The following is a 121,896-nucleotide window of genomic DNA, read 5'->3' on the forward strand; positions in this document are numbered from 1 at the left end:
AATTATAACCAAACGTTTATTGCACTGAATTTAGTCAACAGGCTACAAGCAGCCATTATTATTTCTATTACCAACACCGTTTGTTCTCAAGGAGGCTCGATCACTAAAGCCACTGCACAATAAGTCATAAAAAAAAAAACAAACACCTCAATTTTTTTCCTCCTTGTCTAAGAAATACTAGTACATTATGAAACTGGTCTTAAGAAAAATAGGTGTAATTTTAACAACAGATCTCAGTTTTTCCAAATTCAGTCTTCACAAAGAAACGCCGCTATCATAAATCAGACACGGGTCAGGCTTCTCAGTTCAGCCATCTCGCTTCAGTGTGGTATGGAAGGCAAGAAGACGGTAAAACTAAGGATGACTCAGACCTCTAGCTTGGATGAGTTTAACAGCACAGACACCTCTAATGACATGAATCATTTTTAACCACTTTTAGCACAATGTGTCTTCCTCCCCATCCCCTCCAAAAAACAGGAAAAAAAAAAAAAAACCCAAGCCACCCTATACTGCAGTTTGCACACTTTCCAAGGTCATCCTCCAGGTCTAATTGGACCATTTGGATGGCACACCTTTGCCATGTGTTCAACTGTTTACTGAAAATTGCCTAAATCAGCTGAGGACACTTATAATCCAAAGCTACAGATGAGCCGCTGAGCAGACCTGATGAGAATGTTTTATCGGTTACAGATAATCAATAGTCCTAGAAACTGTATTGTAGAAATCCACTGTGCAGAGCTGAGCCTATGTTTAGAATTTGCTGTTCATTTTAAGAAAGAATTACCCACTGACAATAGAACAGGATGTTCTGTTAAGTGCTGAATCATCACTGTGGGTTGGCAGGTGAAGTTCATGGTACCTACCATCGATAAGCATGTGCTGCAGAGGTGGCCACGCATTAGGATAGTCCCACTGCTGCCCAGACTCTTTCAGTGATGTTGGAACTCCATTGGGAAACTGGAGAGCTCCACTCCCCTGCACAGACATTACAAAGCAAGAGTGTGCATAGATGAAAGCTCTGTAGTGCGTTTGTGCCATCTGCTGGTGTGGCTGAGCATGATTTATAAAAGCACGTTGCATCCTGCTGGGAGTTGGCTTCTGAAAAAGAGTTCATGGCTAAAAATCTAAATGTCTCTGCTCCCTCAGCGACTGTCAAGAAGCTCATGAGCCGAGTATTTAAATGCTCAGTTTGCCATCAGAGGAGGGGACTAGTCATGTTGGACATCTGCTTGACATTTTTACAAATGTAATGGGATAAATATATTTTAAAGGGGTCTTTCACACAAATGGCATGATGGGGTCATATAAAAACAATTCTTTCTGGTTTTATATGTCAGTTCTTTGATAACAGCAACAACAAAATTATTCAAGGGCTAATAGTTTCAGTTTCTTGTGGAAACTAATTTGAGGTAAATGTGTATCTTTTCTAGTTTTGATGAACAAAACAGGCAAAATGATCTATTCTTCCAGGAAAATATCAACCAACCTTCAGATACTGTACCGCCTTCTCTCCCATCTCAGGCTGAGAATAGCACTGTGCCCAAATTGGTCCCAGGTTGGAGGGATAAAACTCAAAGTTTTTGGAGCGCGTCATCAGGTTGTAGTCAAACCAGGCTCCCCTCTCAGCATCCCAAAGCACAGACTCTATCGCCTCCAGCCTCCTCGCTGCAGCCTGGTCGTATACTGCAGCTGAGTCACTATCACCTGTCAGGAAGTAACACATCACCGTTATGTAACACCAGTTAGGAATTAAAAAGCCACGCACAAGTTAGTTTCAAGGTTAAAAAGGCTCACCGAGCAGCCGATGAAACGACGCAAGAGTTTTCTCATTGCGGCACAGCAAAGCGTTGAGGTCAGCGGGCAGGATCTGACTGGTGCGCGTGTCTCTCAGGGTGCCACTGTTGTCGCTGCCATCAGCTATATACCAGCGGGAAGTAAAGTCCCAACCAGACTCTGCACCCGTTTTCAGATCCATCCACAGCTGCTCTTTCTTGCCTGAGGGAAAGAAAAAGAAAACACTAGTAGAGCCACAACAAATCAGCATCTAAACTGTGGTACTTACTCGTTAAATATGCAGCCTCATGTTGAGCCATGTTTGTTTTCTAGCACTTTTGTCAGAAGCTTTGGTGATTAAAAAAAAAAAAAACTTGTCAAAGGAGGAGAAAGCAACTTAAATATACAGCTCCAGTATTTTCCCTTCAAACAGGTTCTCTTTTAAGTGTGGTAAAGTTGTTCAGTGAATGAATGGGTTTTAACATTAAATATTCATTACTCGGGTACTTTCAGAGCAAATTTGTTTTGCACAGATGATCCTCGAGTCTCTGAGAATATAATATTATCCCTTTTCCCACTTTCTCAACTGGAATAAAATGACCATCAGAGTGCAATACATCCCATGAACACTAATAGGCCATTACCATCAGTGAGTCCCTCAGCTAATTCCAGATCGTCCAGATAAGATTCAGGCCTAGAAAGACAGACATGGTTGTTGTAGGTGAGGACATGGAGTATAGTCCCACAACCTAAATATCCATTTGTTATTTATACCAGGTAAACTTCCTTTAAACATACCTGGGCAAGCCCACCTCTACATAATACCGGTTCAGTACATGCTGCTTCCCATTTAATTCTAGATCCACAGAACGGTTCTCCATCCAGAATTGGTACTCCACCTCCAGAACTGGTAAAGCCGCTCTAAACCGATTGTAAAGACAGCAGGAGGTGCTTTTTAATTCACAGTACTTTCACATTGCTTAATATCCTTAAACACAAAACTTAAAGTGTCACATTCTAATTAAGTATGGTAGGAACAACAAAACACCGGAGGCACAGAGAGGCACGAGCACGGAGGTGCTGATGTTTAATATGCTGAAAGAGGCAGAAGGCAGCTAAAGAATGATAATGTGTCTGGCAGGACGTCAGCTGGGGCTAAATATCACCTGAGGAACTCTTTATCCTTGGTTGCTTGATAGTAGCTCTCCACCATTAGAGTGAGGAATGGAGGCTGACTGCGCCTTTCATAGTAAATCCGCCCACCATTTGGAACAAAGCCATATCTGTAGGAGGGAAAAAAATCTTTTATTCCACAAATCTTGAATATCCCCTGAGAGCTCCATTTCCAAAGTGCACAACTTGGGTTACTAAATGACTTATTATTGAAAATTTGCACGGTACACTACCTGCAGCGAGGTGGACATGTTTTTAAGTGCTCTGAATGATGAAAGACGTTTTAAAGGCTTACCTGTTGACAAGGTAGAGGAAGTTTTGGATCATTCCATGGGCTGTATCTGTCATCTCTGACAGCAGGAGCCCGTTGATGACCCAGTAGGAGTCCCTGTTGGACACAGAGACTCGCATCACTTTCTGGGTATGGCACGTAGGTGGGCTATCAGCATAGACCCCTGTCTGGGACTTCCTGTGATCTCTTTTCTCTCTGACCTTGTGATACTCTACCACAGCTGTCAGACAGCTTGGTGAAAGGCTTCATTGTTCACTCACCAATAGTAGAGCTCCCTGAAGCGTCCCCCTGGCACAACAACGGGATGTGGGGTGTAAATCTGAGAGTAGAGCTCTGGGTGATCTTTAACATCAGAATGGATCTGGATGGGAAATCATATTTAATTTAAAATGTTTGGACTGAAGCGTAGGTTAGTGGTGGATCCAACAGCAAAACAAAACTAGAGGAAATAGTGCATCAATATTTCCTAAAACTCAAGAAGAAACTGAAAAGAAAAAAAAAAAAAAAAAAAAAAACACTGATAAAACAAAAGCATAAAATTTGTGAGGAAGGTTGGTTGGATATTAAAGTTGTGTTAGTTTGCTACTCATCACCTTTCTGCCAAGAGATTTCCACAGACCATGGATCTTTTCTGCCCACTCGCGTAGTTTATCATCTGCTATCCCACTCAGGAAGTTTGGCCTGCAAATCAGTCATGTCATGTGGGTACAGTTAAAAACACAGTATAATCTCAGCAGCAAACAAACACTGGATCTCACTTCTCATGCCAGTCCGGCGGAGCCCATGACTCAAACTCTGTCCCTGGTTGATCAAAGCTTGTATTGAGAAACTCCTCCAGTTTCACAGGCGGGATGGTTGTATTTGGAAACTTGCTTGAAAGATTGCGAAAGGCCGACAAAACATCATCTGCAGGGAGAGAGAAGCAACGCAGGAAAGCACATGATTCAGAGCCTTGAATTTCTTTTATTTATTTTAAAACCAGACCGACTTACCAGGAGCCGACCTCAGCTTCATGTCAACAAAATGCTTATCATCGTCAAACAGTTTTGCTTCTTGGACCTGGTGCAAGATGGGCCCGGTGCAGTATATTTCACTGAAATAAAAGGGGTATAAATTATTAACTGTATCATGAAGGTCATGTCTGTATTAGAGCAATACACTCAGTTGCTATCAAAGTCCTGCGGGGAAGCAGTAAATCAATAAAATATAAATATATCATGGAGAGGGGAAAGGTAAGCCTACAGCTTAGTGTGGTTGCACCCCCCCCCCTTCCAAAAAAACAAAAAAAACAAAAAAAAAAACCCCAACACTTTAAACCTGTCAAACAGCCATCTGTAGCAAGTTAAAAAGTTGGCAACCTATCAAATAAGCGACGTTCTGGTGGAAGGACAATGCACAACCGACTGGGCATAGCGTAAAGATGCACCGTATGCAACATTGCAGGTAATAGTCAATATATGTAACGCTTAAGGTAGAGTAACGGGCCAAACCAATTTTTTTTTTTTTTTTAATTACAGAGGACACGTCGGCTAAAACGGGACAGTTTGCAACCCTAGTCTGTAGTCGTGTCATCACTGCCCAGATGAAACGCAGCAAGCCATTAAGCAGAGACCTTTCAGTAGTTTAGATTTCAATCACTGCAGTAATTTGGCATCATTTTAAATCAAATTTGTCGATTTAGGATTGACCCAAGGTTCCTCTAGTTCTTTTCCTAGACCAGGAAATGACAAATCTCTTGTATCATGGAGACTTTCATGTCCCCTTACACACAAGACCCCCCCCCCACCCCAAAAAAAAAAAAAACCAAACACCACCACAGAAGTTGTATTTAAAAGTATATATTAATATAATCCATACCTGTCACATGGTGGAGGAACATCTCCCTTTACGCTAGCAAAGAGAGCCAAAGACAAGAAGCACAACGCTTTCAAGTTGCTCATGTTCAGCTGTAAAGTCAAGTGACGCCAAAGTACAAGCAAGAGTGCTATAAGAGAACTGTCATAAGAGAAATGCCTCCAGGTCAAAGTTTATATAAAGACACAAGATCTGAAGAGGACAGCTGCCTGCTACATTAGTGGCGCCAAGCTTTGAAAGACTCATTAGTCAGGTGAGCAGCAGTGTCCAAGTTCAATTTGCAATATATTTGGAGGAAAAAAAACAAAGAATATATATTTTAAAAAAAAAAACCACTTCAGACAATAAATTTCAGTGAGCTTTATTGAACACAACTTTTAATCCAATCCAGTAATATTTATGACATCTTGCATCACTGAAAAATCTGCCAATTAAGCAACCAAATTCAAAATAAAGAAAATTTCACTTAAATTTGGAGCCTTTTTCATGAAACGTGTACTCCATTGAACATTTCATTTTGAAAAGAAAAAAGCGGGGTAACTCAAACCTTTTCGTACCCATTACCTAAACTTTGGATCTTTAGATATCCTGTTTCTGAAGTACCCACAGGCCCCACCCCACATATTTTACTGATGCATAAATTCAGAAAGAAATCCTAAAAAGGACTCCTATCGTCTCTTGACAGTTGAGAGATGGGACGGCCAAATTGTACACAAAAGTTGTGTTATTAATGTGTCACAACAATCAAGAGGACGAACTTATGCATCAGGGCAGCAGGCGCACCAATTCAACCTCCTCCCAAATTTAAAAAAGAAAAAAAAAAAGACCTTAACAAAAGAGACAATTTTATTAACCAATTAGATGCCCAATCTGGGGAAAGATGCTCTTGTCTCAGTCGTTAAGGTTCTCCATGACAGCCACTAGCAGTAAAACTAGCTCCCACATGAAGGCAGCCATACGCTGAACCTCGAAGGGTCGTCAATTTTAGCCTCAAAGCATTTTGCTGCGTCAATTACTGCCAGTGGGCTGATAAGAAACAGACAGCTGCCAAGTGCCTGCACAAACAGATCCCTGTCGACTCCACTAATGCTCAAATTTAATTTTGACTTTAAACGAGAAAAATTCCCCCCACCCCCCCAAAAAACAAACAGCCTAATTATCAGTTTAGATGTGCAAGTATTTCTGGGACAACAGCAGAAGTGTGAGAACAGGGATCAGAGTCTAACCAATGAGAAATACACGGGTAACTAATCATCTCTGCTACACTTGTCTTTTGAAATGAGCTTAAATTAAATGAGCAATACTTCCCATTGGTTAAAACAGTTAAGAGAGCATCTCGCCATATTAAAGGGAACACCTCAGTTACAAAAAGGTTTCAGCTGAACAAAGTGATCAGAGGACCTCAATGCAAATGTAAGGTTGTCACATTGCATATAAAATGCAGAGGTAAAGCCCCAAAACCCAAAACATAAAGCAATAAAGGGCAGAGAAATTAGCCATGAACTCAGCAGGCTGGGATGCCCAAGTTATGTCTTAAACAAGCAGTCTGACATAAAGTAATTTTCTAACCCATCTTGTTCATTCCCCCTCCCTGCACTAGCATGCACTTTACTCCCAAGTGGGTATCTAGTGTGTAAAAAGTAGTGCAGTAAGTGTAGCTGCATGAACCATCTGTGTTTTAAGTGCTGATCAACTTGCTCATGTTTGTTTTTAAAGTATCTTTTGTTAGCTGGTTTCACAAAAGCCAGCCAACTTGCAAAGCACAGAATTTGTTCCTGCTACATTTTAGATGGATTTCAGATGGTTCGTTTTGATGCAGTCGGCCAACATTCTGCAGAAGGAGGGGGACTTCCTGCCCCTCCCTCAATATTAGGAAGTAATGTAGCTGTGCTTAAACAGGGCATAAATCAACGTAACAGCTAATACCGTCGCCACAAAACAAATTATCTGCCAATTCAGCTGCACTGCAGCGAGTAGTAAGTAATAGAATATTTTCTTTTCCAACACCAGCACTCAGTATAAGAGATCTTAAGAGTGTTTCAAGAGTTTCACAAGTCAAGGCTGGTGACAAAGACTTCATTACTCAAATGCACAAGCTTCAGAAAGCCATCTGTCAAGACTCGCACTTGTTAACACTGGAAGCAAAAGAACAAGGGCAACAATTTAAACAGTTAAGTGCATCTTTGAAGAAACATTCCAACAAATATGCATGGGCTAAAAAGATTTTCAGCAATAACTGTCTCTAAAAACATTTCATGAACTACGCCATTTAAATGTTTTAGATTCCGGTAAATTCTGCAATTTCTAAAATTATAAATAAATTCACAGGCCAATATTGCAGATCAAACAAACTGGCAGTTCGGGAAACCATCTCCAGTGCTAACAAGAGGGAAGGGGCGGATGGCTTTTCAGTTTGTCAGGCAGCCTTTTTAACTTGTTTAAAACAATCTTAAAATGAAGGTATATACACAAAGTGTAAGGTGCACCCCAAACGCTGGCTGCACGTCTCACAGAATTAAGTATGGCCACCCACAGGAAGGTGAAACACAGGACGACAAAAGACAGACCGAAGAAGAAATGAGGGAGAAAAAATAAAAATACGCGTCAGGCATTCGCTCCAAATAAACTCCACCAAAATAGGAATCCTCATGACTCATGGCGTTGCAAGGCTGCTTAATTATTTTTAGTGTTCTGATGCTGAAGACAGAGGAAAGAGTTTGGGTCTCTCAGAAGCACAAGTTTTTTTTCACCAATGACTGACAGTCTGGCTGCATCTTGGAGAAAGGGAAAAAACAAAAACAAAAAAATCCAGCATCTCTGTCCATGGAAATCCAAGTTTGTCCTCATTTATCAGCCAGACTCAAGTTCAGCTTAGCCAGCAAGAAGATAATTCAGACCAGTCTGCCTCCAATCATCTCCAGTTGCTGTGAATGGATGACCCAACCAAAGACGGGTATGAATTCACCTATTTTGTCAGACATTAAATTAGTGTAACAAATTTTCAATTAGGTGAACAGAAATATGTAGCGTGGAGTGGAGAGAGATGACCGATAATGAGGGGTTATTACTTTAGAACAAGCTGAACTGTTTAAGGCACTTGATATTAATTGGATAAAACTTCCGAACTTAAAAGTGGAGAATGGAGGGTGTCCTATCGCTCTCTGTTGGTGCTGGCTTTGTGTCAGTGGTGGATATGAATCATCACAATGTGCACTGATAACTTTTCTGACTTGGTCCCATTCTTTCCTCGTGGTGCCCATGTCTTCAGGGTGTGGTGGTGCAGCAAAGAGCCTTGAAAAGGCAGATGAGTTCTTCCAATAACACATCCATCAAAGCACGCATTCCTAATGGTGGCATCCAAAAAAGGAAGACATACAGCAACTGTACATTTAAAAAAAAAAAAATCCAAAGATGTGGGGGATGAAGTAGAATACAGAGGGGAGTGGAGGATGGACTGGTCTCTAGAAAAAGGAGAAGGGAAAAAAAAAAAATATCACATTAGACCAGACTGTTCAACAAAACCCCCACTAACAACACTCAGATAAAAACTATTCTACACATTACCGAAGTTCTTGATTTACATTGGAGTTACAGTGTAGTGGTCTTTTTTTCTTTTATCTTTGTTAACAAACCGGCTGATTTTTCATAGATCAGATGACCATTTGGGTTATAATGTTTCAGAGTGAAACTAGGGTATGATTTCTCTGTACATGCACGAGGACATTCCTGACACCATGATTGAAATGCCTAAATAATTCTTATCATCAAAATCAAGACAGATTTGCTGGAAGCAACCTGTATAAATGTATCAACTCAGGGGTCATTAGCAGATATCCAACTTCTACAAGGATATATTAAGGATGGTAAAGACATTTCATCTTCTGTTACCTGGAAACACTGTACCAAAAAAATAAATAAATAAATAAAAAAATAAAAAATAAATGGCCACGAGCTGTGGGTAGTGACCGAAAGAACGAGATCGCGGATACAAGCAGCAGAAATGAGCTTCCTCCGAAGGGTGGCTGGCCTCTCCCTTAGCGATAGGGTGAGAAGTTCGGCCATCCGGGAGGGGCTCAGAGTAGAGCAGCTGCTGCTCCACATCGAAAGGAGCCAGCTGAGGTAGTTCGGGCATCTGACAAGGATGCCCCCTGGGCGCCTCCTGGGTGAGGTGTTCCAGGCATGTCCCACCGGGAGGAGGTCCCGGGGCAGACCCAGGACACGCTGGAGAGATTATATCTCTCGGCTGGCCTGGGAACGCCTTGGTGTTCCCCGGATAAGCTGGAGGAGGTGGCTGGGGAGAGGGAGGTCTGGGCCTCTTTGCTTAGGCTGCTGCCCCCGCGACCCGGCCTCGGATAAAGCGGATGAAGATGGATGGATGGATGGGGGGAGGGGAAAAAAAAAAAAAAAAAAAAGCCTCCTTGTCCTTTTTTCTAGCTATTTTTCCTTGATCTCAGAAACTTTGTAAGATCATAGCAAGGTTTGAAGCAGAATTTATAAGGAATTAAGACAACAGCACATAAACTTGGGACTAAGACGTGCATCTCATTCCTAACCAATATATTCCTATCTGAATGTTCAATGTAACTTGTCCCAGCTGACCAAGGGGGAAAAAAACCCTAAAATGTTGGCAATGAAACAACGGCTACAGCTCATGATTTATAGAACTTATGTAATTCTTTGGTGCATTTAAAAAAAAACAAAAAAAAAAATCATGGCATCAGCTCGATAGGCTTTTATTACAGCAATATTAATGTTCATAGTTCACATGTGGCTTTAACCGCCTGTTGAAGCAGCAGCAAACAGAAAACACTTCTGAACACTCACATGATCTGCTCTGCTGTTTCAGTGATCGTTTCAATGTGTCCTCTGCTGAAGGAGGTGATAAAGGAAGCACTGAAGTATCTTTTTAGTATTTAGAGAATTCGACTGCGATTATGGCCAACACGCTGATACTCTGCATAACAGCAGTGACGTAGCAAAATTGACCATTTGAATACACACCATTTTTCACACTGCAAATATACACACTATATTACATTGAAAAACCTTTGTAGATTTCTTTTGCCATCTTTAAAAATAAAAGTAACAGACTTGCCTCACTGGATATATGTTCACTAAGAGCAGCAAGAAAAGCACAGTCCAGGTAATGACAGTAATCATGGCTAAATTGTATTTAGTTGTGTCAGCAAGGTGCCGAAGTATCCAGCATACCAAGCAGCAAAGCACTAGCTCTGCAACAGCTCATATCCATCAGCTCGTTTGTAAAACTTATTCGAACCGGCAGGATGAAAAAGATTAAATCACAGGAGATAAATTATCTTCCGACCATCTATAAACCAGCTGGTCGCATATCTGTGTACTCACTGGCTCATGGCTTGACTTCTTCGCCACTCTCACTGTGGTACTCTGCCACGTATAGGCTCTTGTCAATGATGCCAGGGATGGGCTTTATTTCTGTTCCAAGCTGTTCCTCAATCCCTTTCAGGTTGAAGCGATCGTCATACGTGATGAGGTTGATAGCTAGACCCAGGTGTCCGAAGCGGCCTGGAAATTATGGTAGTCAAGAGCTTAAATAATTGCTTTAGCATTTTTTGCTGCATAAAATGCATTTATATTGCAGACAAGAGTGAAACAGTTAAAGCAAAAAGGATGAAAACAGTCCGAGTCACGGCCCTTACCAGATCTACCGATGCGATGAAGGTACGTTTCTCCCAGCTTAGGAAAATCAAAATTGATCACAACATTCACAGCTTGAATGTCGATTCCTCTTGTGAAGAGGTCTAGAGGGGGAAAGTAATAAAGATCAAACCACGCAGGATAGAACATTAAAGAAAATAGGCTTGCGCAAATCAGTCACTACAAAAAAACAAAAGCAAAAACAAACTAGAGATGTACACAATAGAACAGCTCAGTTTCACCATCAAAAACTACTACTACTACTAATAGCAGTAATAAAAATCCTCTCTCAGTTTCTTTCAACTCCTACTGGTAAAATGCGGCAGTTGTACACACGTTTCTTTCACTTACCAGTGCAGACTAGATTCCGGCACAGGCCATTTCTGAAGTCGTGGAATACACGGTTACGATGTTCCTGGAAAACGATTTTTTTTAAAAATGCATTTAGAAGCAGATTTATTCACTTCAGAGCATCATTTAATTACATAAGGATAAATTACATAGAGATAATGCATGCCTTTTTACTCTCATAACACTTGTCCACAACTGATGTAAACCATGTTAGGTGAGGTATAAGCACATATGCTGAGTCAGTAACTAAGCTGTCATCTCAGGTATTCATAACATGCAAAAACAAATGACAAGTAAAGCAGTGGAAAACCTGTTTGTGCAGCAACCCAAGTGTTAACAGTTCTATTTTTTTATCATGTAGTCAGTCTGGGGACTGGCAGTGCCAACTCTCCATAAACAGGATGTTGGAGTGAACAGCAGTTCTTGCAAAAATCAATTGTGCATTTTGGTGAACAAGCTTTTCTGGGGCAGTACTTTAAGCTGACCTGTCTCATCTTTGCATGAATGTAGAAACATGAATATCCAAGCTGGGAGATCTTCTTGGCAAGGAGCTCCACTCTCTGAGACGAGTTGCAGAAGATTATGGATTGGTTGATCTGGAGCTAAAAATAAATGATGCAAATAAATATGTAAACAATTGCATGTTCATCAGACTCTTCCTATTTATACATTTTTTTTATTATTTACACGTGCAGAGAGGCAAAACTCACCCTGGAAAACAAGGTGTTGAGGCAATGGACTTTTTGCCTTTCAGTTACATAAGCATAATACTGAGTCACACCCTTCAGTGTAAGCTCCTCCATTAGGTTGATTTCATAGGGTTTCTGCAAGTGTGAATTCTACAAAAATACATAGAAATGATTATATACAGGTTGAAATGCAAGTTGTAGCATTGTAAAGCTTATTTGAAATCACAAGTTCATGAATAAGGAACCAAAATGTACCATGAACTTCTGCACGCTGAGAGGGAAGGTTGCAGAATAAAGCAAAATCTGCCTCTGCTTGGGCAAAAAGCCCAGGATCTCCTCCATCATGACCACAAAGTCCTGAGACAGGAGCTTGTCAGCCTTTTGAACAGGAGATGGGGGGGGGGGGACATTTAGCTCCATTACCTGACTGACCCAAATTATCTAAATGCACTTATTTAGAAAAAAAGGTCTAATAAAAGTAAACAGCTTCACTCACTTCATCTAGAACGATCATCTGCACTTGACCAACTTTGGCCACTCCTTTCTTGATGAGGTCTAAAATCCTTCCAGGTGTGGCAATGACCACATGTACTGAAAAATAAAAAGCAAAAAGGTAACAATAATTAAGGTCTACCACATTTTCTGAGAATGGCAGCGTTATCAAAATTTACGTGTCCACATTTCAGTGGAGGAATGATGGTAAATGATCACGATTATCATATTGCTGATATTCAGCCGCTGAGGAATGTTCAACAAAAGCTATATTGACAACTTTAACAAAAAAATCAATATGCATTTGACAGTAATCAGATCAATACATGTGTTTTCATTAGTTAACATTTCAGACATCAGCATTGACTGCCTGCGAAATGTGTGTGTGTGTGTTTACGGGGGTCTATTTTTTGTACTGGCTACAGATAAGATCAGGCAAAAACTTGAAAATTAAGCCAGACTGTGCTTATCATCTTTTCTCCTTTGCAGATCTCAGTGCAGCTTATAATGCCTTCCTTTGATGCACTCATGTTTGTTTGTTTAAGTATAGATGAAGATTTTCATTCACTCCAATCAAATGAGCTTTGGTAGCAATCATATAGTATACAATAGCAACATTTAGGATTCAACTAGAGATGTACCAAAGATCCAGGAATATTTCAATTTACATCTTCTTAAAAAAAAAAAAAAAAAAAAAAAAAAAAAAAAAAATCGTCACTGAGACAGACAGTAAAGCAGACGATTCAGATCGCCCCTGATTTCAGACTGTATGAGGAAATCCATGCAGGAGATTGCACAGACTTGCACAGACTTCAGCGTGAAATAATCATGTTGACTCCCACCAAGAGTATTTAGCATTAACTAAAGCTAAACTTACAAGAAGAGTAGCTGAGGGAGGAGGGGAAAAAAACCTTAGTTAAATGGAAAAAATAAGCTAAACTGTAAATTTGCAAATCAAAATTTTGTTAATACAGATTGAGTTTCAGTTTTAGTTGGTTTGTTAAAATTTGCCAGTACAACTCAAAGATTTGTTGTTTACTGGGAGGGGGACACATTACATTAATGCAAGTCAACTGTCTTCACTAACTGTTGTATTGTTAGATTAATTTCCAGTTTTCCTAAATCTTACTCGTGGAAAATACCTTCCATATAATAACACTGAAACCAATAAAAATAAATAAAAGATAAGATAGGCAGTGTTATAAAATATAAGACTGTAATAAGTGATGTTACGTGTGAACGGTTACCCGTTTCATCGAGTCTCATGATGTCATCACGGAGATTGGTTCCACCTGTGGTTGCCATGACCTTCACACCACCCATGTGTTTGCTGACCTGGATACATATTTGGCTTACTTGCAGAGCCAGTTCTCTGGTGGGCACTATGACCAAAGCTGGAAAAAGAGAAGACTTATTTATTATCATTTTATTAAACATTTGCAAGTAATTAAGAATAGGATCAAATGCAATGGTACTACTACATTTTCAAGCATCAAAAACAAATTAAAATAAAACATGCTCCGATCAGTAACATGGTCTCAGACCTTGTCCCACCACTTTCATTTTTATGAGGACACAATGAATCAACAAAAAAAGATGTTTACATGTCTTTATCAGACACTGTTGTATTCATAACATAGTCAAAAACAGTCTTCAGAAAAGAGAATAAAAATGTAGTTGCATGTTAAATGGAGCAAAACAAACTAGACCATCAATAACAGGAAACCTAGCCTCGAGCAAAATAATGCATTTGGATGAGGATCTGATTTTGTGCTCTTGAAGCAGAAAACTCTAGAAGAGAAGCTGACATTTAGGGATCGCATGTGTAGCACGATTGTGTAACACGTGATTTGCAATTTATAATGTTTTTGGTTAAACGTGAGTATGTTGTAAACCATTTCAGCAGCACCGTTGAGCAGAATTTACAGTGTGTATATATAGTTGCCATTTTATTTTGGAAACACTGAACAGCAAATGTCAAAATATATCAACTGTTTATACAACTACAGTTTGTTTCTCCTGTTATCCTAAGTAAGTAATATTAAAATTGGCATTAGAAAAAAAAAAATGTAAATGTTGATGACTTTTGCATTTCTAGTTAAATTTCAATACTAAAGCAGTTGTTTTTTGGTATCATTGATTTGACCAAATCATCAGTAAAGGCTCATTATGTGTCGAGGTTTATCAAAGGCATACTGATTTCATTTTCACCCCCCTCTTTTTTTAACAACTCACTTAATGACTTTCAAATGAGGCAAGCTAAAATTCAACATTTATAATAAAAAAATAAATCTTATTGAAAATGAGCTCTCTCACCTTGTATGCAATCCTTCTTCAGGTCAATGCGTTCAAGTAAGGGAATGAGGTAGGCTCCACTCTTTCCCGTGCCATTCTTGGCTCTGGCCAAAATATCTCTTCCTGACAGTGCAATGGGGATGCTCTCCTCCTGCAGACAAAGAGAAATACAAAGAATACTTTTTGCTTCAGTCACATCACACATCTACTTAATTTATTCTAGTGCAAACATGTAATACAATTGTTCTGAGTGGAAGGTAAAACGTTAATTTTTCAAGTTCCATTTACTTTGTCTACTAACAGCCCATACACACATCCACCCACCCTGCAGTTTGCCTTTCTGAAATAGGCCACCACTCATTAGCATACTTTGTTTACATCGTTCCTTCCGATGGATAAGTGCTGAGAAACTGAAACTTATTCTGTGCAGCCGAGAGTGATTCTAAAGCTTATAAATGAAGTGTAATAAACCAAATTTGCCAAACAAGCTACTAAAGATGTTAAACTCATGAAAGTGCAGAAAGACAACTGAGGAGATGGGCGCCACATGTCACATAGCCAAGTGAAAGTCCCTGGGTTCAAGTCTCTCCCCACTTTCCTTTCCTTACCATTGTCATTGTTTCACTTTCCAATAAAGGCAAAAATGCCACAGAAAAAACAAAAAACAAACAAGGCAATCTTTTTTTTTTTTTTTAAAAAGATAACTGATGAAATCAAAGCTGAAATGCATAACCTGGGTACAACAAATGTACAAACATTGTGTGTCAGTCCACCCACTAAGTAATAAGAAATATCACGGTATGTCCAAGAGGTTTCACCAGAGTTTTTAGGACACATGCTAACAGGCACTACCTAAACAACCTAATAGGTACTACAATGCTCCTGAGCCATACTGCAGGAATAGCAATTTTCACAGGTTTGAAGAATTAACTGTTACATTTAACCTTTAATAGTCAACTAAAAACTGTTGACTACATTTAACACTGATCACGTGTCAATGTCAAAGAACTCGTCTGTCCTTTTATGCACTACAATCTATTCTGTAAGTGCCAAAGTATGCACTTCCTTATGCACAAACATGCCTTCTTGTTCAGCCGTCAAATCAAAGCAGTCTTAACATACCTGGATTGGAGATGGCTTTTCCCAGCCCATCTCAAAGATTCCCATAAGCAGCTCCCTCTTTAGGCAATAATCTTCAAACTCATTGCCTTTAGTTGCAGTCACATCCTGTAATTGTCACAGAATGATTGTATATGAAGAAGAGTACTGACAGCTTGTGTGGAACACATTAATATAACAGTGATTGTAGGCTTGTATAAAAATGACTTATTAAACACAGCACTGAATATTTTTATTCACAGCCCAAAAAAAAAACAAATGAGTAATAGGATATATAAGCTTCCAGGTCAAAAGAAACGTGTTACCAACCGAAGTTTTCATCCTCATGTCCTTTGGGGGCAATTTCAAATTTTTCTTCCAGTCATCTCCAGGCCTGTGGAGGCCAGAATTATTATTAACAAGCAGTATCACATTTAACTGACAGCAGTAGTTGTAATGAGAAGTCAAAATAGTTTAATTTTAGTATTAAATAACTTACTTGATGACAGCATTTGTTGTAGGGGCTGGCTGGGAGTTTCCATTGTTGATTGTGCCTTTCATCTGGTTAAGCTGCTGCTGCGGCCCTCCTCCACCTCCACCTGGTGCTCCAGCAGGCTTCACTGAGCCTCTGAGCTGTCCATTCTGGTTGGGCAAGCCCAGAATCACTGGGTTCTCCGTTCTGGCGGTGCTCATGTTGACTTGGCTCAACTTTATTCCAACAGCAATGAAACCTTTAACAGTTTCCAGGTGAAGTGAGTCCACTCAAACATAAAAATTGCCCTTGCCTTTTTAAATCTTAATCAACTAAAGGTAAATACTAAATCATTTACTCTTCAACAATGTCTTTTGTGATATCAAGTGTCCAGAAACAAATTCCTCTTCTCGTTTTTTATAAGACTTCTATGCATGGAAATTAAATTAGGGCTTAGCATAGATAAATTTTGTCAACATTATCTGGAATACTCCAAGAGAGCTTCGCAAGCGTTCAAGCATTGGCCGACAGTTCAGCTAGCCATCTTGATTAGCTAAACTGGGCCGCTGTGTCCTTCCTCGGGGCTGTCCAAACCTAAAACACACAAGACAGCGTTAGAAATGGCAAAATAGAAACATCGGTGGAATAACAGCTCCCCAGCATGCAGTCCTCGGGTTTGGTGAGACTTAAAGTCACCATTTTGCCAACGGACAGCAGAAACACTTGACGGCTGGCCTAATGTCAAAAGTTAGCCGACACAGCGCTGACAGCGAATGTTATTTAGCTTCGCAAACAATGAATAAGCGGCCTTGATAAATTAAGAGCATTGGCAAATTAAGTGTACAGTTGGATAAGAATGTGCTGCATGTGATTTCTACCGGATGCATACTTTAATGGTTCAACGGTGATTAGTGTACTCGTTTAATAAAAAAAAAAAAATCTACCCTCGAAGGAAGAGTAGGTAGGCTAGTTACAGACATGACTTTCTGGTACATTAATTTCAAGCTTTTCACGTTAATCAACACGACAATACCGAATTCATATACATTTATTCCAGCCAATATTACACGATTAAGTCATCTGACCATTTTAAATGTCAGCCCAATAACAAGACTGACTGGCTATCCGCCATCAACCAGCATTAACTTTAGCTGCAATGAGATTGCCGTGCTAGGTCTGCTAGCAACCTAGCAAGGCTAGCGACGGTAAAATAATAAACACTAAAGCCTAGTGTTATCTACAAGAAATATCAGCTGAACCTAAAGCAATGATCTATTCGTGAATTGAAGCAGATTCATTATAAGGACGTTTACCTTGAGCTATTGAAATAGCCGGTGCCGTAAGCGGTATTTGTGAGCAATCTTTAGCTAACTACCAACGAGTCTCGTCAGAGTCAAGCAAACGTCCAAGATGGCTTCCACCCGTATTTGAACCCGCCCCCATCCAACGAATCAGCTGATTTCATTTCAAATCAAGGAGCTGTGAGGTCTCCTCCTAAAATAATCCTCTCTAACATTTAAATATTTTATCTATCTGCGATGGTACCAACGCGGCCGGTGCAGCCACATCGTCTCTGTTGATAGTGTTTACCATCCGTGCTCTCTGCGCCTCATGTTCATGCACATGCAAACACTGCAGCTGTGTTGTGAGTTGGGTTGTGAATGTTATTGCTCTTCAAAAATTGTATAAAACGAAGCTGCTCTCCTGGGTGTCATGTGGAGAGCAAGGTTTCAATACACACTCAGTGATTCCTGTGTGGTTGTTGATTCTCGCTTAATTAATGCGGCATCAGCAGCTGTGTATTGTTGTTGTTGTTGTTGCTCAGTTTATTTTGTGAGTTCTTTTGTTTGTTTGTTTTAAATTATTTTTAATGTGAATTTTAATGTGATTTGAACAGAATGTCTCATCATTTCTCAGAGTGCTCTAAAACCCATCTATTTGTAACTTTTAGGCTGCACTGTTGTGATTCAGTGTCACCAGGCTGGCCTAAAAGCTTTTCTGAAAAGCCTTCAGTTGATCTAAAATGTTACAGAGAGAGTACAAAGAAAGATTAAAAAGAGAGATCATAGTTTCACATATTAGCATCTCCTCTTTGGATCCCTTTTTTATATATAACTGAATGTAAAATGCTTCTCACAAACATCATCGCAGATCTTCAGGCACCATTCTATCACAAACAACAAAGATGGAGTTACTTTTAACTGCTCCCCTAGTCACAAGTTGCCACAGCCCCAGATATTTGATTTGACAGATTTTTATGCTAGATGCCATTCTTAACACAATCCCAGCATACCAATATGATCTCAATACACTATCAGAGTACTCTGATCTCAGAGTGTAGACATTTTTTTGTTCATAGTGAAAAAGCAGAATGGGATGCAGAGCATTTAGTTATCAGGCCCCTCTCAAGATAAACACACATCCTTTCTACCTTAAAGTTGGGCCTTAAATCGCCCACCTGTTACAGACAGACAGTGTTGTGGTTGTTATGGTCAGGGAGAAAAGATCATACAGAAATCAAATAAATATTTTTTTAATGATAGATATTTGTCTGTACAGTAAGGGATAGGTGTGGATGTAGCGTCATCCATGTGTTTTGGTGCATCACTGCCACCTGTTGTACAGACACTGAAGGTATCCTGTAATAATGTGTTGGTTAGGGAGAACATTAAAGTTTACCAACCAGAGGTCTCTGTTCTACACTCTTTGTCTTTCTTTTCTTGTGTGCCACACATAAAACTAATGCCGCATTAGATGATGTAAACTTTTTTGATGCTCAGTTTATTTTGTGTGCGGAGAACACTGTGACTCATAACGAGTGTAAATTAATATTTGTGACATCATTTTGCTGTGGGACAATATTTTAGGTATATGCCAAAGGGTGGCAGTGTGGGGTTTTGGAGAACATGCTTTTGACTAGCAAGCTGTAACAGTTACATCTTATATACTGCCTTCTAAGACTTCTAAGACAGACTCCAAAAGGCTGATTTTCATGTGTTGTGTTATTACTTCATATAAGTTTTTTTGTTTTGTTTTACATGGTGTTAGTCCTGTTAAGATGCGGCTCTTTAAAAGAGTTGGAAACTGTTAAAGGATAAAGCAGTGCAGACCTTATAAAGTTAACAGTGCTTTACTTAATTACCCAAATGGTTATTCTGATACCTGCACAGTCTTGCAGCATGTAATCATATTTGGTGCAAAGCAAACAAACTCAGTGTGTTGTTGTCGGCTAAATTCTTTACAATTATAGTTATTATTCTTCCTCAAACCGACAGGTGTAAGAGTGAGATGAGTGGTCTTACATTTTTTCACACATATTATTGTTCTTAAATTATTTGAATTTTACTGCAACAAAATCCAACTCTATTCAAGAGACTGTGATGGCTAGATGGGATTAATTAACCATCAGAATGGGAAATTCTTCTTCTTTCAAGCAAAGGCTACCTGAAAGCCAACAGACTGCTACTTTTTGATCTGCAGAGATCTGGATGTGAAGATGTAAATGTCCCAAACTTTTGTTGAGGACTTTGGGAGAAATACCGAAACAATATCTTTTTCATCTTTCTTATGTGATCACAAAAAGACCACAGATTTATAGAACAACGTCTTGGGAATGCCACACGTATTAAAGCATTAAAGTGCCTCCTGACCTCAAACACAGCTTATAGGTATGTCTTTGTCCATGAAGGTTACAATCACACACTGTACTAACCGTGGATAGAAGATACATAATTTGAACACTTTTCAACAAATTTACAACTACAATTCCACTTTTTTCATTATATTTAATCACTTCTAACATTATATCTGTATATAAAACATAATAATAATAAAAACAACTTTCAAAAATAGTAGTGCTTGCATTCCGGTAGGTTTCAGTCAAGACAGTGTGAAACAGAAAGTGAGACAGCCTTAGCTGATGAGTCCGACATCCTCGTGATTTAAAATTTTACAAGTATTTCAGTTTTGTTTTGTTTTTTACAATACTTTAATTTTTTTTACATTATTTTTTCACAATTGTGGTAGGAAAGTATCCAGCTCATTCATGAAATGCTATTATTCAGTTGTTCACACAGTTTTAAGAGAGCCAGTGCTACCAACACTCCTGCTATGATTTCCATTTTTCAAAAACTCTAGCAAATGCTCAGTCATAGAACTTTCTCTTTAAATTGATCAGCTTTTCAAATGTAGTCATTTCTTTTGTAAAAGAACCAGCTGCAGTATTGTTAGGAATGAATGTACATGTGCAACGCCAAAAATCCCACACACGTTTCTAGCAAATAGCCTGCTCTTCAGGATCACCTTGAATGACTGAAAAACAAACATTTCTTATGTTTGGGACGTTGGTGAGTCATCTGGATGTTTACCGTGTGTAGCATGGATGAGAAATGTCACACCAACAGCTTCTATATTAATTAAAAAAAAAACAAAACATGCTGAACTTTTCAGCACATTTAACAACCTGGTTGTTCAAACAGGTGCTGCATGCATGCCATCGTTGATTCCTCGTGGGTGAAACAGAGTATCGATATGCATGGTAGCCTGTAAATTCGTGTTAAGAGATGGAGTTTGTGTGGTTTTGATGTTAATGCTGTGGTCTGGTTTCACAGTCTGTTTAGCTGCTGTCTTCGCTGCCACATCTGCCCTAGAGCTGGCTGGGGATAGGGAGTCTTTTGAGTAAGTGTGAGTTTCACATGTACAAACAACTATAATCTTGGGGAACAATAGGGCATCCAGCAATGCAGCTACAAGCTCAGTATGTGCAATCCACTCCCCAGAGACTGTTATACGCTGTCACTGTTTCCATAAAGTGCTGAAATCATGCACCACCCCAAATGCATGGCTTTAATTGATAGAAATGGTGACTCCTTGACCCTTAGCGATTTCACACGCTCATGTTAGTCCCACGAGTTCAGCAGCTTGATCTGAAGAGTGAGACGGTCCTGTGCCTGATGCTAAGATGTCATGTTCTGTGACCACTGCTTGTCAGGTTAGTTTTAGAAACAACTTCTCTGTAATTGTGTGGTTCGCCATCTGCATCTGTGGTGAGAAGTGAAGCTGAGTTTAATACAGGGCCACTTTTAACCCTGACATTTGGGATTTCCAGTAATATAGTGTGTACATTGCTGTTGGTTACCTTCTTGTTAAAGGTCTTAGCATTTTTGTTGTAATTTACAACAGAATTCTTTTTTTTTTTACTTACCTTGACCAACAAGCAGCTGATAAAAGTGTATTTTGTTTTTCTCAGTGACACAGTTAGTACTAAAAGCATTAATTCTGAGTAACCCGCATGGTCATGTCAAGTCAGTACTACCTTTTTGAGCTGTTCCATATATAGAGGAAGATCTGCTGCTAGTAATTCCAGCTAGAATGAAAAAAATGCTATTGGTCTTTGTCTTTCTCTATGCGGCTTTAGCAAAACAGAGGTCATGCATCCACCCTTTTTGTCTGCAGTTTGTTGGGATTTCATAATCGTAAAGTAATGGAGGTCTGCAGTATTAAGTCAGTGAAAGCTATTCGTTCCTGTTCAAGGTGGCAAAGATCACAGTCTGTTTTTAAGTATTGCAGATCGGATTTATTTCCCCTCGCAACTGCTTAATCTGTGTAACCGTTAAAGGGTGGTAAGTTGGATCCTCATGGGTAATTTGGCTTATAGCAGGGTGGAGCCTGGATGACTGTGTTCTTTCTTGTGTTACAGGCCTACGCACTGCTGCTGCTGTGTTGTTGCAGCCTTGTTGTTGCTTTGCTGTAGTTTACTGACTGGCATTGACTGGTTCTTTGGTTTTGTGCGTGTTGGTTCCTGTTTCTTTTCTATCTCATTTACTGAGTTTTGTTCTTTATCTCTTAATTTATAGTTTGTTTGTTTGCCACCACTTATTGTGGGGGCTAGGCATGTGTGGTGGAATTCCCTCTGATGCATGCTAGTGTACACACTGGAGAAGAGGTATAATGCATCATTTAAGTGGCATTGAGAATTGCAGAGAGTCCACGGGTGAGTAATTGGTGGCACCCTTGGGCACTTCTCCCTGTAGGTTGCCTCCCCAAGTGGCCGGTCTCCACCATTTTGTTTAATTATTTTACTGATGTGCTATTTTAACTAGGGCAGCATCGTTGCAGCGAACCTTGTTCATTTGTTAATAAAGTGTCTTGATTGACAGTTCTGTATTGCCAGCCCTGCTACCTTAGAAGTTTCCTTTCTGCAGGACTGTATTTGCAGTTATTGTCTGAAACCTTGTTTTATGAAATTGACCTGCTTCACCTCTGCTTGTTAATAACAAGCCTGTGTGCCTTTTGTAACTGTTAAAATGTTTGCACTGGCTATTGTAATCTCTCCTGGGGTGTAACTTTCCTCCCCAGGAGAGGAATGGGCTCTTCCTCCTTCGCGCCGCCACATTTGCTTGTGGTTTTTTGGGAGAGAGGGACGTGCCTCCGCATAGGTGACTTTCTCTGAAGCCCATCACCTTGTGACCGTTCTCAGTGAGGAATTTCAACAGTCGGTCTCGCAGCCCTGCTTAGAAGGAAAACACATCATTAAATCATCAGCATATTGTCACAGTGTCAGCCCCTCTGGAGAGATTAAATAGAGAGATTTTTATTTTATTTTTTTTCCACTGCACTGTTGAGCATCATCTTGAATATCTTGTTCAGCTTTTGAAAGAGAAGGATGTGTACTGGTATCATGGATACTGTAAAAACCTTGACATTTATCAGTGAAAATCACTCTGACTGCACATTTGGGGTTTTTTTGTTTTTGGTCAGCTCTCTCAGACACATGTGCTGTCACTTGTATTGTGTGTGTGTGTACGCTGTTGTGGAAACTTCACCTGTTTATCATGAAATGCAAGCACAGCAGTCTGTAGGAGTTTCCACTCCAATGTGAAAGCAAATTCAAGTTGTATTTAACAATCGCTACATTTTACTCACTCATGTCATAATCAAGCTATTTTTCCCTGACACAATGACAGTCAACAAGTTTACATGTTGTTGGGATTAAATAATTTGCAGTGCCTCAATAATGATATGCTTTTTTATTAATAAGTGTTATAAAGTTATATAGTGTAGTATTAAGTGGACACAGCCCTGCAAGTTGACAGGACAACATGGTGACGGCAGAAATGCATGTTTGAAAGATTCGTTCATTGTCTTCGGAAATCTCTTTTGCGTTGTTCAGTCATTGGAAAGTCTCCTGGTCCTGCAGATTTTATGGCTCTACCACTTAGTCTGTTCACGGGTTTACTAAAATGTTAACATGTTGTCCTGCAACCCAGATAATTCATTGTAGCGAGGGTTTGTAAACACCAGATGAATTCAGTCTTTGGCCGTAATATGCCCCTCAGCTTTTTCCATTTTAGCAGCAATGTGAGAGATGGCTGTGTTGACACGCCTGCATTCATTGCACGTGCATGTGTCATTTTCACATCCCCCTCCTTCCCCTTCTCATCACCCACCCAAAGTCATATACCCCCAGTTTCCTGTTTTTCAAGATAATCCTTAACCTAACTTAACTGTCTCTCGCTGATTTTTGCTTCATACAGCAACATTTTAGGCATTTTCAGCCACATACAGAAAACAGCCATTGTTATTGCTGCCTTCACATCCTTTCCTCTTCCATGTCCACAGTAGTGCATGCTTGTGTCTTGTGCATTATCAGCTGTTGTATCCGGACTTTTTGCTTCAGTTTTGTTTTCTTGTTAATTTTCTCAGTCTTTTCTTTTTGCCATTTCTCTCCATGTATGGCAAATTTCTCAACGTTTGACCACCTTCCCAAATCCCTTTGCACAGAGTGTTTGTTTTTGGACTTCAGGGCCTTTCACAAAGCGATCTCACAGGTGAACTTCCCAGTTTGTGATTTTGGGGGGCATCTCTCCAACTAGCTGTTGGGTGGTCTAAGCAACTGTGCTTTGGACATATTTCCATTAGGTTTGACTTATTTTTCTGTTGAACAAAAGTGTATATCTCAGAAAGGTTTTATCTCCCTGGGCATTTAGTGAAGTTGTTGCATAGTGTGCATAGGTTGGTCTCACCTGCTCTCCATCCCAAGGTCTTCATCAATTGAAATTTCAGCAGTGATTCTGTCTGCTTTAGATTGGTAGGTACCTGTCTCCTAAATAATCAGTGTTCTGATCGATAGGATTCTTTTGGGAAAATAAATTCAGTGTTGAAACCAGACTTATTTTTTCCAAGATCATTCACTTCATGTCCATATCCACACTATTAACCTCCAACAGCCATAGATTAAGTCTGGCATTTTTAAAGCAGTCTTGAGCAACAGTTCTCCAGGCTTTCTGAAGTCCTGTTTTCAGAGGAATTTCATTTGTTCACTTAACACTGATCTATGAATCATTCAAGCAACAAATAACTCGAGGGATGAACCAGGGTTGTGTCTACACATCACAGAGAACTTTAAAAAAGAACCAGTTTGAAATTGTATCTTCTGGCACTTCATTATTAGCAGCCCTTTAAAAAAACAACAATGAATAAACGCATTAACATTTGTTGCAGTTTCTTTAGTTGAATACAATGACTGTATAAAATGTTTTCTACAGTCATTGGCTGAATATATGAAAAATGCCAAACATAACACATTTCTGCACATAATTTTGCCCCAATAATGTGATTCCCACAGAGCTAATAGATGGCATGGTGTGCAGTATGTTCTAAAAAATTGATAAAAGTGGAGGACAAAAGAAGAGGCAGCAGGCCTAAAACAAAAAACAACAACTAAGGTGGATGAACAGCATCTGAAAAAAGATAAAGTCCCGTCATAGAACTTGAGAGATGCGTCTGTCCCTCCTGCTGATCCATCTACTGTTCACTGGGGCATTATCAAAAATGGTCTCAGTATAGGAGCGGCTGTGAAGTGACCATTTTAAGGAAAGGAAACATGGAGAAAAAACTGAGGTTTGCCAAATTACACAAGAACTGGACTGAAACTTTTGGATAGCAGACTTCACTGTGGACACCATGCTATTTATTATTTCATATTTTAATTATTTATTTAATTATTTATTTGGTCTAGTTCAATTTAATCAGTCCAAGTGGGGACATTGGCAGTATATTATAACTGATTGGACCAAAACACTTACTGTTTATATGGTTTACAAAGAATATAAAACTTATGCAAGAGAACCCCAGAAAAACTGAATGGCTCCTTAGTTTGGTGGAGAGCTAAAAGGGATGTTTGTTGTGTAAAGAGAGCTAAAATGCAAGGCTGGTTCAGAGCACAAACTGTAAAGGGCACAGATTTGCAGTGTTGCTGCTGGCTACAGCCCACACTAGTTGTTTTTGTCATGCAGAGTCTCGTCGTTCTTGTTTTTGCAGCAAGAATGTACTTTCCTGTTTTGGAGAAATTCTGCATCTGTAGCTAAGCAGACATGAACGGAAATCACAAATAAGTCATTTTAATCATCCTGACTTTGATCACTTGTGTGGAGAAGCATCCTGTCAGCTGTTAGGCATGTATGCACTGTACTTCCACATTCGGATTTACCACAGAAACCATGTCCGTGGCCCCCACCCCCACTTCCTTTCTATCAAAAGAGAGGATAAAATTTGAATAATAATGTTGTGTAGAGTCTAAACTAAAAGATGACTGAAGTAGATTAAACAGGGTTTGTTATCTTTCTAAGAACAATATGTGTCTCTATCAAAGATATATGGTTTACTATTTGTTTTCTTTTATAGTATTTTATGTTTACATCGTTAAATACCCTTAATGAAATAGCCTTATTTGATTAACCCACGTTTTATATATATTTTTTTAATTTAAATTTGATTTAAAAAATGAAACCAATCACATTTCCTGTTGATATTTGTGGTTAAGGTGATGCTGAAGCTGTAAGTAGCTTTTATGGCAAGGTCTTTCAACCTGTGCAGTCACCATCCTGCTTGTTATGGCTCCTGGCCTTGGAAGAAGTGAGCCAGCCTTCCTTCAAGCAGACCTCCAGGGAAAATCTATAGGACCAGCTGAGGGATCCCAGACCAATCAGCAACTGATTGGGCACACCTGTGTCTTTAAAAGGCTGAAGCACATTCATTCAGGGGCTGCTGCTTTGAACTGAGTGTGCAGTCTGCCTCGTATGCTTCTGTCAGTGAGCCTTGCTTGTAAAACCCTGTCTCAAGTGTGAGATTGTGGCTACTTTAAATTAAAAAAAAAAAAAACCCAATCACATTTCCTGTTGATATTTGTGGTTAAGGTGATGCTGAAGCTGTAAGTAGCTTTTATGGCAAGGTCTTTCAACCTGTGCAGTCACCATCCTGCTTGTTATGGCTCCTGGCCTTGGAAGAAGTGAGCCAGCCTTCCTTCAAGCAGACCTCCAGGGAAAATCTATAGGACCAGCTGAGGGATCCCAGACCAATCAGCAACTGATTGGGCACACCTGTGTCTTTAAAAGGCTGAAGCACATTCATTCAGGGGCTGCTGCTTTGAACTGAGTGTGCAGTCTGCCTCGTATGCTTCTGTCAGTGAGCCTTGCTTGTAAAACCCTGTCTCAAGTGTGAGATTGTGGCTACTTTAAATTAAAAAAAAAAAAACCCAATCACATTTCCTGTTGATATTTGTGGTTAAGGTGATGCTGAAGCTGTAAGTAGCTTTTATGGCAAGGTGTTTCAACCTTTGCGGTCACCATCCTGCTTGTTAATATTAACCTTAAACTGGACCGTGAACATAAAAATGTTCAATTCAATTAAATTTTATTTATATAGCACCAAATCACAATTCAAGGGGCTTTATATTGTGTTGTCAGTTGTCAGTAAAAACATAAATCTGGTATTAATGACCGAGCTGGATGATCTTTCCAAACGGTCATTAAAAAATTTAGAGGAAGGATGTATATAAATGTGCTGAAATAATTCTGTTCAGTTTAGTGCAGTTGCAACGTGCTGGTCAAAAGCTAGAATACAGGAGTGCAGTTACTTGGAATTGCATTACTGCTCTTGTGTGATTAATATAGATAACATTGTTTTTGTGTCTTTCCTTCCAGAGACGCCCATGAACCCAAAAAAAAAGAAAAAAAAAAAGAAAGACATTAGCATAGCGAATAGAGCCAGCCAGCACTGGGAGGAAGTGCAAGCATATTTCAGTACTGCAGTGTGACACATGCATTCAAGGGGCCAAGATTTATCTGCATGGCTTCAACAATGACTCTTATAGCATTTGAGGTAAGACTTAAAATAAGAAATGGTGAGATGAATGGAAAGTTAGTGCAAATATTCTGTATGACAGCACTCTTCTGCAGAGTTTTGTTGTAGTAGCACGTATAATGGGAAATTCTGTCTAAATATTTTAATTTAGAACTTTTTATTTGTTTTATTGTTTTTTTGTTTTGTTTTTTTATACACAACCATAAAGGAATACGTAAGCTCTATTGTTATTTCCTATCCGGTCACATATTCTGTAACTCCTCGTTAATCGTTATGAAGCTGAAAGTCTCATATAAGACATTAACATAATTCTGTACCTTCATTTTCCAAACCTCAGCCTCAGTTTTAAACTGAGGTTTTAGTTTAAAACAAGAGATTTTAAATGGAATGAGCAACATGTAGCTGCTGCCTGTGACTACGGCTCAGCTGGGAGTTTTACATTCTTCCTATATGAAAAGAGAATGAATGATGTAATTTTTTCTATTAATACACATTTGATGACACACAGATTTGGAGGGAAAAGGAAATTGAAGTTAAAATAAAACCTGTATGGTTGTTATGTTATTTCTTATTATAATCATAATCCTTTTATCAGTCTACATTACTCGCAATAGAAAATAGATGTGTAATCATTACCATAGAGAAGATTTCTTTATGAAAATATGACATTTCATCAAAAGGGAGAATCACATCTGTAATATATCATAAAAATATTTGTACGTGACTTTTTTTTTTCCACAGAAGTCCAGCAGTACAGTTAACATTACATTTGAATAGGTTGCTGCTTTTGGTGTAACGGTGTTATGATTATTACACATATTTTGCATTTCTAATGATTTTTCTGCAGATATTTTTCCCGCAGACTTCTTTCCATATTTAGTAACATTTGATTAAACACTGAGAAACGGCACACTCTACAAGGCTTTCAGCTAGTTATTTAAGTTGTGTTTGTACCAGCTACTATTTTTTTTTTTTTTTTTTTTTTTTTAAATATGATTAGCCACGGTTGAATCACATTTGTCAAATTTAGCTTGAAATGCCTTCTGAGTCATCATGAGAGGGAAGTGAAAACAATCTGGTCTATTCAGTGTTTCCTGCCTAAACATTAGACTGAGAAAACTGCAGTGGAAAAAAAGAAGTATTTGATCATTACATAAATGAGTCTGTTCACACTCCTGTAATGAATCTTCATCATGAAACAAAACTATTAGTCTGATCACTATCACATATGCTGCATACAACAGGGAATCTTCATTTGAGATTTGATGATTAAAAGTAATGCTCTCTTGTATGTGTTTTCAAGTTGACACCTGAAGAACTTAACTTGACCTATGACTCCTGCAACTTCACCGATGACTACTGCAACTGCACCGATGACTACTGCAACTTCCCCAGAGACTACCAGTGTGATGATGTGGTCCTGCAGAGTTTTTATGGCCAGTTCCTGCCTGTGCTGTACACTGTGATTTTTCTCCTGGGTGTGGCAGGGAATGGCCTGATGATAACAGTCCTGGTGACACGATGGCGCCAGCTCCGCATCACAGAGATCTACCTACTGCATCTTGCCCTGGCTGATCTCATGCTTTTGTTTACAATTCCCTTCGATGTAGCCGACAGCGCCACCGGCTGGATTTTTGGAGATTTTATGTGCAAACTGAATGAGTTCTTGAAGAATCTGAACCTCCTTTGTGGCAGCGTCCTTTTAGCTTGCATTGGATTTGATCGGTATTTGGCAATTGTTCATGCAATTCCCAGTATGCAAAGTCGCCTTCCAAGAACAGTGCACCTAACTTGTATGATAATGTGGCTCATCTGTTTGTTTTTGGCATTACCGAACGCCGTATTTGCCTCAGTGACACAGAAAAATTCAACGTCAGGCATACCTTTCCTGGCCTGTTACCACTACAGTTATGGTGCACACGCAAGCAACTGGGTTTTGACCAACAGTGTCTTTCATCATTTGTGTTTTTTCTTATCTCTGGTTATCATGAGCTACTGCTACGCAGCACTAGTAATTACTCTGTGCAACAGCCAGAAAAGTGAAGCAAAAAAAGGAGCCATTCGAATATCACTGCTTGTCACACTTGTGTTTTGCTTCTGTTGGCTGCCATATAATGTCAGTTTGATCATATATACCCTGCGACAACAGAATGTGATCGTGGATGACGACTGTAAATCAAGAGAAATAATGCTGCAAGTGCTTGAAGTGACAAAGAGCCTGGGTATCTTGCACTGTTGCCTGAACCCTTTCTTGTATGCATTTGTTGGAGTGCGCTTTCGCAATGAGATGATACATCTGCTTTGTAAACTGGGCTGCAGACGAATCTGCCTGCCTTTCCTCAGAGTCCATGGCCACAGTCGGGTATCAATTTCTGATGGAGCAACCACCAACAGCACAGTGCTCATGTAATAAAGTCCTCTAGTCCATGTGTACATGCCCTGAAAATACCCCTCCTCTGTACAGTGATCTTATAATACAATACTCATTTCTACTTTTACTGTATTTTTTTTTTTTTTTTTAAATTGTCCAGTCCAAAAAAAAAAAAAAAAAAAGTTGTAAAGCTGGCCAAATATCAGCCTTGTGTTGTTTTGTAGCTACTGCTAATCCAATAAAGATTTTATTTTATATATTATACGACACCCGTGTTCCCTTGTGAGTGTTATCAGATTACATGAATTGACAACACAAGAACCAAAACAAAACCATGTTAGAGATCCTTATTATTCTTTTTTAAACTCCTATTAAAACACAGTTATACAGAACAACTGCAAACAATCACAAATTGCATCTTATATACAGCAAGTATATATATTATAATATATATATATATAATTCCTTTGCACAACAGTTTGGTAGTTGGAGAAAATAAATCAATGATATTAAAACAAATAGAAATTTGAGGCACTCCTCTCCTGACTGCTGCGCTGTTCCCACAACAAATACACACATTTCTGAAATATACACATTTTACAGTTTATATAAAATGGCTTCAAACTTGTTATTGAACAGTGTTATAGTGATTTCATTTTTAATCAGTTGTAATCCTTTTTTGCTCTCTCTCTTTTTTTTTTTTCTTTTTTTTTTTTTTAATTCCTCCTTTTCAAAACCACTACAAGAATAACAATGAAAAATTCTGGACACAATGGGAGGGTAACCCAGTGAACGCATTTTTTTTATTAAAGAACTGTTTATTGAGCTGGATCAGAATGGCATATTGGTCATACCTCCAGGACCATAGCCAATGGAACTGTCCAGAGACATTCCCCGCTGTCTGAGAGACTGTGGGCCCATCATACCAGACTGTGGATGAGGTGGGGCCATCATGGGACCCTGAGGGGACATTAGTGGGCCCTGGGGTCCAAAGGGTTCCCCTGCAATTGACATGCTTCGCTGCTTAGCCTGCATCATCATAATATTCTGCTGTGCCATCAGATTCTGTTGGTGCTGCTGAGAAGGCATCATGCCAGGTCCATATGCATTGGAGGGATGGTGGAGAAGGCTGTTGGCCATCATGGCTTGTTGTTGCTGGAGTTGCTGTTGGGGCATCAGCCCTGTCCTTCCCATCATATGACCAGGGGGACAACACATGGGGCCCATGCCCCCAGTAGAAACCATACCCCTGGAGACCCCCTGAGGAATGACCATGCTCTGGCGTATTCCACCATGTGAGGGGTGAGGTGGCAGCTGCTGTTCAGCCATCATATTCTGTAGGCTTGCCAAGTGGGGGTTAGACGAAGGGCCACTGCTATGCGGAGGCCCAGAAGAAGACAGCTGTTTAAGGAGCTGCTGTGGCTGCTGGGATGGCATCCCTTGATGTGGATTCTGATGTGGCTCACTCTTAGGGAAATACTGAAGAGTGCTACTCGGCTTATCGGAAGGAATGATGCGGGAGAGATCAAACTCAGGAATCCCTGTGTGAGTGGGGCGTATGACTTCACTTAGATCAGGTCCTTCACCTATGGGAAGTGAGGGAAAAGAGTCTGGTGGGTGAGGGGGGCGTTGGTGAGGATGACCTTTGTTAAGAAGATGTAACTGCTGATGTGGCAGAATATCTTCATTAGACTGAGCGAAATTCTGTGACATGCCTCCAATAGGTGAGTGCATGGGCCCATGTGGTGGTGGCTGCATGCGGGGAAACCCTGCCGTCTGGGGTATAGGGGACACATTGCAGGGCCCCATTCCCTCAGGTGCTCCTCCCATCATGGCAGAATTCATGGCAGGCATGCCCATTTGGTTTGGGGAAGAAAGGACAGGTGCTGAGGAATCGTGGGACAGGTGCTGCTGACCTTGGTTTACAATACCCATCGGGCTTTGGGGATCACTGTGAGGACCAATCTGTGACGTCTGGGGATTACCCATATTTCCTGGTGATAAAACAAGATGAATACATGAAAAACCCATATTATAACAGTTAATAAACACAAATGTTTTCTTAACTCGTTAAAATTACAAAGTATTAACTGGAGCATTATTTTTATTCAAAAAACTCACTACTTTAATATAAATACTTAAACTTTCTTTTTGTCATGTTTTTTCCTGTAATGGCATAGACAAATTGCCTTACATCAGCACAATTTAAGCAAATCCTCCGTTTAACCACTGTAAAAGGTATTTTCTGTCTGTAATGATATCCCTATTTTCATACCTCCGATGCTGACACCAGATAGAAGAGGACGATCTGGTAGCATCTCATCATCAGAAGTAGCAATTGTTTTGATTGCATCATGGTAGAGAGGAGTTGAACTGGGAATTGCGTACTTGGACATTTGAGACATGATAAGAGATAATGGATTCTGAGATGTTGGGACATCGGGAGAGGACGTAAATGGCATACTAGGATTCATTGAGCCTGGCTGGGAAATAGGGGTAGAGCTTGAACTCCTAGGGGGAAGTGATTGGCCTGCAAAAAGAACAATGAAAAAAATTAGTAATCTCACAGCAAGACAAGGAATATCATAAACCTCAGAGAAGCCAATACGGCATCTCTGATGTTTGTTTTGAGCTTGGATTGGAGTCTACCTGTTTCAGTAGAACCACATCCTCCATTGCCCACCATCTTTCCACTGGCTGGACCACCCGGACTTGGAAGTGGTGGTTTAGGAGACGTCCACCCTGGAGAGTTTGAAGCCAGGGCGGGGGACTTCAGTCGTGCAGGGGAGGCAGACGGAGAGTGCATCCCAAGGCTGGAAGATCCCATTACTTGGGGAGACTTCATGGAAGAAGACGAAGGAGTCCCAGCACCAGATGCAGGTGGAAGAGGGGGATGATGCCCAGCAGAAGAAACCTGTGATGGTGACTTCAGCCCTGGAGCAGAGGGGGAAGGTATAAGAGGAGATGGCTCTTGATTGAGGGATGGAGACTTTAGTTGATGAGGAGGAGGCACTGAAGGAGATGTCAGAGGGTTAACATTTACTGACAGGTCAGAGGTTTGCCTAGAACCAAGGTCTGCACCCCTAAGGCCTCCGCCCATCGGCATATGACTAAGACGTGATGTACTTCCCATTTGATTAGGTCCTTGATGATCAGGCCCAAACATCTCTGGGCCACTTTGTTGAAGATACGGTACTTCCATCTGACCTCCAGAAAAATGACCTTGGTTTGGAAACTGATAAGGGCCTTCAGGTCCAGGGATCATTCCTTTATTTCCTCCTCTTCCATTTTGAGAAGCCCTGATTCGTGAAATCTCTCCAGTGCCAAACATCTCCACTAGAGGTCCTCCTCCATGGCCTCCTCTGAGCTTCTGAGACATCATCTGCTGTTGCTGCTGAACATGAATTTGTGGGTTCATGTTCATTGCCATGTGGCTCCCCAGAGGAGAGTCTACTAAGTCTCTCATTGGAGGACCCCCTCCAGGAGAGCCCATAATATCACGTGAACCAGGAAAGTCCATGGGATCACCTCGACCGGAGGGTTGACCACGGCCCATTCCTAAATTGGGAAGATCTGGGCCCCCAAGATTATCCATAATTCTTGAGCCCATGTTGCCATGCTGTTGCTGTTTAGCCAATCTATCAAGTTCAAACCTGGAAGCACCCTGCATGTGCCGTTTGTCCATGATGCGAAACAGTTCCTCGCGTGTTAGCAGATGCTCTGAGTCACCTTGCAAGTGTTGTGGCGGCCCACCAGGGTAGCATCCATGGAAGGGACTTCCACCACTTATATTGTTAGGCATATCATCTAGCCAAATCATGCCTGGGCGTGAGGGCCTGTGGGGTCCTAGACCTTCCATTGATAAAACTCCTCCTGGACTACCAGGGAAGCCCCCTCCAGGCGGCCCTCTCGGTCCAAGAAACCTTGGGCCACGGGGTCCCTCTTGCATTTCTATCATTCGTCCATTTCCACCCATTCCACCTCCCATCATATTGGCAGGACCCCATTGCTGATCTCCAGGCTTGCTGTGGTATGGAGGAGGGGGTCCTCTCATCATCATAGGCATGCCCATGTCACTCATGATTCTAAAGTTTTGGGGATGCGGAGAAGGGTGCATCTCCTGTTGTCGCCTCTTCTCCTGGTAGAATTCTTCTTGAAGTTTCCTCCAGGCCACTTGCTCTTGGGTCAGTCCTTCTTGTCCAAGTAAAGGACCCATGTCATCCCCAGGTGACAGATGGTGATGTGGAGGTTGTGGCAGGTTATGATGAGAGTCCATTTGAGGGCTGTCAAGGGCAGGTCCACCAATGGATTGTGTATGAGAAATTATTGACTGCAAGGGTTCTTCATATTTCTTCATATCGCCCATTGGAGCCAAGGCTGATGATAACATATTACCACTACCACAATTTCCAGAGTTATTAGTACCACTGTTACCTTCCTCCAGAATGCCACCCCTATCAGTATTATTATTATTTGGATTGGATGAGTTATTAAGAGCATTGTTGTTAGAGCTTGCAGGGTCTCCAGAGCCTCCACCTGATCCACTGCGCAGAAGCAGCCTCTCTATGTCTCTCAACGTCTGCAGAGAGCGCTCCCTGTGTTCCAGTTGCTCTTTGGAAAGACCATCTGTGTTTCCTTGGCCACCCCTCTGTACTGTATCACTCTGTAGGTGTGTAGCTAGGATGGAGGGACTTCCCGAGGGAGAGACACTAGAAACAGGAAGAGGCATACCCCCTGTGCCTTTCCCATTTCCAGTTCCTGGGTCTGCGCCAGCAAGTGCTACCACGCTTCCTCCCTCTGACCTATGAGTGACAATACTGTTATTGCTGGAAGCTCCGCCAGGTCTGGTCTGAGGGGATTCGTTATCAGAGTGCCCTGCTGATGACGGTGTCCCTGCAGTATGCATCGGACCCCCAACACCTGCAGAGGCTGGCCGTGGAGTTCCACTTTGGGATTTCGGGGTGCCTGTAGGTGGTGAGCTACTGGTATTTAGCTTCTCAGATAAATTAGAAAGCTTCCCTGATGGGTGGCCCTGTGGCAGAAAAAAGGACAAAGAACACAAGGCTGAACTTTTAAAATGTTATTCCTGCAGTCGCAATTGCTTTTCATATATTTTCATTAGTAGTGTGATCATTTATCAGGCTAAATTATTTTCTATATGTGAACTTTGTCACTTTGATGTGATTGTCTTCTGCTCGTGTAGCCTACATTATCTAGCCTTCATGTATTAAATGGGTAACTACTACTAGTGTGTCTGTCTTCTAGAGATAGACACATCACTAGTATTCATCGCTGCACCTGCAGTTTTGCTGTTTGTTGGTACCAGACAATTAATAGCACTACATACCCTTCTAAGTGTTTTTTGTCTGTCTGTCCAAAGAAGTGACAGACAGACAGAAACAGGAACAGAGAGGCATCCGAGATTAAAATAACTAAACAAATACAAAAACCCTTCACACATAGTTTGCACCTGTGGTCTTTAATGTGGAAAACACTTTTACTCCCATGTGGTTTAATCAGTTTAGGAGAAAAAAAGAAAAAGAGATGACTGACCTGCTCCAACTTTGAATGTGGAACGTTTTGCTGGTGAAACAGAAGGATGGAATCAGCCTGCCCTTTTATTACTGCCTCTGCAGCACTGTCAAAAAATAAAATGGCCACTTTTAGAAGCTGATACTCTTAATCTCCATATGAATCATTGACCTGCAAATATTTTTCACCTGTTGGCAAGGTTGGTTGTGAAAACATAGACCACTTGCTGTGAAGCCTGAGGGGGATCTGCTTTTAGCCCTGGTCCCACCCCACATCCCATTGCTGGACCTCCAGATTCGGGCATGGATCCCGAAGTCAAGCGATCAGAGCGTCCCTGGATAGGACCAGCCAGCCCTCGCTCCCCTTAGAAACAACAACAATAAAACAAAAAATACATAAATAATTAAAAAGCCCCACAGTGGTTTCATTTCTCTAAAATAGCTTGGATTTTTATTTAAATACCAGCAAATTCATGTGGCTACAAGAAATCAACACCAGAGTGCGCTAAAAAAAAAACATAGTCCCATCAGTGGAGGGGATAGTAAGGCATTCTAAGCAGACATCTCTATTTCTTAGTGTTTTGTGTGTGCAGGAACTCCAACAGCAAAAGATAATTTATCAACTGAACCTCAGAGAAAATAAAACAGACGTGCTGGATGGAGCGCGCGGGGGGGGGGGGGGGGGGGGGGGGGGTCGACTGTTGTGGTCACAGTAACACTATTTCCATATTTAGACAAAAGCAAATGACAGTGTGTTTCACCACTGTGTTGAGGTATTCACACTCACGGTGGGCTGTAGTGTGTGGCTTGTCTTCATCTTCCTCTGTGTCAGGTCCAGAGCACCATTCATCTCCACTGTACGGCTGTTTCTTTTCCAGAACACACCGCCGCTTGCTGCGCATAACACCCTCTAGAGGACAGACAGACAGACATCCACATTCATGCATCTGTTATACAATTTCCTCTTTACTGTTACAACTAACGTACAACTGTATTTTCCAGAATCACAAGTTAATTAACTAACTTTGTCTGTTCACATGCAATGTGCTTTACTTGCTGAAAGTTCACAGGGCTCCAACTTACAGCTCAGAACAGCATCTCTAATGGCAGACTCACTTTAAAATCATAATATGGTCATAAAAATGGTAAATTGGCTGCACAATGAAGTTGTGAGTAAAATGTAGGACATGTCAATTAGGGATTATTTTTAACTAGAGCTATGGTATGCATCTGCAAGGTACGTTTTAGTAAAAACTGGTGAATCATGAATTAATTTGACCATGTTTAATCCTGTGAGGTTAAAGTAACCATATGTGCCAACCCTAAATCCAATCCTTTGGGAGAGCAGCACCAACCATTGCTAGTAAATGTTGCTTTGCAATATTAAACAAAGACAAATACCCGAATCCCAAATATATACTTTGAGATTTAAAATATAGCACTAAATGTGATGTAGATTATTTTTGCTTTCGTATCCAGCATTTTACATATTTTAAGATGTGACAATGCTGCTGTTAAACCATCTCAAACTCTTGTATATTATTTACATTAAAATGTATCCACAACATGAACATAAGCACGATTATTTTGGTGGCTTTAATTCATTTTTGTGGTGTAGGCCTTATATACATCAAACTGTCAATAAAATCCACATAAATGGATTGCTAGGATTGAAAAAAAAAAAAATGTATAAAGGTTGAAGTCTGAGCTTTCCACCCAAGTTGAAATGGCTGCGTATTGCTGCTATGTCATCTTAAAACAGTCATGTGATTTGCGCCGGCACAATTGTCGACCCCAGAAGGTTAAATCATTTCTGCAGAAATGCTTCAGCTGCTCTTGCCAGAAGGTGCACATACCTGTTCACTCCCATTCATTTTCTAAGATGAAAAAAATATCATAAGCAGCATATGAAGTCTTTCTGCTTGTGCAAAATTTAAAATGTTGTAAATACTGAACTATGTGGTGGTTCTGGGATCTGATAGGAACAGCACCCGAACACCTCACAAGGTATTCCAGGCATGTCCATCTGGAACAAGAACACAAGATACTGAAAATACACTGGATTATATTCCCTGCTTTCCTTTGACTGATACTTTCACAATCCACATCTGAATTAGTGGCACCGGATTCTGCGCCAATGACTCGATATAAAAAAAAATAAATCAATAAAAAAAAATATTACAGAGTTGGCTTATCAAAATAACTTGCAGGTAAACATTTCACTGGCATTTTAGCTGTATGTACGTCATTTTTTATGTAACTGTGTGCCAACTTTATTCATCTCATCTACAGTGGTTTGAAAAAGTGTTTGCCCCCCCTCCTGATTTCCTAGCACTTTGCATATGTGTCACACTTGTGTTTCAGATCATCAAACACATTTTAATATTAGACGAAGATAACCGGAGTAAATATAGAATGTGGTTTTTAAGTGATGATTTCATTGATTAAGGGAGAAAACTCATCCAAACCTACCTGGTTCTCTTTGAAAAAGTAAGTCCTGAATTAACTGTGATTAACTGAAGAAGCTTCTCGGATGAGAGGTGAAACATCTTCAAGCAACCTAAAGAAGTCCAAACGCTTTTCTTTCCAAGCTCCTTAGACTACGATGGCCTGGATGACTGAGAACCTTCACAGACAAACTGTGATTATCTACATTTTTTGGAAAGTTGAGTTCAGTTTCACTAAACACATTCAGGCCTGATTACAGGCATACCTGTTGAATCAGGAAATCACATAAATAGAACCTGTCTGACAAAATAAAGTACACTAAAAGATCTCAAAACGCTGCACATCATGTCACTAAAGAAACACCTGATAAACAAAGTAACTGACATCTATCCATCAGGAAAGGGTTACAAAGCCATTTCTAAGGCTTTGGGACTCCAGCCATTATACACAAAGGGAGAAAACTTGGAACAGTGGTGAACCTTCCCAGGAGTGTCTGGCCTACCAACATTATTACAAGAGCACATCAACAACTCAACCAAGAGGTCACAAAAGAACCCAGAACATGTCTCTGTTAATATCAGCGTTCATGGTTCAACAGTAAGAAAGAGACTAGGCAGAAATGGCATCCATGGGAGAGTTCAAGGAGAAAACCTCTACAGACCAAAAAAACCCCCACAAGGCTCATCTCACATCTGCATGAAAGCATCTGCATGATCCCCGTGACTTCTGAAAATATTCTGTGGACTGATGAAGGTTTGAGTCCCACTACATCTGGTGTAAAATTAACACAGCATTTCAGAAAAGGAACATCATACCAACAAAACATCTCGAAGGATAATGTCCAGCATCTGTTTATGACCTCAAGCTGAAGCACACTTGGGTTCTACAGCAGGACAATGATCCAAAACACACCAGCATGTCCACCTGTTAATGCAGGGGTGGGGAACTCCAGGCCTCAAGGGCCAGTGTCCTGGTTTTAGATCTCACCCTGGGTCAACACACCTGATTCAGATGATTAGTTCATTACCAGGCCTCTGGAGAACTTCAAGACATGTCGAGGAGGTAATTTATCCATTTAAGTCAGCTGTGTTGGATCAAGAACACATCTAAAACCTCCAGGACACCGGCCCTTGAGGCCTGGAGTTCCCCAACCTCTGTCTCAACAGCTTAAGAAAAACAAAATATACAGTTTTGAGTAGTTTAGTCCTGGCTAGAATCTGATTGAGATGCTGTGGCATGACATTAAAAAGGTGGTTCATGCAGAAACCCACCGATGTGGCTGAATTACAACAATTCTGCAAAAATAAGTGAGCAAAAATTCCTCCACAACACTGTAAAAGACTCCCTGCCAGTTATCACAAACATTTCAGTGCAGCTGTTGCTGCTAAAGGTGGCCCAATCAGTTATATGGTTAAGGGGCAATCACTTTTTCACACAGGACCATGAAGGTTCTAAATTTTCATTTAGAAACCACATTTTGTGTTTACTTGTGCCATCTCTGTGTAATATTTAAATTTGTTTGATGATCTGAAACATTTAAGTGTGATAAACATACAAACCAAAAATAGGAAATCAGGAAGGGGTCAAACACTTTTCACACTACTGTAAGTGTTGCTTATAAAAACATTGAGCCAAAAAACACAGTTACGATTTTGTGAGAACACGAGCTACTGTGGTTCAGTCGGTCCAAACTGCTGTGGCTGGCCTAAGATTTCCACAAAGAACAGAGAACCAAAAATGGACAGCAAATTCAAAAGATGAATAAATCTCTAGGGGTTAAAGAAAAGATCAGCACACTCTGATCTCTCTGATTACTGACTGCACATGCTTCCAGATAAGCTTTATGACAATTCATTGATCATCTTTTTGTCTTCAGCGTAAAACTACTTCCAAATAAGCATGAGTTTGGGTAACCACACTCCCAACCTATAAAGTTAAAGTGAAAAAGGAAATTGAAATGACAGTACAGACAACCCAACAGCAGAGGGAGGACTGGTACCTTTTTTCAAAGTAGTAGTTACAGATTTATCTAAGAAAAACAGTTACTGAGGCAGTTTTTCACTGCATATTTCAAGGTCTGGCTAATATAACACATGTAGGATAACCAAATGGATCTGAACATTTGTGTTTGTGTGAATGGATAAATGATGACAAATTAAAGGGAAACTTAAATGTTAGTGTTAGTTCTGTTCACCACCATAGCACTGTTTTACTCCTATAGCAGAATCGCAAAGAATCAATGCCAAAGCTGAATTAAGCCGCTCTAGTGGCACACATTGGCACAATACCTTACTAAAGTCCCTGTGCAGACATGGACTCCTCTCTGATAACCTGATAGCGCACAAGAGTCAGTTTCATCACCATTAGGTCGGCCACTTTTCTTTAAGAATCACAACTGCAATTTTCCACAATCTTCATGTACCACTTTCAGAATGGTGCAAGTCTAAACCCATGCCGCTAAATTAACTGGAAGACTCGCACAAGATTATGATCATGTGTGTGTTATGCATCTTAAGTTGCTCAACAATAAACATCACAGTTTAAGAGAATGCTTTAAAAGTATCAACATGAGTGTATAGTTCGGCTTGAGGCTCACGCTTCTAACTTCACAGTCTAACACCAGCCGAGCTAATCTCTAGAAAGATTAAGTTTATTCCATACCTGCTACGTCAGAAAGCAGCAGAAATTTGTTAAAGTTATACCCAAAACTGAAACAAGATATAGCATCTAATTACACCGTGCTCACCTCTTAAAACTAATCTGTCCCACATAGATGCATCTTAATAATTCTCAAGGCATGGCATATCCCATGTGAAGTAGCTATCAAAGTAATCAAAATACAGCTACTATGGTTAGGAAACTCTTCTCTTATAAAAAACATCACTTGATAAACTGTCAAACTGTCAAAGAATAATATTGCAGTAGTGCTATGGATCAATACTGTGGGTCTGAATGAATCCACCCAATCTTTCATTCTTTCCTCTTAGCCTCTGCTGCTCTATGTGCTGGGACCACACCTCATCCCTGAGTGTTTTTATGTGTGTTTGTGTTAATTATTAATGTATTGATACATTACTGTGTTTGCATATTCATACTGTGGGGACTCTCCACCCTTTTTGGGGTCAAAAAGCAAGTTCCCATAATGCAAATCATTAACTTTGATAAGACAATTTCTGTTCTGTGCATGTGTGTGTGGTGTTTGTGTATGTGTGCGTGTGCAAGGTTCGAGTAATGCACAGGAAGCTCAGATGAGTTTCACAAAACACATGATGAACTCTTAAAATAGCACTAGCAAACAAATGCAAATCAAGCACTTTGTACTGAACCACATGAACAAAAATATTTACACTCATCACCTCCTGTTTTAATAGTATCCTCTCTAGCATTACTAAGTTGTCACAACCACATTAGCTTTCTTGCTCTCAGAGCACTACAGAAACCCCAGATGTTTTTTCATCTGAGACACGTCACTGCTGTGAAGGCATGGCGAAAACAATCAAAAGCCAGGGGGAAATTCTGATGCTTCAGTGAAAGGTCAGGGCATTTCAGCATGAGAGAAAACAAGTTCTTCTGTCCTCGCAGTCCTTGTATTCACTTCCTGCTGTGGAGGAGGTGAATGCACGTAATCTGGTATTTCGGGTAAAGATCTGGCTGATAGGGAGGTAAAGGAAATGAACTTATGCATAATTAGAAGAAAAAAAAGAACTCACTACAGAGCACCCTCTATATATCGATACATGTCTTACCCCCTTTGGCATCTGTCTCCAGGACTGGAGGAACAGCATTTCTTAATTCACCAGAGTCAATGGAGACGCTCCGATCCCGCTTGGTTTTGGTTTTCAGCATCCCTCCAGTGCCACTCACTGATTGGCTGCCAACTTTGAGCCCAGGGTTGCTCAGAGACAACTGGCTGGTTTTGACTCCATGGTTGCCAGAACCAATGCCCTTTGAACCCAGGTGGGTAGCAGATCCTGGCTGCTGCTGCTGCGCCTGCTGATTTACGCTGGGTATTTGGGATCGGCTGTCACCGGTGACCTGCTTGCCATGACTGGCCAGTTTATTGTCTGGGTGCATTTGAAAGGCTGGTGATTGAGGTGAAGGTCTGGTAAGGAGAACTGCTGGGCTGTTAGTCAGTGGAGTCACATTGCTTACAGGCGACACTGATGGAGAAAAGAAAAAAAATAAATAAATCAGTGATCAGTATTTTAAAGGCTGGTTCTAGGTTAGGTGTTTAAACCAAACTTAAGCCGTGTTCACTCACCTCATCTCACCTAGACACTCAGCTGACACATCGCCATGCTGGTTTCCAGGATGCTTCACTGACCACACATAGACCTAGGGGACAGTAACAGAGGAATATCATTAGCAGAGGCAGACGGCGACCTTTACAGCTAACACTGTTAGTTATGTGTCCTCAACCTGTGGGTCAAAGTCAACGTCATGAGACAGAAGAGAGAGAAAAAGCCAAAGACTGATAACAGAGTAAGGCCAAAAACACACCGAGGTAACTGTCTCTTTAAGGCAAAGAGTGCAAAACTGAGTTTGAGCTGGGGGAGGGACCCGAAACTCAGAAGTAGCTCAGTAGCAGTGTTTAAGGTACCGCCCTCTTCTAAACACTTTGCAAACCGCAAAAACTCCACCACATACAATGCTGTTTAGCAAAAATCCTGTTTCCCTCACTTAGACACACTCATTCCTGTTTCACACTTGTAGCACAAAACAGATAAACTAACTACTCGATACTAACAGATTTTATTTTTGGACTATTTAGACACGCAACCAAATCTCAAGACATCATCAGAACTATTTACCTTTGCTTTAATGTAATTTAGAGTGACCAAAGATCCCAGGTAATGAGGCCCTAATCATAGACTTTCAATTATTTTCTTTACAGAAAAGGTTAAGGTATAACAACAGACTTTTCCCAAGCAAGAATGAAGCTAAATATTAGTAATGGAGGACTTCAAATCAAATCTGCTGCTGCAAGCTGGCACTCTTTTGACACCACCACCTGCCTATGTCCATAACCTCAAGTTTATGTTTTTAATATCTGCTACTGCAGTGAGCTGTTTTTGGTGAAAAATATTTTATGCATTCTAACAACTAGCTCTAAACAAGCAGACTGAGTTCATCCCATAAAAGATACCTGTGCAGAAAACATTAGTTCTTCAATATTTGCAGGTTTCAAGATTAGCTGGTCAAAAAAAAAAAAAAAAACAAAAAAAAAAAACCCTGTTTAAAATAAATATCTAGGCCAGATCTTTGGCTGACATCAGGCAGATCGCGTGTAAACACTTCTGACTGATGACACAATCCTAGTCAATCAGGTCAGCTGTTCCGCTCCAAAAGAACCATCTGTAGCACTCACTCACCTTCACAGGTAATGGTAAACACAATGCTCCCATTAGTCATTAACCAACACTGGCTCAAGTCAGCACAGGAGGGTGCCTTGTTCACTGGCTGAGGATTTCATCATTCATTAACTCAAACAGGGACAGTCAGACGTTGCAACTGTTGACAAAGTATGACTCACTGCTTTGTGCAACACAAAGGGGAGGCAGACTAATCATATGGTGACAGGCTGACCTTCAAGTGGACACTTATGAGAAGAAAGAGCCGGCTAAAATGAATACCTGTCTAATGGTTATCAAGCCAACTCTGTCATTTATGCTACTGTTGGCATGTTGAGGGGAATCAAGGCAATAAGGGTGCAGCTTAAATTGGAAAAAGTGGAAGAATTGAAGAGTCACCGAAGTAAATCTTGTGTTTCACTTGAACACTATAAACAGTTCAGCCTCATGCTGCCATTATCCACCACTTCTTGCAACATGTATGGATGTCTACTGTAATGTTCTTTGTGAGTGGCTGCTTGAAAATGAAGCCTGTCTCAGAGTGAATGGAGAGAACTGAGTTTATATTACATTTGCATGTTTAATATACATCACATTTGTTTTTGGTTTTTTGCAACAAAGATAGCGATGGTGGAAACGCTCAACTCGAATCTTCAAAATGGGACTTTACAAACCAAGGATTTACATCACAGTGGCAGTACACACTCTGTACTACTATTTGTGTCTCTCGTTTGTTCTCCGTTTTATGCAGGAGATTGGCATGCATCTCCTCTCCAAAACACACAAAAAAGCAAAGCAACATAGGTGAAGTAAAAATCAATGTTATTAATGTGGTCTTATATTACTGCAAGAGCAATTAAAGCTTCCTACTATGGTGGTAACCCTTGTGGCTACTGTGTTTTTTTGTTTGTTTGTTTTTTTGACCTGCCAGGACCCACCTTTTTTCTTTTTTTAAATATACACAAGGTGCATGTTTTAGCAAATCTCAGAAAGCTATTTGGACTGAAGCAAAAAAAAAAAAAAAAAAAAAAAAAGCCTTGCAATTTTATATATTGTTAAGGATTCAGTGTATACATGTGTGGCTTTACATTCCTGTGCATAGAATTATATAGAATCAGACAGTATAGAATTATACTGACTGTAGTTAACTGCAGTGAGTTTTGGTTGGCCTGATTGTTTTGGAAAATGCTCATCTACTGGGATTTAAACACACACCTGTCTTCAGAGTTCATAAAGAAGGGTCAGAAGAAGAGGAAACTATTCAGAGGGCGACAGTTCTCTGAAATTAAATGCCTTGTTGATACCAGAGGTCAGAGGGGAAGGGCCAGATTGCTTCTAGTCAACAGGAAGGCAACAGTAACTCAAATAACCACTCGTTACAACCAAGGTATGCAGAACTGCATCTCTGAACATGCCTCAGATCTGGAAGGACTACACCAGTTGCCACTCCTGTCAGCTATGAATAGGAAATGAGACTGCAATGTGAGCTTGGGCTCACCAAAACTGGTCAATAGAAGACTGGAAAAACATTGTGTAATAAAACAAGTGTTGAATTCTGCTGTAACATTCAAAAGGTGGGATTAGAATTTCTAGATGGAATGAAAGCAAGGATCCTTTCTGCCATGTATAACTTGTTCAGACTGGTAGTGGTGGTGTAATGGTGTGGGGGATATCTTCTTGGAACACCAACTGAGCATTGTGTAAATTCTATAGCCTACCTGAGTATTGTTGCTGACAATGTCCATCCCTTTATGACCACAGTGTACCAATCTTCCTGCTTCCACCAGGATACAAACCATTTGCCAAGGCTTAAATAATCTCAAACTTGCTTCTTGACTTCATGAAATGACATGGCAACAAGTTAACTGTATTCAAATGGACTCTATAGTCATCACATGCTAATACAATAGGGCATCTTCAGGATGTGGAGGTACAAGAGATTCACATCATGGATGTGCAGCCAAACAATTAAAATAGACCAAAAGAACCAAAACATTCTCAAGAGAAATATTTCCAGCAACTTGTTTATTCTAGAAAGCAACAGGGGTCAAATACTGACTTTATTTGGTGTCATCTGCATTGATTACATGGTGACCTCACCACACAAGCATAATATTTTTAAAAGTCAAGCTTGAGATATGATAAAGTACTTAATTATGGTGACATTTGAAAAGTACAATAAATCAGATCAACCTGACATCTGTGCAATTAATGAAATAAAGTAAAAATCAAATCCCTATTCATTTAATTTCTGTCAGGTTTGAAAATTCTATCTAGCCGTCTAGCTTTTCTGTTCATGTTGACAAGATTATAGCTCTCCATCTGGTCACACAGACTGTGGCTTTCCTGATCAAATACGGTCTCCTACAGTTATTTCTGGTGTTTTCAAATATGGTGTTGTCATATGCATCTCAAATTCTAAAATATTGGCCCTTTAATGAAAGATGTTGATAAATTTTACACCCAAGTTGAAATTGGATAAGACTCAGCCTCCCATAATGGGTAAGAGCAGAGATGATGGAGTTTCATTATACATTCAATTAAGATTCAAGTCTTAAGTGTGCTAAAGAACATGCTGACACACTCTGGAAATGTATATAGACCAATATACTCTAGCCTCTAGCTCGTTATGTAACTGGGGAGTGCTTCTTTATAAATTGCACATTACCAAACTAATAAATCAGCCGTACTGACCAATTACATAGCCCCCCAAAAATAAGAAACTAATGCAGAAGTAACTTCAAAAGCTGCACAAATTGATACACTCTATGTAGCAATTCAGATACATGTGCCTCAGTAAATGACAACACACTACACTGCTAGCACACAGCACAAATGCAAGCATAAGGTGCATAGTGGTGGTGGTTGGAGGTGGGGAGGGGGGTTACAGGCCTGAGTACTTCATTGGCTGACTGCAAAAAGTATGCTCAGCCTTTTGAAAAGTCAACTGACACACACACACACACACACACACACACACACACACACACACACACACACACACACACACACACACACACACACACACACACAGTTTTATAGTACGCACGGTTTGCATACAGTAAAACAGGACACGTCATCATGATGTAGTTTGTTTTTGTGATGCAACAGTCAAGCTGTCAAAGAAAGAATTAATACAGAGAACTAAATGTATATTTCTTGGTTCAAAATGGGGATTTTGGGTGGTGACACAAAATTAAGCATAAGCAGGCATCAGCTCAGAGATTCCCTGATTATATTGAGAGAGATGCTGCAACATATGTTAAAAATGACTCTGTCGCATGGCGGTATAAATAGTTACAGGGCCCTGCCAACTTCATAGTTAGCACATGCAAAAGCTAATGCGGTGACCGTGCACTGGGTTTCAGCTTGGTAGTTGCTCCTCAACGACTCAAGATTACACACAAGTACATGCACTTTCCTTTCTAATGTTGTGGGGGGAAAAAAAATTTAAAAACCCAAAACTAAAAAGGCATAATAGTACTCATTTTACACTTTCCATAAAATACAACAGTAATTAAAGAGAAAAGAACACTTTGGTACACAATCAAATAAATTCTTTCAGCATTTAAATATCCAAATCATTAACCCAACTTTGAAATTCTGCTATTCATAAACAATTCTGCTCAGTCATCCAAGAATGTCAACAACTAAGTCTGTCTAGGCAGCTATTTAAATGAAATGCTCACTCAGTGGACTGATGGAGACTGACAGGAAGTGTGTCTATATTTGAACTGCCTCTTTTCAAATATGCCAGTGTTCCAAGACTCTGAAGATCCCAGCTTAGTTTCAACTAATGCACTCTGTTATACTGCAATACTGCCAACCAGCCTACCTTCATAAAAGCTATAAATTTCAGCTTTTGTTTAACCTGTCCTCGTACTGTAGCTAATAGAGGAAGTCATTTATAGTGTTGATTTGCATCAAAGTAATGTGTTCATAATATTTAGCAAATGCTTGTGTGCAAATGCTTGTGTATCCAAATAGATTGAGTAAAATATTATAAACAGCTCTTATGTTATCCCCAGCATAGGAAATGTACATGCCAGCAGCCAGGGGGGGTAGTACTTGGTCGCCCCATGATCGGAAGGTCGGCGGTTCGAATCCACTTAACGGCTACCCTGAGGTACCCCTGAGCAAGGTACCGTCCCTACACACTGCTCCCCGGGCGCCTGCTTAGTGGGCTGCCCACTGCTTCACTGAGTGAATGGGTCAAATGCAGAGAAAAACAAGTAATTTCCCCATGGGGATCAATAAAGTATCCATTATTATTATTATTATTATTATTACTACTACTTCATAAATGGCATCTCTTGTTTAAAGTTACAGATATCCATGAAGTCATGCGATGCATACTGCAGCCTATGACATTGCATGCCACTGTTTCCGAGCAAGACAGATGAGATGATAACTTTACTGTAAAGACTGTTGCCTTTGGTTGCGAGAACAAAAGTTATTGTCTTGCGCCAAGCAGAGCAGGGTGTGTACAATTAAAGGATTTATACTCATGTGCACAATATTTACTGAGTTAACTTGAAGTATCTACTTAAGACAAACAAGTTCAATTGGTAACTGTTGATTAAATGGAGATGATTCAATTTTCCAAATACGAAATGTAAAATAACATCCAATGATGTACAGTATCAACCTCAGTCATACACTGTAAATCTCTCGGCGTAGTTTTGTATTATGAGCACATTCACTACCAGTTACTAAGTTAGAGCAGCTGCTCATTCTAGCCCACATTAAAACTTAATCCTCAGGAGCCAGTTCATAAAAGTTTGTCTTGTGCACAAACCAACATTTTTCCATTGCTTTTAAAGGCAAGTGTCAGCTGGACACGTGCTTATGCAAAAGCGAGGTCTAATGTGGTAAGGAAAATGTTCCCCATTTGACATTTGCACAACTTGTTTGAGAAGCAAATTCAGTTTGAAAATTGGATCTTGTCCAGCTGTGTCCAATTTGTGCTCCAAACAAGCAAGGGGAATAATTCAATGAGTTTTAAAATCCACAACACATGATGTTTACATGTAAAGCCAATATATGCAAGATAAATGCACATAACGCAGGCCATCACACTCACACATATGCTCTTACATTCTTTCAGAAATTGAGGGAAACAAACATCATTTCTCTCAGTTAAGGCTCGAGGTTTGCTGAGTGTTTTGAATATATTTGCCAAAAGGAATTTGACTATGAGAGTAGAAGATGCTTGCTATATTCTATTTTTCAGCATTTTTTTTTTTTATTTATTCTTTTTTCAGATGCTCTTTGCTGTACTTCCACGCTAAATTTCACCATAACACGAGTTTTTCTGAGTATACAGCAATCAGAGGTAATGTATTGTGTATATAACTAAAGCTAGTGTGGGTCACAAGTCTTTCTAGCTGCTAACTACTTTTGATCACTGTACAATCAATTAGCTCTGCAATGTCTAAAATGTCTAAAAATATAAATAAAATAAAAAAAAGCTTAAACTTGGCTTTACTCTATGAGCTCAGCATAGTTTAACATTTTAGCATCAGTGAAATATTTTACAGTCAAACTGCTGTGTCTTGCTTCATGTTTGGTTGTTAGCTGTCAGCTTAGTACTTTTTGCTCCTAAGACAAGTCATCTCATTGCATCAGAGGTTTAGCTGCGTGTCAAAAGGTTTATGTTATCAGTTCAGTAAAACAGATGGCAACACTAGTTTCTGTTACACCGAGTTGCCCATTTATTGCAGACAGTATAAATTCTGGTTTTTATTTAGATCCTTGTGTTTGCTGTATCAGCAGTTGAGCCGCTGTATTACTACTTTTCACCTGTTGTGTTCACGTGCCCAGAAGATTTAACACACCACTGCAAACGGCCACAAAAGACACTGTTGCCACGGTTCTGCAAATTCTACAAACTTCTGCTCCAGCTGATTTTCAGTTTCAGTTTATTCCAGATTAGGCAATAAAAACACAAGGTTGGGCTTGGGAAAAGATGACTGGGTTAAAATACAACCCTTTCAATAACGTTAGCCATTTCTTGGAGAGTCTGGCAGAAAGCCTCAATGCAATCTTTACCCATGTGCAGCCCTGCAAGGTCACGGAGAGAACTAAATACGAATACACAGTGCTGCTCTGTTGATCACCAGTAGTAAACAGAGGCCAAAGTGTTTAACAGTACTAATGAATGAATAATGTGTGTGAGGCAAGAGCACATACAGTTAAACTGACTTTTTAGACATTAGCTGTTTAACAAACTGCATTTGCACTTGGCGCCAGTCAAAATGTAGTCTAAGAGAAGGAAACCAAGTTTAATGTGATTTGCCGCTCTGTGCTCCACCTTACAGCAAGGTCACGGCTAACACAACCTGTGTGACTTCACATAACATCGCTTCTGTGAAGGACTAATTCAACTTAAAACCTTGCAAAGGTCTAGAAAAAGGGGAGGTTAGAAAGTATAAATGCAAGTTGTAAGGATCATGTCAGTAACTCTTTTGGAAGTGGAAATGATTACTGTGGCTTCTCCTAATGATAGATTCTCTCTTCAAATAAATTCCCACCAAAATACATAGACTAAATCTAATCATCTGTCCATATTCCTTTACAATAACTGGATTTAAAGTATTTTCTAATATGGTTTTTTTGTATGTTGTTAAGTTAAATGTGTGTCACAAATGTGGGTTAATGTGGCTCCAACATGCACAACTCCATACACAAAGGTTGTAAACAAGCCCCAAATTGTCACCCTTATCACCACTAACCGCTTTCCCCAGAGTTAGACACGGTGTCTCTTTCAGAAGATTTCTATTGGTGAATCTACCGGTGAGCTCTATAACGGGCCGTGAAAATTTTTATTAAAAGTGACATAACCCAGACAGCCTTGAAGGCATTTAATTGAGAATGTGTAAATAACTATGACACCCAATCATTACAGTGAAGGAGGGGGGTGCAGGAACAGTTTGACTGGGACATACTGTGATGATGTTTGAAATAGTGAAATTGATATAAAAAGAGGAAAAAAATATTGCAGATACAGATAATATATAAAGTGTTACTGTGGATAGCAAAGTATAGGATTTCCAAAATGCATAAGATTAAGTTACTAGAATAGCTTTGCATTATTCACACATCAAAAGTACTATTTATTTATCCTGCTCTGCAGGTCCTCAATTCGTCTAAGCTCTCAACCAAGCTGCAATTTTAATTCTCATTAAACGTTTGATTGGCTACCTCTCAAAAATGGAAGGTTTGAACAGCAGATGGGTGGGACTATCGCGTTCAGCATTAGGTGACCTTTTCATGATATTTACTCTCTTTGATATCATACACTTCCAATAGTAGAAGAAAAACCAATGAAGAAGCAATATATGGAGTATTTGGAGAAGTCTGAAATCCAAGCTTTTGGCTCATAGAATTACTTCTACATATGACTTCATTATATTAAACTTTGGTTATAATAAATAGTTTAATATGGGCACTCGCCATTGTAACAGTGTGCCAAATGGCCTGTTAACATCCCCTTTGGCAGCAAGAATCCATTCTGGACGACACAAAGAATCCACCAAGCTATCTTTATCCTGTCTTCCTTCTCTCACCCCAACCGGTCGCAGCAGATGACCCCGCCCCTCCCTGAGCCTGGTTCTGCCGGAGGTTTCTTCCTGTTAAAAGGGAGTTTTTCCTTCCCACTGTTGCCAAAGTGCTTGCTCATAGGGGGTCATGATTGTTGGGTTTTTCTCTGTACCTATGAAGCACCTTGAGGTGACTTTTGTTGTGATTTGGCGCTACATAAATAAAATTGAATTGAAATCTTCTTACTGCTTTCTCCTGGTTTGTGGAGAGTTTTTTTCTTCTTCAGTGTTTGGACAACTACTTAAGGGAGCCTAAGGTGCTGATTCCTGGAATAATTTGAGAAGTCATTATATTTATAACACTGGCCTTCACTAATGGCAACTGTGAAAAAGCCATAGCTTTAACAAAGCATGTAAGAATGGAAATCTTTGTAAACACTGTCACAGAGTGACAGTGAAAGGGGTACCCATTCAAGACTGTGCACAATAAAAAAAAAATTAAAAGAAAGGCTTCTCTAAAATTTTGCAAAGTATAACTCCTTTTTTACTTGATGCCTTTTGGAGTCATGTTCCACCTATCACAACTGATACTCCAATTAAATGTTGGACAATTAAATGCAAAAAGAAAGAAAGAAAAAAAAAAAAACAATCAAAGGGACGACACAAAGCTGAAAGGCAAATACAACATTGCTTTGTCAGCCTCCAGCAGCCAAATTGATCTGCAAGCCATGCAACTTTAGAAAATTAACAGGGATGATGATAATTTTAGGCTTAAATATGTTGAATCAGCCATCAAGTTCCTGCCAATTTTCACTAAAGAAAAAACCAAATGTGACCAGTAATGTCAAACTACTTTTGAGTGACAGCGATCAGTACATGTTAAATCTCAGCCTTTAAACTTTCTCTAGTGAATGACATTTCCAATTTTGCAAGCTTCTGCTGCAATACAAACCAATTTAAAAATGTGTTCATATACATATTACCCACTTGGGTCTCAAACATTAAAAGGTTATTTAATTGGAAATCACTATCCATATCTGATGATGAAAAAAAAATGGCAGCATATCATCAAAGAAACTACTGATAATGTTCAAAAAGTTAAAAAAAAAAAAATGTAGTGGTGATGTCGCTGATTTGTGTGTGTTCTGCACAGAGAAAGTCAGATTTCCCATTTTTGAAGGACAACATATTTTTGCCATATGGCAATGCATGCAAAAAAGGAACAAACAGAACTTATTCAGAAGTTTGCCTGGAGGAAACAGGGATAAATGAACACTGCATTTTTGGAATTTCTGTTTAGAGCTCTCCCCAATAATTCATAAACTCCCCATTTATGAATTACTGACCATATTCAATGATATTGGTATGTGTTTCTTTCGGTTTATAGTCTTTGCTGCAAAAGTCTTTCCATTCCTCCTCCTGCCCTTATCTCCTGTTAAAAAAAAAAAAAGAGGATACTGCTTGTCTAACCTTTGATTAAAAGGGGAAAAAAAATAGACGTGTTTACATGTGGAAAAAGTTTATCCACAGATTTTAACTCTGTGCTATTCAGTGCTGCATTCTCAACTGTCACTCTGCTTATAGTACTTCTAGCAGTAAACTGCAGTGCATTGTGGGACAGCGCACAGGTGACAGGCACTGTTGTGGCAGATTGCCATGGAAACAAAACATGTCACAGCACAGTATAAATATAGACTAACCATGTGCAGAGCAAAGGTCCTGCAATAGTGCAAAGGCTACAAAAAAAAAAACAACTGTTCACTTCAACGGAAGTTGTCTGAAGACAAACACTTCCTCTTTTGTATTCTAACTTACCGTGATGTAACAAGTAACGAATTATATGGGGCAAAAATCATATGGATTTTAAATAAGATGTTTAGCCACCACATGCTGCAAAAAGAGCTCCGGTGCATATTGACGTTGATTCTTAAAGTCTCTGGAACTCTACTGCAGTGATGCAAGACAATTCTTCCAAAAGATACGTCTTCCCTCTTGATGATAGCAGTGGTAATACAAAGATCTTCCATAAGCATTCAATTGGACTGAGGTCTGCTGAATGCAAAGGCCAAATGATATGATTCACATAATTTTCAATGCTAAACCCATGAACATGATGCTCTCTGAAGGAGGGTAATGTCATCCAGGAAAAAGCCACTCCCATCAGGATAGGAATGTTTCATCATAGGGTAAAGGTGAATACTCTGAACATGTTGTATTGCTTTGCAGAACCACTTTCTACAAGGACAATTATTCTACAGAATAATAGAGCAACCATCCCTATCAATAAAAGGAATGCAAGAGTTCAAGTCTTTCCTTTAACTTGTCTCCCTTATGTGTACAGATACACATGTGCAAATGTATAAGAATCCAGTTATTATACACACACCGAAGGATTTCTGCAGCACTAAAATTGAAAAACCCCAAAACAAAGCTTTAGAGTTTGAATAGTTTAGCAGTTAATGGATTAGACCATCTAAAGAACATTAACAGGCATCATCTGAGTAGTCAATGGAAAACCAAGTTACTGGATGATAGATGCGTTCAAATAACAGCCTACTGTGTACAAGTAACTTGTAAAACTCTAAAACATTTGGTTAATGCTTTGAAGAAAGCTAAATTCATGTAGAGATAAGAGAAGGTAGTCTCTGCTATTTTAAGCTTTTGGTTAGTTTGTAAAATAAAGATCAAGTTTCATTTTCTCAATCTGTGAACTCAGAACTGTTTTGTGTATTGCAGTTGTAGAAAGATTAATTTCATGGATTGGCTGGTGATAATTTTGAGGTAGGTGGAGTATTTGTTAGCAATCCCCTGCTATGCTGCATTGCTGCCTTTTGATATAACAGGCCTAACTGAACAGTGACAACAGGAAGGATGACCTGAGTTCATGTGCCAGAGATAGGGTGGATATTTCACATGCTTGATTCACGTGTAGTCTGAGCTGCTAATGCCTGGAAATGTAAACATTTCACACATAGATCAGACAAAGACCTTCACAGTTTGGAAATCTTTTCATGGTTTTCAATTTGCAGTTTTGCCTCAGCTCACGGATAAGGAAATTCTGGGCTCATTTTGTACAGAGGGTCAAGGGTTGTATCCTTTCCAGCACATTCTGGGAAGAAAGCCAACTGGAGCAAAGAAAAAGGCTGAACTGCAGCCTCAGTATAGACAGAAGGCAGGCATTACAGCACAGAAGCAGCTGGAAATGGAAGACTGAGGGACAGAAGCCATTCAGTGTCTAGCTGAACACACATTTCCCAGTCTGCACAGGAGAGGATGGCCACTCTGTGCAACCAGACACAATGTTTGTCCATGCAGGTCAAAGACGATCTAAATGAAAATAAGTTTTATGCAACAAATATCATGCAGTATACAATAACATCTAACTTTTTAGATCTGTTGAATTCCTTTTAAGGGTGTCTGAAGGATTGCACTCTGTGGCAGACAAAGACACAGACTGATGGAGTCAGTCATGTCATTCCTGATATACTTCTTTGACCTCCGCCACCTGGTAAGCAGGTGGTGCATCGTAAGATAAAGTCTCGGTGGATAAGTCAGAGCAGTCGCGTGGAGGTCCACACAACTCTTACACTCACCATCTTGATGATAAGATTTACCCAAAGAAGAGTTCAGTCATTCAGAAGAAAGGCAGGCAGGTAGTAGACTGGTACTCATCTACACTGAAAGGAGACGGTTGAGGTGTTTTGGAAATCTGAGTAGAATGGCCCCTGGTCACCTATTAGAAGAGAAGGAGAAGACTCGGAACAAACCCAGGACACCCTGGATTGATTGAGTCTCTCTGCTGCAACAGTCTTGATGTCCTCCCAGAAAAGCAGAAAGAGAGGTGGCCTAGGAGAGGGAGGCCTGGGCATCTTTGTTTAGACTACTGCCCCCAAAAAGCCAAACTTAGATAAACAACAGAAAATGGATGGTAACAGAACGCAAAGCCAACTGGTGTCCCTCTGGAGACCATTAGAAGATTTATTCCCCAAAAAAGCAGTGAACCAAAAGTATACACTAAACAAAACAAGACCTTAACAATTTACCCTTTAACTAAATTAGTACACAGAAGTTCTAGAATGAGAAACTTTAAAAAATCTTATCACTACAACCTTTAGCTGGTCAGAGGTAGAAGCAGAAAGGTGACTGTCCAGAGAAGAAAGAAAACCCAGAGGAAAGTCCACCTGGATTAAACAAGCTGATGTGTAAATACTGGACTCAAGGTGGGAAATTACCTCCAGATCATCTAAGCTTTTGCACATGTCTGGCTTTTGCTGTCTAAATTATAGTAAATGTTAGATCTGGCTAAAGTTCAAGAGTGATTGGAAAAGGAAGCATGTAAGCTCAGCAATGATGAAGCGTGGGAGCACTTCTGCAATTGGTTTTGTATCACAAATATTTAGTTTGATTAAAAAAATATCTTCCTCTTTAAATCATCCAGAATATCACTGGCCTTATAAACTATGTTTCTGCATCAATGCAACGATACAGTTTAAATCATCTAACCTGTAGTTGCTTCAAATTCCCCTGTCACGTCTAAGCGGCATCCCAGGAAAGGACTAACACCTTCACACTCACTGTTGTTATGCTGTGCAGAGTTCAAATGGCATTGTTTTCACCTGACCGGACAAACTAAAGTTAAAGAGCCTGAATGCACAGCTCTGAATGTGCCTGGTGTGAGCAAGGGGTATTGATGTCATTTGAGAGCTTTGAGAACCAGCGCACACTGGTCAGTATGATCCACTGACAGGACTGTATGCAAAACATGCAAAAGATAAGCACAGAGAAAAGGCACAGAAACAACAGCTCTGTGACATTAACGTGAACTACACACCTGAGTCGTAGTGCACTTTCATTTAGACTGAGGATTTGCCCAGTTTTTCCCCTACTAGTCTATAGATTCTGGTACTAAAGTGTCTTAGTATATTCAGTGGTGTGGAAATGTTCTCAATGTCACATTATTCTTTCATAGCTCACCTTCGCAGCGCTCCCTGTAACTCACCCCAAAGTTCTCAGATCACCTAACCAGATAAGAAACACTTTGTCAGCAGCTCACCAAATCTGTGTCCGCTTGAACGCATTCATTCAAATCAACTCTGGACTAAAAGGGAGACAGGAAATAGACTTTTCATTCATGCCTAGAATATAATCAATGAATGCATACATGCTTACTTATGCTTTCTTTCCTTTCTACTGTTACAGAAAGACTGCCAAATCATCACTGGCGCTGTCACTTGTTTTATGCGTGTGCTTCTAAGTGTGCCCGAGTACCAAAACGTCCATGTATTTTGTCAAGCGCTGCGCATGTAGTGAAAAACAACACCAATAATATTTCGTTCATTATGCCCTTACATAGTGGATTAATTGCCTTGCACAAGATTTCCATCATTATCCACTACAGCCTCATTTAGACAGCCCCAAAGGACAAAACACATTTAAAAACAAAAAAAAACAGGCTTCAGTCAATGAAGGTCTACAGGTAGGCTGTGGACTAATCTTCAGGTAAAGACATATATAGCATTTTTTTTTAAAAAGGAAAAGAAAAGATGCTGAGAGATGTTTCACTTCCAATGGAAAGAAACACAGAGGGTACTGAAGCCCTGAAAGACAATTCGGATCAAGTTGCAAACTCTGTTAGGTGCTATATATAGCTCACCAGGATATTGTAGATACACACACAGCATGAAGTGCCAGTGCACACATGAGCAGAGGCTATGTACCAAAAAGAGAAAAGCCTTAGTATGAAGTAACTGCTTTACTGTCACCCCATATTCAACAGGCTGAACTGGCAGGACCATGGGATGCTATAAGTTTTATACTTGAGATCAAGCACACATGCATACAGAAATATATATGACATATGCGGACATACAGAGAGAAAGAGAGAGAGTGGTGAAGATAAACAGGTGAGGGGCAAAGAGTGTGTCCCTAAACAATTATGCAAACACTTGGCACCCTCGTGTGTTTTTACCATGTCACGCCTGTTGTAATTGTATTAATATACAAATCTTGTTATAACACGCTTCTGTAGCCGTTGTGTAACTGAATCACAGCGCAGCAAGCGTGCCTATTAAAGTAAAAACATTTTAAAACAATGGTCATTTTCCTAAATTAAAATAACGCTGAATGGGGTAACAGTAAAGTGACAGACAGTAATAGTTGAGCAGCGGAGATATTAGCGGCATGTCGTGCTCTACATGCCCCCGCTGAGCCTGTGTTTAAGTGACAGGTATCGTTACGCAGCCTGTCACCCACTGAACACGGTTTAGCTGTTTAGCACAAAAACCATTCAAATGCAGCTTTGGCTTAGACTCTCAGATTAGCTAGCGGTCAAATTTACACATCTGCATTAAAGTGTCCCCATCGGCACACGGGGACCAGTGAAACATAAAGTTGGCCAAGCACCGCATTCTTGTTAGGAGAATTTAAGGACACATGCCCTGATGTGAACCCCAGCCAGAGCTCCTGAGTGGAGACTTGGTGCGCCAGCCAGGTCCACGGGCTAACTTAGCATGCTAATTCATGTCTTCGCTAGGCTACTTGCTCGTAAGCTGACGTTGCCGTAGCACACATCTGCAAGCGAACCAGTGCTAGCTAATGGGATTTGAACTTTGTTATTGGCTTGCTAGCGACCCGAAGACTTCCTAAAAGGAAGGGAAAGTTATGCGGGTCCACACGTTACGAAGACAGCTCCGAAATATGTGCGAACAGCTAGCATGTCTCGGCAGTGACAGTGTTTTGAAATGCTGTGTACTCTACCCCATTTGGCTGCTGTCTGAGATCAGAAGAGGCCGATGTCAGGACTGACGGCCAATCGACATTCCCCGGAGTGGCCGCCACCGCTTGCTCCGTCCGCCGTAACACTGCGCAAGATGGTCCCGATCCTGCTGTTTGATAGGAAAAGGAGCTGGTGCAGTTTGACGGCGTTTCGGGTGATGATTAATAACACGCCGTGTCTAGGTTGAAGTTTCGGTGGAAATCAGAGGACGCGTCACCTTGCAGCGGTTCATGACTCCCACTATTCAAGATGTAGAAGGGCAGGACGTTGCATTTCTCTTCGAGTCCATATCACTCCCAGTCGCTGACAATAATTAGTGTGGCCACACGGGCATCCGTATGTCACTATGCTGATATGTCATGCTGGACTTCTGTGCTGTCCGAGGGTGGATTGCTTCCCTTTCTCTTCAGATTATCTGAATATTTATATTAATTCGAGATGATACTGATGTAAGATCCCTGAAATAAAATTTTGATTTACAGATTTCAAGTGCACCAAGCGATGAAATCCAAGAATCACTCAATCAGTTAAGTGTTTTATTTCCATTTGATAAGACCTATGCCGTCTTGGAAATCACCATTTCCATCTCAGCTCCCACACCACTTTCCTAATGGACACCATCGTGCAGTAGAAAACTCTGATTTCATCCACCCACTGCATAAACAGTTAGAAAGAGATGTTTAGTAACTGAATGTTTGGGAGAACCATTATAAAGTTGCTCAGAGTGAGGATCCAGTTGTTGCACTGTTAAACCCTTCATCTTTTTTCAGTTGAATGCTCCCTCTAGTGGTTTGGGTAGCAGAAGTAGGCTTGGTAAAACTGCCTCAGGTGAACTTCGAGGCATTTCTTCCCGAAAGCGTTGCTAAACTGAGATTGGACTTCGGGTACTTTCATCAAGAAAATAGGGGGTTATATCCAGGAGTAGCAAAGGCATCCACAATTTCCCCGTGATGGTTGCTCCAAACCTCACCCGAACTAAGTGGCACAATCAAGAGACATTGTTCAGGAGCAGAGCACATCACACAATTTCCTTGTCCAGATGTACTGCATTCACTGAAACTGCATCATTGACAGTTGCCTCTTTTTTGAGCAACTAGCAATGCAAGAATTTTCTGAGGGTGAGTAAGAAATCCTACCTTGGTTTTAAAAGACAACTAGTTGAATGTTAAGAAAGGGGACACTAAAAAAATCCCAGAGGAAGGACTAACCAAGACTAAGTGGACTAAAACAGATTGGCAGTGGAGTGGAATCAGAATTGAGATGAAGAAAATAATCACAAATTTAAAAAAGAGAAATTGACCTGTTGTGACTCCCGCACCGGCAGACGAGGAGTGAAAGGTGGCACACTGGTGTGCTAGAGGCTCACCATCTTCTGCTTGACCTTCTCTTTCCAGACAAGACAGAAAGGTCTGGCATTAATCAGACGAAGAAGTACCGTCACACCTGTTGTCAGCACTGAGAAATCAAATAGTTGGAGGTTTTTGATTATGCCACTTGGTAAATTCCACATTTTTTTTCATTCTATTACAAATAAAAAAAGTAGATTTGTAATGAAATGAAGTAATTTAGAGTCATTTGATAGTGGCATCATTCTTTCCTTCCTATTCTCTTTGAGTCAAGCAGGTGTAATTTATTAATCAGCGAAAAAAGAAAAACCTCGGCTGCACATTGTTTTTAATTCAGTTCATTTTAATCTCCAGGCACCACCAGCCCAAAGATGTTTAATAGCCTTCAGGCAGAGCTTGCTGCGTTTGTATATTATGATGAAAATGTAAAAAAGATGCTCTGAATTCATCCCCCTCCCCCCATGAGACATGTTTTATCTGAGTCCATTATTCTCTGCTTGTATATGGCAAGCAGAGGAATGAGCTCAATTAGGTGAGCAAGCGAGAGGAGAGGAGGAATTTGGGTGCTGGTATTTAGAGAGAAAGAAAAAAAAACATTGGAGGAAGGTCAAGAGAACATAAGAAAGGAGCAGTGGGAAATGAGAGAGAGAGAGAGAGAGACTGAGGGAGTAAGACAGAGAGGATGAAAAAGTGAAACTATGTTGTCATGGAAACTGGCATGGATCTGAAGAGCAAAACAAGAATGTAAATTGGTTTACCCTTAGGGAATGTGATGGCGCTACAGAGAAAAATAAGCAGGGAGATGTATTTAAGGGGGAACCTTCCATAACATTATATTACAAATAAAGGATCTTGAAACAAAAATAACAGTGATAATGATGACAAAACGAGGATCTTTACATAGAGCTGCTTAAAGCATATAGCAGTCGAGAAGATCCCTCTGCATTTCCTTAGGCTGAGCAGTTGCTTAATAATGACTAATTAAAAATGGCATCAGTTTGGGAGGTGCAGAGGTCAGTCTGAGTGGGTGAATTACTAATATGGGTAAACAACTAGTGGCTCGACTGCTGCTGCACGCCAGGAATGTTGCTTTACTTTAATAGGTTGACATTTATGATGGTGATGATGCATGCTATCCTTTTAACGCTTATCATCCGAGACCATTACAGATGACAGGTCTCGAGCCTAAAGGTCTAGTTGCGAAACACAAATGAGCAGCTGCTAGAAAGCGCTGCATTTCTTTTTCTTTTCCATTATTATTATTTGAGACCTAAAAAGCCAAAGTTTTCTGTGCAATATCATTTTTCCCCTTCACACATACAGTATATCTTTTTATATGCTGCCAAAGCCATTACCAGCACTTTGCTCGCCAACATTCTTATTTCACTCAAGTGCTGAAATGCCGTCAATAGATTTGATTTTAAACTCAGCTAGAGAGGATCGAAATGTTGCCAAGAAACTAATGGTTTCTGTGGTGACAAAACGCTGCCCCTGCCATTGTGTGTAGCAATGTAAGGAGTCGTGTCCCTCACCTACGGTCTGTGCTGATGCTTTCAGAGGTAAAACAGAGCACATCTGTGAACACCAGGTATTCAACAGAATGAACTTCTATTTGATCCGTGGGCTCTTCACCAAAAATATCATACAGGTTGTCTTTTGTAACAAATTCACATAAATGGAACTATTGTTTATGCAATAAATGTTCTTGCACAAAGTACGTATGTTGAAATGTATACACACATCTTAATGAATTTTGCTGTTTCCTGTGTTGTGCATGCATAACTCATCACTTTTAATAAACCTGCCAGAAAAAAAACACACTACCCTTCTCAAAACAAATTTCTCAAAAACATGGCTGAAAGTGAAACTGTGGTGCTGTGGTTAGTGCTGAGACCTCACAGTGAAAGATTTGGGGTTTGATGCTTTTCTCCCTGTGTTCGCATGGATTTCCTCCAGGTGTTCCTGTTTCCTCCAAGAGCCCAAAGACATGCATGATAGGTCAAACAATGATTCAAATGAGCCCTTATTAGTGTATCTGAGGGAGAGGGGTAACCCTCACCACGGGGAACAACAAGCCAGTGCACTCCTAGTTCCAGTCCTAAACCTGGATAAATGGGGACAGTTGTGTCAGGAGGGTTGTGTAGCATAAAATTTTGGGATGCATGGATGAAAAAACTGCAGCTGTTTTGGCATTTGCCTCCTGCCATACATTGATCTTCATTTTAAATATTTCTAACAGATAAGGTTCTATTTGAAAATGCAGTGAAGCCCACAGCGGAGTTTTGCATCAGTGGCTGACACTGGGAAACAGCTTGAATAATAGTCAGCAGCCATACACAGATTTGTTTTTGTGTTCACTCTCTCTAACAGTCTGACAGTGGTGTGTGTGTATTTTGGCTGGAGTGTAAATGTAATTGGGGCTGTAAGTGGTTGCCATGGCGGCTGGCGCAGCAACTGATGCACAGCACTGGTATCTCAAACAGGTGGATTCCCAGATGGGCAAAGTCAGCAACAATCATGTTTTCATCTCTCTTTTACTTTAAATTTATATTTACATGTTCAAAATAAATAAACTCTATTCTGTTCTAAAAAAAATCCTGCAGTTTTTTGGTGGAGGGCAGCCAGAAGACAGAAATGACAGGAAAAGGAGAAACGATATATATATAGAGAGCTAAATTAAGCAGTTATAGGTCCTATGCTGGAAACTGGGACGTGTTGAGCTTTCTGTTTTGGAAATGTTTTTATTCATCTATTCTCTAGGGATCGGATGTATATAATTGACTCCCTTGTGAGTGCAAGGGATTGTGGTTTATTACCAGGGGGAAATGGGCATTTGAGTTTTTGTCAAAGACCTCTAATCTCCAAAATCTTGTTTGTATTATGATCAAGGTTGTTGGTACACCTAAATACTCATGTGGGTACTTTTCTGCAGCTTTTGGATTAAGCCCAGGAAGGACCAAGGTGATGTTTAGTAAGTAATGTTTGTTAAGCATACTGACGGACAAATGTCTCCTTCTTGGGACTAGATTGAATAAGGGGGTTTTAAACAAACACAGGTACTATAAATGAGAAAGTATAAGCAAAACTAAATTGCAAACACATAACCTTTTGGTTATTTGATATCTTACTCTCAAAAAAAGACAAGACTTTCTAATGTTCAGCTGTGAACAGCTCATACCTAGATTGTTTAGAGTCACCTAAAAAACTGAAGGAGAATATGTTTCTGAAGGGGCTCCTGAAGCTCATTGAACAACTTAAGAGTGCCATATACCCATGTTTCTTTGCATATAGGCTGAGCTGGAAATGCTCAGTGGCAGCAGTGCCAGAATGGGAAACAGGTGCAGTGATTTACTGAAATAAGTGCAAACACAAATGGGAAAAAAGTATATAAGATTTTTTTTTAAAAAAGAGTTTATACAATTCTAACAATCTTGAGCATCAATGTTTGGTTTGACCACCTTTATTCGTCAACTGAACTCTCTTTATACCAGCTTTATTCTCATTTCTTTGAGTAATCTTCCGATATCATTCCCCTTGAAGGACATTCCAAAGCTCTTCTTTCATTTTTTTATTTATTTCACACACTTGGTACAACAGTTTCCACAGTTAGTTCTTTCAGACAAACCAACCACACTTTCTATCAGTAAAGCACTGCAACCATGTGTGAAAAGGAGCAGGAAGAAGAAAATATTCTTATTAAACCCTGCCCCCTATCTACAATCCAACTTATATTGCAAGTGGGCACCAAAAATCAAGGAACAAACTAATATTAACACTCTCAACTCAAACCAAACAACAAATTTACAATCAGAATATACCACTCCACATAGTAACAAGGAGAAAAGATGAATAAATAAAATAAATGAGGCAAAAAAAATAATGGATCCTTTTTCAATTAACTCCAATTTCATTCACATTCTTCATATTGAGTTATCGTTTTAGACATGTAACACTTTTTAAAACAATGTAAATGTATACAATTCTTTAGATTATAATGAAGAGAGTCCCACAGTCGTATACCTCTAACCGTTGGACCCATTAATCTTTGTGTAGTCCTAGCTAGCTGATGCTTCAAATAAAATTTCCTTCTGCTGTCTTCTCCCCCCGAACACATTAAAAATACTCTTTGTAACTTAAAAGGCAAAATATTATTTTTAGCCTTAAACATAATTAATAATGTCCGTAGTTTCACTAAATCTCCCAATTTTAATAATTTTGATTTTATAAATAATTTATTTGTATGTTCTCTATATTTAACATTATGAATCATTCGTATCACTTTCTTCTGTAATAAGTTTAGAGGTTTTATAGTATTCTCATATGTATTCCCTCAAACTTCACCACAGTAACTAAAGTATGAGAAAAACAATGAAAAATATAAAATGCGCATTGTTTTGTAGTCTAATAAATCTCTTACATTTCCCAAAATATAAATGTTTTTAACCATCTTCTTTCTAATATACTCAATATGTGATTTTCACGTCAAATTTTCATCTACTATTACACCCAAAAAGTGAAATTCAGTAACTCTTTCAATCAATTCTCAAATTCAAATTTTATTTGTCACACACACACAACCATACACACACCTTCTTCCCCCTGTACACGATTGCCAAATATCATGAATTTCGTTTTTGTCAGATTCAAAGATAATTTTTTTTACATCAAACCATTTTTTTAATCTTAACATCTCAGAAATCATAATATCAACCAAATCTTTCAAATTCTCTCCAGAGCAATAAAAATTTGTGTCATCTGCAAATAAAATAAAATGTAACCTTTTTGATATGTCACAGATATCATTAATATATAAATTCTTTGGATGTTGGCTGACTTTTGTCCTGTTCTCTGTAAAGAAGATCCCACAAAGCTTCACTAATGTTGAGGTCTGAGCTCTGGGGAGGCCAGTCCATGACTGCGTGTTTGTCATTGTTAAAAACCGCTGTCAGTTATATGCTTTCCAGATGTTATCAGATGGTGAATTAAAATTGAACAGTAATTTTCTGCATCCACATTTCTGCATCATTTCAAGTTTTGACAAGATCCCCAACACCACTGACTGAAATGCAGCCCTAAACCATTACAAAGGCTCCAGCTTGTTTCACAGGTGGCTGTAGATATTGAGTGTTGTACTTTTCTCCTGATGTTCTCTGAACACACTGACTAATAAACTGAAAATTTAAAAGTTGCTTCCATCCCTCTTTATGACCCATTGCCACTGATTTTCTTCTGTAATTTGTCTTACCTCAGCCTTTTCTCTCTGTTTCCTTTCCTTAAAAATGGTTGACTCTCACCCTTGTACTGTACTGAAATGATTTCTAATGAGGCTTTAGTGAACAGTAGTTGAATCAGCTGAAGTGCCAGATGCACCTCTCAGGACCTGTGTCAGATCTTTTCTCCCCCCGTAGTTCTTAAGGGCATAACTTTCATATACTGTTTATGTGCTGTAAATGGTTTTTAGTCCTACCATTTCTATTCTCTTTCTCTTATTTTGACCAAGATATGTCCATTTTTGAGCTAAAAACCACCTTGTTGGTTCAAAATTACTATTTTTTGCCTGGCATTTTTCAGAGCTTGAGCTAAAGAAATTGGGGGCAAAATATGTGTTTTTGCAACAAGCTGCGAGTAACAAAATTTCTAACAGATTGTAAAAATAGGCCCTTTTCTAAGTTTTCACACTGGTGACCAGAGCGATGCTTCACGGCTCAGGTTTCAACATGAAAGCAGACAAAATTTGCAGACTAACTTTCACTGTGGGGGACAAAGATCCAACAGTAGATGGCAGTAAAGTTACTCTGATGAATTTTAATCACCATTTCATTCACCATTCTCTTCCTGCAGTGACACCATTCAGCCTACACAAGTATTGTATGGTTCATTGAAAAGATAAAGTAAAGAAAGAAAACATAATAAGAAGTTAGGTTCCAGGCATTTTTTTAAAAGGCTATTTAAATATGTATATTTTTGTTTTTCACTGCATGTGGAATTACATCTGTAATGCAAAGTGCACAAAATGATCTGATCTTCAGTTAGAGCATTATTTATGTATTTAATTGTAAGCATTCATTCCCAAACATTAATTACCTCTTTATTTATGAATAATCTATGTAGAATAGGTAGAATTAAAAGTATTAAAGAAACAAATACTTGTTATTAAAACTTGGAATACAATTATAGAAGGATCCATCCTTTCAGTGTGATGGGACAGGAAAAAAAATCATTGCGGGAAATAATTAGGAATTGTCTTTTTATATGTTTAAAGTAATAAATACAATATATTGAATCAATTCCAAACAATCTGAATGAAGATTGTATCCAGAAGAGACCTACAAATCCATCACTGTACAATAATGTGTAAAAATTGACTGTAGTTGCAGTTGAGTGTATTTAAATTTGTGAGGGTAAATTTGTGAGGGTCTCGATTGGGAGTTCGCCTTGTAATCGGAAGGTTGCCGGTTCGAGCCCCGGCTTGGACAGTCTCGGTCGTTGTGTCCTTGGGCAACTTCACCTACCGGTAGGTGAAGTTGCCTACTGGTGGTGGTCAGAGGGCCCGGTGGCGCCAGTGTCCGGCAGCCTCGCCTCTGTCAGTGCGCCCCAGGGTGGCTGTGGCTACAATGTAGCTTGCCATCACCAGTGTGTGGATGGGTGGATGACAGGTTGTGTAAAGCGCTATACAAATACAGGCCATTTACCATTTATTGGGAGACACAGAGCAGGCTGTGCCTATGAAGTTTAAAGGGGCCACATGAGGTGAGGCCCTTCACTCTGTGTGAATTGAAGCTTGACCCTAAAAAGGGTTATGGGGACTGGACGTGTTGCCGTGACCTTCTGTAAAGCTGTGAACGCCTGGTCCTGTCTGCTCAGGCCTTAAAGAATCACGGCATGTGTATATGTACACATGGCAGCGTGTTCCTTTGAAACAGTGCAAACTCAAACCAGTCTGGATCCTATTAAATCCTTTTGTCTTTCTCCCATTCTCCCCTCCTGGTTGGCCTGTTTTTACTTTGTGCTGTTCATATTCATTCCATTACAACCCTCCTCCCTTCCACTGTGTTAAAAATCCCACAATGCATTTCGCTGAGACTGCTGGGCAGATGTGTTTGTGGTGCTGAATTTTGGATACATGTTAGAGAAATCTGGGCAGTGAACATAAAGTTGGAAAATAATGCTTAAAATTGAATAATTTGTTGCTTGTTTGAGTTTGATCCACAGTATGAAACTACACAGGGCAGTGAAAGAGACAAGTTTATTCTATTGATCCTTGAAGAAATCTTTGCCCCGGCCCACATGACAGAGCAGCTGGCCTAGAGTGGCCTCATCTGGAACTGCAAGTCGCTTGTTAAATGCAGTGTGCGAGTGGGGCGGGAATGTGGCAGCATGCGGTCTCAGCCAATCCATAACCAGGCACAGGGAACTGTGCGCACAAGCTGCGGGTCACACAGCAGTTTTTTTAAGCATGTGTGTGTTTGCATGTGGGTGTATGTGGGTTACATGCCTATGCTGGGCCCAGCCATGATATAGAATCTGTGCTCCCTCGTTTTTCCCTGGATCCTGTCTATGTAATTGATCCCAGACTGGACATTTGAGTTGCCAGCAGCAATTCATATCATTTTTATCTTTAAGACAAGCACTCTAATGCTTCCAGATGGCAAAGGCACTCCAGGGTTCAAGTTTGTTTTTGAAAAAAAGCGTAATGCTTTAATGTCTTTACCTTACAAAAAGCATGCAGTTAGTGGAGAAACCTACATGAGCGAGACACAACTTTTAGGAGATATGCATCACTCTCTCAAACTGGAAAAGGCTGCTCTGTGGATTTTTTAAACCTTTGTTGATGTTTGTTTTTGTTGCCAATCTGTGCATGAATGAAAGCTTTGTACACTGGTGACACTGTCTGTGGTTTAAAGCTGTGGAAAAACAGCTTGTGGAAAAACAGAGCACGGCTTCATATCAGACGTTTGCTCTGACTTCCTTCTGTTCTTCTAGGACATACTTGACAAACAAACAAGATGTGGTTATGTCTGAAAGCTGTTCTGTACTTGGTCTGTCCTTCAGTGTGGATGTCAAACTTGGACACCTCATACTTAAAATTACTGATCCAAATAAGGAGAGAGAGACAGGGGTAAAAGGTACAGGCAAATCCCGCATGGCCACTGCCCACCTAAAAGCCTTTAGCGACTGCTTCCATATAAACGGCAGGCCCCACTTAAAAATGAGCAAATATCCATTTATGAAGTTTGTAAAACAACTGAAGGTACAAGAATAGGACAAGAAGCCTTTTTGTTGGTGGACTTTAACATGTCCATGTAAAAAAAAATAAAAATTGTGTGCTGAGCTTGAGTAAAACTACCAGTGAAATTTAGGAAAACAATACATTTTCTACTTTTAAGTGTGATGAACAAAGTTAGTTTTAGGTGCATGCGTGGATACATTTACATCTCAAATAAGTAGAAGAAAATAATTCAGTGTGAATACTAATTGACCTCATATGGGAGCCTGACCAACACGGAGGAACTATCAGACTTCCTTTCCAGCTGTGAGTTCTGCCAGTGTTGAATAAGCTAGCATCGTGCCAACCACCATCATGCACGTTCACACCCCTATTTGCCCAAATTAGTGGCGTGCTCGTAAATTACACAGGGTATATTTTTGCTGAAAAACCATGGAGTTAAACAACTTTTGACAACTTCATTACCCCACTGCAAACAAAATAGCAATTTCACTGTTATGTTCAAAGCAGTTTTAAGTTAATTTTTGGCTCAGTGGACACATTAACATGCCATATTGCTGTTTCACATTCTGCTGAAAGAAACTGATAATTTACTGTTGTGCATCTGTTGAAAAATTGGATAATGATACAAACAGATCCCCAAATGCTGCAGTATAATCAGTTTGAACAAGGGAATAACAGTGATGTATGTCATCTGTCTCTGAAGAAAAAGGAAGTTCTGCCCAAAGCCACGGAACATCTCATTGCATCTTATAATTACTGCAAATTATTTTGGAAAGCATGCGACAGTTTGTGGGTTTAGAACCGTGTTCTTACCAACTTTCAGATTGATTCAGCTTCTTTATAAACAGTGAAAATGTCCAAATGGTTTATACTTCTAGTTAAACCATCACTGGGTAAAATATATGTGATAGTTATTATAAATAGGACTGTATTCCTTTAGCAGATAGTGAAGCCTTTAACATTATTGCTGGAGATGGGATAAGTATCCTCTGCACTACCCTGTACTATAAGATGCTATGTGCTGGCTTATTTCTTGACTTTATGCAGAAATTAATGGATTCCTGGTATTGGTAATTCAGAGGTCTCACGCTCCTTACTGAACTCTTTATGATAAGGCAAATAAGCACATTTTTTAAAATGTCATCTTCCAACAAATCTCAGTATTTTTCATCAAATGTGCATTAAATCATTAGAGTTTACAAATAATCATTTGTAGTCATGCCAGTTCCAGTTTAGCACAAATATGTTAAATATGGGAAAAGGTAAAGAAAATAAAAATGGGGGAAGGTAATCATTTAAATCACTAAGTCATCTGATAGTTTAGCATCTTGTGAAAATTATTTTGTTTCTCTTATTTTGATCCTTTTTTTAAAAATCGACCTTCCAAATGTCTTAAATTTCATCTCTGGCAGGTTATTCTTGAAGACTGTGTTTAAAAATATTAGTAACATATAACATTATCCGTGATTAAATAATTTTGTTGTCTATTTTACAATAAATGCATTTAATATTTGTTGTGGCAGCATTTAAACTGACCTTGCTGCTTCACTACTGCCTCCAGTATTACTCTATAGGCATTACAAAATAAAGTAGCTTTGTCAAACCACAAAAAAAGAATACTCACTGAGCAAAGCACTGTGTCGGCCTCACTCATCTCATCTATGATGACATTCAAACTAAATCAATTAAACCAAACATTTTTTAAAATCCCATAGATCTAGATTATTGCACGTGTCTTCTATTCTATGGCCTCAGCTGCCATGGGAGACTCTGGAAAACAAAGAGGCCTATGGCAGACCACCTGCTCAGAGAGGATTGTGGGTTTGAGCTACTGTACAATAAACAGCTGAACCAGGAGCAGCATGAGTGTCCCGTGGGGAGAAAGGCAGGAGAAGGGGTGGTGGAGGGAAGCTGGTCTGGATGAGGGGGTCTTGTGGAAATGGTTGCTGAGGTCACGGATGAATGTGGCATATCTGCTCCTTGTATCCTGATGGACAGTGGTCAAGTCTTTGCTCAGTACATAAATACTCCACGCTACATTAGCCACCAAAGCCTTTCCACATGTTGTTTGCAGAAGGCCTCTATGGTCCCTAAATCCCAATCCCCATCTGGTTCTTTCCAGGTCAACTAGTCGAGGACTTTGCACGTTCCCTGACATGGACCAAAGACATGGATCTCTGTAGTTCTGCGATTTTCATACCCAACTTAGCACCTTTCAAGCACCACTCAGACCAGCACACTGTAAAAAATGGCCTCAGCCAGACAGTTTTTAGCATTTGGCTGAGTCTGGTTTCTTCTGTCAGTGGAATGAAACTACTTGTGTTCGATCCAGAGTTGGTCCTCATGTTACAGGACTCAGTGTGTGTGTAAACATTTTGAAATGAGGCAGAATAAGCAGATCTTTCCACTAGTCTCAAGAGAACAACACTTGTTTCAAGTCAATCGTTTACACAAGTTATGTTGTTTTGCAATCTTAATACTTCAGTCTACTTGAAGGCCACCCAAATAACATTTGTTTAAAAGAATTAATCGCAGGCTACAAAATCAATAGATGGCAGTTGATCTGAATGCCAGCCCACATCAGTGATGTTCAGCTATTTAGTGCATCATATTTGTTGTTTTAGCCTGCCTGCAGTTTCCGCTTACTCTACAACTTCTACATTTAGGAGCACCCCTCAATGTCATATCTGTTATCATTGATGCTTACTTTGTTCTATACTTGGGAGGCATTACTGATAGTCTTACAAAGTTACTGGCACACATTAACAAAATGGGCAAATGTGGCTCTACCACAAGGTAAAGTATTGCTCTAGTGTTAGTTGACATCATTTCTGGAATTGTGTGTGTGCAAATGTAGAAGTGTACAGTGAGTAATGCTTGACAACACAATCCCAGAACTGAGAAAAAGGATTATGCATTATGCCTGAGTGCCGTGCATTAGTTTGTAGCTTCAGATTGTTCAAATTCATTTCCAGACTACATGGAGCCAGTCTCTTCTGCTCCAGCAAGTGTTAGGGCCATCCAGGTATGCTTCGGAAGAGTCCACCATAAAATACAGGCCTTAACATAAAAATGACTGAAAATTTTCTTTTGAATTTGTTAGTCTTGGCTAAAGTCAGATTTAGTGTCTTTGTTTTCATCAGTTAACATTTGTGTTATTTACAGCTAACCTTCAATCTGTCTAACAATGTCTCGCCATGACATCAGTCTTTGCATGTTTCAAAAATAAAAAGAAGTTTCTGGGTTACTCATTCAGCTTTATCTATCCACCCAGCAGTTATGGGACTGATTAAAAGATGAATCATTTCAGACACGCAAAATATCTCACTTGGTTCAAAGTCAAATGTACTTACGCACCTCTGAGCCTTGTTATTTTAATTTGTGCAGCTTTAAAATTCTGGTTAAACATTTACATGCATTTTTGTGTTTGGAAGACTATTTACTTGGGTCGAGAGCTACAGACTGGTAACTTAACATAAAGCCACGGTGCTGTCAAGGAGAAATGTATTAGCGAGCTTGTGACATTCAATATTTTATGCATCCCACAAGGAAAGTGTACATCTGTAGACATCCTCATTCACTTGAAACTGTAATCAAAACAAGACCATTCTTCTTCGGTTTCAACTGTTCTGCTCCAGTATTCAAAACAAACTTCTCTAATGGTGACAAATAACGCTGGGGTCTAGAAATAAGCTCTTACTAAGACTTCAAAAAAGTATGAAAGTGAAAGCAAGCTCCTAAAAGACACATTGCAAAGACTCACTAGAACAGTTTTGTTTGTTTGTTTGTTTTTGTGCAGCCCTTAATTATATGGTAGCTCCCTAAATTTGCACTTCAAGACTTGGTGATTAACTAATCAGCTCCTGGAAACAGCTGTACACAGAGGTATCAATCTTCTCATCGACCTCTCAGCAAGGAAGCAATTAAGCTTTTTTTTTAACTACAGTGAACAGCTGTTTTATGGATGTGGTTTATTCTCTACCTTGTACTCATTTTAATTGGTTGTAATATTTGATCATTTCCGTATTCTTGTGTATTTGAATCTTAGTGATCTGTTTTGCTACTTACCAAGTTTAACTTGGATAGCAGCATGGAAACAAATGGATAACTGCAGAACTGCAGATTTAAGATGACATTTTGTGTTTGTGCACTCTTGGGGCTCAGTTGTGGAGAGGACCCTTCCTGCTGCCCTTGTTCCAAGGCCAGTCAGCTGTGCTGTGCTCTGCTCAGTGATTCAGGTGAAGGCCCAACAGGGAGCCCTCTGCAGAGAAATGGTGAAGTCTAAGACTAGACAAATGAGAAGCCAGCCAGGAGGGAAATAGAGGTCATGAGGGATGGGCTTCTGTGTTTTACGAGCGCAAACCTCTGCAAAACTTGGCTTACCTCTTCACTCTGCTTGCCTGGCAGATAGATGATGATAGAGAAGACATATATGGTAGGGTGGCTAATATATGTTAGCCTGTCTACTAGAGTAATACAACAGTCTCGCTCCACCTCCTCAATGTGTGGTCCATGACCCAACCGTCAAGAGAAGAAAAAGCGGGGAAGAGGAAACCTGCCAGCTGCAGCCAGCGTGAGACTCAAGTCTGAGGACAATGAGGAAAGGAAGACACAACGGAAGACACAAATAGGAGGAAGTTCACATTAATAAAAACTGGGTAACGCTCTGAAAAAATAAACACAGTGGTTGCACTGCAGTTTTTTATCCAATGGGAAAATAAAGGAATCATTAAATAAGTGAAAACACACACTCCTTACTGTAAGCCAGGCCAGACCTTTTTTCTCATCCAGCGACTGAATCATCTTCTGTTTAGCTTTAGTAACACATTCCAATACAGGTGGTCCTCTACAATGAGAGGTTATCTTTGATTTCAACAATGCCAGTGGTAATGACTGATCTAATCATAGGGCACACTCAAGGAACCCACCTGTTTTGCTAGCTCTGCTGTCTCATAAAGTGCATTATTGCCAAGATCTCACAGTCTGGGAGGGTGGGACATGTTAGGGTGGCAGTAAAGTGTTACACAGACCCCTCTATAGTCTCAGTTATCTGAGTCTGATTTTCTTCTCTCATCTTCTGCCAAGAACAAAAAAAAAAGCTGCAAGAGCTCGGCCTGGCCGGATCTGCTCAATGGGGCACTGCACCTGAAAGCTTTTACAGGGCTAAGAGGGTCCAGATAAGAAGCCTTCATCACTAACTCCCCACCAAGGCCACCCCCCACAACAACCACCTTCCAAAAAACATTTTGCTTTTAAAATGACTCACATTTTCCAGTCGCCTGGTCTTTTTCTTATCCATTTTTCAAAAAATTTGCAAGCAGCCAGGCAGCAAATCAGGCAGGCAGCCAGCAGATGTGGCAGCTCCTTGTATGCAGGACTACAGTGCTTCAAAAGGATGTGCTTCACCAGTAAAGAATTTGGTCAGCTCTTTCGCCAGCGAAACAGGACTTTCTAGTCTCATTAATGACAACTCACGCTTCTTCTGTCTTTTGTCATAACTTGGACATACAGCTCATAGCAGCTGCAGGGTAGTGGTGTGACTGGAGCTGCACTGGCACAGGCCAGTGCAGCTGGTTCATTTCTTATCTGAAGTCTATTTTATGATGATCAGATACAATATAAATTACCCCCATTTTTTAGAAGTTTGACTTACTAAGTTGTTCCCAGAGCTTTCAGCCCTATCACCCTTTCCTCTTCAGTGACTGGAAATTGCTCTTTTATTCTGTGATTTTGGGCCAGTTATAAGAGGTTAATATGATATAATAATATTTAAATAGAAGTGGTATGTAAGAAAATATGCTAACACCTCCTTCTAAAAGGTAGCTCCATGTTAAAAGGTTTCCAAGACAGTGAACTCATTACAAACTTTTGTGATGGAGATATCTCAAAAAACTGCATGTATCAAATAAGATACACATGGAATTAAGGGGTTAAAGTCCTCACAAAATGTGTTTGTTTTATATGTGTTTGTTTTCCAGACACTTTCTAAATTTAGTCCCCCTTTCCCCTCTAAAAAAGAGTTAAAGATGAAGCCCTTAGTAATTAGAGCTTGCTCCACAGCCTAGTCTGGAGCTGTGCACAGTTAGAGCAGTTTTATGGAGTGCAGCTTCAGCCTCTACTGCTGCAGCTTGCAGGCCCAAACATTAGCCAGATGCTCTGAGAAACACAGTTTGCTTTTACTGGAAGCTGCTGGGTGGCTCTGCTAATGATATTCACGTTTGTCTCCCCCCAAATCTAGTCCAAACACAGACTATTTTTGTAACAACAAAGATAAGTGAATGAATGTCCAACTTGAACAAGCAGTCTAAGGATTTTTGGACTAATATCCATACATGAATAATGCAAAGACATGCATTTTTAAGGGTATACTGCTTCCATGAGTCAAAGACTGGATGACACAATGCATTAGGAAGATTGTGTGAATGTGTAGGGATTTATTCAGGTTGCGTGCTTCTCATAGGGTAAATAATAACTCGTTGTGATAGGAGCTAGCGATTTTCTGACCTTGCTAGACCCTCGTTTCCATTTCACGCTGGAAGTGATGGAATTTCTGAAAAGGCTATCTGCACCGGTTTATTTAATAATATATGAAGAGATGGCATCACCGTGACATCCTACACCTTTTACTCTCAGGTCCAGCCATTAGCCCAGTCATGAGTGGAGAGCTGGAGAGACAGGCAAAATGGAGCAACACTGGGGAGGTGGAAGCATTGATGAATAATTTAAAGGGAATCCAGTGTAGTTTGAAAGAAATCTCCCTGTCAGTCCCCCTGCCTCGCTCAGTCACTCTCAGTGTGTACAGCAGTGTAGAGTGGAGAGGGACACACTATCAGCACTGTGATAGGCTTTAAATAGCCCCCTGGCTTGAGATTTCCAGATGAAACTTTGTGGCACCGCAGAGAGACTGAGGATGATTCCTTATCTCTGCATTCTCCTCTGCTGGATGGCTCTTCCGCTACACGGTAAAGGCTCATTGTACTTTAACCTTAAAATGTTCAGGTGGAGGCGAGTTGAGGCAAGGAGAATTTCTCTTTATCACACACCGGTATCATTATTTTGTCAAATTGCTAAGCTCAGGCGGAGATATCATAAAATGTGATCTATCAAGTGGCCAGAGGCGTTAAGCTGTAAGTGTTTAATTATGTGTTGTTTATGCTGACACGATTCCTTTGCAACAAACTGTGAGGTCTTAAAAAAGTTTTCCAAGGACACCAATTAATGCATAAATCTGTCAATAATGTTGCTTTGGTCTACTTGAGAAAAAAAGAGCTTTTCTTTGCACACAGTCACAGGCAGGTAACTGACTCTGCCTGTCTTGTGTTGCAGGTCTGGAGATATTTGACCCCGAGGAGGTGGAATACATCCGTTCCCATACCAACGCAACTGTGGGAGGCTTGGTCACCTTGGACTGTGGCTCCATTATGCCGACCATCTTCATCTGGGGCTTCACCAAACCAGGAAGCGATAATAATATAGCTTTGGCTTATAACTACGGGCAAGGCCCGAAGGTTCAGTCTCAGTCCAGCGACTTGGGTCGCATGCACGTGCCCGTGAACACCTCCGCTTTAGTCATAGAGGAGCTTCAGAGTGAAGCAGCCGGGACGTACACCTGCCAGGCTTTGTACGATACAGAGGAAGGGGCCAGGATAACGTTTTACTTCACTGGACTGGATGTAGAGGACAGCTGATTTTGTTGTGTATGTCTTCACATATATCTGCTCTAAAGAAGCGGTTCATGCAAATCCCCCCCCCCCCCTCAAATAAGTTCCCTAACATTTAATAACGCAAATAGTTTTGATGTAATTTGTCTCAGAGTTTACGTTGTTAGAGAGGAGTTTTGCTCTTAAATACAGGTGAAGACAATTTCACAGTTAAAGGGAGCCTACAGCAATTCTACACAACTACAACAATTTCCAAATATATACTTTTACTTTGTCATATATGAGAAAACCTGAGAAAGCTTGGCCTTAAAGATTGCAAGTGCTTTTCCAGAAATCTACGTTGAAGGTGTGAAGTTTGAAACTTGTTATGGTTTGTAGAAGTTTGATTCATATTTTGAACAAAATGTACCTCAAAATGCGTTCCCTTTATAAACATCATCTTTATTATTCCTGTTTATAAATGACGTCCTGGTGAATCGAGATAAATATCTTTGTGTATTTTTAATAAAGAAACTTTGCTGTGTATATAATCCAGACTAACCGACTTACTCCATCTTCCAATACAGGGAAAACACCAGTTTGGGCTGAAGGACACTCAAACACTTTGATCAGTGAAAGACCGCACTGTTGCCTCCTGAAATCTTTGTAGCCATATAAACTTACAACGCGTGACACCATGTAGACCTGAGGTTGTGGTTTTCATTTCAGTGTTTCTCCACTCTTGCATTTTCTTGATTATTAAAGCCATCTGGATTTTTTTGTGCACTGGACATGACTCATTTTACTTGTTCTTTTCTTCAGTGACATATACTGTTCGTGAAATCTTCAGTTGAACTCCAATAACCACCATCCTGCGTTGTTATTCCTTCCTTAAGTACAGAACGATCGTTAGATAACCTCTGTGTGTTGTTGCTATCAACAGACTGAGAGACGGCGGCAGAGCAGACTGACACACTTCATCATTTTAAAGCACATCGCTCCAGGCTGCAAACTGAATAAACGTTTTAGCCTTTTAGCAATGACAGAAACGCTTGCACATAAAACAAGTTTTCTCCTAAATAATTAATTTGTAAAATAAACATATCGCTACTTATCTTCCTGCGCTGGTACCCTCGTTTATTTTTCATCTAGGGTGAATTTTTTCTTACTTGTTAATACTGTTGACTCTGAAGATTAGCTCATGTCAACACAAGGTATCATCAGTATATTCATTATGGATCCTGATCAGTCCGATCAAAGAAATTGCAAATTTACCAGGAAAAACGGGGCAGTTAAGGGAATGGAGGTTAAATAAAGATTAAGAGTATTTTTCCCCCTAATTATATCCAACAGGTGCAGTCAGCTCATAATCAGCCAGCTGCTCCAACAGCATGAAAGTACAAAAATGAAAACGTTGCAGCATTTTTGTGTGCTACAAAGGCTGACTGCAAATAAAGACCAGATATCCTCGAGGGAGACTTTGATTATTAGTCTTAAAGCATTCTGCACATGAGCTCATCCTTTGCAGGGGCCCGTTGGAACACCGCTGGACTTCATCCAACAACACGCTTCACTTGTGGTTTGTGACATCTCAAGGATAAAACCGCCCGTGGCTGAATCAACCGAGTTAACAGCACACTGCCCGATTCATAAGAATTGCATTCATTCAGGGTGTGCTGAAGAGGGGAGAGAGGAAGAATGGTGGGCGGAGGGAAGAGAGACTGGCGTTAACAGGTCCGCTCTGCAGCAAGGGGCAAAAATTCCAGGGCGGACAATAAGCTTTCTTGTTCCCATGGGCTCCTTAATGAAGGGGTGTAGCTGTGTGGGTAGAGGGTGCAGGGCAGGGCTGGGAGAGAGTGCCGACTGACAGACGTGGGAGATGGAGAAGCAGCTCATTTAGAGACAACCCTGTCCTTATCTTTTCCTCATCATCCCAGGCTGCTTCTGTCAGCATCCCCTCTCCCTCCCCGGATAATTTCTCCTTCATTTCCAGCTTCATTTCCTATCCATTGTTTTGTTCTCTTTTTTCTTTCCAAACAGCAACAATAGACACTGTATGGACATAAAATAAATGCTAAGAGGAAACTTGAGTCTGCTTCTGTAATGCCGAGTTTGGAGCCAATAGGTACTTTTTTCTCTTTCTCACAATCAAATCAGTGTAAATTTAAATAACTAGAGTTTCAGGGCTGCCAACACTTCTACAGACTCTTCTTGGGAAACAATTCAAGTCAGCTTAATGGACTCTGGCTGCCTTAATGGCACAACAACCTCCATCAAAAATAAAAATAACAGCCGGAAGATGCTGCGCCACGCCTCAGCAGTAGGCGAGCAAATCCAGGAGCCAGGAATATCCCGTATACCATCAGTGGGAGGAGAAATGCCATGCGAGCCAGGGCCTGAGGACTGGCAGCCAACTCTGGCAAAAATCACAGGCAGACAGGCACCAAGCATGGAAAGCCTGCACCGCAGTCATCCTCAGTGAAGCACAGCCAGCCCCGTCATCCGCCTGCTGCAACCCTATCAACTTCAATCAGCCAACACACCATGAAGATTATTTTTAAAACCAATAGAGGTTTTAAGCCTTTAGAAAATGGGCAACACAGGCTGAAACTTGAGAAGAATATTGTACAAGTGTTTTATGAATGAGTTATCTGCACAGCAGGAACATCACACAGCAACTTTTCACAACTGATTTGCTGGTTTCCTCTATTTGGTGCTTTTCTCACTGCCCGTCACGTTTTTCTCACTCTGGTTTTTTCCTCACAGAAATTGTAAAACTGCAGCAGTAGATTCTGGTACTCGACAAAAGCCACTAAAAGCTTCAGTTCACTGGTGACACAAAATGCACTTTCAAGCATGAGAAGCATTAGAATCTTTGCTACTTCTAGCAAATAACTACACCGAACTTTTAATCTGATGTCACATGGACCAGCTGTTGACTGTGTCTCACAGGTAACTCTGTCAGGTGATGTCTTGAGAGTTTCGGTTTAAAGAAAACTGGATACATTCTCCTAATTAGCCCTTTATGATACCTGGCCACGCAGTGAGTTTCATTTCATTCTTTCATCTTTGAGACATTTCTGCAGACTAACACAATAGTGTTACAGACTTAATAACACTGTGTTGTTATGGCCATTTTCCCTGCAAAATAAGACATTAAAAACTGTTTTCTTTGTAAAGTGGTTGACGTTTCGTTTTTAGAACTAGTGATGCCACACTGACGAGAGGATTTAAGATTTCTTTGCACATAGTATTTCCTGCTGTTCGTAGAAACATTCTGCTTGTGGCCGAGCATTTGCACTGATGCATTGCAAAGTTATCTAGGCTGCTCACACTTAACATCTCTGTCTTAATGTAACTACTCAATTTCTCTAATAGATTGCGGTCAGAAGGTCATCAGAGCTCTCAAAGTTAACTGGATTTTGTGTAAAGTGATGACTTATCAAACAGTCAGTGAAGCAAAGCGCATCAGCCTTAATCTGAACAGTGCAGGGAGCGTTCACCCCATTCAGGGGTCACTGCAGTGGAACAGCCCATCACACAGCCACATCAAAGGCCTGCCAGAAATATCGATGGGTTTGGATCGAGGCGGGGAAATTCACTACGGCAATCATTCATCGGGTGCTGCACATGAAGGAGGTCAGGAAAGACATTGAAAAAGGTTGTTGTTGACTCTCCCACATCTTTTTTTTTTATATTATTACAAAACTTTACACAGACAACTGCTAATCTCCACACTTGAGTGGAACACATAGAGACACAACACAACAAAAAATAAAAAGTATTTCTCATTCAAAAGGCATAAATAATATAAAAGACAAACTTTTTTCTTTAAAACAGATACATTCATATGAAATAATATTTTACTACTACAAAAAAATAAATAAGTCATCTAAAGAGTTTTTGATCTTTTATGAGACGCTTCCCGCCAGTGGGATATAGTGTCTTTTCGCTTCTCTCCGTCTGACTGCGCTCTCAGTCTCTTGTAGTCCCTCTTTTTCCCCCACGTTGCTCATCTCAGCTCAGTCCAATCAACACTTTAGTGTCCTCGTCACCATAACATGCAGTGTCTCTGACTATCCCACCGCTCGCTGGTCTTCCTTTTTTCCACTCTTGATACTTCCACAGCTCTCGTTCAGCCTCTCTGTCTGTTTTCTCTAAACTTCCAAACTGTGGGAGAGTGTGCTTGTGTGTGGGCTATGTTCAGGCCTCCTGCGGGCCAGGCTGGATAAGCTCTCCCGCCAGGCTGCTGCTGGAGATCCACCCAGGCTTTTCGTCACAGTCCAAGTCTGGCAGGCCAAGACTCTCCCAGCCCACCACAGGCCCCTCCGTGTCCACACACTCCGGCTCCTCCCCAGCTGCACACAGAGCGAGAGAGAGAGTGAGAGAGAGCGAGAGGCCTTGGTTTACTATTTGTATTAAAAAAGACAAGCAGAGATTCTGGAGAGGCCCACAGTGTAATTTGTGGTGACGCCGCATAGTTTGTCTGCATACAACATCAGGATTGGCAGTGATATAAAAATCTACTAGCAATGCAACAGTGCTGAACCGTGAGCATCTAGAAGTAAATGTTTTAAATTAATGCGCTAATTTCTTAAAGCAACTTGTTAAAAGCTACATATGGGATCTTTTTCCCACTAGGAAATGTGTAGAAAACATCAGCCTACCAGCACTGTAAGTACTGGGTCACCTTCACATTGCACCCACTTGGCCATGAAAATCAATGCCACGAACTTTCTGCTGCACAGTTTTTGCACTGATGGGCAGAGAAGCTTTGGAGCTCTGCAGTTATTGAGTCAGCAGATTGCTGGTGACTTTTACACTCTAAGTGCCTCAGCACTCAGCGACCCCACTCTGCAGCGGCTCTTACATGGTCTAAAACTTTGTGGTCGAGTTGACGTGGTTCCTTCAACTCTTCCACTTTGCAATAGTGACTCACTCTTTCACCCACTTCTTGAGTTATGATCAAGGGCAATAATGAGACCGGGATATCATAACAGCTACATAATGTTAAGGCGACAAGGTTGTCCCCGCCTACGTCTTGTTCTATAGCCAATTTAATTAAATGATCTGTAATCATGTGAGAAGCTTGGATATAACTTGGGAATTTAATTGCATAATAGGTGCAGTGAGAAGATGCAGAAATGGAAGACAAAATACATGGAAAGAACTTTTTTTTTCTGGAAAAACGTGTCTCACCAGTGTTGTCTGCTAGATAGGTTTCATTGTTGCTGATCAGACAGCAGGAATGCTGTGAGGGCGAGGACTCTTTGTGCTCATCTGATCGGTATCCTGCGTTGGCCTCCTGGTCCACAGAATGCGTGTGGCTGTCGTGGCCGCGGCACTGTGATGAAACCTGGCCCAGAGGCACCATCTCCAGCCCGTCCTGCTGGCACGGCGCCACGCGATGCATTAGAGGGAGCGTGCCACTGGAGAAAGTGCCATTGGTCTTGTTGTAACATCTGGTCAGAGACAAACAGAGATGGAAGGGAAACATTCATTAATGCCCGTGCGTTGCTGAGTGTTCACTCTCTGACAGCTCTTAGCAGTGCTTTACATGCTCATTCTTTCTCTCTGAAGGTTTGCCACCAGACACAGAAAAACTCTGAATTAATATTACTAGTCCACAAAACAATGACAGCTCTAACACAACTGGAGCGCTCTCATCGTGCTTCAAAAACTGTTTTCATCAGAGATTACAGGCCACACAGCCTCTAAGTAACTGTGACACATTGTGGTTTTGCTCTTCAGTGAAGTTCCAAAAAGCAGAGAGTTGCACGCAGCAAAGTTGTCCCTGTTTTTCCGAACTCAGCTTCCCTCAATCGGGACACGATTGGATTGTGACCTCACCCCCCTCTTTTCCCAGCAGCCGGAGGTAAATAAACACAGGACTCATTAGGTCTGCTGGCTGGGTGCACACAGGGTAAACTGTGATGCTGGGGACCCTTAAATACATAAACAGGACTAAAAGGAAGGCAAATGTGTCCGTGTGTGTGTTTGGATCTCAAAAGGGGCTCTTGAGCACTTCTCAGCGATATCTTAGTAGAAATATGACCGATCTGTATTTTTAGGCCCAATTTGAAGTAAACAACGTTAATTTGAAATCCCAATAATTTCCATTTCCAGATTTTTTTCACTTGTTTGCTTGTTATTTCATTTGATTTTCCACACTGATCACTGCAATTGAAAGTAAATAATCTTAAAAAGGGGATGTCATATTTTCATTGGAGAAAAAAAGAGAAGATGTAAGAAAACTGTACAGGGACATAACTATATAAGAAAAAGGATATACAACTGGTATTACAAAGCCCATTAAGAAAAGTCCCGTTTCAGTTCACCTGCCAAGTGTAAAATAGATCAAAAACCCATACAAACACCTTGCTTAAGAGTTAGATTATGCTATCTCACCTGTTGTTGTTGCAGAGGTTTTGACAGCTCATACAATCAGAAGACTCTGTTTGGGGAAGAGCTGTGTACATGCCTCCACCCTGACAGGGAGACACAAACACCAGATTAAGCCACACTGAATGGAATTTGTACCTGTGCATGTAAAATACCACAATTTAAAACATCATGGACATGGACACCACGACCTCAGCACTCACGTTATGATGGTGGTGAGGGTGTGAGTGCTCGCAGTCCCGCGTGCTGTGCGGCAAGGTGCCGTTGTGGCCATGCGGGGGACCTGGTGTGTACAGATTCCCAGAGCCGTTGAGCAGTGCCAAGCCATTCGGGAGTTTGTGGTGGAGGTGATGGCATCCTTGGGGTAACATCTGGCCACTGTGTCCATAGCCACTGTGGATACCCCCATTAACGCGACTGTTGCCAGGCAGCGTGGTGTAGTCGAGCACATGGCCGTTCAACTCTGGTGACTGGTACAGGTAGCCGGGAGCATCAAACTCTGCAGCAAGAGAGGCTACAATCAAGATAGGAACAAGACCAGTTTCAGCTCTGGAGTAACTTTAGCTTGAAAAATTATTTAGGGCATCAGCTGGAATAGTTTTGGATATTCCTTAAATAGACAAAAAAAACTGTAAAACTACAATTCCAAGAAAGCTGTAAATAACAGCAAAATAAAATGATTTAAAAATCTTTGATTGCTCTGACCGCAGTAGAGTTTTCCACTTGGTGATGGTGGCATTTTTGGTGGATGGCAAAGACAATGATTTCTGGAAGCGTTCCTGAGCCCACGTAGTGATTTCTAGTTTTCAATACAGCTCCATCTGTGAGCTTGAAAGTCACAGGCATCAAGAGTCTTTTGATTATATTATTTAGTATAGGTTATTTAACGTAGTCTTCATAATTTTATATTATTCTGACAATGTTAAAAATTGTAGACGCAACTTGGTGAATCTCTGCCTATCTGCCTCTTCTAATTTTATTTAATTTAATAACTGTACAGTACTCTGTTTATAGTAACCATTGTCCTTGATGTAAATATGTAAGAAAAAAAATTGTGTATGTTTCTGTTCTGTGTCCTGTGTACTGTTTGTTGTATATGTGTCTTTCTGGCTGCTGTTACAACCAAATTTCCCCTTGTGGGACAATTAAAGGATTATTCTATTCTATTTTATTTTAAGATGCTCTTTTTATACCCAATCACATTACTGACCTGTTGCTAAGTAACAATTAGTTTCAAAATGTTCTCCCTTTTGTTGCCCATGTCCCAACATTTTCGAGATGTGTTGCTGCCGTCAAATTCTCGATGAGCTCATATTTTTCATGACATACTAATATGTCTCAGTTTAAACATGTTTTCTGTGTTCTATTGTGAATTAAATATAGGTTTGCAAGACCCGAAAATCACTGCTTTTATTTACATTTTACTGAGTATCCCAGCTTTCTTGGAATTGGGGTTGTATGCGTGGCTTTGCCAGTTTTGATGATGTTTACAGCCCCCCAGACAAGCAACCAAACAAGCATTTCAGCACTGGTGACATAATTCAAATATCATATTGTAACAGGTATCATGTGCCCAACTGTTTGATCAACTAAGATGTTGATGAACTGCGATGAATCATATGCGACCCTCATACTTACATAAAAGGTGGAAACCAGTGACCCAGTCTACGAAATCTTTAAGCTACAAAATTTCAGCTATTTACAGATCCAGCGGGTCTGATAAAGAGCTCATCTAACAATGGCCAACTCTTTTGCAGGCACTGTGGGATCTGTATATGCACTTGGAATGAACACTTGGAATATGTTTCACAAGCTGTCTTGGGGCCAGCTATTCTCAAAAATGAGTTAACTCTTGCATGCTTGCTGTTCATCTTGCAGTGAACAGCAGTGTAAGATAGAGCATGCTACGAGAAAAAGTTTGCTTTTCATACCCTGAGCAATGTTTGGGTATTGATTTTTAGTCTAGTCTACTTTGATATTAAACTCACTGTGCATGTTGTTCTGTTGACGATTCCTCCACAGACAGATGATAATAAAGGACACCAGGATGAACACCATCACCGTTAAAACAGAGCCCACAATCACGTAGAGCAGTCCTCCAGGAGGGCTTGGGGTATCCACAGGATGGGGGTCAGATGGGGTAATAGGGTGCTGGCTGGGTGATCCTGGAGACTGGCGTGCTGCAGAAGAGAGGAAGAAGGGGACATGAGGAACAACTTTTTACCCATTTGCGTTAAGGAAAATAACAAGGTACAGCACCAAACCATAAAATGCAAGCCATTGTTGTTGAGCTCATAAAACCCAGTACATTTATGTTGTGTAATTTTGGTGATCATACCCGTCATTAAAGTTACAGCCTTTGCAGAAACATGCCTGGACTTCTGATAAACTAGAGGTTTGGTTAAAGTGTGAGTCATTTCTTCTGCATTACAGCGTTGTGTTTCCTTACCTCTGGTCTCACAGATCATGACGTTACTGTATTCACTCTCTCCCCCGTCATTAAAGCACTGCATTTTGATATCGTAGGAGGTCTCAGGTTGGAGATGTCCAATCATGTGCCAGTTTTTTATACCTGGGAAGGCAGGAAAAAAGGGGGACAAAGGTGAGAAATCACTTCCTCTACAAGTCAGTGTTGACACAACTTGTTTAAACTCACAGCCAGTTTTTCACTTCCTATTGTCCTTCGCTTCAGGCTTCTCACTCAGGTCATGTTCTTTCCCTCTCTCTCTGCTTCACACCCAAACCTTGTCTCCTTCTCTGACAGTCTCACCAGGACCCAGACAGTTGCCTTATTCGAGACAAGCTCCATATATGGCAGCTTCATGTTTGTCCTGGCTTGCCTCCAGTATTCCCACTCCACACTCACGCCACTGCTGCACTACTACACACTATCACACTACTACGTGCTTTGAAATCACAGATGAGACAGCTACAGTCTCCAACATGGAAATGCCACATTTCCTACAAATGAGGCTGAAATAAGCTGCTGTACTTGTCATGTTTCATTTCATAACAAGTATAATAAATCGCTGCACATGTACTACCTATGTCCCGAGGTAATTTTAGTGGGAACACGTTTTTAGAGAGGAAGCATACACTGAATCTCAGTATTTAATGTCAGTATCACCGTAACAAAAATGCCTCTAGGCAAGTGAGCGACTTAGAAACTGTTGCAAGAAAAGGTCTCTTCTAGAAAATAAGGATAAGGCTGGGTATGCTATGGGACAGGTCTCCTTTGTGATCGGCAAGCAGCGATGGCATGAGTGTATTCTAAATCTGACCCATCCTTCCCTCGTCAAGTGTAGTTTCAAAAGAAATAAAAGGCCAAAACCTTTAGCTTAAGACTAAAAAATGGGACTTAACACGTCAATAGGTGATGTTATGGTCACTACGTCCAATTTTATCAGCTTTTTATTTTTCCAACTGTGGCCTCAGTCACACAGGACAAGAGATCAGTCAGAAACCTGTCGGCAATTTCCCGTTACCAGGATAATATTACAGTCACACTAAGGAAAACAATGAATGGAGACAGTGGCACAACCAACATTATTGCACCATGTGCAATAAACAGACTACGTAATTGCCTTTGATATCATTGCTTCAAAGATGGAGGCAGTCAGTTGCCGTCCTCAAAGCAACTTCAGTGCATCAAGACAGCAATAAAAGGGCATTTAGATGGCTATCAGTCTGCTAACGGTTTGCAATTGAATGGCGTTAAGCTGGCAGTTGCACGCAATCTGTTTGTGACTAACACGATTACTAACTGTGATAAAACAGCAAAAATTCCAAATCTGTTATTGTCTGCTGCAAATCTGTTCCCATCTAAATACACAGAAAATCACATTGAACAGAAATCCAAAATGTTCAACTCAGCACAGTCTAAATAAGATTGGTTGTTAATTGTCGGCAGTTATCTTCAAACCTTTGCCAGCCTGTCTGAGACTGACTGCAGCGACTGTGCCTTGGGTTCAAAATTGGTCAGTTTTTTGGGTACTGCAAGTTAAACCTCATGGTCACCAGTTGGTTGGCCTCAGCTACATGCAAATGTGAAAAAAATCAATTTAATCACCAGACAATTGATTCAAGTGCCATTCTCTCTTCTGCCACTCTTCTGAAACTGGCAACATTTTAGTGCAAAAAATAAGACAAATTCTTCTTTAGTCCAAATCTTGTGCTCAGTCTGATTTGATACTTTATTTGCCAAACTGTAATTTTATGAGCATACCATAACACTATAACACTGGGCTTTGATGGGTATTACCATTTTTTCAGCTCTTAAAATCTGACATTAAGTGTAAGCTGGTCAGAGGTTCCTGTTTAAATCTACTAATTTTTAAATGTTATAGCAACGCAGCTATCCACATCTTAAAATTTCTCTCTTTAATGACTGAATTTTTGGAATTTGTAACTTCGGTGTAATAACAAGCTGCTCGCTGGGGACAAAGACCAAACAGACATTTGTCCCTGGCGGTGTGGAAAGTCACATACTCAGATGCTGGAGAGATGGGCAAAGTGAATGGATGCCCCTCCCTCCCTTCCTGCACCCAGCTCAACTGTTAGCATTCCACCCAGCAACCTGAGCTGCTCTCGTCTGGTCGGGCTCATATTACATCTCCGGCCTATTAGCTGGCAACCATTTATTAAAAACAGATTTCAGAAAGCAGTGCACTCTCTATAAATCAACGCGCCAAAATGCACACCACTCTCGACACAGTATCCATTACACTTCCAAGTTTATCTGTAAAGCACGAGCTTACGTCTACAACAGGACTGGGGGAAGCTGTCGACAAACACTCTACACCGTTACTCACTCGGTATGCAGTGGAAAAACATACACGCGGTAAAACATGTAGCTCCACTTACCTTCAACCACGTCCCTTTTGTAGTCGCTGTCATTGTCACTGTCCGTGGGCCGGTAGTAAATGTAGAAGCCTTGGATCGGAGTGTTGTTGTTAGTCGAGGGACTATACTGGATGGGGATGGAAAAAAGATTATGTTGGACTACAGCAATCTGGTAAGCAATTATCATACAAAGAGAGGAAATTTTCCAGCACCTAATAGCGGGCCCTGTTATCAGCAGATGTACAAGACTGCAAGCTAGATTGTGATTGCACTGTCTGTCTGAAGTTGAGGAAATAATGAGGCTGTCTGAGGTTAAGTAAATGTGGGGAACTATCTACATCCATCTGCAACCAAAACTGTTGTAAGGCAGAAACAGCTTTGAAGACAGAAGAATCAAAACCCAGAGGGACAGGGCCTCCCTTTCTTGCTGTTGGAGCAGAGCTCCTATCAGTACAGTCTGATTGGCTGCAAAAGAACCACGATCAGTTCAAACACAGGTGAGCCACCTGGAAAAGTCACTTCATCAGCCAAACTTTTCCACTGTTATGCAGGGACAGGAAGTTGTTCAGATCATTTTGATGAATGCGCACTTAACTTTGGAGACAATTACAAGCGATGCAGCTCTTATAGGAGCCTGAACAGGAATCATCAGTAAAAGCGGAAAACATTATCAACCATGTTGCGGCTGGCATAATTCTCCACTCATTATCGTAGAACACATGTAGGTAAGGGCACGCGCTGTTTTTCTTGGCTAACATAACATGAATTTCCACAGCAACTGTTCAGCGCTCCAGTGGGTTGAACCGGAGATGCTGATCATGTCGGCACCCTGTATTTAGGCGTAAATAAATCCACAATGGCATGGCATTTTGCACAAGTCAACAGACTTTTTAAGCACGGTTTAATCAGATCTGACTTAAGTTCCGGTGACCACTGAAAGAAACGTTTTGGCTCTCTACTCATTCACTTTAAAATTCCAGCCCAAGCAACCGAACAGAGCCACTGCCATAAAGGTGCTGAGTCCTAACAGTTGCCACTAGAATGTAAACGCGTTAGTATTTCATTTTTATACTTTCTTGCTTCCATTTCAACAGTATTTCATATCTGTAGCTGTGACATCACTGTTTCACAGTATCCACAGAAAGGAAATCCACAAGGAAACAAAAGTAGCCAGATAATCAAACACGACTGAAAAACCTTTTAAATGCTAATTTTGGTCAATGCACTAGAATACTGCGTGGACACAATTACTGTAAATACAGCAGTTTTGTGTAAAACTCACTGATAATTTTTGACAGTTTATCTTTGTTTTCACTACTAAATGCGCTTGTTTGAATGCCACTACTACTTCCATGATGTACTACTCACAGTCCAGCGCAGCATGATCTGTGTGTCGCTGATAGCATCCGTGGATGAAATATGAGGCCCAACCACTGGACGGTCTGTCTTAGGAGGGCTTGTTTGCGGCACTTGGTACGGCTTCGAGGGAATGCTGTGGGGGCTCTCACCGTACATGTTCATGGCTGCCACCCGAAACTTATAGGTGGATCCTGAGTGAGAAATACAACAGGAGCAGCAGTGTTACAGTACAGTGTTGCTAAGCAAAAGCTAATGTTGGATTTCTTAAGCAGGCAACACTCATATGATGCTGTTAGTTGGTGTATTGGAACTGAAAGGGGAAAAACAGCTGATGGCACAGCATCTGAAATCTTGTTAATAGTTGAAATTTTATATTATTTATAATATATATACTATTTGCTGATGTATGATATGATCTGTTTTATCTGGTTTATAAAGTTTGAGAAGCCCTCAATGCTTTGACCATAAAACTTTTATTTTCCCTTATTAATAATTGTCCCTGGGTATTTTATTTTATTCTCACTATTACTTTTTCTCTTATTTTCACATCAGCATTTTTGCAGACCAGTGACAACTACAAATCAACATAGACCAAGAAATAATAACAACAACTAATTGCTGTTTATCAATTGTTGATTTCATTGTCAGTGATGGGGTAAAGTTTTTGCGAGCCGAACGGCAGCATAAAGTTATTTATAAGAATTGTGCTATTTTTCAAATCTCCTTAAAAAAGGAAATTCTCCTCTGGGCAGATCAATCATTTTCTGCATCACTGGACTGTAGAGAGAAGTTGTGAACGATGTGTAAACTCACCAGGCTCCAGATTGCGAACCTCCACAGACAGCTTCAGAGGTGAGATGTTATCTGCAGCCACAACCCACTCGGCACTGCGGCCGCGTCTGTACTCCACGCGGAAAGCTGTGATCGGAGAGCCGCCATTGGCTCTCGGGATCCAGGTGACGTATGCTGAACTTTCAGTCGCCATGGAGATGGTCGGGCGATCGGGAGCCTCTGGAACTGGTGAAAAAAAGCAAATAGGAATTAAACTCGTACCTGTCATTACTGCATCTGAATTCATGCAAACGTGATTACGGAAAAAGAAAAAAAAGTAAAGCACGCACATCACAGGGAAGCCACAGAGGGATGTATACTTACTGCCTGGCCCCTTAGTCACAGAGTTAGAGAAGGCAGGAGCGAGTAAGACAGAAAGAAAAGAGGGTTAGTGAAAAGATTAATGTGAGTCTCAGCAAAGTAGGGCCTGCTTGTGACGCGAGTAAGTCAAATGCACGCACACAGATACACACACTCATTTCTGACCCTAAAGCTGTGTGTAATCTCACAGCATCTCTCTCCCAAAGAGTCATTACGGGGTGTCAACTATCATCTGACTGTTTGTACTCTGAGGCACAAAGAAACAAAGCAGACCACATCTAAACATTAAGCCCTGCGATCTGTTTAACACAGTCTGGTCATGAACTCCACAGTAACTAGCTACATGACAGAAAGCCCCATAATTTTCCCCAGAAACATCCCACAATCATTGTCTGCACAGAGTCCAGCAGCTGCAGCAACAACGCAGGGCCTTTCAGACAGTCTGCGATTGTGTCGGCACCAACCTCTGTCATGTATGACAACTCCAAAGTGCGTGTTGGGGGTTTTGTCCTCTGGAGCTTTGGGTGGCACGGAGATGACGGGAGGCTTGGAGGGATTCTTGTTGGGGGAGGTGCTCTTCTCTGAGAGAGGAAGAAGAAAAGCTGGAGGTAAGAAAAACATCAGCACTGCCACCAGAGGACACACTTCAAACATCAGTTTTGTAAAAATCTGCTTACGGCTGCATAAAGATCTGTGTTTTAAATTGCACACTAGGACGTGTTTTAAACAAAATGGGCGTATAAAACCTGCAAATTTCTTAGTTTACGGCAGGCCTTTGAAATTGTTTGAGGGTATTTGAGTTCTTTGTATCTATTTGGTGACTTGTAATGGTTGTAAAGGACTGTATATTTTTATAGACTTCGTGGAAGCATAAAAGTTTATGGATTTAGTATTTCTCTACCAGAATTGGATTCCTAAAAGCAGGAAGAGGTAAACAGAAGACACATAAAAATGCACGTTACTCTTCTTCTTGTTCTGGTAGAGTTTGGTTGGACGCAGGAGCCCAGAGGTTGGCATTTTGATGGTCCTGGACTATTTTGTAAATGAACCACCCCGAAGATATAATCATATCTGTGGTTTTTGTCAGTATCCCTGGCTTTGCATATTTCTGACCAGGGAATATTTTGTAACCCTGCTGTGGTAAAGCACAATTGTTATTGTGTTGGAATACTTGCGGTCATTCTTCTTTTATTTGTCTCTAAACAGACAAAAAGCATGTTCACGCTTGTCTACGATGACTGACACCGGTCATTATGATTGTGTTCACAATGGTGACTGGACGACCTGCTGGAATACCTGAACAGGTAAGGTAATAATCTACGATTACACTGAGTAAATGGCTGCATATAATAATAAAATTTCAATAACTGTCTTCATTGATCTGCATAAGATTTTATCATTTTTTCTTCATTCTGTGCCAAAAGCCAAAAGTTGAAGGCACTTTGTTTGGCCTTACACAAATCACAAATATCAAGCTAAATCCCTCAAATTAATATAATTGCGCAAAAACTACAGTAAATCTTCTTGCAACCCTAAACGAAAAATTCATTGTGCTTTGCTCATTTTTCTGTCCTCCGGAGACTGCTATCAGCGGAGAACATGCTTCTGTTTCTTCTCCGACAAATGTATTCTCTAGCGTCTGCTCAATGTTAGTGCAAAATGTCCAAAAACAACCAGACCCTCCTTAACTCAGCATGGCCCTTAATTTATTGTTCAATCTTTGTAGCTTTGGTGGAAATGAGAGTAAAGTTTTTTTCTTACAGCATTTAGCAATTCCCAGGAATATTAGCAGATACTGATTAAATAGTGTTTGAGAGTTTTCTTCATTATAAGCCAGTGACTGGGCTGACCTTTGCCCGTGCGGAAGGTGAGCATGGCCGGCTGACCCTCGCCTGCTGAATTTCGAGCCACCATCAGCACCTCATAGAGACTTAAGGACTCCAGCTCTGACAGCCGCAGGGTCTTCTCACTGCCAGGCACACGGACCGTGTGCCAGCTTCCCACCACCGTTCCCATTTCATCAACCTGACACACAGACACATACAACAGCATGACTAAAAATGACAGTGATAGTTAATAATCCTTCGTATTTAGTCTCAGTTTAGTTTAGAAGCCTGAGCAGCATCACTAACAAAGGCTGTGATTTACACAGGTGCTCCACAGTCACATTTTCCAACTCCAGCAAAACCGATTCCTGCCAACAAAGTTTAACTAGCAGTTTTATAGTCAGAGTGAGACGATTTCTGAAGCAAATATTTTAGAAGGAAAGTGAACAGCCTTTTATTCATATTCATATTTTCAGGGTAAAATATGAGCAAAATATTTCAGAAAAACTAAAGAAAAAGATTTTTCCCTACCTTACGGTATTTAACAAAATAGGCGTTGATGGGATTGCCTCCATCGCGCCCCGCCTTCCACTCCAGATCATACACATCAGGCTTGTGAGTCTGAGGTGGGCTGATGATGATGGGTGCCTCTGGGGTAGGACGGTTGCCGCTCCTATCAGCCGGCAGGTTAATCGGATCTCCTTCGTTTTCTGTGAGGAGACGCTCGTGGCCCTCGTCGCCCTGTATCGGGTGGAGTGACGGTGAAGCTTCAGGCAGCGCACCAACAGTGGAACCCGACTGTGAATCTGTCAGTGAGGAAGATCAGAGATGATTAAAGTGAGATGTGATACAGTCGCATCAAAGATCAGTCAGATTCACAACAGACTTTGTTAACTTATGATCACCAGGCCACATCAGCTCAAGTCTCAGCTGATACCCTTTTACACATGCAATCTGCAAGCTGCTTTTCAACCCACCTCCACAGGTGACTCATCTTTTCAGTGCAGACTTAATCAACGTCAAGTCTACCGTCAGTGATGCCTGCTTTGTTCTGTGTAGGGGGTCTTAGTGCAACTTTCCTGAGTCATACCATTAAATACAAATGACTGTAGATGGAAACGCCTATCTTTGCTCATACTTTAGGCAGAAAATAAGATTTTGGAAAGTCATGCTTTTCATGGCATTAGGCAAACAAATGCCATAAATAACCGTTAACAGTACTATATTTGTTGATCTCATTTTTGTGTTGTGTATGTTCACTTTTTCCAATACAATTGTGGATCTTTGTTCAGTTTTGTACAGCATGGAGGAGGAGAAAGCACCAAGAAAAGCTGACTAACACAGTGGCCCCGCCTGTGCACAAAGGGCAACTTGCTGGAAAGTTTTACATTTGGAACAAATATGTGTACAGTGCTACATCAAATCACACTTTGCTTTTTTTATTAAATCCTTGTCAGAGCCAGAGTGGTCCACCTGGGCAAATCATGCGAGCTGGGAGTCTTATTATGGCTGACATTAGCTTGGCAAAGTTCAGGTGAACTGTTGGGTTTTTTTCACAGACATTTAGAAGCCACAAAACCTGGGACTGCTCAACTTTGAGCCACATCTCAGAGGTCAAACAGAGTCACAGCTGAATATTAAAAAACAAAACAAGTGAGTAAGGAGGTAAACACCGCAGAGGCACACACACACACTGCAGGGTCCTGGGTCCAGTTTCAGGCTGTTTTTGGTGTATGTGGGACCGGTTCACTTTGTAAAACAAACAGGCCTAGAGCTGGTAACACTAGACCTGATCCTGGGACTGTGGCCAGCTGCCACACATTCCACACACCAACCATTAAAATACCGGAGAGAATCAGACCTCAGCGCTACATCCAGCCCTCCACACGTTCCTGTTCGTTCAGCCCTGCAACACTCTCACCTCTCCACAGCTCTGACTCATAGCTCAACCACAGCCAGGGCTCCTACTCTGACACAATGAGAGAGGAGGAGGCGATTAAGGACACAGCGACCTCACTATTCTGATGGGAAGGAGTGGTACATTACAAGTGCTAGTAAACCAAGAAAAAGATACATTGCCAGGTTCTTCCCAGAAAAAGGTCATGGCATTAGAGGAGAGCACCTGGGAGTGAATGTGGTGGTAAATCATGAAGGATTAAGGACAGAGACAGGAGCCTGGAAAGAGCCTGCTGGAGGACCTGTGGATACCTCCTTCCTGTGAAGACGGATCCAGTAAAGAGTAAAGTGTTTTGACTCCTCTTGTTTCACAAGTTTCAGGCAGTAAAAAGGCCAAGTCTTGCACTTAATGATCTTCTGTCACTGATAACCAACAAATAATGACTTTAGTGGATAACTTTGTGATTAGTTTGCATGTTAATTCATAAAAGGTCAAAGAAACCCAGACCACAGCATGATAGAATAACGCACATCAGCAGGTAAATACAGGGTGCTGTCAAACCAAATTTCTTTCTTTGATGAATTACTATCACAGGCTACATAAATCAATAATACTGTTTAATTTGAATGTAATAGCATTTGATAAGCTCCGGTGCCTGGTACCTGATAACAAACTGAATTATCAGCTTGTTTTGTGTATAAAAGTGGGTCTGCAGCAAAAAATATTCATTTCTGCAGTTTGTGGAGGGAAGCAAACGTTTTGCAGTGAACCCACCTGATGGTGACTTGTACTCCCTATGTTCTGCATGTAGCCGCATTAATCATTCTGAAGATAGCAAGGAGAGCTCAGGAATGGGGCCTTGGAGTAGAAGGAAAGCTTGGGGGAGACTGCAGGAGGAGGAGGAGGAGGAGGGGGGGGGATGGTTGTGATGTATTAATAAATAAAAGGCAGTTGTGTATGATGTTGACAGCTGGGTGGTCTGGTCCTCGTCATAACCCTCCACGGCTACTCCTTACATTCCAGCGTCCGGGGGCTTATCCCCGACGGTGCGCACAAAGCTCACTCTCACGCTCAAGCTCAGTTCAAGGCTCAGGAGGAGGGCGGCCTTGGCCAAGCCTCCCCTGCCAGTCCTTAGAGAAACACGTACATTCACACTCACAAAGCGAGGGCTCCCTGCAGATACTGTATGCACAGGCCCCACAGAGATCCCATCTGGTAAGATGCCTTAACCCTTTCTAACAATACCCTAAATTTTTTGTAACATTTGCAATGCAGTGTATTTCTTGGAACTTCTAACTTTCGGTGTGTGGAACATCTTCAATCTAAGACTCCTCCATTTGTGATGCAAATGCAGGGAAAAGTCTAAGTAAGTTTTGGATATACTGGCTGTCAGATCTCTGCACTCTCTTGAACATAATGGGACCAGATGGCACTTGTCTTGTGGTGCGCAAAGTGATAAAAGAAAAAAATATCAGCAGTGAAATCATAACCCAGTTACTGAAGAAATCTCCAAAACCAGACACCGAAACAATCTAGCGGCACGAATGTCACTAAAGGCTGAATGAAAAATAAATATGTTTGGTTTTGGGATGAATTAAACCTAAGAGAAGAAAACAACCTTTAGTTGTTCCCAACCTAGGAATCAACAAGGCAATCCGGTACAGCTTTTGTTGTTTGATAGAGATAACTGATCATACATACCTCCTTGAGTTGTGAGCATTCCAAAGGACTGCGCTGAGCTAAAGCCATTGTCCAGCAGACACTGATAAACTCCCTCATCCTGTCGTGTCACATCTGAAACAACAAGTGAGGATCCAGAGATCTGAAAGCGATGTGAAGGGGTGATGGGCTCTGCGTTGAACAGCCAGGTGATGTTTGGAGATGGATTTCCTTGGGCTACACAGATAAAACGAGCAGAGGAGCCGAGAGAGGCGAGCTGGTTCCCCGGTCCCTCGATGATGGAAACAGGCTCTGTGAAGGTGAGCGTGAAATGTTAAACATCTGCATCAAACAGTCACCACTCACACTCCTCTCTCATTGTGTTTTTCTTACCGAGAACCTTCACAGTATAGTTAGCGCTGACGAGAGTCCCCTGCTCCGTCTCAACAGCGCAGGTGTAACTGCCTTCATCGCTTCTCATCGCCCCAACAAAGGCCAGATTGTTGTGCTGTCGTTGGTGAGAAGGCCCCGGTATGACCTTGCCATTCTTAAACCACTTAGCTGCAGGTGCAGGACTACCAGACACAACACACTCCAAGGTCAGCGGCTGCGACTTCTCAATCGAAACAGTCTTTGGGGTTTTGGGATAAACGATCTGCACTGAGGAGGAGGGGTCTGAATCTAAACAAACCAAAAAAAAGACAAAGACGTTCGTTGGTCTGACATAACAGAGCAGACATATAAACGCTTCTCCTTGATTTAACATCATCTAACTTACATTTGACGGACAGCTTAGTGCCATGAGACTGTATGACGGTCTCCTTGGTAACAGGGTTCACTGCACCACATTTATACATGCCCTGGTGCTGGGCTGAAACAGAGATAATCTGGAGGTTGCCAGATGGAAGTATTAAATAGTCATCTGAAAAGAGAAGGAAAGGATTAAAGTAATAGGAAGGCCTCCACAGTATACAGCCAGCATGCATCACACCACAAGCAGATGAACAAAAGGGGACAAATGCATGGATTCCTTCATAAATTTTCAAAATGAATGACCAAATGGAAGTGTCTGTTTTGAGGAAATCATATTCACAGATGGCTTCACCAAACTTTACTTAACTCCCTCAAAGTAGTCTTCACTTCTTATCAGAGTCTCTACACTGGAACAAATTATTTTTAAAATCAATAAAAACAAAGCAATAAAAATGAAATATAGAAAATCAAATGTTTATTTATTAAAACAAGAATACTATAGAAGGAATATGTACCAATCAAGGAAAATTCATTTGACCAGATTCCATTAAATCTAAAACTCTGCCTTGCACTTATATCACAAAATCACATGGAAAATTTACATGTAATGAAAAATTTTCATAAAGCTCAAAAATACTCAAAAGGCCTCATAAATGAGAGCCACCTTTATCTCCCTTTGATAAGTGATAGTATATATAAATAATATTTAGCGTAGTGCAGTGTTGCACTTTTTAAATATTCTACAGTCTATTTAGAGCTCATGAATAAATAAAGAAAACTGACATAAGTGGTATTTTTACAATTGAACACTTTTTGACTTTTTCAGAGAACAGCATATACAGTTAGAAAAACTACACATTTATCTGAGTTTCAAACATACCTTTTGAAGCTTCCACCCAGCCCCCCTGTATCCTCAGTCTAGGAATAGCTGGAGGAATGCTACGTGGTAGAGGACACTCTATAAGAGCAGTGCTCCCTTCCTGCACTGATAATGACCGCCGTTGGCCATCTTCGTATTTTGATATTTCTGCATGGATAGAAATAAACACAATTGCCTTAGTTCAACTTTCCTTGAGTCCAGAATATCAGACATTTAATATCTTCTGAGCATCTGCACAGTCAGTGACAAAGATGATCAGCACTACTTGAGCTGAGCTGTTTGTGTTGGACCACTTGGCTTGTTTATTGTTGCAGTGAGTGATTCGACTCATGCCTGATACAGTTCCAAAGCAAGGTCAGCCTCTTAGCATACTGTCCAAGAGCAAGAAGCATCCCAGCAGGAACATGCTGCACACAGGAAAGCCCAAAGCTCATTAAGGATACCGGTCAAGAGGCATCTGGAACGATGCCCGAGTAAAAGCTCCTACTGCTTCCTTCCCCTCCGCCACTCAGCAGCAGGCAGCTGAGGATAGGCATTCTTTCTAAGTGTTCAGCAATCACGAAATAGCCTTCCTTTTCTCAAGGCCATTTCCTCTCTTTCTTCATCACTGCGCTTTGAAGTGAGCGGGAGCATGCACAGGACTCTAATTCTCTGCATCCGTACCTGCTATGGCAACACGCGCGTAGCGGCTGGCGATGGCGGGCCCATGGTCTAAGCGTGCCACACACTGATAGACACCAGCATGACTGGGCATAAGGGAGGAGATTGTGAGGGAGCCACTGCCAAGCTCCACACCAGGCAGAGTGTCCCGGTCCAGGGGAAGGCCTCGGAAGCGCCAGGAGACCACCGCTGATGGAGGACTTACAGAGCACTGCAGATGGACAACAGAGCCTTGACTCTGAACCAAGGAGGCGGGCTCAGAGTGGAAAGATGGATATTGAGCTGATGAGAAGACGAGAGCAGAGAAAAACAGGTTCAGACATGTGAATTAATAAACGGCAGGCTTGCTCAAATTATAAATCAAATTATAACTGTCGCATTGTTGTTAAAGCTGTTTTAATAAACTTACACAATAGAGACTGACTGACAAATTACTGTGCAGTATTTGCCAATACATTTCTTAAAGTAAAAGGCAGAAAGATGCTTGCGATAATTTAGAAAGAGTATAATCCAACAGCCTGTCAACAATTTCCCTTTTTTCAATAGAACTGCTTTTACACCAATAATTTCCAGTATTAATTTGTTTTTTGCTAGGGAAGACCAAAATGTGTAATTAAAAGGTCCAAAATATTTACTTTGAGTTGCACAAGTTAATTTATGGCCAATCAGGAGCTGAATCAGGAACACGCCTCTAAATCATCCACCTGACACTGAAAATATTTGCCTTTATTATTAACTATCTGTGTGTCCTCATTTGTGGACAGCATCCACTGTGTTTGTCAGCTTTGAAGCTGATCTTCTTCCATTTAAAAAAAATTATTCTTTGCTAATAAAAGTAAATAGAGCTGTACAACAACTTACATGAGCAGGTGATCAGCAAAGACTGGCTGAGACACAGCACAGTGGACAGGAGGACCCTTAGGCCACTGTCCATGGTGCACTTTGACCCCTGCCAGAGGCCGTGTTGTCCAGTAAGTACGTCCACGTCTGTTCAGCAAACCTGCAACACACAGATGAGTAGAAAAACATATCAGGCCGCAGCTCTGCAGAGAAACATGGCGTCATGTACGCGAGCGCAAGAGACGACATGTAAACAAACAGCAAAGCAAGGAAGAGGAAACCAGAGGTGGGGGAAAAAAATCAATTAAGTTCCCGTTGAATCCTGAACGACAATCCCTCTAATCTTCACGACACATCCTCTTTACACACTCCTTGATCTACACCTCCCACCCTCTCTTCTGACCCCTCTTCTCACCCACTTCAGTGTCTGTGTGGAGGCTGGAATGTCCAGCCTCTCTGCTTCCTTCTCTTCCCACAAGACCGCTGAGATCTCCTGATAATGGAGTATCTGTGGAGAGACCGTCGCCTCACTCTTAATATCACTCTCTTGTCACACTGTGTTGCTTCCTCATAGGTTCAATGTAGCCTGAAGTGCAGGCCAGACACACACGGTAAGACAAGAGAAGAGCCAAAGAGAGAGACAGAAAAGAAGTGGAGGGCACGTAATTAGGAGCATTCCTCTATCCTTTTCAACCAGACCCCCCTCCGAATGCAACGCCTCCTCCTTTTTCTAAGAGTAATCCGGGCAAGCTTTGATCCCAGGTTCCTGGTTGCTAACCAGGGTTTGAGCCTGAGGCTGGCGGGACAATGGTTGTCCAGCTGTGATATTCACACTGGTGCTTCGTGGCTCACAGACATTAGCGGAAGGGCCAACCGAGGCTGAAGGGTGGGTCAAATTAAAAGCATGATGCCTGGGTGGGAGCGGCGAGGCTCAACAGGTTTCTAACCCTCATTCTCTAACTAAAACATTGTTTCGTCCGCCCGACAATCAAGCAGGTCAATTTGGTTAGCCTCCTCTCGAGGGTGCAGTAGGGCTTGAAAAAGACCTGTTGGCGTGGGGCTACAATGAATATTTATTTCTGTAGTCAATTAATCTGCTAATTACTTTGCCAAAAAATAAACACAGGGATGTGAAGTGCTTACATGTAATTACAGTAATGCTGTGTGTATTAGGAGCACAATTAGTAATGTGCAAACTGTAATTAATGTCTCAAGCTTATACTGTAAAGGTTCAGAGCCTCCCACAATGAGACAGGCCTATTGTACCAAACTAAAACCAATGAAGCTTTCTTTGTAAGAAGATTAACTAATACAATTTTACCTTGTCATGTTAAACACCCAATAGCAACTCTGAAAGTTATTGCCATGAAGAGCAGTGTAGTTGGGATGAAAGTGAAGGTCAAGTCTGATGATAGGTGTGGTCTAACCCACGAGTAAATAGCGCTGGAGTCCATCCCACTCTCACTTCACGCCCTCCTCAGACCTTCTTTAAATTTTCATCTACTGTATTTGGTGTATAGTATATAAATATGATTAACTGGGGTAAAAACATTTTCTATGAAGGGTTCAGTCGAAACAGCAGTCTCTGAATTTGGTTACTGTCATGGATAGTGTGGCCTTTCGAGACAACTACACAAGGGGGTGTGAATGTTTTGCTTTTTTACGTATAATTTGCTCATTTAAAGACATCAAGAGAGTGGCTACTTTAATGGACAGAACAACACAAGGTACTCTAGCAGGCAGGCCAAACTTCCACTAAATCGACCCACTGAACTGGACCTCTCCATCAAGTTTGTGACATCGACAAGTTGTATTATACAACCAAGCAGGTAAAGTGGTCCTTTTGAAGCTTCAAAATGCAGCATTTAAGACCAATAGGTGACACCCCTGCACCTCTGTCTATATTTTATATGCAATCTAGTGGGGCTCGATATAATCAGAAGATGCTTTCTAGCTTTATGGTGGTGAAAGGTTCATAAATTCTTATAAAAGCCACAAATGGCAAGTCAAATGATTTATTGTGCCAACGCTATGTATATGCATTGCTAATTAGTTAACACTGTGCATTTTTTAAGGTCATTCTGAATGCTGGGGCTTTTGCTGCCTTCACTTGATGTATTCATACCCACTCTCTTCATCTTGCTCTCTCTCATTCTCTCAGAGGGCATACTGAGAGGAGAAGGATAGAAGAGGCAGGAAATAATAAACTCTTCCAGCTCTAGGCTCACGCCCCTGATCACCCAGAGGTCAAAGGTTATGGAGGAGTAGCAAAAGAGCGAGAGGATGAACCAGCGGGTGTCTGGTGGCTCTGGGACAGCTCCCAGAGGTTACCTCCAGCTGTCTCCGTTTCAATTACACACACTGACACACACACAACTAAATATTTAAAGCAAAACAAGAATAAAGTGCTTAAGAATTAATATTTAAAAATGAATTCTTTGTGAACCCTCTAGCCTGTAAGCTAGTTTACAACTGCCGAGTTTCAGGAACATGCCATGATGCATATGGTGTATTCTTTGCATTTTAGGCTCCATATTAACTGTGTCCATGCTACTTCACACAGATCAAACTTACATCTTTGCAGGCTGGCGTTTCTCCAGCCCACAAGTTGCAACAGGCCCTGCACACTACCCCCATGTCATCAGTGGAAACTATCTTTCTCTCTCTGCCGGAATAATGATATATAATTACAATAATAACAACAGTGCTAAAACAATGAACAACCAAGCATGGGCACACTGGCACACAGTACGGTGAGAAACCGGAGCTTTTTTCCCTCTGGCTACCTTTCCTTCGCTCTCTTATTTTAACCTGTTCAGTCCTCCCATCAGGAGGGCCAGTTGGGCACTAAAGTTCTGAATGGATGCCCTTGTGTAAACACACACACAGCTGCCTATCTGCCCTATTGATCTGGCACAACGAGGAAACACAAGGGCATCATTCCTGTTTCTTATCTTTTTGGCTTTCCCCTGACATCCGCCACCATGAAGCCTCCTCAGTGGAGACAGACACTGTGAGGATATCTCTTATCTTTCATCAGAGACTAGTCCTAATGCTGGCAACACTGGCTGCATGGAAAGGCAAGTCCAATTTCCTATTTCCAGACACCCAGACAAAAGTTGGAGTGGTCCTTTTACAAAGGGGAAGTCCCTGTCAACTGGAGCCGGATCAGCCTGAGACTCTTTTTTTCTTTTCCTGTGTTAATGGTGGAGTGTTGATCTCACTCCTCCACATTTTACCACCTAAAAGGAAAATATGTGGTATTCCCGTTTTCTTTCTCTCCTTCCCGAAAATCTGATCTTATGATACTGTCTGTTTTTGTACTCACGGTGTGGATGCATGGCCCTTCTCAAGGCAGGATCGAGCAGCTATAAATCGAAGTGACATCCTGCATAAAAATCAACTGTGCACCGTTGAAAGATGATACACCGAAAAAGAGTTTATTAAAATAAAAAATTAGGTGGATGTGTCAGCGAGTTCAAGTGGAAACGTTCCTATTTTTTTGGGTGTGGGGGGTTGACCCATGTGTGTTTGGCAAATCTTTGACTGACACTTGGCTTAACGGTGCAACTGCAAGAAAAACATCAATCTCCTGAGACTTTGTAACTCTGTTTTCTGTGTTGTTTTTTTACTTCATCTGTCATACTCCCTTCCGGACAACTCCACAGTACAGATATATGATTGAGAGGCACCACCTTTATTTTTCTATCAAGGGAGACATTCAAACAGAGGAATAAAACCATCTACCCCCTCACAGGACAAGCAGGATCCCTGGTGATGACACAGGAGAAAATAAACACACTGACAGGCTGCCCTCAGGGAAAAGAAAGGGATTTGAGTTCTAGGGCGATTAGCACCTGCACCTCTTTTTTGGCCCCCTCTCTGCAGGAACTACTTAAAGCCCCATCTGCCCCCATGTGGGACTGGCCCATATCCCTGTCATATTGGGTAAACAGGGACAAAAGCAATGCAGCGAAGCATCAAAGACCTGGAGGGCAGAGGAAGAACAGGTCACAACTGGTGCTGCTGACTGAGACAGGGGCCTGGCTTCTCTGCTTCACAGAGAAACACAGACACCATGATGCAGCCCTCCAACATTAATGCACTAATTTTATATCATGTTTTTATCATAAATGACTAATAATGAATAGTAGAAGAGCACAAATTCATTAAATCAAAAGGTTTAGTTTAAGAAAGAGCAAACTGTTACAGGTGACCAGAACCAATTGAAGCTTAGAGATAAAGATGTCAAGGGTAAATGATCAGTGGGGTGTAAGAGAAAGGGCAAGTCTTTTCTGGTATGATGGTCTAATCTGACCTGTGTGCCGAAGCGGATTCACATGCTATACCCCAAACCTGTCTGCACTCGCCCCACATCTCACTGACAGAGGATCTGCAGCACACACATTCCTCAGTTCCACAAAGAGAGAGCATGACAGACACACAGAAAAAGACAGAGAAAGACACACACACACACACACACACACACATACACACAAGAGATGGGAGATAAATTCTGAATGATGAGAGGCAATGGGGTAAAAAAGCTATAACAGAAAAATAAAAAGAAAGGCTCTCTGGAAGAGAAGTAAAAGGAGATGTGTAGGATTTAAAAAGGTGAAACATTCAATAGGAGGTGAAAAGTGGCCAAGCCCAAACTTCTTTCTCCTCCTTTATTTGGCTCGGAGATAGAAGCGTACAGATAAAGACATCCAAAACTGCCAAAACTGACTGATGATTCAGCCGAGCTACATTCAGCTCAGCCCAGAAACTTTGGAAGACCCGACTCATAGAACAGACTCTAAGGGACCATTATGGGCTTCTTGTATTGGTCTGGGTGAGTCCACCGAGGCAGCCCGGGGCCACCGAGAAAAACTAATGAGTGGAAACACTGGGCCTCTGGTATGGCCTTACTCTGTCTGATTGAAGACTGAGATCTTATTAAAAGTGGGACTGTCTTAGACAGAAGGGGGTGAGCTAAAGTAAGGGAGAAAAAGACAGACATGATTTGGAATGAACTGAGGGAATTAGGGAAAGAAAGGGAGGGTCCTTTTTGTTTTACAATGAGAAGGAGGTTTTAGTCTATCCATGAGACAAATCGACTGCACTTGTCTGAGCCTGAGAAAGTTAATGAAGGTGTCTCAATAAAAGATTTAAACAGAGTTTTCTACAGCAGACATCTTCAAGGACAGGCTACTTTTGAGACACTTGTTTCTCTCATGTCTGTGTGCAGCTGACAGACAACCATCAGTCCGGGAGGCGCAGGGTGATGACGAGGCCAAGCGGGTCCCAGAGCATCTTGACGCCAAGGTCCTGACTACAGTGCTGTTGTACGGGACAGAAGAGCAATGAAAGGAGAGGCCCCTGGGGATCAGACAGTCACATCCCACAAAGCCCTGTTTACCAAGGACACACACCCCGTTCCCCCACCTCCTCCCAACAACGCCTCCGTTCACCAGAGTCCGACCCTCCCAAAGTGCCAGGGCCGGGACCTGGGAGACAGTGCTAATTCTACCCTCAGGCTTGTTGGCCAAGGAAACAAACAGAGAGCTGAGAGTGGATAGAAAGAGGGAGGGGGTAAAAAGATTGAGACAGAAGGGATAGAGACTGAATGGTACAGTATGTAAGACCCATCTTAATTGGCGATTGTTCTGCAATGTCTTGTTTTTCCTGGGAATCTGTGCGGGGGAGGGACAGGAAAGTAGGGAGGTATGGTTGTTTCCCAAGGTCCTGAACAGCAGGATTAACCACAGGGGCGAAACTCAATAGCAGCCTCGGACATTGGAAACAGATCCCTGGGTATCGCCACCATACAAGGCCACCTCGAGACCTTTTGCAAAGCGCATGTAACTAACAACCCTACCCCATTGTCTAAGCTCTCTGGGCCCTTCCAACTGATTTCACAGGCCTTTCAGCCCACAGGGGAACGTCTGCTCAGACGAAAAGGTAATTCTGATGGAAAGAAGGCATGCAGAAGAAGGCCTTCTTGCCCGCAGGGTGCGTTATAACACTGATCTCCAGCATGTGCCAAGACGTTGATTCATCATGGCAAGTGCGAGGGGAGCTGGGAGCTTGTGCAGCCGTGGCACCGGGGGCAGGAGGCCACAGATTTACATTCCCCACTATCAGTCCTGATTAGAGAGATGATGGGAAAACATGCTGATGCAGGGGAGGAGAAAAATGATCAAGTTTGCCAAAAGACTTGAAAATGTCCAGCTCTGCTGTGGGAGTCAAGATGCTATCTGTGTTTTAAATGCTGTTGTGTGGGCTATAAACCATGGGCATACAGCGATCCAGCTGCCCCCACCCTTTCTCCACTAAGCGCAGTCTCCCGTCCCTCCCCAGCTCTCCTGGATTCCATCACTGCCCGTGTCTCTACAGCAACAAGCAGCAAAGACGCAGACAAACAATTCCTGTTCAGTCTCCTCCTGATAGGTCCCTGGCTGCCAACCAAAAGCACTTTCAGACTGAAAAATAATGTAATTTCAAACATGTGCAACGAAAACAAAATGACAAGGTGTCCAAATAGATACTAACAAGAAACTCAGTTTCACAAAGTCAGGATTTAAAACCGGCCAGAAATAAAACTGAACTGGGCTGCCTCAGCAGCTCTTCTTCATTTGTCACTCGAGAGGCGCGAGAAAGAAAGTGCACACAGACATTTTCATTTTTTCATAATGATAAATGCACTTTGTAAGTATAACAGAGTAATGGCAACATATTCATGCTGGAGAGGAGTGTGTGTGTGTGTGTGTGTGTGGACGGGGTGAGGAAAGCCTCATCTGCTAAAAACTCCCCAGCCACCGGCACAACAAAAACAAAGACATGCAAAAAGGTTAAAATATAATTAGTCTTCTTCACAGATTCCACAAATCTCTTGCAAAAACCCAAACAAACCAACCCAACCCCCCCTTACACGTACAAGCTCGAAGACCCAAAGATAAATATACAGTCCCAAACAGAGTGTGTAAATGCTTTATTTAGTTTGTCTAAATGTTTATCCGTCTCTCCTTGTAACGCTCCTCTTTTGCTGCGCAGCCATCAAATGATCGCAAAACAAACTCGGTGGCGATACATCAACACTCACATCATCCGAGTTTCCACTTCTGGCTCCTGGTCAAACTGTAAAAAGCTCTCCGAAATGTTTAGGGTCCCCGCTGCTTACTGCTGCAGCACTGGAGGTGAGAAAAGCTTTTGGGAGATGATGTAGTGCTGCAGCGGCGCCAACAGAAACGCAACCTCAATGACAACACCAAAACACAGCGGAAATAGAAAAACTGTGGCTTACGGCAACTCTGTTTTTTCTTGTCTGGGTTCGTGTGTTTGCTACTGTGTGAAAGCGCCGCGAAACGGTGACAGTGATTTACTTTACTTTGTTAAAGTCAGTCAAAACAGAGTTTTATCTATCCATCTCAAGGCAGAACTATACTCCGCAGGATGCAGAATGTCTGCTCCCATCTTAAAATATTCTCCGAACAATGTAAAAGGCTGGACCAACCCTATGTTTTATCCCTCTGACTTACATTCCTCCACTCACTTTGAATATCTTTTATAAATAGGGGGTTCCAATGTTCCCTAAAGGCTCACATCTCAGAGTAGGGAAGGCCCAAAATGGCACCCACAACCACAAGCCCAGAGGCAGGCAGCAGCAGTACCCACACTGCCTCACACTCTGATCTGGGAGGAAAACAGCCCTTCAAACAAGAAGCCTGTTTGTCAGCTGCAGGGGAGTGCCAGCCGCTAGTTTTGCCTTAATATAGTCTTGCTGATCTTTGTGCTGGCTTTTCAGCAGCACACACATTCTGGTTTGCAGAAAACCCATGTCAGATGTGACTTATTGGTTCAACATTTGAAATAGAAAGCTGCGGTCGCTCCGCAGATTCAAGCAGAAAAGGCTAACTCTTGGAGCCTGCGACGAGGTGACGGACTAATGCAGGCGTATTTAGTGGGGTCGCTAACAGGAAGGGGAAAAGAAATTAATCTTGCAAACAGGAAGACGCTGAGGATGCAGAAAGAAAAGGGGAAAAAAAATATTCTGAAATACTCTGCAGGAGGAGTCCAGTTCATAAGTTCACTCCCTGAAATCTTCTCTGGGGCTGATTAACAACACAGGACGATGGCTTTCATCGGGTATCTGCACGCGCAAATGCCACGTTAGGCCTTCCCGGGGAAAATTTTGTTCTCTGTCGTGCATGTGGTGCTCTGCATCATGCTAAAGACACATGTACTGTAGCTGCACAAGCCAAGAGGCACTCCCTCAGATGATTATGAGCCCATAAATAAAGGCATCTAGAGAAAGCGACGTACTTCAAACCATGGCTCGAGATCATTAAAGTATTCTAGTCCATTTTCATCTTTTGTTCTATCCATATAACCCCCACATCCCCAAGCTATGGATCAAAGTTAACCCAACTATATTTTCCTGTGGTAAAAAGTGCATCCCACTGTGTCGCACAACCTGCCCTTGGGGTATTCTCAGAATCTACGCGGCCGCCTGGACGCTGCGTTTGTGCTTTAAAGCGCTACGTGTGTGGTATTGGCTTACATTCCCTTATCATATTGAAAGCATGGACACATATATATTTAGCTAAGGCCTGTATTTCCATTACATTAACAGTATGCAAACATTTTTCAGAGAACAAGCAGACCTCTTCACCCTGCCTATCTCCTCATTCCGCTGCATTTCAGTGGCTGGCTGGAACATCTGTTTCTGCTGCTCCAAAAACTGTTTGTTTGTCTTAACAATTATGCCCTGATGTTTCTCATTTTATTTCTCAAATCTCCTGAAAGTCGTTATCCAGTTTCAGGTCCTTCAAGGTTCTGAATTTTTAGAAACTCAATATGGTGATCTGTTGAGAGCTGGTGTATACGTTGAGTTACAGTCAGCTCACCTTTGACATTTCGGAAGAGTCGTACCAGAGGAAGCACGCAGCTCATCTGTAACCTACAGGAGAAACAAGTTTGCGTAGTACGGCGAGTCTGTGCTGCTGTGTTTGGATCATCTGTCAGAGTCGGGGGAATAGAAGAAATAGGGAGGGGTGGGGGAGGTGGGGGTCCCGCAGAGAGAAATGTGTGTAGCATAGTTAAAATAATGACAGTGTGAGCTCATAGGAGATAAGAAGCGCTACTTATGTCTGCTTCACATAAACACAAGCGACACCTTACAGCTACCTCAATTCCAACCCAGTTCCGCTCACAGCCAGCCCACAGAATATATTTACAGAGGGAAACTGAAGTTGGAAAGTAAAGCCTTTTTTGTTAGCACCGCAGCTGCAGGGCGCTCTCACCAACCCAGCAGTCACAAGAGCTCAAACTCTTACTCTGACCTGCCCATCTTTCCCAGCGACCCCCTGCCCATGGCTGCTGGGTGTTGTCAATCAGCACCCCCCATGGCTCCTTGAACATGGGGGCTCTTTGGCATGCTGCCCACAACTCCCCTCTGTCCATCTAATGGGGCCTGAGGTCTGACTCTACCCTTGACGAATGGGAGCTGAAGCTCTCAGAGTAAAGGGCAGCAATAGAAAATGGTAAAAATGCTGCAGTATGACTCAATCCCTGAGCAATGAGAGTAAAAGGAGGGCTATATGTCAAGAGTTTAAAACAAGCCAGGTTTTGGTTTGGGAATAGTTACTTGTACGTTTTAACGTCAACCATAAAACAGTTTCATAAATTCTACATTATTATTACTAAGAAGCTGAAATGGATTAGTAATCAGAGATTTAGAAAATGAATGAGTCTTAATTCCAGCAGTCAAAATATTGTGAAGGAGATGAAAACTAACGTCACCGCTCCAAAAACTAAATTTTCTCCTGCTTTATGACTCTCATAACATTCTTCTCAGCCAAAGGTTGAATCCAATGGTGCAATAATACGACAGATCAGAGCGCGAAACCAAATAAACAAGCAAGCCACATTGTGATTTAGGTTTTAAACTCACTTCCATTCACTTTAGAGCCAGAACTGAGGTTTACTGACAGGCCTCAAATCTGTTCGGCTTAGAAAAGGGGAGAATGTGGGAGATGGCCAAAATATACTCGAGTCTCCCTCTTCCTCCACACTCACCTCAGACAAACCTTCATCTACAAATCTACAACTAAACTGCTTATTCACAATTAGTTTTAACAGCAGAATTACTTTAAAAATGGTGAGAAAATGATGAGAAGGGCCACTGGACTTTCCCAGAGTCTGAAGTAAGAGGAAAAAAAAGCATCTCAGGATATTAGATTTTTTTTTTTACATTTTCTTTAATGACTTTAATTGTCAGTCAACTTATTAATTAATCATATGAGTATTAAAAAATGTTTTATAATCTCAGGAACTGCATATATGACTTTACTTTTTGGTTTAATCATTAACAAAACCACATTCAGCAGTCATTTGTCATTGCTGGTGTGCAAGTGGTTGTGAGAATATAGTACTGCATCAGAAAAATCAAGAGAGCCATTATAAGTGCCGGAGCTGGTATCATTACACGTGCTTATGTCCAAATTGCCCACTTAACATAGTTCTCCTACAGCAACATGTGTTTATCATTAACGAGCACCCTAATGGCTCAAACATTATTCCAACTCGCTTAATGGCATCGTTGTGCTTTGTTCAGGTCTGTCTGATAAGCGCCGAGCCACTAATGGTTTATTAATTTCCCTAAATACATGCAGGGAAAACAAACACACACACACACACACAAAAAAGGGTCTGAGGCTCTGTCCTCCAATTCAGTCACATTCCCAATACAAAGCTACTATAGATAAACACAGTCAATTGTACTAAATACATTAAAGTCATTCTGGAAAGTTTAAAATCAGGAACTTGTACTATACCATACAGCAATATAGTTTGGACACAAAAGAGAGCCTCATATAGACGGTATTTAAAAAAAAAATAACAGAGCAAATAAAGACTGTAAACACATATTTCTGCTGCCATAAAACAAAGATACGTTTGGCAATTGAGCTTTCTGAATAAAGGAGTAGTCGGTCCAAGAGGACTGACTGAGTAGAAAGCAATGCAAGGATCATAGAGCCAATTAGGTTACAATGAGGGAAAGCGGCTGCAGAAAAAGTTACACCTTAGTTTTTTGTTTATTTTTAAAAAGAAAAATTTCTTGGAACAGACTCAAACCTGAGGAAGGATTTCTCCTTCAAAATCAACGCCCTGAACACAAAGAGCAAATCTCGCTCTGCCCTTGTCAAAAGCTCACCCAATATTGGGAAGCACTGAAAGGATTTGAAAGCCATCGGAAGTGTCTTCTTGTCCCCCACCAACGTAACAATGCGTGAGCAACTGTTTGAACTTGAAAGTGTTTTATCTGAGTGCAGCCATGTGTGTCCCACTGACTCGATGTCATGCATTCGAGAGGGATTCAAGACTTTGTTCTTGATAACTTTTGAGTGTTCAGCTTTCTGAGAGTCACCCCTATGTAACAATAGTCGCTGTGAAGCTCTGATGATAAGGATGAACAGCAGACAGAGGAAGTTGAGGAATCTGGCATCAGCAGCCACCACGTTACCGTCACTTTTACTCTGCCGCTTTCCACGTTTCCACCCAGAGCAACAGTCTTAATCTCATATTATCACTTACAATATTTATGGTGCATACTACATTTTCATATGCACATTTAGCTGAAAGTTTTATAAATACAATGATTTAGAAAACTGGGTTACATCAGCATAGGACTGTGAAAACATAAATCTTTAAGTTCCTGAAGTGCATAGCCTGAATAAAATTAGTTCATGCCCACACTTGTACAACTAGTCTTGAGCTCAAAGCAGCGCCGTCTTTATTTCTACTTTTTTGTTTTGTTTTTTTTTATTTGTAAGATTAGAAGAGTGAGAAGGAACATGAAACCGAGGAGAATTGAGCAACGTGAAGGCTGTTTCATGACCATATATTTGCACACCTGCATATTTTTTCTTCAGTATACTCAAAGATTTCTCTTTGTCTCTAATGTTTTTACTCTTTGTCAAAAGCATGCCCCTGGTTGAGTAAATAATGACACCTTCTGTCTGCCAGGCAGGTAAAGTCGCTTTTGCATGCTTTGCACAGTGATTTGTGCACTTGCCAAGTGTCTGAGCAATGGTAACATGGATTTACCAAACCAACGTTTATGACACCCTCTGGGGATTCATCTGAAACAATAAAGGCTCTCTGTTTTTGTAGGAAAAAAACACACTACTTCAAATATTAGTCCAAGCCACCATGTTTCTGCACAGTGGTAAAAGTGGCAGCTCGAGCAGTTTTTCTGTGGATCTTCTCTATAATAAAAGTATGACTTGTTGACAGTCCATTTTCAGCTTTTACCAAGGTGAATCCAATGTGTCAGAGGAGTGACATGTTTGCCTTTTTTCTAAAAATGTTCTTTCATCTTTCAAAGAAGAAATGGAGCCTGCAGGCCATCTGATTTCAACTGTGGGATGTTAACTCGAGCGTAGCTGCCTTCAAGGAGCTGCCAGAACTGTTTACCAAACAAATATTTTGGATTTTCTTTTGCTTCAAATCAGGGGATACATAAAGGATAAAGAGAACTGCTGAATAGCAACGTTAATCTGAGTGCTTCTGTGCGTGTTCAAGCAAAATACAAACCATGGCTGTAGGCAAAAGAATTGCTTAAAGGAGTCTTATGAATTGATTTCAGCATTAGAATTTAAAAGAGATTATTTCAAGCTCTTTTAGGACCATAACATCATATTCTTATACTTCACGCAAAGCAATGCAGACTCAATACTCAGTGCCGCCAGTACAATTATGGGCAATAATTATTTAAAGTCATAGCAGACTTGGTTTATAGTGCGGGCCCTTAATTCATGGAAACGTACACACGCTCCGCTCGCCACAGTGCCACTCCGCGCCGCTGGTCTCTCCGCCACAATTCAAAGTTAAGAAAACGAGACAACATGGATCAAATCGGCACCGTGGAGCTCTCTGCCTATTTTATCCTAGCATCTCTTTTGTTTTTCCCTGAAAACTCGAGCTTTCCACATTGAATCCTACCCCAGGTCTTCTCCCAGCCAGCCAGCCGGTCAGGCAGCCAGCCCGGGACTCCCCTCTCTGCCTCACCTCCGTGCCGTCTTACCTCTGTTGCAGGAGAGCAAAAGCTGCGAGACGTCCGGTGAATTAGCAGCAAAACGCATTCTTCTGTTGGCAAATCCGTACCGGGCCCTCCATTAGAAACGGGCTCAAAGTGCGAGACGGCTTGAGGAACATGAAAGCAGTCGGAGAGGTTGAAAAGGGGAGAGAGAGAGTTCAAACCCGTAAAAGCAGCGCAGGCGTCGGGGCCAAGGTGCGCCAAGTCCCCCCTGGTCGAAACTCGCGTTACGTCGGTGGTGGAGAGTTTTCTCTGGAGTCCGTTTCTCTCAGTAAAAGTCCCGACTTGGCGCTCTCTCTCTGTCTCTGTATGTCTGTCTTATTGTAACTTTCTGCAGTGCTCGGTCTCCGTCTCTACCGCTGCCTCTTCCACACACGCATCTTTGAAGTCAGTGTCGAATTGCTCCGCAAATCATGGCAGCGGCGAAGCTGGTCGTCAAACCAGGAATGTCCCAGCCCCGACGCTCAATACGACTCCTGGAAAAGGGGAGGGAGAGAAATAGCAGAGGGCTTGGGGGGTGTTGCCCTGTATAGACTGTGCATTAACAAGTTTTACAGTCTAACGAGAAAATAACTTCCTCCTTCCTCGTCTGCGCACACGCGTGGACAGCGTTATCAGGACGTTACCACAACATTCTCCCACTATTTAATACCACCTTAATGATGCACACTGATATCACCTTTTTACTGTAAACAATCAATGCTTCTCAAAAAAACTGATGGATTTTATGTCACTTATGAATCTCGAAAATTACAAAATGACAGCACAGATATTTTGAAATACTGGCCTGGTCTAAGTTGGCTAAAAGTTGGGCCCTTTTTTAATAAAGTGAAAAGCAGGGAGAGGATTCAATAGTCCACAATAAACTCTGATCTCCTGCAGCTTGGTAATTACTACAAGAAAACCTACTACACATGTAATGCTACTTACAATTCCAGAAACTCCAATATTCAGTTTGAATTATGCACAAAGAGGAGTCTGCGTCTGTGTTAGATGGTGAGGAGACACATTTATAGGTAAGAAGTATTTGTTTGGTATGTCAAAGTAAAATGAACAGCTACAGTGTAAAGCTATAACCACACATATTTAACATGCTTCTGCTTAATGCTCATTTAATTTCTGTCTGTCTTAATCTTGTGTTTCAGTCTCAGGGACTACTTTCATCAGATTTCTCTGCTCCTTGTAGACTAAACCAGCTCTCACTGGAACTATTGACTTGAGTCAAAGTTATTAGGGAGGGAGGGTGTTTGAACAGCTAATAGCTGTGGGTCATTCTTTGGCATCAGGCCTGTTGGTTGGATGGTCTGAATGTTGGTTGGCTGCTACAATTTCCTCATCACTAGGTGAGACGCCTTCTCAGCGAGGCAGGGGAGAGCGAGCTGTGAGTGTGAAACAGTCATCTGCTGTGCGTATGGGCATGAGTAAACAGCATAATCATCTTTGAGGTAGTAATTATGTGTTCCAGCGTTGGCTGGGCGGTGGAGGCAGCGACGGCGGGCCCACCCTGCTTTAGACAGCAGGTGCAGCTCACCATCTGACAGCTGACTCTAATGGAAGGTGTGAGCCAGTCCACCCAAGGCTGGGTCAACCCAGTCAGGGCTTTAGATGGCCACGGCCAAAGCCAACAAACCAGCAAATCTCTGACACAGCGAGCGAGGGAAAAAAACATGGAGGAGGTGGTGAAGATGTCTGATGAAAGACAGAGGCCACACCTCTGTTTTCGCTCAGAAGAGTTGGACAGTCCTAACCTTTATTTAAAAAACATTCCAACAGACTTTAAATTGCTTATTTTGGCATTACAAGGTCCTTATTTTGGTTAAGGAATTATTTTTGCCCAGCATAAGTCATTTTCACAAATTACCTTTAAAATCATGACAAATTTCTCCAGAAATTGCCTCGCTGTAAAGTCTCAGCACAATTATCTGCTCCGTTCACAAGTCTGTGTAATATCTGGTCCAAGTGATCTCATGTGCAGCTCCTTCAGGCAATGTCTAGAAGATTTCAGGGGTGCAGTACATGTATGAAAGTGGCTTAAACGTAACCAGATCCTGATGACTACAGACTGCTACTCCTCTCCTCAGACCATCAGAACCTTTTTTAGCTGGATCACTTTTAAACGTTAAATAAATGCAATTGGCAGAAGAAGGGTTTATCACAAAAGCACATTAGGGTTTATTACAGCCAAAAGCTTGTTTCTTTATTTGCTTATATAGCGATTTGAAGTAGTTATACACAATTTATTAACCAATAATAACCATAATCTGTTGAACCTTATAAACCTTTATGAAGTCAATGTTATTAGCTAGAGCTATCCGCTTTTCTTTTCTTTTTTCCTCATCTTTTTTCCACAAATGATTAATTTTCCTTCAGGCAGGTATTCAGCTCACTAATGACAGCCTCTCTCTCTCAGGGTCAGCCACTGGTTGGAGATGGAGACAGAGACTCCTGATGTTGAGGGGGGGGAAACGGGGTGATTGGACACAGTCGCATGTGAAAGGCCAGAGAGCGGCTAGTCCACAGGGAGCACGGTCCACACACAAAGGGCCATGGAGGGCCTCGATGGGGGCGGGTGGGGCAACCAAGGAGGAGAGGCCACGCTGGGAACCAAAGCTGACAGCACAGACACTTCTCATGCACTGAGGGTTCGGCTGTCTCTGGCCCCCTGGGGGATACACTCACTTGTCTGTACGGAGCTGCCAGCTCCACGCTGTTGAGCCACAGCAGCTCCAGATAGCTGCTCACTGAGCGCAGAAGCAGCAGAAACATTAAGCACACAAAGCAGCTCTGACCTCTGGCCCACATTTAACTGATATGCGGCTTGTTTCCTGGCTCACATCAGCGTTTATTCCAAATACCAATAGATTACAACACATTTAGCCAATTTCCGATTACTTTTTAATGAGCATACAGCCACTGTAGTTTACACTTTATGCAATCAAGTTTCCCGAGCCTGACCGAGGTTGAAAAGGTAGGGAAATGGCACGTGACTGTCTTACAAAGGCTTTGAGCTCTAAAGTCCAGGCTGGGACTGTTTGGAGTTGGTACATTCAGCATGTTGTCCTTTGCTGTGAGGATAATAAGCTTCCAAGCACTGTCAACAGAGTGTTTATGACCTGCAAAGCAGCAGTGTGTTGTGTTGACTCTATCAGCAGGGGCCTGAGGGACGCCTGTCGCCCAGTGCTATTAAAAGGCACTTTCAGATAACAGAAGAAACATCCCCTGTTTGAGCCAGTCAGGGTTTATTGGTTGGTCAGTGGGACAAAATACCAAAGCCTAATTGCTAGGCCTCAGATCTGACACCACAATTTACATAATTTACTTGAAAACAGATGTTGTGAATTTAGAGTGCAACCCTATGAAAAGTCCTGTGTTGCTCTAAGTAGAAGACAGACATGTTTGTCCTAAGCAGTGAGCACAAGGACATTTATTTTAGACTTTTTATGAGACAGGGAAAACTGTCCGGGTGAAGAAATATATACGAGAGTGAGAAAAATCACAATATTTTACAAGATAGACTCAATGGATTTCCCCTCAGAGAGCCATATATCTCATGTCTTTGACAGGTGTGTGCGATGAGCATATATATGTGTACACTGCGTCTCTCAGAAGGTTTGGGTATGAGCTACAGTTGTGTGTGTGTGTTCGTGGATGTGTAAAAGACAAGGGTGAAAGAGAAATTTGAAGGCAGCCCTCTCCATCTGTTTTCTGCATCACTGTGGTGGGATCACATTATCCATCGTGGGCTCTCTGGGAATTTCATCAGTCTGTAACATCTCACTTATTCACACATCTCTCTGGGCTTTACCAAGTAGAGAAACCCAGAGTCCCCCCTGACACTGCGCTGACCCTGCACATCCTTTACGGCTTTCTCCCGTCTGATATCATGGCTCTGTGAGAAGCACACGGGACGTAAAAATGTCTGACTCCAGGTTGTAACGCTGTCCCTGTTTTGTCTAAGTTGTCCACAATCCATCAAATATATTCATCCACATAAATACGACTACTGCCAAACACAAATGGCAGAAACACAAAGGTTATTTTTATACTTAAATATGATATGACAGTAACAGAACATTTTGAATGAGCTGTCTACAAAGTGTTTACAAAGTCCCCATTTTCAGAGGCTCAAAAGTAATTGAGTAATTGTTGTTAAGGCTTCAAAGTAAACCCTTTGCAGTTAATAACTGCCTGAAGTCTGGAACCCATGAACATCACCAAATGCTGTGTTTCGTCCCTGAGATGCTCTGCCGGGCCTTTGCTGCAGTTTCCTTTGGTTGCTGCATGTTTGCGAGTCTTTTTGCTTCAGTTTTATCTTCAGCAAATAAAGAAGATATAGGGTTGACATCAAGTGACAGACTTGGTCTTTTGGTCTTTTTGCCTCGAGAAGTTCGGGAGTTGCTTTTGCGGTATGCTTTGGATCATTAGGCCATTTGCACTGTGAAGTGCAGTCCAATCAGTTTTGTAGAATCTGTTTTTTATATCTTAGTGTAATGTGATTGCTGATAGTAGCGATTACATCATTAATTATTACAACAACAAAAAAAGAATACATTTACATGGCGTAGCTCACATTTTGAAAATTGCTATTAGGTATATGAAATACGCTTGGTGTCTAAGTTCAGTCAGTTTTCTTATGTAAAAACAAAAGGTCAGATTTCCACACATTTTTACAAACAGTGTGTCTGTAAAGTTGTCACTAGTGTTTCTTGGTTATCCGTAGAAAAAAAAGAGTTTTTGAGACTAAATAGTTCCACTCGCACTTATTTATTTACATTGTTTTATGAGCGTCTCACACTGTGAAATGATTAGCATCTGCAAAAGATATCCAGTGTCTACCCATGTAAAGTCATTAAAGCATCCCTCCTTCCATCCATGCCTACGCTCACGTCTACTGAGCTCTGTCAGCCAAAGACGGATGTTCCAGTCTCATCCGCAGCTTTCAAATCAGCACTGATGTGCCGTTGTCATGATAAAGCATTCTTGACTTGGTAGTGGGCATTTGGGGAATAGTGCAGCAGGAAGAGGCTGAAGTGAAATATCATCCCAGTTTAACGTTAAAGTTTCCTCCAGTCCCACAGGCTCATGGTGACCTTGTGATTTATGATGCAGTTCTGGAGGAGCGGATCAGAATACGACTGATCCAGATCCAGACACATTTAACTCTCATACGTAGTCACTGGTTATCTTGATCTGCACTGAGATCAGAGAAGCTGAGATCAGAGCAAAAAAAAAAAAGAGAGAGAGAGAGGGTAACCGCATTTTCTTCTCTTGCTTCTGTCCGTGTAAAAATGCAATGCTTGTTGCGGGTAACTGGCTTTTCCAGCTCATTCCAAATGCCATGAAGTGATGTAGAAAATGAGCTAGATGAAGAGGATTAGGACCTGAGCCTGCAAGTGCTTATCATCTCCCATAGCGCTCTAGTGTAGCCATGGAAACAGGAAGTGAGAGGCAAGCTTCCAAGATGGCCACCAGCTTGTGAATGGGTGCATTCCTCAACGGCAGGGTGTCTACAGCAAGGAGGAGGGGCAGCAAGTGTGTTTACTTCAAAAAGGGACTACATAAATAGTAACTGCTGCTGTTTAAAGGACTTCCTGTCACTAGTTATTGCATATAAGAGCAGTTAAATAAACGATCAGTTTCCCATTGGGGCTGCCTCGTCTTTACTGTAGTGGGGTCTGCAGTGGGTTCAATCCGGGATCCTGGCGTGTGGATTTTAAAGCCCCAGACTGGAGTCATGGAGCTGTTACAGGTCACCACACTCTCTTTCACTCACACCCCGCCTGGTCATATAACCATCAGGCACACACTCTCAGCCTGAATTCCACATTCAGCATGCTTTTTCTCTGCCAAGTGACTTCTTTGCTGACTTTTCTATGAGAACTCTATTGCTTTGTTATGTGAGGAGTGCATCTGGTGCAAGGGTTCAATAAACTGTTATGATCTGAGGTTATTTCTTTGGAGAAATAACCAAGAATCAAACAATTTAGACAAAAATTGTTAATTAGATAAAAAGAAATGTTGTTTTTGTTCTTTAGGACAACAGTGACAATGAGGTCTTTTTGTTCTTATACAAGTTTTTATTTTGTTCCACATACCTGTCAGTTATATAATGTGAGGCTTTTCTGTCACTCACAATCCTAGATTACAAGACTGTTGTCTTAAGTAATACCTCAGCAGAGGGCCTGCCACCTTGGTGCAGGTAACCTTGTATTTTATTGGTTCCTCTGTCTTGTTGTCTCTCTGCAAATGCTACTAGGCTTATTTTCATGATTTTCTTGATATGGAGCATAGACAAAGGGACAAGTTTATGTGTGTGTAATATAAAACTATCATAGAAGAATGGACTTGGACTTGTTTTTAATATAGTTTTATGTGTTCACCTGACAATGTGTGATATTAAATTACTGCCATCCTTGCCAGGACACCTTTTGAAAGGAGGTGACCTGGCCAGGATAATTATCTAGTATAGCAGTTGCTTAATTTTAAATCTAATATTACATAAAATATTTGATAAGATATTTTGAATTCAAGTGTTCAGAAAGTTTCCTTTGTGTGTTCTTAAAGATTAATAACTGACAACATGCCTTCTTAAGGATTACTGGGTGCCAGTGTGCAGAAAGGCTTTACAAGGACCTCAGTTCAGTTTTACCACAGGCCATTTCCTGCATGTCTGCTCTACTCTATTGTCCAAAATAAAGGCTAAATGCCCCCAAATAAATGTTTAGTAGTTCAAGGCTTTCCATTAGAGGCTTGATCATCATCAAAAAAATAAAAAGAAATCTGCACCTTTGTCCCACATACTACATACATAAACAGGTGGAAATGAATATTTCTATATCATATAATGAATAAAGCAAATTTTCATATTTTCATGGACCTATCCACATGACCTGAGTGGTCACTGAATTGTCTGATAAGCATGAAATGTGTGAATTGTTTGCTATGATGTGCTTTGCAGCCTCCACATTTCAAACCACTTGCCCTGCTAAGGGAGATTTTGTTACATCTCATTAAAACAATAATACCTTTTGGAACAATTTTGCTTCATCCCTTCAGTGTACTACTTGAAGACTTGAAGAATCAATGCCAAACTACATTTAAGCTGCTCTGAAGGAACATGTTGGTCTTTTTTTTCTCTTTAACTTGTCACCTGTCTGTAAGCTGCATATTGTAGATGTCACTGTGCAAATATGCAAGTATCTACCAAGTGGCATTGTTAAGAAGGAAACCATCCATCAAGCTGTCAACATGAATTCCTGAGTGTGGAGCACATTTGTCAACTTTAAGTGGAGCACATGCCCAAAATATTTGGATATTTAAACTTACCTCATCGTGGCCTTTGGAGTGGACCGGCATTCCCACCGGTGCTAAAATAAACCACAAACAGAGCACTTGGGTATCACTGGAAGCCTTGAGTGGTATTCTCTAGAGGATATTTTACTATGCCTTCATGCTTGTTTGTTTTCAGGATATGAGCAGAGATAAAGAGCCTGGCGTTTTACAAACAGAATGGAGGCTGAGAACAGGATGTCAGGGTGTGATAGAGCGTCCGCTGCCCTCATTGTTTTTTTTTTTTCTTTGCTTGCCTCTTCTGATAAAAACAGCGCCCTCATCTAAGGAGAAGTATTAAAAAAATTTTGTCCATCACACTGGTCAAACATCACCAACCAGGAAGATACCATCTGCCATGTGTTTGCATTCGCAGAAGTGGAGCTTCACAGCGTACAGCAGGGGCCAGGCGCACAATCACTGCAGAATATCACCAGATAATCACTGTGGAGCCTCAGGAAAACGTACCGAGCGTAAACAAAGAAAGTATGTGTACATAGCTGCCCGTTTTCAGATTTACTGTAGATCTGTTTAGTGTGTTTGTGTATATATGTAACTGTATAGATGCATGTTCTGTCTCTCCAACCACATTGCAGTGATGACCCCTATCTAATCAGCGACACAGGAGTTTTTGTGACGTTTAAACAAAACAGAATGGGCTGTGGGGAAATCTCAGGCAGATGTGGAGTAAAGACACTGATGTCTTCATAATGATATCTGTATTTTTTTACAACGCTTGCCCACCTCCTTCTTTCTCTCTCCCTCATGCCAGTTAAACAAGCTAGATCCGTGAACAATATGCTCCATGCTGCAGGCTTCTCTTCCCTCTTCCCTGCTCCATAAATTGCAGTTCCCGGGGGACCGCTGGAAAGACAGTACAACTGGGAGCCAGATAGAGCTGTCTGAAAAGGCTCCAGCTTCGAGTTAGGCATGCTGAACAAAAGTCCATCAACCATAAAGTTAAATGAATTTATATTTTCTCCACCACATTTGGTTTGTCTGCACTCTAGATGGTGACAGTCATTGTGTTATGGCCGAGCAAGTTTGCAGCTGTGCATGTGGTCTCTTGATCAGGGCAATGAAAGGCAGTTTACAGCCTTTTAAAAGGTATTAAAAACCTCTCTCTAAAGAGGCATATACTTCATGGCGTGTGTGTTCCCACGATTAATGTCTGAGCGCAGCATGAGACCGCTGGACATCCTTCCTCATTTTGCCTCCTTGCCTTAAAGGACTGAAGCCACTGCTGAGTTGCAAGCTGATGATGTAAATGACACACTGAATAATGCCATTGGGGGGTGGTGTGAAACTGCGTGCACCTCCATCTTCCAGCACCATGAGCGTGCTTCTTTTTCTAGGTCTTTGCTATGTGATTGCAATCAAGAAGCAATCGCATAGTCACCCGAAGAAAAGGTGTATGCGGATGTTTAAACAGATCAAATATTATGACAAAGAAGACAAGATGAGGCATTTTGTTTTGTTTTGAATATCAAGGAAAGCTGAGCATCCGGGACAAATTGGTTAAAAGAGAGAAAGGGCAGGTTGAAGCTCTCAGGGACACGATTAGGAACAGTCAGGCAGCTCAAGTTTACTTCACAATTAGTGCTAGGCAGTTTGGGATCAGGAGGAGAAGAACTCAGCAGACCACCAACTGCTGCTACAGGTGCAGTATCACACCAACTTTTTCAAATGGTTTTATAATGACTAACTCATCCCAGGTGCTTGTGATTGGATACACTTGCAGGGTCAGGGCAACAGAGTAGCACAGCCAAGATGACCCTGACCTCTCAGAGAATCATATTCTCCAGCAAGGCTGTGACAATAAGCTTCAGCTGACGTTACTGCGTGTAGTTAAATCAACAGCCTTGAGCTCCTCCACCCAGCTGACTATTGTTCTGATTTAACATTATCGAATGAAGAGAACATGTCTCCACGGTGCTTGCCTCGCTTCATTGGCTCCCTGTACATTTTAGAATCAATTATAAAATTTTATTGGTGACCTATAAAGCGCTGAATGGACAGGCCCCAGGGTATCTGTCAGGCCTACTGCAGCCTTATATGCCCCCTAGAGCTCTTAGATCGGTGATCTTTTGCTCTTGGCCGCACCAAGGTCGAGGCTGGTTCTTAGAGGTGTGTTTGCAGTTGTGGTGCAGAAATTGTGGAATTATTTGCCTCTCCACATTAGACAGGCTCCTACCCTCAATCTTTTTAAATCTTATCTTAAAACACATCTCTACTCACTGGCTTTTAATACTGCATGAGAGTTATTTGCTTATTTGTTATTTGCTATTTGGCATTGATGTTAATTGATATTGCTATTTTATTGTGTGTTATTTCATTGTGTAATTTGTATGTTTGTACAGCACTTTAGTTAACACCACTGTTGTAAATAAAAGTTGCTATATAAATAAATAAACTAAAATAAACGAAATGTATTCTGACTTAAAAAAACAAACAAAACAAAACTCTCCTGTGGATTGAAGTCAGGTTTTGTAAGGTCTCAGATGAAAAGACTTTGACTATGTCTAAGATTAACAATGTTTTTAAAAAAAAAACTATATAAATGCTACAACCAAGCTCATAGAGGACTCATTTTTACGTTATTCTTTGATTCTTTTCTTTTGTTTATTTCATGATGATGATGATGAATATATGTGAAAAGTAGATAAAACAATGAGGAGCTTTTGTAAGTAATTTAAATGCCATGGTGCAGCCAGGGGAGTTGCTGGCTGTTACTTTTCTCTGAAAAATATGCTACTTGTAGCTCGAAAGCGTTATATGGCTTTAATGATGCTTTAATGAAGTTACTCTTGTGCACTAGTGCACCACCACACCATCACAGATGCTCTCTTTTTAACCTTCTTGGATTATTGAATTGAGTAGTCTTTTAGAGTGATGAATGCTGGATGTTTTGTTTTGTTCGGTGTTGTGTTCAGCCACATTACCCTCGTTATTTCTTGTTTTGCTCATGCCAATTTTTTTTGTTTTATTATATAGCAATGTTAACTACATTTTAAAGGGTATTGCGGTGTATTTAAAAATGGGTTAAAAAAATCTTACCTATGTGAAACTATGTCTTAATGCTCTTAGCAGCTCATACTTGTAAATAGGTGTGACTGGTTAAATGAAAAAAACACACCTAAGCAACTATTTTTCGTCTAATTTTGCCCTTTTCAAACTGTATCTGAAGGAATTGTTTTTTATATTTAATAGTTTTTAAAACTTGGTGCCTTACACAAACTCCTCGTCGTGTTTATTTTCTTTACTGCTCATGGTGAGCTTGCACACACATATTTGCTTTAATAAAGGACTTGCTTGCCACTGAATGGCCTGTTTATCAGCATGTGGCTGTCAGGGAAATTTATGAGATAATGAGATTTTAGATTTTTTCTTAATGAAATTCTTTGGCTGCAGAGGATATTAGCTGTGGTGGATCAACCTTTAAAGACTTTTTTTCCTTTCTTTTTTTTTTACCTCTTTCAACAAGAGGCAAAGGCAGGCCAGTTTTCATTTTGAGGGTAAACTAAATCCACTGCATGTCTACTGCACTGTAGTGAATGCACACAGATTAGTTTCCAGCTTGATTCAGAATTGCCATTTTGATTGTGAGGAATGGTGGAATCACATATTGATGGAGTTTATCTCTTATGTGCATATAAGGGCCAACCTCCGAGGCCCCCGTCCAGCCATCAGCTCATTAAGCCCGGGGAGTTCACACCTCTTGCCATGTTGGGCCCAGCTGTGTCCCCTCAGTGTCCAAGCTGGCTCAGTGTTCAGGAAAGGCTGCCAGCTTCACAGGCACAAAACAGGCCAGGCCCTCTGATCTCTGCTAGAAATGCTATGAATCACAGCGTGGAGGTGATGGTCCAAAGTGCTCATTAAAATGGGCCATAATAAATATGGAGGGAATGAAAGGGTCTCTCTACCTGTCAGCCTGGGACAGTTAATGAGGGGAGGCTGTTAGACGTCACTAATGACTGATGATTAGGAAAACAGTGGAAGGTGTGTTAACAAACATTTAACTACAGATTGGCAGTCGTAAATGTTTCACGGCTAAAATGGGCACCACAGAAGGGCCTTGTCTGAAGTGTTTAATCCAATTCAGCTTGACTCAAACAGATTTTAGCATCACATAGTGTCACTATGCTTTTAAATGTCAGTGAAAGTTAATGTTTTAACGCTATTTTAGCTCGTCTTTTTATCAGCAAGAGTCCAACTAACACATGAAAGTTGGTGTAAAGGTGGAAGGGGCTGTTGGAAGTCATTGCCTTCTTTTAGAAAAGTGAAATAGCATACCTGGGGGGGCACTCACTTTATGAGTGCTTTTGTAGTTTTGATAGGACTTTTTTTAGATGACAATTCATTCTCTCTAGTCATTGATCAGGTAATCACTGCATTTAAAATAAGAGTCCTCGTTGAAAATCATGGAAGAAGCTCACTTAATATCTTTGGAGAGTTTTGCAACTTTGCAACTTGAGTCAGTGATAACTTCACTAAGAAAGTGTCATCATTCATCATTTTAATAAAGTAAGAGTAAAGTAAAAGTGCCAAAATTGTGGATTTTCCAGCTTCTCTCAATGGTGTGGTTTTCTAAATTACATCAGTATGAACTTTATACCTGTAGGTTTGGGATTAATCGTCAAAAGAATAAGTGTAAAGTCTTGGGCTCTCAAAAC

The 121,896-nt window shown here is 41.0% G+C and overlaps 6 protein-coding genes across 11 annotated transcripts in view; 2 read left to right on the top strand and 4 right to left on the bottom strand.

Annotated features, from left to right (window-relative positions):
- treh (trehalase (brush-border membrane glycoprotein)) overlaps nt 1-5,354 on the bottom strand; it is a 7,193-nt gene extending 1,839 nt beyond the window's left edge. The window contains 12 exon segments of the mRNA XM_014410099.3: nt 864-975; nt 1,487-1,704; nt 1,795-1,995; nt 2,418-2,467; nt 2,572-2,694; nt 2,940-3,056; nt 3,242-3,334; nt 3,499-3,599; nt 3,832-3,919; nt 3,997-4,144; nt 4,231-4,331; nt 5,096-5,354. Of these exon segments, the coding sequence (XP_014265585.2) occupies nt 864-975; nt 1,487-1,704; nt 1,795-1,995; nt 2,418-2,467; nt 2,572-2,694; nt 2,940-3,056; nt 3,242-3,334; nt 3,499-3,599; nt 3,832-3,919; nt 3,997-4,144; nt 4,231-4,331; nt 5,096-5,178 (1,435 nt within the window). The 5' untranslated portion in view covers nt 5,179-5,354.
- Nucleotides 5,355-5,437: 83 nt separating this feature from the next.
- On the bottom strand, nt 5,438-17,626 carry ddx6 (DEAD (Asp-Glu-Ala-Asp) box helicase 6). The gene is made up of 14 exons (XM_004560496.6): nt 17,479-17,626; nt 16,193-16,759; nt 16,024-16,087; nt 15,718-15,822; nt 14,617-14,746; nt 13,548-13,694; nt 12,305-12,399; nt 12,064-12,186; nt 11,830-11,958; nt 11,605-11,721; nt 11,120-11,183; nt 10,771-10,872; nt 10,457-10,636; nt 5,438-8,553 (listed from the first exon to the last, which is right to left on the bottom strand). The coding sequence occupies exons 2-13, from the start codon at nt 16,384-16,386 to the stop codon at nt 10,461-10,463; spliced, it is 1,446 nt and encodes a 481-aa protein (XP_004560553.1). The 5' UTR covers nt 16,387-16,759; nt 17,479-17,626; the 3' UTR covers nt 5,438-8,553; nt 10,457-10,460.
- Nucleotides 17,627-21,072: 3,446 nt separating this feature from the next.
- cxcr5 (chemokine (C-X-C motif) receptor 5) lies at nt 21,073-29,945 on the top strand. Of its 3 annotated transcripts, none has more exons than XM_004560494.4 (3): nt 21,073-21,155; nt 27,148-27,325; nt 28,611-29,945. In XM_004560494.4, exons 2-3 carry the CDS (start codon nt 27,293-27,295, stop codon nt 29,715-29,717), a joined length of 1,140 nt encoding a protein of 379 aa, XP_004560551.2. In that variant the 5' UTR covers nt 21,073-21,155; nt 27,148-27,292; the 3' UTR covers nt 29,718-29,945. The 3 variants fall into 3 exon arrangements, with proteins under 3 accessions (XP_004560551.2, XP_004560550.2, XP_076729512.1); XM_004560493.3 differs by lacking the exon at nt 21,073-21,155 and adding an exon at nt 26,220-26,375; XM_076873397.1 differs by lacking the exon at nt 21,073-21,155 and adding an exon at nt 26,574-26,747.
- A 66-nt stretch (nt 29,946-30,011) lies between these two features.
- Nucleotides 30,012-58,750, bottom strand: bcl9l (bcl9 like). 2 transcript variants are annotated; one of them, XM_004560492.4, is made up of 9 exons: nt 58,625-58,750; nt 41,919-41,992; nt 41,404-41,817; nt 35,997-36,119; nt 35,399-35,573; nt 35,232-35,316; nt 32,328-34,710; nt 31,954-32,208; nt 30,012-31,672 (listed from the first exon to the last, which is right to left on the bottom strand). In XM_004560492.4, exons 3-9 carry the CDS (start codon nt 41,729-41,731, stop codon nt 30,510-30,512), a joined length of 4,512 nt encoding a protein of 1,503 aa, XP_004560549.1. In that variant the 5' UTR covers nt 41,732-41,817; nt 41,919-41,992; nt 58,625-58,750; the 3' UTR covers nt 30,012-30,509. The 2 variants fall into 2 exon arrangements, with proteins under 2 accessions (XP_004560549.1, XP_004560548.1); XM_004560491.6 differs by lacking the exon at nt 58,625-58,750 and adding an exon at nt 57,306-57,608.
- On the top strand, nt 57,696-75,340 carry LOC143412497 (uncharacterized). Of its 2 annotated transcripts, none has more exons than XM_076873399.1 (2): nt 57,696-58,442; nt 74,227-75,340. In XM_076873399.1, exons 1-2 carry the CDS (start codon nt 58,424-58,426, stop codon nt 74,586-74,588), a joined length of 381 nt encoding a protein of 126 aa, XP_076729514.1. In that variant the 5' UTR covers nt 57,696-58,423; the 3' UTR covers nt 74,589-75,340. The 2 variants fall into 2 exon arrangements, with proteins under 2 accessions (XP_076729514.1, XP_076729513.1); XM_076873398.1 differs by lacking the exon at nt 57,696-58,442 and adding an exon at nt 73,702-73,862.
- Nucleotides 75,341-77,159: 1,819 nt separating this feature from the next.
- On the bottom strand, nt 77,160-110,369 carry cdon (cell adhesion associated, oncogene regulated). 2 transcript variants are annotated; one of them, XM_004560490.4, is made up of 19 exons: nt 109,883-110,369; nt 96,832-96,970; nt 95,974-96,252; nt 95,311-95,457; nt 94,456-94,599; nt 94,071-94,358; nt 93,720-93,989; nt 90,653-90,927; nt 90,146-90,320; nt 88,760-88,876; nt 87,957-88,160; nt 87,153-87,334; nt 85,806-85,911; nt 83,392-83,514; nt 82,931-83,122; nt 81,146-81,441; nt 80,949-81,028; nt 79,740-80,002; nt 77,160-78,898 (listed from the first exon to the last, which is right to left on the bottom strand). In XM_004560490.4, the coding sequence occupies exons 2-19, from the start codon at nt 96,902-96,904 to the stop codon at nt 78,744-78,746; spliced, it is 3,369 nt and encodes a 1,122-aa protein (XP_004560547.2). In that variant the 5' UTR covers nt 96,905-96,970; nt 109,883-110,369; the 3' UTR covers nt 77,160-78,743. The 2 variants fall into 2 exon arrangements, with proteins under 2 accessions (XP_004560547.2, XP_004560546.2); XM_004560489.4 differs by having other exon boundaries at nt 81,146-81,456.
- Between the last annotated feature and the right edge of the window lie 11,527 nt (nt 110,370-121,896).

Source organism: Maylandia zebra, linkage group LG14, assembly GCF_041146795.1.
Source record: "Maylandia zebra isolate NMK-2024a linkage group LG14, Mzebra_GT3a, whole genome shotgun sequence".
In the NCBI taxonomy this organism is placed as follows: Eukaryota; Metazoa; Chordata; class Actinopteri; order Cichliformes; family Cichlidae; genus Maylandia; species Maylandia zebra.

What these genes read in the sequence shown, in the direction of transcription:
- ddx6 (XM_004560496.6), bottom strand. Translation starts at nt 16,386, where the DNA reads ATGAGCACCGCCAGAACGGAGAACCCAGTGATTCTGGGCTTGCCCAAC. An exon ending in AAAAGCCATCTCCAATCCAG is followed by an intron (nt 14,747 to 15,717) that starts GTATGTTAAGAC and finishes CTTTGTCTGCAG; the next exon opens with GAGGAGAGCATCCCCATTGC. An exon ending in AGATGATCGTTCTAGATGAA is followed by an intron (nt 12,187 to 12,304) that starts GTGAGTGAAGCT and finishes CCTGTTCAAAAG; the next exon opens with GCTGACAAGCTCCTGTCTCA.
- cxcr5 (XM_004560494.4), top strand. Translation starts at nt 27,293, where the DNA reads ATGGCTTCAACAATGACTCTTATAGCATTTGAG. An exon ending in TGACTCTTATAGCATTTGAG is followed by an intron (nt 27,326 to 28,610) that starts GTAAGACTTAAA and finishes TGTGTTTTCAAG; the next exon opens with TTGACACCTGAAGAACTTAA.
- bcl9l (XM_004560492.4), bottom strand. Translation starts at nt 41,731, where the DNA reads ATGCACCCAGACAATAAACTGGCCAGTCATGGCAAGCAGGTCACCGGT. An exon ending in GCCACACACTACAGCCCACC is followed by an intron (nt 35,574 to 35,996) that starts GTGAGTGTGAAT and finishes GTTGTTTCTAAG; the next exon opens with GGGAGCGAGGGCTGGCTGGT. An exon ending in CACATTCAAAGTTGGAGCAG is followed by an intron (nt 34,711 to 35,231) that starts GTCAGTCATCTC and finishes TTTCTGCCACAG; the next exon opens with GGCCACCCATCAGGGAAGCT.
- LOC143412497 (XM_076873398.1), top strand. Translation starts at nt 73,778, where the DNA reads ATGAAACTTTGTGGCACCGCAGAGAGACTGAGGATGATTCCTTATCTC. An exon ending in GATGGCTCTTCCGCTACACG is followed by an intron (nt 73,863 to 74,226) that starts GTAAAGGCTCAT and finishes CTTGTGTTGCAG; the next exon opens with GTCTGGAGATATTTGACCCC.
- cdon (XM_004560489.4), bottom strand. Translation starts at nt 96,904, where the DNA reads ATGGACAGTGGCCTAAGGGTCCTCCTGTCCACTGTGCTGTGTCTCAGC. An exon ending in CTGGGTGGAAGCTTCAAAAG is followed by an intron (nt 94,600 to 95,310) that starts GTATGTTTGAAA and finishes TTCTCTTTTCAG; the next exon opens with ATGACTATTTAATACTTCCA. An exon ending in CACTAAGCTGTCCGTCAAAT is followed by an intron (nt 94,359 to 94,455) that starts GTAAGTTAGATG and finishes TGGTTTGTTTAG; the next exon opens with ATTCAGACCCCTCCTCCTCA.